At 39.6% G+C, this 144,179-nt stretch overlaps 3 protein-coding genes and 1 long non-coding RNA gene across 5 annotated transcripts; 2 read left to right on the forward strand and 2 right to left on the reverse strand.

Annotated features, from left to right (window-relative positions):
* Positions 1-2,199: 2,199 nt before the first annotated feature.
* GCM2 (GCM transcription factor 2) lies at positions 2,200-9,796 on the reverse strand. The gene is made up of 5 exons (XM_034429035.2): positions 9,698-9,796; positions 8,068-8,320; positions 7,385-7,497; positions 6,447-6,569; positions 2,200-5,171 (listed from the first exon to the last, which is right to left on the reverse strand). The coding sequence occupies exons 1-5, from the start codon at positions 9,794-9,796 to the stop codon at positions 4,293-4,295; spliced, it is 1,467 nt and encodes a 488-aa protein (XP_034284926.2). The 3' UTR covers positions 2,200-4,292.
* Positions 9,797-16,934: 7,138 nt separating this feature from the next.
* On the forward strand, positions 16,935-21,077 carry LOC132709043 (uncharacterized). Its single transcript, XR_009620109.2, has 4 exons — positions 16,935-17,057; positions 18,082-18,135; positions 20,738-20,875; positions 20,958-21,077. It is a non-coding gene; the product is annotated as an uncharacterized LOC132709043 (long non-coding RNA).
* A 2,576-nt stretch (positions 21,078-23,653) lies between these two features.
* Positions 23,654-60,167, forward strand: SYCP2L (synaptonemal complex protein 2 like). The gene is made up of 32 exons (XM_087890742.1): positions 23,654-23,758; positions 24,912-24,936; positions 25,566-25,651; positions 25,816-25,904; positions 26,470-26,504; positions 27,304-27,446; positions 28,733-28,785; positions 30,567-30,612; positions 31,558-31,650; positions 31,747-31,807; positions 33,587-33,732; positions 35,009-35,057; positions 35,622-35,657; positions 38,205-38,305; positions 39,624-39,705; positions 39,913-40,024; positions 41,576-41,633; positions 42,773-42,834; positions 43,912-43,963; positions 44,706-44,755; positions 45,858-45,906; positions 48,787-48,946; positions 49,306-49,355; positions 51,267-51,393; positions 53,830-53,906; positions 54,105-54,174; positions 54,485-54,613; positions 56,330-56,454; positions 57,444-57,538; positions 58,650-58,749; positions 59,676-59,742; positions 60,040-60,167. The coding sequence occupies exons 1-31, from the start codon at positions 23,654-23,656 to the stop codon at positions 59,718-59,720; spliced, it is 2,511 nt and encodes an 836-aa protein (XP_087746868.1). The 3' UTR covers positions 59,721-59,742; positions 60,040-60,167.
* A 1,449-nt stretch (positions 60,168-61,616) lies between these two features.
* On the reverse strand, positions 61,617-100,211 carry ELOVL2 (ELOVL fatty acid elongase 2). 2 transcript variants are annotated; one of them, XM_034429132.3, is made up of 9 exons: positions 100,134-100,211; positions 79,656-79,785; positions 76,262-76,325; positions 72,827-73,014; positions 69,806-69,883; positions 67,288-67,459; positions 66,637-66,761; positions 65,762-65,896; positions 61,617-63,866 (listed from the first exon to the last, which is right to left on the reverse strand). In XM_034429132.3, exons 2-9 carry the CDS (start codon positions 79,659-79,661, stop codon positions 63,741-63,743), a joined length of 894 nt encoding a protein of 297 aa, XP_034285023.1. In that variant the 5' UTR covers positions 79,662-79,785; positions 100,134-100,211; the 3' UTR covers positions 61,617-63,740. The 2 variants fall into 2 exon arrangements, with proteins under 2 accessions (XP_034285023.1, XP_034285025.1); XM_034429134.3 differs by lacking the exon at positions 79,656-79,785.
* Positions 100,212-144,179: the final 43,968 nt, after the last annotated feature.

Consider the following 144,179-nt stretch of genomic DNA (forward strand, 5'->3'; position numbering starts at 1 on the left):
CTAAAATAGTTTTATACATGTTGCTTAAAGCATTAACAAATTGGATGGTTTTAAGGTGCCACACCTTGTTTCCTGTTAGGTTTCACCATCTGCAGCTGGTGAGGCTGTGGATTATGAGAGTTGTAGTCCAATATTCAGGTTATAATTACACAAGCATTAAACATGATAGTATCCAGTGTGCTTTAGAATTGCAGACCAAAAAGAATATGTATTTGGGGTGATCTCGTACAAATCTGCAAAAAAGCTTCTGTTGAATTTAAGTGGATTTATTTCCAAGTAAATGTGTAAAGATTTGCTATCTCAGTCTAGACAAAGAAGTACCATGTTTCCCTGAAAATAAGACAAGGTCTTATTTTCTTTTGACCCCCGAAGTAAGTGCTTGGTCTTATTTTCAGGGAGGTCTTATTATTTTTGCGATGCAGGAGGCGATGAGCATGGTCACCTCATGGCTGCTGCTGAAACATCCGTTCGTCAGCTGTTTGCCCCTGAAGCCGTGCATGCGCTTCCAGCCATGCTTCCCAGGATTCTGCATCATGCCGTCAGCCCGGCCATGCCGCTGCGACCAGATGTCCCGTCACCGCAGTCGCCTCCCTGTTCTTCACTAATGGCTTTTGCGGCGGCCATTAGTGTGGCAGATTGGGCACAGTGGCTAGGGTTGTGAGAGCAGCCATTAGGTAAGGGCATGTGGGATGCATGGGGCATGTTCCCCCCCTCCCCCCCCTCTGGCCTCGCCTCCTCACCTGTTATTTGCGTGGCAAGCAACCAGAGGAAATGTCGGGGACTGGCTGCACATGCGTTTAAATATTTTCAGGGAGGGCTTATTTTCAGGGGAGGGCTTATTTTAGCGCATGCACTCAAAAGCCTGATTGGGCTTATTATCCAGGGAGGTCTTATTTTCGGGGAAACGGTATGTTTACTTCAGCTTAATATTCATAATTATTATTTGGATTTTAATGATATCTGACTCCAAGAAGAATATGGATGGCTTACAATATTTAAAATATGTAATTAAAAACACAATTAAAACATAACAACATAAATGACAGCAGGGGTTCCATAAACACTGTAACCCCAGGCCTGGGAAAGAAGAACAAGTGTTAAGCAGAAGTTCTTCAGAAGGTTTATCCATCAATACAATGCTGATAAACGTAACCTTATGCACCCATGTTTACTTATATGTGTTTTCTTTATAGATGATCTGTTTGTCTCCTTCCCTCGCTATCAAGTTTCTTTTCATTTTTTCCTATTTGGTAGTTCTTAGGTTTCATAGATAACAGCCAGTTTGACCTTAGAAGGAACCTCTGGTTATTTGCTGAAAAAGTGCAGTGTTTCTCAAAGCAGTAGGATGAATATGTCCTGATCAATTAGCACATCTTTTACCTTTATAGCCATAATAATAGCAGTGGGCCTTGCTCTTGCTGTGAACCAGGAAATGAAATGAAAGATAATAGGCAAGAGCTAAAAGATCCATGAGCAGCAATGCAATTTGTTAAAAAAGAAAAGAACAAAACCCCAAACCCTCGATATCGTGACAACTCAATATGTTTCTTCAGTAATTCATCTGATACTTTGACACATCCACAGGTCAGCTGCAAGCTGATTCCAGTTAAATATATTGCCTTCTCTAATACAATGACTTTCCGGTACGATTAACCCCATGATGTTTAGTGGTGTTTATTTCAAATTAAGCATATTGACATTGCCATTTTAGGCCCTCACCATTTAATTTTTTTAAACTGACATTATCATTTCCCTGACAACATCACTTTTCCGTATTGGCCTTTGAATGTTGCATCTCATCTTGTCCCCAGTTCATGAGTAAAACTGTTATTAAATCATATTTTTTTCCTCTTAAGTGACATCTTACTGCAGCTTCAGGCTATATAAAATCTGTAATGTTTTGCCATCTATTATTTTAGGGGTAAGGTCAGTTGATGATCAGTAGTGTGTAAAGGAAATCTTAGGGGTTCAGGCATTCAGGCTATTGCTTGTTGAGTTCTGCTTCATTTTCCCTTTCCTGTAGCACTTTATTTCCTTAGTTCTGTTTATTATCTGTTGCCATCTTCTTTCCAGTCTTCCAACAAGTACAAATAAAGGAGAATACATAAATATGCAAAAAAAAAAAAAAAAAAAGGCACCAGGACTCAACCTTGTGGCAGACTTTGTTTATTTATTTGTTTATATTTCACATTTCTGAACTGCCCTTCTTCAAAGAGGGACTCTGGTTGGTGTACAATAAAACATCAAAATATAAAATAGTATATAAAAATTGAAATGTTAGAGTTAAAATTTTAAAAAATTATAAAAGGTTTTAAGGAGGTAAGAATAATTAACCCTGCTATTAAAAAAAAAAGGTTGTCATGGCATAACCAACACTGCGTGTTCCTTTGGGTGCCCCATGCAAAGCCACACAGCGATGTTTTAACCCTTTTTCAGAAGGCCAGACGAGTGGGGACCCACCTCATGTCCATGGGAAGGAGCTTTACTCTCAGTGTCATGGGTAGAAAATTGCAGCATCATAAATTATATAATTTATCTTTACTTTCAATCCATTATGCATTAATATTGTTCTCCAGACATATAAATCTTTAGCACAAAACCAATAATGATATCTCTTCTTTATAAAGTATCCACCTAATAAAGCATATTCAAATACACTGTTCAATGTCTCTCTTTTACTTGAAAAAAGGCATTTGAATTACCAACTAAAAAAAATTCACACTTTATTAAGATTGCAAAATACACTTTTAAAAGTTTAATTTTGTTTTAGGATGCCGTTTGGATATCTGAGTTGTTGAAGATTAATTTTCAAAGCATGATTTTATGCTGTCACACAAACAGAAAAAATATTTTTGGAACAGGCTCTCAAAGCATGTTTATTTAACAAGAACACAATGTTTTGCTGTACAAAAACTCATCAGAGAATGAATGCATGCTTTCATTCTGCATATATTTTAATAAAATATGTGCAACTGATACCCTAATGATAGTATGGGATTGTACAAAACAGAGTTAAGATCAATTAAAACTTTACCTTTTTCAGTCTGCTATAGGTACTATATACTAGAATTTTTTCAATTCTTCTTTCCCAGTATTTTAATTTTATAATATCTTCATTTATTTATATGTTGTCTAGGCCACTATTATCAAAAGACTTTGAACAGCTTACAATTTGTTTACAGTAACTGTTAAAAAATCAAAGAAACTCACAAGAGATATATTACTTTCACCACATCATAATAGATGTCCACATTCAGGGATAGTTCGACATTCCATCTCATCCTCAAATGTTCTTCAGAACAGCCAGGTTTTCAAGGGTCTTTCAGAGAAAAGGCAGTTCTTATATTTAGGGGAAGCTTAATCCACAGGAGGGAAATAATCACTGAGAAATGTGATGGAATGACGTTTCTGAAGGAGACTCAAAACTCAGCCTGTTTTTGAAGACATTTCCTCAGCTGGAAAGTCTTAATATGTCTTGTTCTCATTGGATGGTCAGATTCTATTGATTGATGGGCAGATTTGAGACCCAAAACATGGTCTCAGAGAAATGGATGACCTAAATTACAAAGGAACATCCAGGACCTACAATTATCCTTGGAAGAATTTACATCTGCTGCAGTAGAGGTGTTATAACAGCAAGTTTGGGTGCGCCCATAATAACCTATGCCATGTCTCCTTATGCTGAACCAACTACAGTTTATGAATAGTGTTCAAGAGCAGCCCCATATATTCCAGCTTGTAATAATCCAGAGGCAGAATGACAGAGGCATAAGTAATTATCAACCAGATGTAATTATGCAAAAGCCTGGTGGCCTCAGCTTCTAGCTAATGTTTTAGCAGCAATCTTAAATCCAGGAGGATCCCAAGTTTTGAGCCAAATGCGTCTGAAAAGAACTACACTATCCAGAGCTGAAAATAGACTATCTCTGGAATTGGTCAATTTCTGAACCTACTAGGCACTCTGTCTGCTAGGATTAATCTTAAATTTTGATTGCTCTGTCACTTGTTGGGTTATGACTTTACGTTTGATTTAGAACAGAGTGTCAAACTAGTGGTGTGTGGGCCAGATACGTCTCACAAGGCCACGCCCACGTCCACGAATGGTAAAAATGTCACAAAATGTCACATGATGGTAACGTGACACGGCGTGTTTGACACCCATGATTTAGGTTGAGTAACTTAGCCAGCTAGGTCAATACAGCCAAGTCAATACAAAGCCACCCAATTCAATACATTCTCAGAAAAAAACAAATTGAATGACTATTGATAAATGGTATGCTTTATATTTACCTCTAATGATACTGCACTTTGGCTTCAGTATTTTCAAATGAGAATGTTGGTCCTTCGTAGACAATATAGTTTCTTTCAGTACCTGGACTATTCTCACAAGTATCTACTGCTACTACATGTCCTGCTTTATTAGGAGTCATCAAATGCTCACCAGTCAAAGTTGATTTGCTCATTGCCCAATCTTCTTCTTGAATGCTGATTTCTGAGCAAAAATTCCCTGAAATGTCTGTTACTAGAGGACAACTAATCATATCCTTTGTATCACAGAAACTCTCGCCATATTTCACAGCAGGAGATTTATAGGCTTCAAGGGACATCTTTGTAGTTGCAGTTATAACAGTTTGCATAGTTGGAACATTCAGAGAGGAATGACTATATTTATATGCATATTCTTCACTATAATGAGGATAGTTAGCATTGGCTTGACATAATCCATAGCTAATTCTTTCTCCATAATTATTTTCTCCTAAGGACTGTTTCATCTCCTGATGTTCATGGACACTGAGTGAAGTTGCATGACACTGAAGTCCATTCAGCAAGAGGTGATCACTGTCCATTGGAATATCCATTACCTCTTTGTGAAATGTAGGATATAAATTGGAATTGACATAACCAGGAAATGCACAATCATAACCATAACCTGATGTGGATGTGTAGATTTGGGAGGCTGGATAGTTCTGGAGAGGTGATGCTATATCCCCTTGAAAATTGGTTGCGTCGTAAGTAATGTGGTATGCTTCTGAACTTGGAAATAAGTGAGACTGAGCAAGGAATGGTATGCTGGCATCTGTGAAAATGCTACATTTTTCTGGTCCTTCTTCATATGATACAGGATGGATGTAGGAAAAGTGATTACCATTCTCACTGCATGCTGTTCCTGTCTAAAAAGAATATTAATGGACACACACACATACACACACCTTTTACTAAATAGAATTGTTGACTATTGTTTAAATTATTTTTCCAGTATTTTTATCAGGATGTTTAGATTATATATCAGATTTCAAGACCAACTGATGATGTTTATGTTCTTGGAATTTCCACAATACATATTTTTTTTAATTGCAACAATAAAAGTTATGTAGCTCTTTATCTCTATTCAAAGGACAATGTCTAATGATGCCTTCCATTTAAAGGACTCCAACCCAAGAGAGAAGGGTTAAATTTAGTTATGAATAATTAACATTTGCAAGCAGACTCAGCAAACATTTTGGTCACTTTATCAATCTCTTCCATAGCAATGAGATATATTGTATTTCTATTTGAATCACGGCAATTATTTTTAAATTTCTATTGATATGAATTCCACCCCATTCTGAGGGGCAAAATGTTGTTCTATTAAGTCCTGACTTCTGATGAATATTTACAACATGTATCTGTGGGACTAGGATGGACTAGGATGGACTAGGAAGAAATCCACATTATTCAGAACAGAGATACAGAAATAAACAAATTATTGTATCGTACAAGTGAGAAATCCATTGAGAAATGCATGTGTGACTATCAATTTAATTTTCACAATCATCTGATGATTTGATGATTTGTGGTCAAAAATAGTAACTGACTACTCAATTTAATGTATTCTATAACAGCCTAAGTCTTAATAACATCACCTACTGACCTTACTATTTGCTTTGCCATAACATTTGATAGTGTTTGTTGTATATGTTGTATTTAAGTCTGCCAATAACTGCAAAGTATTAATAAATGCCTGACCTATCCGGAAAGTGACATAATACAGGTGTGACATGGCTATTATGGATGCTGTTGTATAATAAACAGCATAATAAAATATAGTCAATTAATTCCATACTACCCTCTCAACAGAGGCATAAATACTTAGTATACAGTCTACATTCTCAGTTCTATAAGCTATGGTAAATGTTAGGAGACAACATATATACAGTATTACTTATTTTTAGTGGAGCAAGAAAAAAGTCAAAACTCAGGCTGTTTTTGCTAAAATGATTTTATATTTTATATAACATTATATAATTTATATGTTATGGGTTTCTGTTTTTTTAATTTCTGAGACCCTGTCATATTTGAAGAGCTAAAATTCTGCATTCATTATGGATCAATGAATATAAATGAATGCTCACATTAGTTATGATAGTTCACATCAACATTTCTGATGATACCGCAGACCCAGTTACCTGAAACTCAAGAAACCGTTTCTTCTGGGAGGTGTGAGATGATGTTTGCTTTTTAAGAGCACTTCTTCTGATCTCAGTCTCTGATTTACTTTCTGGTCTAGGGTGGTCATGAATTCCCTTAGCCTGAAATAATATTGATACAGGAACAGAATAGAGCATTAAAAAGCCGATATATAACAAGATAGACATTAATTATCTATATTAACAGACAGCAGCTTTCCTGGGGTTACAGCAAGAATGGTTCCTAACTTCACCTGTAAATATTGGAGATTTGAATTTGAATCTTTGGCTTGTCTTCAGTGCACATATGAACATTTTTCTTATGTGGAGAATGTATATAACATATGGAAGCATCCCGGAAATTTCATGCATTAGTAAAGACTAAAGCTTAGGTATGAGTCTTAAAAGTCCAGTATAAGTGATTTCAGGATCCAGTGGCTTTTCAGATTTGCACAGCATTCTGCACTGCAAAATAGCCCACCAGTCAGTCTCTTTGTTACATGAACCTAGACATGTAAGCACTAATGTTAAGTCTTTCATGGACATAACACATCTATAGTCTTTGGATTGCCCAGGAAGCAAGGCTTTTAAGTGTAACTCCTTAATTTAAAACTCTTTTTTTTGGTTGTTGTTGTTAAAAGAGGCACAAGTAGCACTCTCCTTCCTTGTTTTAAAACCTCAAAGCAATGGCTTAAAAACAAGTCTGATATGCAATATATTGAATAGCCAGTTAAGTGTCTCGGTCTGCAGGCTCACAAAAGTTGTAGGCATTAACTGAGTGCAATGCATTTATTTTATTCAGATACGAATAACTATTATCAGATAAGGGAAATACATGTCTTAGCAGGTTGCATTAAGTTATACACCATAAGATTGTTTGTTTTTGTTTTAATTAGAAGAAATCTATAGAGATAGCCTACTTGGCATTTGTATTTTACCTGGAAAAATATTGCTTTGCCCTCATGTCTCCAGAAGTTAGTTACTGGATAGCCACTATGTCCTCGGCAAGCAATCAGTTCAAGAGTTGAGCTGCAGTTGGGACAATGCTTTTCTGCAAGATAGACAACTACATTGGAAATATATAAGATTGAAGACGTCTATATAGTGAGATAGAAGTACTGTATAAAAATAATGTGCAGTATATTTTGATTTTGCATAATTTGGGAATTATAAACTGACACATTTTCACAGATTTTTCTGTGGGGAAACAATGTGGTTTCATGTGTACTTTTCCCACCTGCAGTAGAATCTTCAGTTACAGGAATGACATTGATAAATTATTCCGGGAATGTCAAGAACATTGCTTTGTAAAAGCCTTTTAGATACCCTAAGGCTCATTTCTTGCAAGGAGTTTCACCTCTCCACGGTTGTAGATGACACACAAATGCCTGTTATAAATAAGTATCTGGCATATATGTATATGCATATATATAAATAGGTTAATGAATAACTTGGAGATTCTATTTTTAAGCAGTAAGAGCTGAGTAAAACTATACTAAATTTTGAAATCTGAGAAGGGAGAAACTGGTTTTGTTGAACTTTTCGCTAGAAGGGAAGGTTCCCAACAGCTACAAGGATGGCTGTTGCATAGCTCACTTGCCTCCCCACCCACGATTCTCACTTTGTTGCTTTTGTCGAGCCTTATCACATATAGCAGGCCGAAGTTGAAGTTTCATCCCATCAGGCAGGATGCAGTTTCTGGCACACACCACCACACCAAGGCAGGATTTCTTGAGGATCTGGCAATTGTGGTTGTTGGTGTTGCGCATGGCCCAACCGCTAAGATGCCTTTGTGCGTTTTTATCTTCAATGGTATAGATATATCGCAAATACCCATCAGGCCACTCCTGGAAAGAATCAAAGTGTTTGGGCTCCTGCATAGGAGACAAATACATGAGAGGAAGGAGGGGGGGGAAAGGAACAGATGTAGAATCTATCTATATACTACTAAAACTCATGTTTCCATAATCTTTAACGGGAAAGAACAGTGCATCATAAGGCAATAATTTTTGAACCAAAAATTGGCTAAATGGGCTCAAAAGCAAAATGTGTCCCAAATCTGGGATGCATGATTCCCGTGGAATTGAAATTTAGCAAATTTTATAAGTCATTTTATGACATAATGCAAAATGTCATAAAACATTTCCTGTCATTTTACTGGGCTATACAGTTCAACAGATGCATCTCTGAATGTATCCAAACTTTTCCAGTGAAGGCAGTACATTACAAGTTCTGTCATTGTTGAAGGCATTAAGAAATATGATGAAGAAATGTCTCTGAGAGGCTGACCCAATGGGACTAGTGTATGAGCAGGATTGAAAATAGCCAATTCTCCCTTTTAAAAAAAAAGGTGGGGGGGGAGAATTATAGAAACTAGCTTGGGTGTGCGCACATCAATACATGTAGTATATTAATTTACTACATATTCCGATTCCATTCGAACAAAATGCTAAAACATAACTCTCATTAATAAATACAACTCCTATATTTAATTGATAGCATGCTACAATATGTCCAAACAAATAAACCCTGCTATGAATCTGGTCAGACAATGTTCAGGTATCAGTAACATTCTGACCCCAAACCTACTCAATCCTATTTTTTGCTTAGTTTTATATGTTGCGGAGTTCTAGTCACAATGCATTCATAACAAATATAGTGGCTGGGTTCCCTGCTTTAGTGTGGTGCTGAGCGCATCCAAAAGCCTCTTCTATGCCATTCCTCTTTAGAAATTCCTCTGATATTCAGTTGAGGCACTCGCCATCCCCCCTTAAATCAGTACAAAACAATAAGGTACAACAGCGAGATACAGAGAGTACATAACTTTGTCGTCCTTATTTCTAATCTTTGGTCTGCCTTTGTTGTGTCTGTCCCAAAACACCACCAAATGTTAGGACCTGATTTGTGAGTCTGTCAATCAGCATAGGCCCTGTCAGCTCCTCTGGCTTTGTGGCTGTCTCTCTTCAGAAGATTATATGTTTTCCTAATGAGAAGAACACTCTGCCTGGGCATCTCCTCGGTTAAAGAAATGTGGACTAAAGAAAATATTGGAACAGCTCAGGGAAGCAAGAGTCCTTGGCTCATCAGCATACACTCATTGCCAAATTCTATCCTGCTTCTGCCTCTGGAGAAAATTTACTACAGTTGGGAGGCATGCTGTATTCCACTGGGCAGAAAGGACTTTGCAATTAATTCACAAAGCCAATCTAATGACTCCGTGCCTTCTTTACAAACCTCCCTCTGCTCTGTACCTGTGGTAGCTTGGGATCGTTGATGTCCCAGGTTAACTTCATTCCAAAGGAACAGATGTAGTTAGATTCATCAAAAGATCCCTTTGACATTTTCATCATGAATCTAGAAGAACCTACTCATTTTAAAAAAAAAGAAGATATGAGGTACTTCTCTTGTTCCATCATTTGGAGAAAAGGTTTCATTTCAGATTGTTAAAAAAAAAATCAGTAACGTTCTTTCTGGTCATAAGATTTTTCCCGAATCATATTGTTATGACTGTTTAAAAACATAGGACAAGTTCCTTGCACTAACAAATAACATTCTGTATATAAATAAATGTCATATAAATCTATAGAAATGAAAATGATCACATAGTTTTTCCTCAAGGGTCCAAAGCACAAGTGCACAACAGTTGCTCATGATCATAGTTTAGTGCTGCACATTAAGTTGGTGTTCACTCATACATCCAGATTCCAATGTAAAATCATATAGAGAGTATTATATATGTCAATAATTTATGTATATATTTTACTATATATATATTTACACTAAAAGTTATGGCAACACATACACACAATTGCACAAGTTCATGCATGGTCAAACTAGGTCAGGTATAATGTGTGAAACTTTCCTGCAAGTTGTAATATTAAACAGTCCATAAGAATGAATTCATGTGTCAAATACATGCACACATTGCATATTATCTGGAAAAAGTCTCAGGAGTGGTCAAGTGGCTGAAAAATTAGTGGCTAATTTGCCTTGAAGCCACAATTACATTATAATTCAACTTTCTCTAGATGATAGAACAATTGTTCATTTGTTTTAAAACCTACCTGTAGCAAACTTAGGTCTCTTTTCCTCAGTGATAATTACCAGTCATCTAGGAAAGAATTGCTGTCATCTGCATGTATAACTAAAGATAAAACACAGGCAATGAAATCTGAGAGAACAGTAGTTTTCCTAAATATAGGTAGTGAATTCATGACTAATGTGAAATTTGAACTGGCTTCCATTTTTGCACTACAGCAGTTTCTCTGAAATACAGATTAGTATGAGGACATAGGATTCAGGTGAATCAGATTCAGATCTGTACTCAGTCACAACTTACAACTTCTCAGCAAAATCTATGCCAGAACTATGAGGATAAAAGAGAAGGAGGAACAAGGAACAGAAATGAAGGCCTGTGCAGGCAAACCACCTTCAAAACTTTAAAAGGAAGGCAGGAAGAAAACACAACTAGCCAGTTTGGTCTAGTGGTTAAGGCATCAGGCTAGAAATAGGACAATCTGAATGCTAGTCCTGCTTTAGGCATGAAAGGCAGCTGGGTGACTTCGGGCCAGTCACTCTCTCTCAACCCCACTTACCTCTTCATGTTGTTGTGGGGAACATAGGAGAACGAAAGAATAATAGATATGTTCACCACCCTGTTGTTTATAAAAAAATAATGAAAGCAGGATAAATAAAAATAAATAGCAGCAGCTCAGTTTCTGTAGTACGTGTAGAAGTGTGTTGGTATATTGTGAGAAAGGAACAATAAAGTATTTAGAAAAAAACTTTTCCAAAACACCTCAGTTAGAGTATATAAATGCTTCTTAGCGATAACTGTCATAACAGAATTTCTACTTAGTAAGCATGCGTAGATTTGCACAGTATAGTACGGTATAACTTTGTGAGCTTGCCTTGAAGTTCTGCAGCTGCTTGTCTTCTTACCCTTTCATGAACCCCTTGCCTCTGTCCGCTGCCAGCAGTGCTGAAATCAACCAGAGAGTGCACTTTCCTTCCTGAGCTTGGCTTCGAATCTGGTCATACCAGCAAGGGCATCTTTTTTGTCCTCAACTTTCACCCTCCCACATACCTTTCTCTGCTGTGTTGAAAGCACGTCAGTGGCAGCTCCTCCCTGATTTATTCCACAAGTTCTCAGGCACTAAGTACTGCTGATCCACAAACCAGCCAGCTAGAGCTGTGTCATCCGAGAGGGAAGGCATGATGCTGAGCCTGCTTTTCAGAAGTACAATTATTTTTCATAGCTAATTCATGTATTTAAGATGTGAGGGCCCCAAAAGGAACATAAAGCATTTTCATTGTGAGCCACAAACAGTTTGACTCTTAATACTTGGGCTTAATTATTGGTTGTTCCAGACCTCATTTACACCTTGAAAACTTGAAAACAGCCCACAACTGCTTATAACTGAACAACTCAGACGTGTTGGATTATCATTATCTCTAATGAGCAAAGTCATTAGAAAGCAAGGCAAGTTGATTATGCTATGGATAATACAAAGTATGGCTCTATAATTTAAGGGTGCTTGACTGGGAAAAGAACAAGGAAATGGCCTGCAAAAACTCAAATATATTCCTAATTCCAGTGTGCGTATCAGTAAAAGTGAGGATCATATTTACTTCAGCGGGACAACTCACAATCCTTTATAATAGTTTTGGGGCCTACCTATTTTTTAAAAAATAAATTCCCAATGAATATAAAATGTTTGTAGGTACTCAAATACTACATCTGTATAGACACAGAATCTACTTAATGATACAGTAGAGAGGGACTTTAAAGAACAATATTATTCCTCCAAAACTTGTTTCTTCTCTCTCTCTCTCTCTCATACATACACATACACACCACAAATACACAGGCTGTATATAAATGAATGTATGGAGGGTTTTTTTTAATCAGAAGCATTCAAAAAGCTTCAGAAATATAAATAAAGGAAAGACCTGGATAACTTGATAAGGAGAGGTAGCTTCTCTTATTACTCTTTAATCATTACCAACTTTTCCAGGAGTGTCAAAACACTGGAAAGCATAGGATGCAAAGTACTAACCTCTTAAGTAAACTTCATTGAATGTATTACATTGTTTGGTAAATCTGGTAATTTTAGAATGGGATTAAGAGCACTGTAATCTTTAAATTTAAGGTAATCAGTAAATCAGCAGAATTGTACCCACTTCAGAAAGAATAAATTTCCAGTTCCAAAAATAAGGGTGAGAGATTATATTAGATTAAACTATATAATGCATTTTAGGCAAATCTAACTAGAATTATGAGAGCCAGTTTGGTGCAGTGGTTAAAGGCATCAGGCTAGAAACCAGGAGACTGTGAGTTCTAGTCCTGCCTTAGGCACAAAGGCAGCTGGGTGACCCTGGGCCAGCCGCTTTCTCGCAACCTTAGGAAAGAGGCAATGGCAAACCACTTCTGAAAAAACTTGCCAAGAAAACTGCAGGGACTTTTCCAGGCAGTCTCTGAGAATTGGACATGATTGAATGGAAGAAAAGAAGGAAAAAAGTAGAATTTTAAATCTTCAGGCCTAACAAGCATTCTTTACATGAACTGGAGTTGAAGTCTTCAACATTCTGAAGGAGATAAGATCAGTGGAATATTCCTATGCAATTAATGACCTGAAAGATTTCTAGCCTCAGCTGTTATACAATTTTAATGGTGCTCTTGTTTCAGAAAGTTTGAGTCAATTTAAAATCCTCTCCTCCCTCCCTCCCACATATATCTTAAATCTGAGATTCCAATGTTCAAAATCCAGTTCAACTGAAAAGTTTGGACATGATCAAATGATAGCTTTAGACAATCATAATCCTGTAAAATTGGTCAGAATTCCTACAAAGATAGGGGGGAGGGAGCAATCACACAATATAATACTAAACACCAAGGCACTCCTAATGAATTGAATGCAGCTGCTTCCTCACTTGCAGTTTACATCAGACCAGACCATCTGGCAATCCCACTATTCTCCTTTGATCACACAATGCTGGCCTTATCTCAGATATTTTCCCTCCTTCTGTTCCCAAAAAGAATGACTTTTCCTGGTTTAAACCCAAAGGATCTCACTGCAACTACAAACCATCATGCACTTCTGGGCAGATGATGTCAGACGATCTGTTGAAGAGGCATGATTTAACCTGTGACAGTCACAGGCAGAGGACGGGGAATACCAGTCATGGCACTGGCCAAACAATGATCAATTATTGGCCTGAAAATATTAGACTCCAGCCTATGAGGACAAGGTGTTTGCTTCCAAAGCATCACTAACACAGGCCACAAGCCATACTGTACAATCCAACTAATGGCACTTATTCTTTTACTTAGAGCCAGTTTGGTACAGTGGTTAAAGGCATCAGGCTAGAAACCAGGAGACTGTGAGTTCTAGTCCCACCTAAGACACAAAGCCAGCTGGGTGTCTTTCAACTTGCCATTCTTTCTCAATCTTAGGAAAGAGGCAATGGCAAACATTTTTCTGAAAAAGTCATCGTGAATGAAGACAAGGCACCCAAAACAAAGCAAAATTCACTGCTAGTGTGGGCGTGGGTGGCATATGTAATTGCTACTGAGAAAAGGCCACACGGTGCAAGTATAGCTTCAAAGTAGCCAGCCAATGAGCAGTAGAGGTGCTTCAGATGAAAACTGCAGAGGTCCCGATTCAAATTACCACTATGTTGTAAGGCTTATTGAATGATGGGTTCCATCTGGCCCCTTCTCCTAAACTATGACGTGTGTTCTGTGAACAAAACAGGCATGACAAAGTAGGCCACATGCACAGCTTCTTTGAAAGACAGCAGAAGATATTAATCTCCTGGTATTCTTATTTATTATTTATAAACATAATTGTATTCAATTATTATACTGTCCCATTCCATAGATTAGGCTGGGAGACCAAGAGACAATTCATTCATACCATTCTTATATGCAAAAGCTGTCCCAAAAATGGAAGTGTGGCAATATTATTCTTCATTTAATTTGCAATCAAAGAAAACTTATTTTACTCCGCAATTAATTATTCTGTGTTAATATTCCCATCACACTAATGGGAGCAATGTCCTTCTAATAATTAAACAAAAGGATCTTAAAATATTGGAGAATGTTTGGTTGAGAAGACAGTCTTATTTATTTGACTGAACCAGCACCTGTGATTTATCTGTGATTCAAGAGTGTTTTTACTTTTGGATATGTCATATATTTTTCCTTCAGGATTTTTCTTGCTGATTTATAGTCTTGTGTCCCCTATATCCAATGACTTCCTAAGCATACCTACTTAGAAGCGATTGCTATCAAATCCAAAACTACAACTTTTTCCTAGGTACATGCAATTGCATTTTAACTTCACTGAATTTATTGAATTGCTTTATTATAGCTATGACTACATTGTGCTGTAAATGAATTAAGCAATTATTGTTGCTTAGTACAATAAACTGGAAAAAATGAACATCAGCTGTGGCCACATGGCTTGAAGCTTAGATTTGTTTTTTAAAAGTAAGTTCTGATGATCTGTGGTTATTACTTGGGATTTGTAAGCAATTTTTTTAGGTTCCTGTCATCAAGTTCACAAAGGTTAAAATATTGGTTACTTTGCATTTCACGGTATCTATTAACCTTTCCAATGAACCATAAACTAACCATATTTTGCTTTAACACGGTGTACTAATCCAATTTAACTTTATTATGTGGCAAATAATCACCAGGGACCAGTGCTGTGTCAAAAAATAAAATGTGTTGTGTGATCGTATGCAATTTAATTTTTTATGGGTGCATTTCTACAGATGGCACCTAAGTAATCCTGAAGTAGTGCCAGAGCTCACTATAACAGCATTGCCAAAAAAAGCATTAAGAGTTGTTAACCTAATCTTGCATAGTTTCTTCTCCGGTAATATTGAACTGCAAACTAGGGCATACAAAACTTTTGCCAGACCAATTCTTGAATACAGCTCATCTGTCTGGAACCCGCACTGCATATCGGACATTAATACAATCAAAAGAGTCCAGAGATATTTCACAAGAAGAATCCTCCACTCCTCTGCTTGCAACAAAATACTTTATGCCACCAGACTTGAAATGTTGGGCTTAGACAATTTAGAACTTCGCTGTCTTCTGTCTGATCTAAGCATAGTACATAAAATCATCTGCTACAATGTCCTACCAGCCAATGAATACTTCAGTTTCAACCAAAACAATACAAGAACACAGAATAGATACAAACTCATAGTAAACCGATCCAAACTAGACTGCAGAAAATATGACTTCAGTAACAGAGTTCTCAACACCTGGAATGCACTACCTGACTCTGTGGTTTCTTCCCCCAATCCCCAAAACTTTAACCCTAGACTGTCTACTGTAGACCTCACCCCATTCCTAAGAGGTCTGTAAGGGGCGTGCATAAGCGCACCAGTGTGCCTACCGTCCCTATCCTAATGTTTTCTTTTATTCGTATCCTTTTCATGTATTTATAATTATGTTTATGCTTGTATCTGTCATAAAATACATGCTTGACAAAATAAATAAATAAAATAAAAATAAATAAATAAAATAAAGTAGTTGTACAGTTGTGCAAAGCCATTTGTCTAAATATTTTCTACCGATACAGCCACAACCAAGATTGTTGTTGAACCTTTTATGGTGGTGATTAAGAAGCGGCATTATTTATTCCATCCCTCGGAAATGGGCAAATAAAAAGCCCATTCATGTCAGCAGATGGATGCAAAACAAGTTGGAATTCCTTCCAACAGCTCAGGCCCTAAACCGGCATGTCCACCTCCCATACCATAAAGTACTGCCATCCTAAACCTAGGCATTTAAAAGGTTGATCCTTGGACTTTAAAACTTTACTGAAGCGTGAGGAAGGAAGGAAGTGCTCGAAGCACAGAAATCTTAAAACCACGCAAGCGTTCCTCGCAAAGGGTCCTTGCTTAGGATCCAACACTGAGCATGCATACCAGTGGTGAAATGCAAAATTTGTTACTACCGGTTCTGTGGGCGTGGCTTGGTGGGGGGGGGTAACATGACTGAGTGGGCATGGCCAACTTTTTTTTTTAACTTTTAAAACCATTTTTTATGCAACCTCTTCGGCTGAAGAGGTTGTAAAAAAAATGCTTTTAAAGCCTCTGACGATCCCAGCTGATTTGCCTGATCGGCAGAGGCTTTCTTTTTTTTAAAAGCCTCTGATGATTCCAGCTGAGCTGCGTGATCATCAGAGGCTTTTTTTTTTTTTTACTTTTAAAAGCATTTTTTTCGGCCAAGGAGGTTGTAGAAAAAATGCTTTTAAAAATAAAACAAAAGCCTCTGATGATTGCGCAGCTCAGCTGGGCAGTGGCGGGGAGGCTGCATTTGGTGAGGCGAAAGCGTGTGTGGCAGTGGCAGTGGAGGCTGGAATCGCTTTCTGCCTTTTGGGGATGTTGGAAGAAAAAGAAGCCTTTCCCTTTAAGGATTGTTGGAAGACAGAACTTTCCTTTCTTGAATTCAAAACTCCCAGCTGGGAGATTACTTCGAAATGATTGGAGGCCAGCTGCTTGAGAGCAGAATTAGTTTATTGTTTATAGGAAAGCAGGCAAGAGACAAATACAAGCACAGTGTTCTGAGGCTAGCCTGTTTGAGCTGTAAGAAAAACCCTTTTTTATATCCTAAAAGGTCTTTTGATTTTTCCATGTGACCCTTTAAAGTCTTTTGAAATTCTTTTGATTTGGCATGTGAATCCTTTGATTTGTGTGTGTGATTGTTTTATGGTGTTTAAATCCTGATTTTTGTGATTGGGTTCTTCAATCCTGGATCTGGCAAATAAGTAATTGTTTTATAGTCCAGTCTCTGTATTTCCTAGCCTTTTGTAGTTGTTCGTTCCCTATAATTAATCAGTTTGCTATTACTGTGTTTTAGTGAATATCTCCTTTTCTCAGGTGTTTAAAATTCTAATTACTTTGGTTTGATTTCTTTTTCTTTTTGGGTGTTTGCTTTTTTCTATGTCCCATACCTGTTTGGATGTTGCAGGCCCCTGTAATTTTGTCCTTCCTTTGTTGTGGAAAATAGGGTGGCTTCAGCTTCTTAATGGCCCATTGACAAAGGTGGGGCTGAAACTCTGCCTGAGTTTCTGCTTATCTTCTTTTAGAGGAATTTTCCTGCTCTTTTAATATTTTTTTGAGTTTCTTTTCCTTTTTCTAGGAGAAGAGTGAATCATATCTTCCAACAGGGAGAGTAACCAATGTTGCAGGTCAGTTGTCCGTTATGGGAAACAGACCAGTTGTTACTTTCACAGCACCTATACTTATATAACACAAAAAATTGGCTGGTGTAAGGCGCAGGGGTGGGCAGCTGTGGCCCTTTTACAACCTATGGACTTCAACTCCCAGAATTCCGGAGACAGCCAAGCTGGCTCAGGAATTCTGGGAATTGAAGTCCACAGGTCATAAAGGGGCCATATTTGCCCATCCCTGGTGTAAGGCATGGTTAAGCATGGGACCTTACCTTAATGCAACCAGTTTGAATCTTTATTATTTTGGACTGAGGTTGGTAAATTCAGGAAGGACTCTCCTCCCATCTATTCCTAAATTAATTTAAGCTTTGGCTGCTGTTGCTAATTCTTATATGCATAGAAGTAAAACTTTTTTTTTCAATTTTTTTAATCTAAAGGAAGAAGATATCAGAGAGGAAGAGGAAGAAATGCCAGGCAAAACTGAATATTGTGTAAATATAATTTGATTTTCATGAAATTGTTAAATCATTTCAAAGAGAAAAGTATAAACTATATATATATATATATATATATATATATATATATATATATATATATATATATATATATATATATAATATATATATATATATATACACACACACACACACACACACACACACACACATACGTGTATATATATTAACTATTTTAATATGGTCAGACTTATATTGACACAGATTTAAGAATTCAAAAACAATTTGATTCAGTTGAGCTAATATGGTATCTATCACAAGACAGTCTCTTCTGCTATTCAGTGAAAAAGTTTTACACGTTTCTTTTTTTCTGGGAAAATGAATGATAAAAATATGATGACAAAAAAACAAGGGTTGCAAAATAATAATAATAATAATAATAATCTCATCCTCTAATCCAGTGGTTCTCAACCTGTGGGTCGGGACCCCTCTGGGGGTCGAACGACCCTTTCACAGGGGTCGCCTAAGACCATCGGAAAACACATATTTTCAATGGTTTTAGGAATAATTTTATGGTTGGGGGTCACCACAACATGAGGAACTGTATTAAAGGGTCGCAGCATTGGGAAGGTTGAGACCCACTGCTCTAATCACTTTCTAAAATTCCATGTTAAAAGATTCAAAGAATTCTGAGTTTTTCTGTAATTTTATCTTTTTGTTCATATTACTCTGAATAGACCACTTTAATTCTTGACTCTTAACAGAAGATTTTGCTAATATTTTTACATGTTATCGGGATTGTCCATGTACGTTTTTCTCTTGGCTTTCTTGTTTTGACTCTAGAATCTTATACTTGAAAGAGTCCTCCAAATTAATCCTACCTCTTGAATCAGTTACTTTATCCTTGAAATATGGTCACCCAGTCTGGATTGATAAACGTCCAGTGAAAGTGAGGCATTCTTCTCATTAAATCATATGTCCTCTGTATTCTCTTCTGGCAGAATGATCTTGAGATGATCATCTGCCAAAATGAGGCTTTAAGGCTGTGGGATTTCCACCACTTGTATTAAATTATTATGCCTGACTAGGTGGCTCAGTGGCTAAAACATTGAGCTTGTCGATCAGAAAGGTCGGCAGTTCGGCAGTTCAAATCCCTAGTACAGGTCTCCTCTGTGAGCAGTGGGTTGGACTAGATGACCTCCAAGGTCCCTTCCAACTCTGTTACTGTTACTAAATGTTGGATTCCATATTTGAATATTATGCCAATCTTGTGATTAAGTTGGCAGGTTAAGCTTGGAGAAATTCCAGTTCTAATCCATCATTAGCCATGGAAAGTCACTGGATGACTTGTGCTCCATTGTCCTTTTTCAACTCAGCCTACTGTACAGAGTTGCTATAATGATAAAATGAGCAGAGTTTCCAAAATTGTCACATATTTTTTATAGACTTTCTAAGTAACATTATAACTGCCCAGAGTCACTCTGTATATTGAGATGGATGGCATAAAATTTAATAAATAAAATAAAAGTGATATTGGTATGTATAGTGGATGTAGGGTGAAATTCTCCCGGTTCAGACCGGCTGGGGTGAGTAGCTAGTGATGGAGGCGGGCATTTCGGAGAACCGGTAGCAAAAATCCCTGCCCCTGCCCCGCATGCCCAGCTGAGCCGTGCGATCATCAGAGGCTTTTTTTCTTTTAAATGGCTCTGACGATCCCAGCTGAGTTGCCTGATTAGCAGAGGGTTAAACCGTCAGAGCCTTTTGAAAGCACTTTTTTACATGGTTTTACATTGTTTTACATGGTTTTAAAAGTTTTTTTAAAATTGGCCACGCTCACCCAGTCACATTACCACCCCCCCCCCCAACCAAGCCAGGCCCACAGAACCGGTAGTAACAAAATTTAGATTTCACCACTGAGTGGATGTGTACAGCAGAAACAACTTTTTTTAAAAAAAAACAAACCTATATCCTGTTTAGCTTCTATTTTTAGAAGCTAAACAGGAATACATTCATACAATTTTTGTTTTTTATGAGATAAATAATTGAAACTGAGTTTTGTGGGCCTGGCCCAGTGTTTCTCAACCTTGGCAACTTTAAGCTGTGTGGACCAATTCCATCATGCTGGCTGGGGAATTCTGGAAACATAAAGTTTATAAGACTGAGAAATACTAACCTAGCCTAACCATGTCTAAAGCTTTTTCCAGATGTATGAAACAACCATTCTCATTAGTCTCAATATTACCAGACTTATAGTCCAACTCAATTAAAAGGAGTTAGTTTAGAGAAGTTTGATGCACTGAATTGGTAAGAGACATTTTGGAATACAAGTCAATAAAATGTAAAACTTGCATGCTTTGATCCAGGCAGGTTCAAGGCCTAGAGCAGTGTTTCTCAACCTTGGAAGCTTGAAAATGCTAGAGCACTGCTGGCTGGGGGGATTCTGGGAGTTGAAGTCCACCCATCTTCAAGCTACCAAGGTTGAGAAACACTGGCCTAGAGGCTAGGAGTCTTCATATTATTCTTTCAGGTATAGTGGGAAAATTAAAAGCAAATTTGTGAGAGAAACATTTACTAGAGTAAAGATTATTTGTCAATAATTAAAGGCTCATATTGAAATTTTGCTTTTGTTTTGTTCTAGCTACAATCATTGTTAAGTGATGCCTTCAGAGGGAAAGGATTTCAGAAAATAAATGTAATGATACAAGAAAAAGACAAATATGTCCCTCAGAAGTGTAAGAAACAATTATTAAATCAACTTGACAAAGCTCTAAAAAAGGTATGTAGGAAATTCTTAATTGCTGAACATTAAATCTGTTCAACTGTTTAGGCAGTCATACATGTGAACTTATCTGCTTTAGGAATTGGACAAAAATGAATTTTCGAATGTTTCCCTACTGTTGAAATGCATTCAGCTGTACTGTAGAAGTGATTCTCCGGAAAGTATAAAACTGCTTCTTCAGCAAGGATTGATACCAAAGATAAGTAACCTAATGCATTAATATCTTCGTTACTAATCAGTAGTATTATATTATATTCTAAAACATATTTGCCTGGCTGGAAGTGTTTATGAAGTTGTTATCTAAAAGATAAACATTTCTTGTTGCAGCTAAAACTTTATTCTCAATTACATTTTTATTGTTTTACAATTTCACTTTACCTCGCTATGCTGATTGTGAGCAAGAATCGTAAACTTCCCATTTACTGTATATGTTAGGGACTGAGTCCAACTGTTGTTCAGTGCAAAAATCCAAATTAAGTAAATCCCACAAATCCAATCTGTCCTTGAAGGCATTTAGCAAAAGGGGAGCCTTTTCCTTTCTTATGTGATTTCCTTCCTCCTAGTATACAGTTTTCCCTAACATTCAGCCAAAATCTGCCTTTTTATAATTTCCAGGATCTGATATTTACTTCTTCATGCACTTGAGAAGAATATTACCAAACCCAAATCACCCTTTGTAAACTAAATCCCTGTCTTTATTTGTGTTTGTTTCAGTTTGTCTGAATCCTTTAAAGCAGGGGTCTCCAACCTTGGCAACTTTAAGACTTGTGGACTTCAACTCCCAGAGTTCTGCCAAGGTTGGAGACCCCTGCTTTAAAGTGTGTCCAGAGCTAAATATGGTTCTCAGTGTTGATCAATGCAGAATACAATCTATTGATTCACATGAATTGGAAATAGAACTTCTCTTGATGCAGCCCAAATGCAATAACATTGATTCATTTATATCCTAAAAACTACAATCCCATATTCCTTTTCATAATGTTCCCGCTTTTGGGGAGAGAGACAAATTTAACCATAGGGAATGCATTGTGTGTAGCTGTGTGTTTCTTGACTAGAGAATAGAAAAAGTGCAAGGTATGTACTTCCCAGGTCAGTTGGAGGAACCTCATTAATGGCCTACAGAACCTCCATGGAATTTGAAAATATACCGTGTTTCCCCAAAAATAAGACCCTGTCTTATATTTTTTGAACCCTGAAATAAGCACTTGGCCTTATTGCCATGCGCTCAAAAGCCCGATTGGGCTTATTATCAGGGGATGTCTTATTTTGGGGGAAACAGGGTAATTAGGGCTGTCTCAAGACACTTTGCAGATTAAGAAGTATGAGAGATCATTCTCCTTCCACCAAGTCAAAATGCAGACTACTGTGTGTTCTTTTCTGGGGTGGGCTCCTGGGAGTTCGGCAGGGTTCAGGCAATCCTCCAACCAAGGATTGCCAGGGTTCAGGGAATCCCCAAATGCCACCCCTGGCTGGCTACGCTCACCCTGCCCACCCCACTCCACCTCTCCCAGGAGTCTCCACGTGGCCCATTCATCATTTCAGGTAATTGCAGGGGCCACGTGGAGAGTCTGGGAGGGCAAAAAACGAGCCTACTGGAAGTTCCGGAATTCCAGAAACAGGCCTGTTTCTGGCCTCCGGAGGGCCTCCGGAGGGCCTCCGGACCCCGGAGGAAGCTGTTTTGCCCTCCTGGAAGCTCGAGGAAAGCCTCCAGAGCCTGGGGAGGGTGAAAAATGCTCCCCGCCATGGTGCAGGAGGCTGAGTAGGCCACGCCCACCCAGCAATGGGGCAGCAAACCCGTTGCTAAAGGAGCTGAAGCCCACCCCTGGTTCTTTTGTTGTTGGGGGCAAAAGATTTGAGAAATATCTCCTGCTGTTTCTAGTGATAAAAGTACAACAGCAATAAATTAAATAACTTGCTATCCTTTCAGGACACCCAACTTTCATATTGCCTAGTGCAGTGATGGCTTTTTGCCATCGCGTGCCAAAAGTGGACAGAGCGAGGGGGATTGTGCACACATGTGCCCACACCCATAATTCAATGCGCCCCGTCCCCCCACGTGACCCCCCTGCTCTCCCCAAGCTTTTGGCACGTGATGACACGGTGGGCCTGGTAGGCCCATTTTTTGCCCTTCCCAGGCTCCAGAGGCTTTCTAGGAGCCTGGGGAGGGTGAAAATCGCCTTCCCCACTGCCCCGGAGGCCCTCCGGAGGCCCAGAAACAGCCCGTTTCCCAACTTCCGGTGGATCTGGAAGGCCTGAAAATCAGCTGGCCAGCACGCACATGCGCTCGCGTGCCCACAGATATGGCTCCGTGTGCCACCTGTGGCACCCGTGCCATAGGTTCACCATCATGGGCTTAGTGGTAGGTAGACCTTGTAAGTAAGTGGTGGTGTTGAAATGTTTGCTTGCTTTGGTGCCCAAACTCCAGCAAGTAGTAGTACTTAACCATAGGTTTTTGTCATGGTTGGTTGACTGAACCATAATGAGCAGAAGATTTTGTAGCACTAAGTCATGATAGTGAAGGCAAGGCACACAAATCACATGGTTACTTAGTGTGCTGGGTGAAGCCAACAAATGAATGAGAACTGGGTAAGTTTTGTTGCAGTTAATCTATCTCCCCATGCACTTCAATAGAGAACACCAACAGTAACAATATATGTTCTGCTAGAGAACATTGTCATTTTACTTATTGTCCTGTGTAGTTGTATATTAAAATTTGGTGTGAAATTGGCTTTAGATGCTCATTTCATTTTTACTTGCATGTGCCTTCCTTTTTACATGGTTGCTTGGTTTGAAAGGACAAGAGTATTTCTGAGACTGAGAGAATCCAAAGAAAACAAAGAGTTGGAAAATCTTGTCGAGGATTTCTTTAATACAACCTTGGTAAGCACATAGAAAGAACAACAAAACTATTATCTGGTGGTCTTTCCCTATTAATATATATCCATGTGGCTATATCCATGTTGCTTGTATCTTTACAACTTATATTGTTTTGTATTGTTTCCTAGTATGATTTGATTGCTTATTAGTATCCTATGACTATCACTAAGTGTTGTATCTTATGATTCTTGATGAATATGTTTTATTTTTTCTTTATGTACACTGAGAACATATGCACCAAAGACAAATTCCTTGTGTGTCCAGTCACACTTGGCCAATAAAGAATTGTATTGTATTGTATTGTATTGTATTGTATTGTATTGTATTGTATTGTATTGTATTGTATTGTATTCTATTCTATTCTATTCTATTCTATTCTATTCTATTCTATTCCATTCCATTCCATTCCATTCCATTCCATTCCATTCCATTCTAATACTTGTCATTATGAAGCAACTGACTTACAGATCTCTTTTTTTCTGAGTGGGGTTGAAAAGACTTTTGGGGTCCATTGATTTCTTTTGTGGTTCACTTAGGGAGTTTGGCACAAATTCATCTTCCAGTATCATCAGACCTAGCATGCTCCGTACTCATTACCTGCTACATATAATATATATCCCATCTTTTTATTATGGCAAGTACTCTGGGAGTACTCACTAGAACATTGGGAGCAGTTGTCAATCATAAATATGTTGTTGTAATGATGTACAATAGGAACTGACTCTTGAGTTATACAGTGAAGCCTCATTTTCACAGACTAATAGGGGAAAGGAGTATCAGTTGTTGCCCCAAACTACTCTATTGAAGAGTTCATTATTGCAGCAACACAAATTGAATTATTTATTTATTTATTTATTATTAGTCACATTTTTATGCCGCCCAACTCTCGAGGGACTCTGGGCGGCTAACAACAGAGAATAAAACAATGCAAACAATATCCCATACAAAAGTTTAAAAGAAAACGTTACAACCATTAAAACATTAAAAAAACATTAAAAATTTACATGACTATATACTGATAATATTAGTGTATAGATTGCATAAAGTAACACAAGTGTTTGAAACTTCTGTATTCTTGCTAAATATCATATACTGACTTTTAATATGTCCATTCTATCTCCTGTTCCTTCCTTTCTCCTCAACATCTTCCTTTTAGATTATTGGCAAAAACAGCACTGAAGGTCAGTTACTAAATAGTGTTATAATTACTGAATAGTCAAAGTGACATTCAGATTTTGGGACTGTAGTCTATGCATATTGAGTTGTAGCATATTGAAATGTAGAATCTACATTTGAGTAAACGTAGGATGAGTCTTTGTGGATTTTATTGTTGGGTCTGCATGAAAAGGTATTATGAGTCATTTTGAGGGGGCGGGGAAAACCATAAATAAGGCTGCAAATTTTATTTAGCATAATCATTAAAATGCTAAAGCTAATTGATTCCAGTGGCGCTGCTCCAGCCAATCAGTTAGGAAGTTATGGGGGCAATTTGTTGTTCCATATTATATACATTAGACAGAAAATAGCTTCAAAAATTCAACTATGGATTTTTCTTCTTATAGCTTGACTTGTTTCAATATCTCAAAAGCTACACTCCTGAATTAAACAGCGATATGCAGTTATGAGTTAAAAGGAGATGATTGGCTCAAATTTGACATTTCATTATAGCTTTAGATGGAAATACTATTTAAAATAAAGGACTAAAAAGTAAACCTCATAAAACTGTTAGGAATATTAAAAATCAATTAGAAATAGTGTGCGATTGTTAGTACTATCAATCCTACCACCTTTTCTTCTTTAATCTATATAGGAAGAAAACAGTTGCTTGACTCGTTCATACAACACCTGGGTTATTTAGCCATGGAATCTAATGCGAATTACGCCCTTCGACAGGAGGTTAGTTTAAAATCCATATAGCAAACTTTAAGGCATGAAATCATTATCAATTTTTATCAGCTTGCAAATTTCTATTACGTAGGAGAGCACTTTTGATCAGATTGGGATAGCTGAGCTTTATTTCCTGTCTTTTTTCTTTATTTCTTTCGATCACTAAATCCAAGGCTCTGAGAACATTAAATACACTTTTGGCTAATGTCACTCGTGAGGAGAAGAAGGCCTTTGCTGCCTCTGAAGAGATGTGCTTGCTTATGTAAGTCAACTTTTCATGTCAGGATTATATTTTTATTTATTTTTCACATTCCTTTATTGCCTGTCTCCCTCAAAGATATTTGAAGAATATCCCTTCTCCCTTTGACTTCATTTCCTGCAATAGTGTTTAAGAGATTGTATTTCTTAACCACTGCCATGAGTGACTTGTAAAATTAATAACAGCAGGGTATATAAATAAAAATCTTATTTTCTGTCTTAATTGGTTGTATTTACCAGTTTTTCAGGGTTTTTTTTTTTCTGAACTGAAAAAGAAGGATGCAAATCGTTAATTATGATTAAGTCTGGAACTGGTTCATTTGTCTTGCTTTTCTGCTTACATTATTAGACAAACATTTGAATAGTTAATATAGACCCAATTGATCCTGGGTTTTTCCCCCCTAAAAAATATGAGCAATTTAGCAATAGATCCTCTGCAGTCCATTGGGTTACATTAGTTTGTTTTAAATTTTGACGTGTTTGCATTTTACTTCTAAAAAAATTTAATCTCAGATTACTGCTTTACTCTTTCAAGACATCAATGTTATTAATGGGTTATGTTGTTTCAGGAAGGAACTTGTGAAAACTGTTCAGGATATTGGTGGTAAGAAATGTTTGATATCTTGATCAGAGCTGGGGAAATTCTGAAATGAAAATAAAGAGCTGGAATTTAAGATTGTGAACAGAGAGGGAGAGAATTTCAGGAGAGTCAGGAGAGTCCTTCACCATGCCTTGCCTAAGAATTGGAAATAAAATTTTTACCTTTATTTTTAACTTTATTCTTCATGGTGCACTATCTTAGTACATTTAGTAGATTGACATTTGGCCAAAAGGTAATAACGACAGCAATGGGAGTCGGTATGGATCAATGATGAAGGTGCTGGGCTAGAAACCAAGAGGCTGAGTTGCAGAAGTATTATGCTCACTACCTTGAGCTGGGCTGAGAGCCAGTTTGAAGTACTGGTCAAAGTACCAGGATAAAAACTGGGAGATTGTGAGTTTTAGTTCCGTCTTGGACACAAAACAAAATATGTGACCTTGGGCCAATCATTTTCTCTCAGCCCTAGGAAGGAGACAAATCCTAGAAAAAAACTGCCAAAAAAAACCTGCAGGGACTTGTCCAGGCAATTTCTCAGAATTGGATTTGACTGGATGGAATAAAAAAAGTAATGTAGGCAAAAAAAAATTCAATTTAAACTTGTGATGCAAAAAAAAGGGGAGGCAAAAAGGTTTTCAATTTAAACTTGTGATGCAAAAAAAAAAAGGCGAAAGGTTTTCAATTTAAACGTGATGCTATGAATAGAAATGAGTTTCTTCCTGCTTTGAAAAGATTATTTGCGGGCTTGCGTGGGGGTAGCTAAGTTTGCTATTTTGAAAAAAAATCTTCTTATTTTTTCCTATAGATTATGATATTCAGGTTGCTTTTGTTGAAGCCTTGTTTAGGATGATGTTGAAAAAGTGCCGAGATGAAATGGTACACAGTTGGTTTGAAGATCAATATGTCACTAAGGTTTTTAGAGAAATCAAGGATGAAGACTTTGAGACAGTAAGGGTTTTGTGATTCATATCAGAAATAAAGTCATGGGGAAGGGGAGAAAGGAAATAAAATAATGGGGAAGGGGAGAAAGGAATCAGACAGCAGTGGTTGTTTTTAAATTTATAGGTCAGTAATACAGAACATACAATGGTACATCGCTACTTATTGTTAATTGGTTTCCAGGAGGCACGATGACTACCAAAAGCAATGAGTTCTAAACATTTTTTCCCATAAGAAATAATGTAGTGAGTCACAAGACAGCCAACATCGACAAGTTTTAGGTTGTGCATTGAATACCAAACAAACGCTGAGTACTGGGACAAAATTTTCACGTCAAAATGCATTGAGTACCAAATTCACTGAGTTTCAGAGCAGTTGAGTACCAAGGTACCTCTGTATAACAATTCAGATTTGAATTTCAGCTTTGGGTATTCCTCACTTTTAAAGTGGGGGAATAATGGTTCAGCAGAGTTTCACATCCCTGCAAAAGGCTATTCATAATTCACTTTTAGGATAATTTGTGCTAGAATAGAATAGAATAGAATAGAATAGAATAGAATAGAATAGAATAGAATAGAATAGAATAGAATAGAATAGAATAGAATAGAATAGAATAGAATAGAATTCTTTACTGGCCAAGTGTGATTGGACACACAAGGAATTTGTCTTAGGTGCATATGCTCTCAGTGAACATAAGGAGAATAAAATACATTAATCAAGAATAAAAAGTTACAACACTTAGTGTTAGTCAAGTTTACTAATAAGCTATCAAATCGTACCAGGAAACAAATAAAACAATATAATTGAAAGATACAAGCGACATGGTTATAGTAATAAGTGGGAAGAGATAGATACTAGTAAGGAAGAGAATAATAATAATAATACATCCTTAAGTTATTTGACAGTGTTGTGGGAATTAGTTTTTAAGCAGAGTGATGGCATTTGGGAAAAAACTGTCCTTGTGTCTAGTGTGCACTGTGCAGTGCGGTTTTGGTGTGCAGTGCCCTATAACGTCTTTTTGAGGGTAGAAGTTGAACTTCTACCCTCAAAAAGACTAGTTAGATTAGTTAGCTCAACTAACTAATTTAGTCCAACTAATTACACTAGTTAGCTTAGCTTAGTGAACCTAAGCTAACTAATAGTCCATTATAATTATCACACAAATATTTTGCATATTATCTTGAATACCACTGGAGAGAACATGTACTTTCTATAGTATTCCCTTCTCCTCAACTTGGCAGGAGAGCATTTTTTTAAAATAAATGTAACGTTCTGTTTTCCGTCTTCACTTCAAGGATAGCAGAAAGCTTCTTAATGAATTAAATGAAAGACTTGGTGATAAAAGAAGGTAAGTGTTTCCTATGAACCTTTCCCAGATGGGCACAATGGCACACAGCTTAGTCTGCCAATAGGAATTTATTAAAGAGAGAAACATGCTAGCTAACAATTCGGTATTAACTATTATTTCAAATGATTGGAAAGGTTTTTTTTAATTTCAGCATTGACCATTTGAGATAGTAAGGGTAAGTAATGCAAGATATTCAATATCGGCTGCATTTTTATACAAAACTTCCCCCAAAATAAGACCCAACCGGAAAATAAGTCCTAGCGTGATTTTTCAGGATGCTCGTAATATAAGCCCTACCCCCAAAATAAGCCCCAGTTAAGATTGTCAGCCAGATGGATGCATTTAGTACCGTATTTCCCCAAAAATAAGACCTAACCAGAAAATAAGCCCTAATAGGTCTTTTGGAGCAAAAATTAATATAAGACCAGGTCTTATTTTCGGGGAAACATGGTAGCCCAATTGATGTTCTTGAAACAAATGATTCCTGTAGTTTTATAATATTTAAGGCCATAGGTACAATATGAATTATTCTTTAATGCCATTAATATCCTCTTGAACTTTTAAAAAATCTTGAAAGCACAAACTTTTGAAAAAGTGAGGGCTGTCTCATTCATGCAGGATCAGGAAACATGTTCCTTTAAAAAAAAAAGTGTGGATATCCAATTTTGAATCACATCAATATGCTGATACTATCAAGTGGTATGAGATGCAGTAATGTCAGAAGTTGATTGTCAGGAAGATTTGTCCTTTTTCCATGCCAGTTTCATTGCCCCCCTGCCACACCAGTGCAGAAAACAACCATATTGGCAAGCTATCTTACTTAATTTGGAGTTCTGATATTACCTTAAGCAGTGCGGAAAGGGAAGTGCCTGTCTTAATGAAGTGTGAATTGCTGATGAAGCATGGAATTAGATGTGGGCTTGCTTTATTTTCCACCACATGTTGACATAAGATAGTGCTGACCTTCCCTAAAAATCTCCAAACAGGTTTGCTAGCCCAGGATAAATCACTCTTTCTCATGTTGTGTCTTGCTAAGTTAGATATTTTGCTAAGAACACTTCACATAGATTTGCTTCTTAAGTCATGAGAAAACTTCATGGATAACATGGTGTTATGTTTGTTAGTAATGCCTCTCTTCATTTGTATGCTTGAATCATACCTGCCAGCACTATTCCTATGAATTGTTTAGGAATTTTTTTATGTATTTAGGCCATATTCAGTACAATAGAGCAAAAGATAAATGTTCTCAAGTTCACTTGTAAAACCACCTAGATGTAGGTTGCTTTGAAGCACCTTACTGTCTTAGTAAATACTGTGATTAATATAATTTTAAAAACTCTAGATCTAGTGTTATTTTGTGATGGGTATAGATTTGTTGCATTTTTGAAGGTTCAGGATGAAGTATGTTTGGCAGGTCTGAGGGCCTAATCCAAAGATGGCTTCCAGGCTTGACAGTATGTCTTAACAGGGGGACAGTACATTGCTGTATAGATCCAGATTGGCTTCAATTGATAGTTTAGATAAGCTTGATCTTCTCTGGTTTAATCTTTGCTTATCATTTAAGCTTTTACAACTTGAAAACCTCTAGATCAGTGTTTCTCAACTTTGGTAGCTTGATTCTGGGAGTTGAAGTCCACCCATCTTCAAGCTTCCAAGGTTGAGAAACACTGCTCTAGATGAATTAGGCCTGAGTTCCAAGCCATGCCCACTATATCTATTCTAGAAGCAGATTGGAATAGAAATTGCGTTTCAGGATCAATGAAAATTTTCTTATTTTTCAGGATCTATTCAATTCCGTGTAAAGCTGCTTATACTGAACTGATGGAGGTAATGAAGCTAACAATTACATTGTGATGTTATGAAATATTGGAAGTATAGAGATTTTAATAGGGTTGTTTATAATAATCTATTCTTTCTAGTTTAATAATGGGATAGCAAAAGTGTTATTTGGGGGAAATTAATTTAGGGAGAGAGAGCTGATGAAGGTGAAACAAGATGTGAAAATATTTTTATGTAACTTTGAGAAATAAAGGTTCTTCTATTCCCATCCCATAATTGTGATTCTTTTTGTTACTATTCCTGATTTCTTGGGTGTATGATCTTTTCAGCTGTCGAATAAAAGTGTTAAAAACAGTTCTCAGGAACACTTGATGCATATAATTCCACCCATTCTTGAATACTATATGAAAATAAAACTTGCAAATAATAAGTACAAGTGCAAAATTGCAAATAAAATTGGTATTTTGCAATTTCTTATTTTAAAGCTACTGAAGAAAAAGTACTTGGGTTTTTGTGGGACGTGTCATTCTTTCTACGACGTTGTTTTATAATACTTATTAGAATTATGTTTTATTGAGGTCTGAAGTGCCTCTTGTACCCACAGCTTCAGAAATTGCTTCCAAAAATTGCATATATTCGGCTAGTACTAAATATTAAAGCTAATCACCTTTAATTCATTATGCAACAAGGAGTCAGGTAACTTATATTTTGCTAAACACTGACTTCATTGGGAATTAATTGTTTTGAAGAAGGAAAAGCTTTCAGAAGCTTTACTATCCCTTCAGCTGATGCCTTAGGAAACCTCGGGAAACTAAAGCAGTAGAAATTCTCTTGAGGGCTCTGTGCAAGAGAAGGGGAGTAGCTGAGGCTCTCTAACAGGTAGCATTGTACTATATAACTTCTTTCTTGGGTTTCCAAAATGCAAAGTTATGTTGTACTGGATTTCTTTGAGGGGTAGAAATCAAATTGAGACTTCTTCCTTTTATATCCAAGTTAAAGAAACCCGCAGATGACAGACTAGAAGACTTTTGGATTGACTTCAATTATGGAAGTGAGAGCATTACATTCTATTCAGAGAGCCTAGAGGTAAAATTATATTTTTTAAAATGGGCCTTTGTTTACTTATTTACTTATTACTTAGCTGCCATTAACATGACTTTTATCTCAAATATTGTTTTTCAGGACATACTTTGGGAGTCAGTAAGATTGCCAAAGGAAGACATCAGCAGTTATTACCTACAGGGTAAGTCCATGAGAGATTACTCTCAGTAGAAATATTTATGCTTAAATTGAGTTTTTGAAAACGTGTGTCATTTTTGGTTGCGCTTATTAAGCATCTTGAAAACGCCATGGCAGAAGTACATATCTCCACTGCTTCTCTGCTGCAGTGCCAAGGCTTTGAGCACAAGATTATTTCCACCCTTCTCCAGGGTTATCTGGAACACTGTTGAATGTGTGTATAACTTCCCCCACCTCTACATTAAGGAGCTGTGAATATGCCATATGTAGAGTCACCTGGGAATAAAGTTGCACGTTGGCTAAAAAGCTGCTTCCCTTCTCCCAGAATCAAGAAATCTAATTTCTCTCACAGTTGCAATAGAAATGGTCATAAAAGTGCAGAGCATAGCGATTAGAGAGGTCTGTGGTGAACCAGAAGATTGTTGATCTCTGAAGTCTTCTCCTCCATATGCCTTAGAACAGAGATTAGCAATCAGCCACATGCAGCTCTTTGGGCCCTCTGCTGTGGCTCCCTGTCAGGTGATCCTACCACTGGCTGGCCCTCCCCTCCCAGTCACTCCTCGCCTGGCCTGAGAAGGTAAGGGCCACAGCGGGGGATGGAGAAGCGGCCAGGGCAGAGACAGAGAGATACAGAGAGAGGGAGGGGGAGAGGGAGGGGGAGAGAGAGAGATGTCAAAAGGATTTTGTGGTTCACAGTGTTTTTTAACAACTGGTTCTCTGTCCTAATGACTGGCTGGGTAGGTGTGGCTAGGGGAGTCATGTGACCAGTGGAAGTGAGTGACATCGAGTTGGCCATGCCCACCCAGGTTTTGTAGCTCCCAGTATTTTCTTTTCTGTGGGAAATGGGTCCAAATGGCTCTTTGAGTATTTAAGGTTGCAGACCCCTGCCTTGGAAGGTTTGTATTGCAGTAAGAGTAGGCATAATACAGTAGAACCTCTGGTCATGACTATAATTAGTTCCATAACTTTGGTCACAAACCAATTTGGTCATGACCTGAACCTAATTTTGGAAATTTGGTGCTTACCAAAAAAAATGGTGCGGAAGAGGAAATCGGTCGTGGAAAAAAAATTGTGAATTTTTTGGTCGGAACCCAATTTGGTCGTGGTCAGAAGCGTTTGTGACCAGAGGTTCTAGTGTATTTGTATGCCAGAACACCTAAAGTCAACCTGGAGTTTCCTTAACAGGCTCCATCATGGGGATATGTTCTCAGCAAATGATTAGCAAGGCATCTTCATGAATGGCACAAGTACAATTTAAAAAACTGTCTCATTTCAGTCCATTTGGAGTTAGTCTTGTATAGACTGCAAATTAACAGAGATAAATAAAGCCACCTTGTGCCCTTGTATGAATAGGTGGCAATAAAAATTTTCTCAAATAAAAAATAAATAAAGCCAGTTAAGTTCCTTGCTCCTTTCATATTTTTAAACAAATCATATGCAAGGTGATGTTTCTTTTATATATGTCTATATGGATTGGTTGGTTGGTTCTAAAGTGTCACAGAATTCTTTGAGTTAATTGACAGAAGAATATCTGAGAGATGGAAGAATATTTTGATTTCTGAGAAAAGTTTCTTGATCTATGACAGCTCATTTTGTGCCTTGGATATTCTGAGGTGTGGAGATCACTATTTGGTATTTTGTTTCAAACAGCAGAATATGCCACACTGATCCTAGTGCCTAATAAGTATTATAGGATGCTTCATTGAAGCTATTCCGAGACAGTTGCCGATTGTGGGAATGACTAGAAAATGCATGTGTTTTTTTTCTTTTGCATAAGAAGAAGAAGAAGAAGCAGAAAAGATTCTTATAATCGCCATGAGAAAGTCTGTTGTGATCAACAAAGCAGAAAACACCAAGATCAGAATTCACTTTGATAACCGGTTTGATGTTTTAGCACCACTCCTTAAAGCTATTGGAAAAGATAAAATGGTAAGGAGTTCAAGATGTGTGTGTGTGTGTGAGAGAGAGAGAGAGAATTGTCCATCAACTTTTGTCTAATAAAAACTCTATAGGTTTTTACAGTTTTGTATCAAACTAAGCTGTTATTTTTGGTTTGAATATTGTTAGAAATTTCGCTCAAAGTATTCGTATGAATATTCTTAATGGATAGTTGGTTGTAATGTTATAAATAATCTTCACAAGTATTTTTAAACATTACAGTCAGTAGTCTTTGCATTGTTTTTTTACTGTAATCTTCTCTAATGCTAACTTTCTCTAGAGAGCAAGACATGTTTGATCTGAAGGGACATCTTAAAATATTTTATTTTAAGGTAAGGGGGGGAAGCTTTTGCTCTTCTGATACCCCTTCTATTTGTAAGAGTTACCAAAAGAATTAGGATATATAATAAAATTAGAAAATTATTATATATCCTAATTCTTTTGGTAACTCTTACAAATAGAAGGGGTATCAGAAGAGCAAAAGCTTCCCCCCACTTACCTTAAAATAAATTATTAGTCCATCTACAAACTTAGTCCATGAATGGCAAAAGGGTCTATCTCTGAGAAGGCTTCTAAAAACTGATCTAAGCTGATAAAAAAAACCTAGTTTTGAGGCAGGATTTAGAAACAGTAAGTGGTATAGGAAATATATTTGCATTAGCTATATAACCCTGGTAGTTTTGCTTAGCTGAGAAATGTTATAAAAAATCCTTAAACGGATGACACCTCTGTAGATGGAACATAACAGAACCTCTACATTTGGGCACATATGAGATAGACAAGGCTGAAATCTTCTCTTCCAATGAAGAGAAAGTGCACGTGGAATGCACATGCCTGATGAATCTTCTTTTTATTGATGAAATTGGCCAATCAAAACTTTTGAGAAGTAACAGCACCAAAGTTTTCCAAATCTTTGGTTAATTTCTTAAGTTGCTTATCAACTCTGTTGCATTCTAGTACTAGGAAGTAGCAGAAAATTTCACTCACTCTTCATCTAATGAATCAGTTGTCCTCTGAATTGAACCAAGAGAAATTGTGAAAAAAAAATATTTCAGGGACCCTAATTTGACAACTGAGTTCGATAAAAATGCTTACTAGACAATCAGCTAATGGATATTCCTCTGTTTAAATTTAGAAAGCATTCACTAAAACTCAGGAATATGATTACTACAGACTTTTATAGGATTGGTTAAATCTGTTATTTTTTCCTGAGAGAGATTTCTTTCTCCGTATTAAACTTTTCTTTTCCAATAACTTAATTTGATAGATAATATTGAATGAAGAGGAGGATGCCAACCAAGGGCAAACTGCAACAGGTGAGTGGGAATTAATGCCAATGGAATCCTTTTTCAGGTTGTCTTCTTGCCTGATCATAAGCAAAAAGAGGTGTGAGCATTCTTGACAGTGGCACCTTACAGGGAGTTTCCTGGACAGAAACACTTATAAGCTTTGATGGTTCCAGATAGGTGGGTGGGTGGAGAGGGAGAGGGAGATACCTGGATGGGTGGGTGGGTGGGTGGAATCTCCTATGTTTTTCTAATTTTCCTGGATCTTGACTGCTTAGAGAGAGAATGCATTTCTCAGATTTTCAATCTGAATCTTGAGTCTTAACATTATCTTCTTCATTTCCCCTATCTACTTCCTGGTTGCCCACAAAAGAGAAGTTTATATAACATAGTAAGGACTTGAAAGAGCTAAAAAGGGATTGAAAGATACATACAGTAGTAGTAGCAGTGTACTAATAGTAGTAGTAGCAGCAACAATAGTGATAGTGATGCTGATGTATTTTGCTAAAGTAAATGTGTCTCTCATAACATTGTTGGGTTTTTTGTGATAATACTTTTTTGCTCTGAATGCTTTTTCACTCTTTTTATAAATAGCTGCCTCAACGAATTTCAGCTTGTCGAACACTCCAGGTAGGTGTTGAGAAAGTTATTCTCAAATCAAGTAGCAGATTCATGATTACTACAGGGCACATCCATTTATCTTTATGGACAACACTTTGGACATGATTTTCTACTGTCAAGTTGTGGAAATTTTTTCTGACCTCCTTGCGTAGCCTACTGCCTTATTCTTTGTGGTTGCCAATCCAACTACTAAAACAGCTTGACTTCCATGCCCAGAACATTCAGGCAGATGCTGTCATCATCCATAGAAAATATAAATTAGGTAAACCTGTTGAAAGCCATAAATTGATTTCAACAATCTGTTTATTTATTTATTTATTTATTTATTAATCAAATTTCTATACCGAAGGACTCAGGGCGGTGAACAGCCAAGATAAAATACAGATAATACAAATATTAAAAATCCCTTAAAATTATTAAATTATATTATTAAAATTATTAAATATTTTGGCCGAAACATGTCAAAAAATGTCATCCTTCTGACATATCCTATTGACATTCCATATATGTGACTTCCCATCAGTTCCAGTCAGACAGTGTGAGCCTATTTGTCTTTGCAGTTGTAATGAACTTCTTTCATGTCCTTTAGACATCAGGATTTTCAAAGAGTGGAAGCGTCCACTTTTCAATCCTTGTTTTCATAGCCAGTATTTATGGAGATCAAGGAGGAGACACAGTATAATAGTCACTTCATGTTTCTGGTTAGAAATAGTTTGCATTCCTTTGCCTTCTTGCTCCTCTGCCTTAATAGAAAGAATGAAAAGTTAAAATGAAATTTGGTCAGTGTTTGTGGCCACGCTTCAGTTCTCCTGAGATCCATCTCTCTTTCATATGTCTTTAGTCAGTAGCCTGTTTAAGGTGTTGGCTGTACTAATGTATTTGATGATAGAAATAACCTTGCTTCTGCTTAAAACTGAGATAATGTGAAATAGCCAACAGCTCATGCCCCACTGAATCAGTTTTCTCAGTAGACATTCAGCTTACAAGTGAAGATGAGTTATGGCAAAGAAGTGCCAAAGGGGGTGAGAAGGGAGAATGAGAGAGTGTGGGAGATTTGAAATGCAAAGAGCCCTTGTTAGATTTACTCTTGAGCATAGTACAAAACATACGAAAACCCAAGGCAACAATTTCTACTGTTTGAAAAACTCTTTGTCACTAGAAACTTACCATATTTTTCAGAGTATAAGAAGCACTTTTTCCCGCCCTAAAAGAGGGTGAAAATTTGGGTGTGTCTTATACACCGAATGTAGCCCCGCCTACCTGCTGGCCTCAAACCTTTGGCCTCTGCCTCCCAGCAATTTACCTTCTTGCAGCAAGCAGAAAACAGCCCGTTTCAGCTTCAGCACAGCCTGATTAGCACAAGCAGCTGATTGTCGGTTGGATTGGCCTCCTGACCCTTAGCTATTTCAGGCTGCAGGGATTGCCATTGCCTATTGCTCCGCAGGCCTCCGCTGTTTGCTGCAAGGAGGAAAATTGCTGGGAGGCAGACTTTTTTTTTCTTGTGCTAATCAGACTGTGCTAAAAATGAAATGAAACTAAAGCAAGCTGTTTGCTGTTTGCTGCAATGAGGCAAATTGCTGGGAGGCAGTCAAAATTTTTTTTTCCTGTTTTCCTCCCCCAAAAAGGTAGGTGCATCTTATAGTTTGGAGCGTCTTATACTCCGAAAAATACGGTAGTTCTGATATTTAACTGAAAATGTCCTCCTTGTGATTTTTATGTGCTGATTCAATTCCTGGTGTCGGGGCAACGAAGAACAATTCTGCTCTGTCTTATATGACAGATGTTTAGAAAGTCTCTATAAATAGAGGAGATAGTTATTTGCAAGACTATCTTGTGAAGGGTGATGAAAATGGTGAAGGGTATATCACTTCTCTGTATCTGCATCATTATGAGATATCTTATTAGTGGTCAGGCCTACCTTTTTGAGAAAATTAGGGAACCCCGATAAATATCAAAGGATTCATTAGAAACTATAGGCAGTCCTCGACTTACGACCACAATCAAGCTCAACATTTATGTTATTAAGTGAGGATTTGTTAAGTTTTTGTCCCATTTCACCACATTTCTTGCCACAGTTGTTAAGTGAATCAGTGCCATTGATAAGTTAGTAACCTGATTGTTAAGTGAATCTGGCTTCCCCATTGACTTTGCTTGCCAGAAGGTGACAAAAAGGTAATCACATGACCCTGAGATGCTGTAACGATCATAAGTATGAACCAGTTGCCAAGCATCTGAATTTTGATCATATGATCATCGGGATGCTATAACTGTGAAACATGAAAAGTGTCATAAGTCACTTTTTTCAGCGCTTCTGTAACTTTGAATGGTCACTAAATGAACTGTTGTAAATCAAGGACTACCTGTACTGCCCTGGAACACATGTGGGCTGTGAAGTCAGTGAGTTGCAGTTCCAAAAATCTAGACATCTCTAGATTGGAGAAGGCTGGTCTATAGTAGTTGATTTGGATAAGCTTTCCTGTTGACCATTTTACACTGTTTCTTGCCCTTGAATATTTTTAAGATATGGCAATAGTAAATAATATTGCTTTATTACAGGAAATATTCAGCTGGAGAGAAAAGAAGATCATGCAGAAATAGATTCTTTATCAGATATTCTGACATCGCACCAAAGCAATGAGTCCGTTACTCCTGTAATAGTAAGTATATTTGCAGCTTAGAAAAACTTGGATGAATTATGATTGCCAAGGTCTGTCCTGTGCTTTGTTGCAAATGACGAATGAAAAAAAGAAAAGCAATTCTCCCAAATCTCCAGCCTCATCAGCCTGCTATTGAGAGAAGAACGACCATCACTATAAGGCTGCTAAGTTAGCAGTCAAGTTTAATGATCATCATCTTCATTTAACGACTCCATGATCCCTTGCGGAATGGAGTCTGGGCAACTGAATGGAGCTAGCAGAGTGTTTTAATGGCCGGATGCCCTTCCTGTTGCCAATGCGGAGTTTTGTTCAACAGATATATTCTCAATGTGCCCAGAGAGAGAAATATCTGCCTCTACCTAGGATTCAACTCACAGCCTCCTGATTGTGAGGCAAGAGTTCCACTTCTAGGCCACTGCACCACTCCAGTCAAGTTTAATGATGTAGGAATAAAATAAGAGGAAAGAAGAAGAACTGTAATAGAAATATTGCACAGCAATAGACATAGACATAAATCTTGAGGTCCTCTAATATTGATAATGCATTCCAAAATTTCCCATTAAATCTAGGGACAGACTAACAAACATAAAATTTATCCAATCAGTTTCATTTATCTTAGAAGGAATTGTTCAAGAAATTCAGAATGAATATTAGCCCCACCATATGTTTAGTGAACGGTCAATTTACAAATACTTTTTGGGGACGGCCCAAATGGAAAAAAAGACCAAGGTATATAGCACTTGATGATCGGACAATTATTGATTGGACAATTATTTACCGTATTTTTTGGAGTATAAGACGCATCGGAGTGTAAGACGCAGCTTAGTTTTTGGGGAAGAAAATAGGGGGAAAAAATCTGCCTACCAGGTATTCATCTGGCTAGCGTCCTTAGTCTGGTCAGCTTCAGCACATTAGTTTGCTGGTTTTTATCCCCTGCTTGGGGATAAAAAACAGCTTCTAAAGCACAACTCATCTTTGGAGAGAGAAGCAATGAGAAAAGCAGTCAAACAATGGAGATCGCTTCACTCGCTAGCGCCTTGTTAGGGCTGAAAAAAAGCTTCAAAAAAGCTACATTTGGAGTATACATTCAGCCTCTTTTAGGAGGGAAAAAAGTGTGTCTTATAGTCTGAAAAATACGGTATTTCCCACTGAGCAGAAAAACAACAGGTTGATTATTCTGTTATCTGCTATAGAACTGGAAAAGAACACCTGCACTTTTTAGTTTTTAAGAACTATTTCTCCCCAGTTAAGATTTTTAAAAACTCCCTGGGTTAATGGCATTAATAATATGAATGGTATTGATTATCCCCTTATCTAGAAGAAAATAACTATTCCAGCAGCAACTGTGGTCGATGGAGAGAAAGAGAGCCAGCAACTGGAAAACAAAGATGGCTTCCAAGGTCAGAGCAGCCTTCCTGTTCTTTCATGTGATTCTTACCTCACAAGACTTACATTCTTAATCACATTAAAGCCAAAGAGATTTGTTTTAAAATAATGGGAGGAAGCCTGTTGAGTCATGTTGGACATAAAAATAAATGCTTGTAAAATCTCTGGTTATTTTTATCCAGAAAGATGCAGCTGTGTCTTTTTTTTTTACTCCTTAAAAGCCTCCAGCAGTAGATCTTTGGTTTCTCCATCATCTTCATTAAATACATCGGCTGCTCTTCCATCCGCACAGAAGTTGAAACCTTCTCGGCTACAACCAAAGGATAAGGCTGAGTAAGTGTTCTAGCTGCACAAACTTCTTTGAAAAGAGATCTATGGAGAAATGTAATATTTGTAAATAACATATTTTTACCATAATACCGTGTTTATTTGAGACCATCTCTCTTTTTGGAAGTTCTCCAAATGTAGTAGATGGAATTGCATCTTAAATTAAGACTGGGCAATTTGTGGATTTAAGGGACTATATTTTCCACTAATTTCTACCACATGCATGACAGTGGTTAGGAAAGTTGTACTCCAGCATACTTAGGAGAGCCACATATTAACTGCTTTACAGATTGATCTTTACACCTGAACATGTTTCTCAATAGGTAGACACTGTGAATACTGGAGGATATCCGTAAACGTTTTCACTGCCCGTGACCGGAATGGTGCACTAGACGAGAAATGCTTAAACATGTCCATTGTATGTGTCCCAATATCCTAGAGTAGACTGTCCAGTGACACACAGAGGTCTTTAGAACAAGGAATGTTTTTTCCTACAGTTCCTCTCCCTGCCTTTTATGATCACTTATCAATGGAACTGCTACAGTATAATATTTATGCATGTTAGTTGAGAGCTGGCTTGAATCCCTACTCAAATATACAGTATATAAATCCCCTATCAATCAGTCATTCTATCTCAAAGCTATACACTGCTTTGGATTTGAAGACATAAAAATGTCCCAAGTGCAGAGGGCTGTAAACACAACACCTTTCAGTTGCTCCTTAGACCAGTGGCTTTATGGTATTGCTCATCGGTGCTGTTTGCATTTCCACAGACTCCAAAGCAGTTCACAGCCCTAGTAAATTTGTTTCTTCGTATCTGCTAATTAAATACTGACCTACAATAAAATATAGTACAAGATGTAGCTGATAATGTAGTAATTACAAGGAAGTTTTTCTATGTCAGGCAAATTCAAACTGGAAAGATGTTTTTGGACACACTTGAAATTATTACAGTTAATCCTCAACTTATGACCAGTCACTTAGCAACTGTTCAAAGTTCTGATGGACCTACTTGCAGGATATGCAGGATATGACCCAAATTTGAAGTTCTGTTGGTCAGTGCCCCCTCCTGCAGTCACATGAACATGTTTTATGACCATTTTGTCATAAATCAGCATTTATTCTAGTTTTTTGGCAAAACTGCACCCATACTGAACTATTGGACTGCAGTATTTGCTTAAGGACTGCTGCAACAAAGGTAATGTCTTACAAAGGTTTACAGCCCCTATAATTTTCCATTAAAACAGTGATAGGCAAATTCCATTAAGGTTTTAACTGGAGGACTTCCTATATTTCAGTGAGATCTGCCAATGTCACCCTTTTTGTACTGCTAAAATGTCTCAAATCAGAACGATACATTATTTGAAATAGTGTCAAATATTCTCTGCCACAGTACATTTCTAGAAAATGCGGTTGAATTTATTATTTTTTAAATGGATGCATTTTTAAATTGATAATATAAACAATTTTAACACTTTAAATTTAGGCTGATGTAGTCGTTGTAGAGTCTTGAGGCTAAAGAATTTCTTTTATTCTGTTATTTTTTCTGGCATGTAGTGAACCAGATGTGGAAGGAGAAGCTGATATCCACCTTAAGGAAACCCACCCTTTAGAGGTACAGTATGTTGTACCTAGCAACAGTGCCCTTTTCATCCTGGTGCTTTCCTGATGTGTTGGAAGTCAGCTCCTGTAATTTTCAATTAACCATTGTAGGAATTCATACCCAACACACACGAAGAGGTCACAATGTTGAGAAAGAGTGAATTTAGCATGGTTGCTTTGGGGAAAGAAATTTGCTTTCTTTGCTTTTTGTTTTTATTACTGATTTTAAATGATAATTATTTAATGGGAAAATAAAGTTGATTAAAACTTAGGCTTGGGCTTTGTAGGTTAACAGAAATGCTTGTCTTGTAAATCAACATTTATAAATACCTGAACCCCATTACTACCAGACTGAAGTGGCAAAAGGAATGGCAAGAACAAAGGTGGAAATTTGCAACAAATGAAGGATCACTGGTGAACTGGATGCTAGTTTAGGTAGCTCCAGTAAAAGAGAAATATATTGTAGCTCCGCAATATATGAATTGTGGAATCCTTGTAATTCTCTGAGATTTGTTGTTTGCTTGCAGATGTTTCTACCTACCCAACTAGGTAACATCATCAGTGTGAGTGAATGTCAGGTTTGCCACCAATAAAAATATCCTCCCCAGCAGCCAACACCCAAATAAGCAGGGATTAAGCAGGGATTAACACAAGGCAAACAGGCAGAAAACAATATCCTAATCAAAAAACGATCAAGGAAAAAAAAACCAAAATTGGCAGGACAAGCTATAGGATATAAACCCAGCACTCACTTGCACCGATGATGTTAACAAGTTGGGTAATTAAATGCCTGCACGCAAACAAGCTCAGAGACACCAAGGATTCCACAGATTAGATAGTAAAATAAGGAGGAAATGATAGTGCCAATAAAAAGAATCCACAGGGTGAGATCCTGGCAATTCGTCGCTGTTGTTTTTTCCCTTTGCAAAAGTTGAACTGATTCTGCAAGAAACTGCTTTTGCTGCTATGATATAAACAGCTTAATGGTATCTCCAGGGCCTGTTTTTTTGTTTGTTTGTTTGTTTGTTTTTGTTCCCTTCTTCCTAGCATTTTCCAACAAGTGCATGAACTGCTTATTTTTGTCCAAAACTTTTTGAAGCAAAATAAATATTTTGGAAATTGTAAACCCATGGCTCTGTCTTTCTGTTCCAGGGTGATATCCTAGAGAAGAAAAAAAGAGCAAGAGGTTCAAGTAAGCAAATGGTGGAAGCAAAGTAAGAAACTGTTTTTAAAGTTCTTTTAAATGGACACACAGAAACATATGAAGTCACAGTAGCTTACATTAAGCCTAAGATTTCCATCACAGTATCAGAGGAAATAATGTATTTATAGTTTAGCGAGGGTGAACTTTCACTCCTGTTAAAAATACACAGAACTGATATGTAAGAGGCTTTTATTGTCATTAGTGTCACAAGAACACTTTAGTTGAGTCAGTATCATAATGCACCTCTTGAATGATCAGATGGAAAGCTACTAGAAATCCTATCTTAAAACAGCAGTCCACATTTTACAGCCTCCAGACCTTTTCAAAATGGCCACTGGTATCTGACAAAGAGAGGAAGTATGAAATATATGAGTAGTAACTTATCAAATCTAATTTAGCTAAAGTTGTTTGTGCCAGTGTCACAGTTCCGAGCCCAGCCAGTAAGAAATGAGGCCACACCATTGGTAGAGCAATTCCCCTTTACTGGTCTCTCTACTTGGCATGCAGTGAAATGGGAATCTAGCCAGCATTACCGGCTTCCACCGGCCAGCTGATTATGAGAGCTCCCACCCTGATGGGTTGCTCCAGGCCTGCTCCAGCAAAGACTCTCCGGCCATTGCTGCTTCATTCTTCCCCCTCCAAGTCTGTCTGCCCCCCCCCTCTGTGTGCCCATCACTCGACACCCAGTAGTGCACCCCAACTGACCTTCTTCCCCCTTCTCACTCTGGCAACTTTGAAGCAATGTGCAGGGCGTAGCAGTGATGTCGCCATCTCGGATGTTGACAGCCAGTCTATTGACTATATTATCATGGACCAGTCTACAGTCTATTCTTTAATAGACCTTCCACTGAATCATTCAACTTAAGTCTGAAAAAGGTTGAAGCACTCTTGTCATAGAGGCACAGTCAGTTTTTCTGTGCACTTCTGGGAGTGTTTTGTTTTTGAGAAAGCCTGATCCTCTATACTCATAGTGCCCTTTGTATGTATGTATGTATGTATGTATGTATGTATGTATGTATATTCCATTGACTTTGAAATTGCATTGGAAAATAATCAGTGACTTATACAAGGCATTTATTTTTTTTAGGATGGATGAATATGAATTTCACTTTTCATCTGGTTCAAGCACACATGATATGGTAAAGATGTAATTAAACCATTATTTCAGTGGGGAGTGTTTACAGGCAAATTGATTGATGGATTGATGGCTTACATTCTATCAGGTTGCTGTGGACTCTTCAACAATCCCAGATAAAATTTCTTCAGAAGAATATCCAGAAACAATATTAGTTGTGTCCTTCATCTCCTCTATCCCCATATTTCTAGTCATTGTTAATGGTTTCAGTCATCTTAAATTCAGTTCCTTTTTATTTATTTTCCCAGTGCGGCATAAATAATTCATTACCAGTAGTAAATTTGAGAAGAGTTCATAATCAAGTTCTGTCATAACTTAGTAAATATCTCATTCTTTGCAGGATGAAGGTTCACCTAAGACTGTATCAAGAATCTACATAAATGCCTAATTTCATACCTATTTAACAATATATAGTATTTAGGTTCAAAATGTTGTGATTTACCAGCTTTATTTCCACAGCTTTGGAAAAAATTAATTAATTAATTAATTAATTGTGACAAGACATGAACTATATCTTGGTAAGAAGATCTTTGGAATTGTTGAGAACAAATCCCACCAACATATATGCAGAAGCAAGCATGATTTATTTGCTAATTTGTCTGGATTAAAACCAGGTTTAGCTAGTTGTTTGCAAAGATCAAAGGCTTAGTATTTAAGGAACAATATTATTCCTGTTTTGCCTTAAAATCATTGTCCCATTTTTCTATTTCCTTATTTTTTAAAATTCTTTTTCATTTGTTTTTCAGGTCTCTGAAATGAAGCAAAAAATATTTGTCCAGAAGAACACTTTGCACAAGTATGAGAACTTTTTGTCATGCTATTGGTATAGAATTATAACAAGCATTAGGTAGCCAATGTGAAAAGTTAAAGAAAAAGTATGATGCAGGTAGTCATTGTTTAAGGGACCACAATTGAGACTGCAACTCAGTTGTTCAGCAAAGCAATTGCTAAGTGAAACAGCAGCTAAGCTTATGAATTTAATTCAGCTTTCCTTTGCTTTACAGACCTGCAAAGCTCATAAATAAGAGGATTGGCCATAGAGTTATTTTTTCATGAGTGTTATAACTCTGAATGGTTGAGGAAGGAAGGAAGCAGTAGTGGGATTCAAATTTTTTTACTGCCAGTTCCGTGGGTGTGGCTTGGTGTGTGTGGCATGGCTTGGTGGGCATGGCAGGGGAAGGATATTGTAAAGTCTCCATTCCCTCCCCACTCCAGGGGAAGGTTACTGCAAAATCCCCATTTCCTCCTGATCAGCTGGAACTCGGGAGGCAGAGAATAGATGGGAGCGGGGCCAGTCAGAGGTGGTATTTACTGGTTCTCCCAACTACTCAAAATTTCCACTACTGGTTTTCCAGAACTGGTCAGAACATGCTAAATACCACCTCTGGAAGGAAGGTAGGAAGACGGGAAGGGAAGGGAAGGGAAGGGAAGGGAGGGAGGGAGGGAGGGAGGGAGGGAGGGAGGGATATCTGTTATGAAAACATTAGGCATTCTTTTTAATACATTTAGATAATTCTCCCTCCTGGAGTCTCATATGGTTCCCACCCTATTAGAATTTTAGAGGCCTCTTAAGAGTTACTGGGTTAGAATATCTGTGGAGATCTTGTCTTGGAGGTCTTTCTTACACATAGTGTTCTGGGAGAATAACCTTGGGACTCTAATTTTTTGAGCATTTGGGCTTTTGAGTTCTTCTTGGCTGCATTATGTTCAAGTAGGACATATTACCGGTAATTCCAACATAAACCACATTTAGCAGAAAGGTACAGGTGGAGAATATAACCAGAGGAGTTTAGAAAACACAGTCTTCATTTACTGACCTGTAGGATTTTGCAGAATAATGCTAAATGTTTTTTCTGCGGACGCTGTCTCCTTCATTCATAGTCTTATATTGCATGCAGGAGTTTGGAAGAAGGAAACGTGAAACTGAACAAGTTTGAGAGAAGTCTGGTAATGTCCAGTTTTCATATTTATTATAGCCTATATTACGGTTTATAGGCACTTCAGACACTCAAATATTTGTGATTTCAGGGTATTGTGAGTTCATTTAGTAACTGCTAAATGCATTTTTCCTGAATTTTTAAGACATTCAATTAGTTCTGCCGCCCTAACATATTACCTGCTACTTGAGCAGTGCATGAAATGAGAGATCGGTCATCTCTCACCATCTATGAACTTCTAATACTCTGTCTTTCATATGTCTGAGCCAGTTTAGGTGCTTTGTTTTGTTTTTAAAGAATAGCTACTATTTAACTGAAACTGGAATGAAACTAATCCTTTTGAAGGAGAGATGCCAGGGATGCACTTGGGAAGGAAAGTTTCAATCTCCCCCAATCTAGTCCTCCTGATGAATTGGAAGTATACCTTTCCTCGTTTAGTGACCACAATCTGTTCCTTAAATCAGAAGTGAAAATGGTTGCTAAACATACTGTGTGTGTGTGTGAGAGAGAGAGAGAGAGAGAGGGAGGGAGGGAGGGAGGGAGGGAGGGAGGGAGGGAGGGAGAACAAAGATCTCTGGGTGTTGCATTCAGCTAAAGTTCTCTTGTGCAACTATGCCAATGTTACTTTCACCCTGGCTTGCATTGTTGCCAAGCGCATGATATTTGATCACGAGTGCATTGGTAAAAAAATATATATATTTTTTAAAAAAATGCTTTTGTATTTGCAGTCACTAAACAAGGCAGGCATTAAAAAGGAATGGCTTTCAGAAGCTTTCAAAAGGAAAAGCTTTCAGAATTCCAATATAGCAACTTTGGTAATCAATCCAAACAGATCTAGAGGATGCCAGAATGGGGAAGATTCTACTCTTCCTTTATCATTCTATATTACCTACCATATCTGTGCTAGCACATAGAATTATTCTAGAATAGATTTGAGAATAGACATGAAAACCATTCTATAATTCCTGCTCTGTCTCCCTCCCTTCCCTGAAATGACACTCAACTTTGAAGATTTCTGAAATCACAAAGAAACTTCCAGATTTGTTATCCAATCAAATGAAGGCTTGTAGACATTAAATTCTATCATAAAGAACGTGACAGCGCTTTCTTCACCAAGAGATAAAAAACTTCAATGTGTAGCCTTCTTCTCTGCCTGTCTTTTGTACTGCCTTGATCAGATCAGACCAACCTTGTACCTGCCAGAAAAATCATGTTGCAACACCCATTATCTCAAGATCCATAGGGTTAGAAAGATTTTTTCATTTCTTCTTTCTTGGGGGAAAAAAATTCAAATCAAATAACACATATCAAAACTCTATTGTTACTAATCAGTTTTTTCCCCCCTTACTTTAATATTTTTTCATAATTCTTGTAGTCCAGAGGTGTCAAACTCAATTTCATTGAGGGCCACATCAGGGTTGTGTTTGACCTCGGAGGGCCAGGGGTGGGGGATGGCCGGGGGCTTGAGGCAATGATGGGTGTAGCCAGCTCGACATCACTCATGTCGGAGGCACCTGTGGTGGCAAGTGCTAAGGCAGGACTTCCCTGTGACCCTCCCTCACTTTTATTATAATCTCCTTTCCTTTCTTCCTTCCTTCCTTTTCTTCTTTTTCTTTCACTCTTCATTCTCCTTTCTTCTTCCTTCCCCTTTTTTTTATTTTTCCTTCCTTGCTCTCTTCCCATCTTCCCATCTTTTTCTTTCTTTCCTCTTTCCCTTTCTCCTTTCCTGTCCCTTCTTGCATGCTCAAATGCAAAAGGGAAAACATTTCTCCTTTTGTTTTGTTTTTAGTTTGTTTTGCTAGCCCTCTGCCAGCGAAAACGGAGCCTGAGGGGGCACGCGTAGCCTCTCTGAGCTCCGTTTTCACTGCCAGAGGCACTGCGGGCCAGTCCTTTGCTGTTTCCTGGCCAGCCCCGTGGGCCGGATCTAAGCACCCCGTGGGCCAGATCCGGCCTGCGGGCCTTGAGTTTGACACCCCTGTTTTAGTCAGTCTCCATGCCCCCAAAAATCTATGAGTTGTGATATCTCAATAGATTCCAAATTCTGAGAATTATGACCAGGATAATACCTGAGAGGTCCTGTGCCCAAGAAGATTGACGTAAGTCTGATGTAAGGAATTCAAGGAATGAAACAAGGAATGCAAAGATCCTTTAGTTCATTAAAGACTTGCCTCTCTCAGTGTTGTTTGGGATTTAGGCAAGGGCTTTTCATCTGAAGTTGTGATATGATTGAAGGTCCTGCTTCAAGGACTTCATTGACATCCTTGCTTTGCCCAATGATATCTGCTCATTGTCCCAAAGGTGCTTTTTCAAGAGGCAACTGGACTTTCTGGTTTTTCTTTGAAGACGCTTTGCTTCTCATCCAAGAAGCTTCTTCCACTCTGACTGGATGGTGGGGAAGTAAAAACATCCCCTTCCAACCTCATTCCCCACCATCCAATCAGAGCTGAAAAGCTTCTTGGATGAGAAGCGAAACATCCTCAAAGAAAAACCAGAAAGTCCAGTTGCTTCTTTAAAAAAACACCATTGGGACAACCATGACCTGGATGATTGAGAATCTCCATAGATTCTCTGCTGATAGTTGCCATTTTTAAGACCAGGGCAGGGTCTCCTATCTGCCTTAGGAGCGTTGTGTATGTTCTATTGTTTTGATGCCTTGAACATTCAGTTTCTGCCCAATATTGAAAAAGGGTTTCCTAAACATTTTAGACATTTTAGTTTTCCCACTAGTGGAGAAATGTGATTCCAAAACAAAATAGGTACACTTGACCCTTAAGGGTTAGCTCAGTAATGTTGATTTTTAAAGTGAGCCATTTAGATGCTTCTGGAATGAAACTTTGTAATGGCAGTTACCTTTCAGGTGGCACTGACTGTTGCTTGCATGTTTTCCCAGCCTGCTAACTACAAGACTCATCTCTTTTCTGAAAGTAACTCAGATTCTCTGAGCAATGGTATGAGTGAAAAAAGCTGGATTCGTAACTCGCAGAGCAACACATTGCCCAAAGTGGCAGATTACACTCGGAAAAAAACAAAAGTCAAAAGCAAGCTAAAAGGTAAAAACAATGATTGGAAACTAGTTATTGGTTTAAAATGTTGCTAGAAGTAATTAGCTCAGTGCAACTTGTTTCCAAGTAACTGTAGATAAAATTAAACTAGAACTTCTGAAGGAAACATTAGGGGTCATCATTCTTTTTAGCCCAGACTTAGGCTTGCAGCATTGTTACAAGTGTGTGTGTGTGTGTGTGTGTATGCAGGTGTGCTGGTTTATAGACTTGGCAGTGTTCAGTATCATATTAATGATTTCTAAGTTTGCATATTGCATATTACTTCCAACTTGTTGGAAGTAGTAGGTGGTATATCTGTATTATCTCTGCTCATAATTGCAAACTTTCATTTATCTTTCCTCTCACAGTATTGCCCTTGTCTTCTCCAAGCAGTGACAGTGATTATGGTGCAAAGAAAGTAAGGAAAACTGGAATTGTGATATTTTTCCTTTCCTTTCCTTCTTTCCTTTCCTTTCCTTTCCTTTCCTTTCCTTTCCTTTCCTTTCCTTTCCTTTCCTTTCCTTTCCTTTCCTTTCCTTTCCTTTCCTTTCCTTCCCTTCCCTTCCCTTCCCTTCCCTTCCCTTCCCTTCCCTTCCCTTCCCTTCCCTTCCCTTCCCTTCTTTTGATGGATATGGCTGCCAGATGTATAGAATATATAGAATTCTAGCTGGCCTAATATCTTTGCTCTTTTTTTTTTTTACATTGCCCTGTCCTTACACTCTCCTTGTGTGATGTTAGAATTTCTATGAATATAAAGAAAGGATCGACAACTGCATTATTGTAGATATCTTCCAATTTTTTTAAAAAACGAACTACTTTAAGATTCACATGATGCTTTGGTTAAGTAAGAAGAGCCAAGTATAAGGAAACTGTTTTGGTGCCTTATTTCTTCTATTGAATTAATATTCCAGTAGGCTGTCATTTGCTTCAAGAATGTAGCTATATTGCCAATAACACTAGACTTTTTAATATATATACATAGGACGGAATGGAGAAAACAGAGATAATTGATCTAGTAGTAATGTCACTATAATAAAGATACTTTATCTTTTTGGCAATCTTGGCCTGTAACAAAGGTTGGAAATAGAACAGGAAATGTAACACATAATTTCTGATATAATAGTCCTTTAAATTTGTAATAATTTATACCAGTCCCAACCTCCAACCTTAATTTGTGAAGCCAGAGGCAAAAATGCCTGTCAAGGAAGAGTCCCTGTTCAGTCTTGGGATCCTTTCGCTTATGTATACATCTGGAATCAAACAAGCTATGAATGACATACAGCCATTCTAGTAGATTTTTTCAAGAGGCATCTTTATTCAATTCTACAAGTTCTTTTATAGCAGGATTGGATTGATTTTTTTTTTTTTTGGTCCTAGTTTTTTTAAAGGTTTTTTATGTCAATATTGTTTTTTTCTCGTAGATTTTACATTATCTACAATCTCTTGATTGTAGAACTTTGTAGTGTTTCTACATTTGGATTATTTGATGCTCTTAACCTCCAATCTTCATTCCAGACAATATTAAAAACAAACAAATGTAGTAATTCATTCATCTTCACTTCAATTTTATTCTTCGGCATATTCAGGCAAAGCCAAGATAAATCTTATCAGTGGTTTTTACCAGATTTTGTTATAAACAAAGGGGGTTAGATTTCATGTTCCTCAGTACTCCTAGCAACAACAAATTTAGCTAACATGTACTTTCATCTTAGTAGTAGTATGATCCACGCATGATATTAAGAGTCATTAAATGAAATATTATTAAAATTCTACTGCAGAATAAAATAACTAGAATTTTTTTCAGGTTGTTGAACTTTTTGATCAGTGCAGGTAGTCTTCAGATTAAAACAACAAATGGGATTGGGAACTGTTGCTAAACAACACAATTGTAATGTCACATTGTGACCACATCACTTAATGATGGCAATTCCGGCAGAGTCCTAATTGCCATAATTTAATCAAGAACCTCACTCAATTGTGAGTTCCAGCTTCTTGCTAGCTGCCCTATTGATTTTGCTTGTGGGAAATTGGCAGGGAATATAGGAAATCATGGTTATTTGTGACTTGCTGCAGTGTCATAATCGCACATTGGGTGCCACATGTCCAGCTTATGATTAAGTGACTGCAGGGAATGTTCCAATGGCTGGAACGCTGAGGACCATTGTAAGTTCCCCTTGTTTAGCACCATTATGACTTTGAACAGTTGAATTAATGGTTGTAACCCAAGGACTACTGTATATAGCTGCAGTAAGTGAAACAACTTGTATGCTAGGTGTATGCTATGTCTGTTGCTAGGTGTTTGATTTGATGCTTTCAGTTTCTTCTCTAGGTGGAAAATTCAACAGTGTCTAGGGACAAGATACAGAGAAGAACAAAGCCAGTATCAGAGATGCATCACCATACAACCCATTGTCCAGTTCTTGTTTGTTCAACTCCTAATTCACATATTAGACAAAGTATGTGCCTCCGTCCAATGTCGTTTGAGTTATGTTTGAATCTAAAACTTTATCTCATATTCTAGTGGTGTGGGCATATTTATATTGTAACTGGCAATTCAGAACTCTGCTCCTTTCACTATTGTCTCAGACTGTGTGAACTTGTAATTTTATTATTTTAGAAACCTGTGTTACGTAACAGGATTTGGAATGCTCTCCATTATCTCTTTGTGAAGAGATGGAGCAACTTTTGTAGCAGACCATTGCCATCTTGTGGGCTGCCAGGAGTATGTCATTTTCTTTTAAAGTTTTAAATTGTCCCACAATCTGAGCTGTTTGAAACCTCTTCAATTTTGAATGTCTGTATTGTAACATTTAAAATTGAAAGGAGTGTTTACATTTTTAAAAAATAAAGCTTGATTTTGTTTGTTACTTGTGGGAATGATATGTCTCTAAAGGAAATCGTCATCCTCTAGTCATAATCCTACATACTCTGTGGCCCACATTATAGAAATTATTTAAACCATTATATATTAACCCTTTAATCATCAGAACTACAGCCCTGGTTGTGAGGATTTTTTTTTACACATTAAAGAAATGAGGTGAACCTTGAATGATAGGTGGTGGTATTAGGAATGACCAAGCCACTACCCCAAAATAGGAGGAAGAGCCAAGGTATGAAGATGTAGAAGGCTTCTGGAAGATGAAGTTTGAGAACTCTAGATTTCCACCTTATGGACTCAGGCATTCAGTACAGCTAGTCCTTGACTTACAACAGTTCATTTAGTGATAATTTAAAATTACAACAGCACTGAAACAAATGACCTATGTTTTCACACTTACAACCTTTTTTCACACTTACGACCCTTGCAGCATCCCCATAGTCACATGATCAAAATTTGGATGCTTGGCAACTAACTCATATTTATAACATTTTCAATATCCTGGGACCATATCATAACCTTTTGTAAACTTCTGACAAGCAAAGTCAATGGGAAAACCCAATTCACTTAACAACTGTATTACTAACTTAACAGCTGCAGTGATTCACTTAACAACCATGTCAAGAAAGGTTGTAAAATGGGGCAAAACTCACTTAACAAATGTCTCACTTAGCAACATAAATTTTGGGCTCAATTATGGTCATAAATCAAGGACTACTTGTATAGTTTTCCATATGTAACTGCATTTCTGGTTCAGGATGCAGCTAGGGCTGTCTTCTCGGCAGATGCTCTTTTTGGGAGATAGAATGAGTAGCTGCCTCGTTGTTCGTGATTCCCTAGCTCAGTGGCCCCCAAGCTTTTGGGCACCAAGGACTGGGTCTGTGGAGGGTGTTTTTTGTGTGTGTGTGTGTGGACTGAGAGGGGGGCATGGTTTTGCACACTGCCTGGATCCCATGCATGTACACATGCCCGTCCCCTGCCCTAGCCAATAGGAGGGACTTGATCCTTGGACCTTCAGTTCTCTATATAATAAAAAGGTCTGAATTATTTCTCCAAAAGATTAAAATGCAAGATCATGAAATACTGCATTTTGGGATGGGATGTTGGAGGAATTTATTAGATAAAGTCTGTACAGTGGTAGCTATAAGTGAAAAACGGGATGTTTGTTGTTATCCATCTATGGAGTTTGGCACCAGCAGTTACCTGTTGCACTACCAAGTGCTAACACTGCAAGAAAATCTGACTTTGGGGAGCTGTTCAATTTCCCACAAGGCTCTTAATGCCACACTCCAAATAATGATACTGAACAAGGTGTACCCAGCACCCACCCACCCCCAACCCATGACGTGGAAAATGGTTATTTTCATCTTCCTCAAAGCTGAATTTAGATTAAGGACTAATATTTAACGGATCGATGTAGAACATTAAAAGCTAAATTTAGATTAAATTTGGTAAGAGATGCATACTTGGGGACCCCCATCGTATGCATTCTAAGCCGGTTCCAAGCATTCAGAATGTTGTCTAATCCTTAGTTTGTCTCATGCTTTTCATCTAGGAATAGATTTCCCCCCCCCCTGATCATTAGGAAAATATCTCTTGACAAACAAAAAATAAAATGTGGATGTAAGATGAAGCTGAATTTTCCTTTGAGGTCTTTAGTATGATTGTTTCAGGTGTATGCATTATGATTGTTAGTATTGCTTTTACACACATATTTTAATCATTAGTTGCAGAAAAATAAGATGTAAAATGATAAAGGCAGGATACAAATAAATAATTATTTTAAAATAGTCCCAAAGGTGCTTTTTCAAGAGGCAAATGGACTTTTTGTTTTTCAGCTCAGAGCTGAAGAAGTTTCTTGAATAAGAAGTGAAACAACTTCAAAGAAAAACAAGAAAGTCCAGTTGCTTTTTGAAAAAGCATCTTTGGGATAACCATGACCTGGATGACTGATAATCTCCATAGACTCCATTTTAAAGTACTATTATTATCTTTCTTTTTTCTTTTTTTTTAGATGGCTTAGAAATGATGGATGCCACTTTCCTGTTAAGCAGCAGTTCTTCACCCTATCCATTAGATGCTACAAGCAAGGTATAAATTTTGGAAACACATGTATACATGTGTACCAGATGGAATGCATGAAATATAAACTGCATTTTGTTTATTTGTATTTATGTAACAATAAAACACCAGATTATTCCCATTGCATTGATCCATTATAATATTAGAATCTGTTTGAAAAGTATTGCAATTCAGATATTTTTCTTCTGTTTTTTTAATGCTTTCTAGAAATATGAAGCTGCAGCTAGTACTCTACTCCTGGAAGATAAAATCTCCAACTCTAAGAGGAAATTTTCAGGTAAAATAAGTGCTAGTAAAGGAAAATTGGATAAAGCTGAAAGAAAAATAGCAATCTTGACACCAATTTTTTTAGTTTTTAAGGAGAAGGATGGTATCAATCTTCTCTGCTTTCTCTCCTGCTGTACTTTTGTGGCCTGGACAGTTTAATTATCCATATTTGAAAAGGCAAGCTGTATGGGTCCAAATGATGCGAACAAAGCTTGGTTTGAATTGCAAGTCCCATCAAAATTTCAGTGACACTTAAAACGGTAAAAGTCTAAACTGGTGAAACTTCCCACTAACTGCTGAATATGGATTTCTTTTCCTAGAATGGTCAGCTGATTTCAATAGGAAGCGCTCAAAACACACCGAAAGGCTGCCTAGAAATGAATTCAGCTTAACCTTTGAACCAAGGAAACTGTTTTCCTCCATAGAAATGGCAGATGAAACAGTGAAAGGTAATCACACTAGAACTCTAGTAACAACATTGCATAAAAATTGGAGCAAAAATGTGTGATCTGAATCGAATCGCCTTCAGATAATGAAGTTGATGGGTGAGGTTATCCATTCAGCTGTGACCGACTCTTGGCGATTCTGTGGGCCAGGTCTCTCCACATCTTCCAATCTTTTACTACTACTTAGAGCAGAGGTCTTCGAACTTGGCCGCTTTAAGACTTGTGGACTTCCACAAGTCTTAAAAGTGGCCAAGTTCGAAGACCTCTGACTTAGAGTTTTGCTATGCTCTGGCTGGCGTCGGCTTTGATGGTCTGCTTTCAGAATGGATACGATAATGAATAATACATTCCCTTTTCACTTGTGTCTTCTCAAAAGCAAAGGCCTGTTTTGAGGGCATTCTGGGGATAATTTTTGTTTCAATTTTTTAGCAGCTCTAATTTTTGCTAACACTCTTTAATATAGTCTGAATTTGGATTTCATCTGTCCTGTCATTGTTGATCTCCTTGAGCATTCCCTGAAAAGATAGCTTAAGAGACAAAACACTTGGTTCATATTTTTTATAATTGATAGCAATAGCACTTAAACTTATATTCACAGTGCTTTATATCCCTCCCTAAGCCGTTTACAGAGTCAGCATATTGCCCCCAACAATCTGGGTCCTCATTTTACCAACCTCAGAAGGACGGAAGGATGAGTCATCCTTGAGCAGGTGAAACTTGAACTGCCGGCAGCCGGCAGTCAACAGAATTAGCCTGCAGTACTGCATTGTAACCACTGCGCCACCTTGCCAACTTATTTTTTTATAAAGCTTGTGTATGATTTTAAGAGTTAGAACCATGGAAGTTCAACTTTTTCCCTGTGTTCCAATCTTCATAAATATCTCCAGTTTATTAACCTATTACACCACCCCAAAATCAAAGCATTTTAGGAGGTAAGACTGCATCCCAGGGGTGAAATTCAGCAGGTTCTGGAAAACTGGTAGCAGAAATTTTGAGTAGTTTGGAGAACCAGCAAATACCACCTCTGGCTGGCCCCAGAGTAGGGTGGGAATGGAGATTCTGCAATATTCTTCCCTCAGGAGTGGGGAGGGAATGGGGATTTTGCACTATCCTTCCCCAGGAATGGGGAGGGAATGGGGATTTTGCACTATCCTTCCCCTGCCACGCCCACCAAGCTATGCCCACAGAAGTCGTAGTAAAAAAATTTGAATTTCACCACTGCTGCATCCTATTAAATTTCCTTCTGTTAACATTTATATAGCTATTTCACTTCTCTGCACAGTTTGTAAGCTGTTACAATTTAATCGAAACATTAAAACAAATTAAAATACCATGAATGAACAGATTATAAACTGTAATTCCCAAATAATAATTTAAAGAAAACTTTATGTAAAAGGCCTTTATGAGTAAGATCTCCAAAATGCTAAAATAAGCATCAAGATGAATTACTGCACAGCTACTGTAAATAAGGGGAGGAGGAAGCAGCAAATTTTACAATAAAAATTTTAACTTTTGGTAAGTGCGGATGAGAGAAATTGTGTTTCAGATAATTGGCAGTATTTATTGGTACAGGTTTTCCATCTTGTACACCACGTCTACAAAGTTAAAAGAGTTTTCCTATTTGTTCAGTTAAACACAGCTGTGTATTTTCCTGATTATCCTCCAGCTGGTTATTGTTATAAATGCCTTGCTAGGGAAGCTGTGCTTCTTTATTTGCAGGCCAATCTTTAAATGAATTTGAGAATGAAATATTTGCCCCTAAAATACTTGAAGAAGAATTTGGTGACTCGGACGTTATTGCCGCTTTTGACAATTTTACAAGCGAGTTGAAGAAAACATTTTGGGTAATTATTTTTCCCTACAATTGACCAACAGTCATTTTTATACTTGCGAATAACTTCTAAATAGGCTCACAAATATGTAAACTATTTTTTTTCCCTATTGCAAATTCCCTTATGTGCAACCAGTTGTCTCTCCTTCTCTTTTCCTGTCTTCCTGTGATGACCCGGGGCAAGGAATGGAGGCAAACCAGTCAACTGATAGTTCAAACCACCCCTTTATTGTGTCAACTTTCCCCCAAACACTTCCATGTTTATGGCAAGTCCCAGAGCACAGTGCTCTCTCTGTCTTTCTCTCACACATACACACCTTCAGGAGCCTCTGGCTGTAAGTAGTCCAATACAATGCTGTGAGCACAATGGCTGCACAGCAAGAAATCCAGTGGGGCAGGGGAATAAGTCAATGAGTCCAGGAAGCAAAGAAGCAAGGCAATTTGTTGAGGAAGCAAGGAATAAATCAAGAAGTCCAGGAAACTCCAAACGTCACAAAAATTCCACGAATTCAGCATTTGTTCCTGACAAATGCTCCTCCCCACAGCATCTCCTTAAGTCTCAGTCCCCAGGTGTGCCTTGTGAAGAGGGGCGGGGCGCTCTCCTCCCGAGTCATCCGGTTGGCCTGTACTATTTCCACCTCTCCACCCCATGCTCAGGGATCAGGAGGGGGTGCGCCTTGCTCATCACCTAAGCTCCGTCACTCTTCATTTCCACTGCCTGCCCTCTCTTGGTCATCCTGTCCCTGTTCCTCCCTGCTAACACGCCATCCCAATCCTGAGGGGCCTTGGGCTGCCTCGCCCTGCTCCCCCCCACATTCCAACGAAGCTGCCCCCTTAGTCTCTGTAGGCCACAGCTCCTGCTCATCCTCCTCTGCAGATTCAGGCTCCAACAGGGGCATGACACTTTTTTATACTGTGTGATCCTTACAGACCGTTTAGATTAGGGTTATTCTTCTTACTACAAATAATTTGTGATTCTAATCTCCCAGTACTGTGACTTAGTTTAGATACAAGAGGATGGAGATTTATACACACAGAGTCATGAAGGCACCTGAACAGAATATAGCAGCCTTGTTGCATCGAATCCATCAGAGGCGGTAAGTGGTACCCATCTTGTGTAGTATAAGCACATTAATCTCTTTTCCTAGTAGAAGTTCAAAGAGACGGGACAGCTTATGCATTTGCCAAGATAGCTCATGGTTCGTAAGATGAAGCTAAGATGTTCACCTAGGAAAAACATACTCATTTTTTTCGGCTAAGGAATATTTAATTAAAGTAATGGGCAAAAACAACATAATGTATACACTGCTTGATTTTCGTATTTCAGCCCATGACTCTTCTTGCTCTATGTGCCTTGCATTGGAAGCACTTCCAAAAACAATTCATTAAACAAATTAGGGTGGCATGTTAGACATTGGTTAGGCTTATTTGTGTCTTGCTATTGCTTTGTGTGAACTGAGCATCACTGTAGAATATGTACAACGATAGTCTTAGATTGTATGTCGTAAAGAAATATATTAATAAATACAAGCAATGGTTGAGGGAAATCTGTGCACAGTGGTTAGTTTTAATAAGGCTTCCACAATAAAAAGTTTTGAAGGAAACCAAATGTCCCAAAAATACGATTCACAAACAGTTTACAGGGAGTCCTTAACTTAGGATCACAATTGAGCCCCAAATTTTTGTTGCTAAGTGAATCATTTGTTCAGTGAATTTTGCTCCATTTTACGACCTTTCCTGGTTAAGTGAATCACTGCAGTTGTTCAATTAGTGACATGGTTGTTAAGTGAATCTGGTTTTCCCATTGACTTTGCTTGTCAGATATTCGCACAAGGTGATCTCATTGATCCGGGACACAGCAACTATCATAAATCTGAGATAATTGCCAAGGCTCTGAATTTTGATCACGTTACCGTGGGGCTGCTTGCAAAGGTCATAAGTGTGAAAAACTGTCATAACTCAAGGTTTTCAGTGTCATTGTAAATGGTCACTAAATGAACTGTTGCAAATTGAGGACTACCTGTATTAGATTCAAGCCCAGATTGGTTACTCATCAGTTGATTTCCAAATCAAGCATGCAAACCTATTAAGACACTTGACAGAGACTGATGAAGTGGATAAAGGCATTTTATATTTTGCACTAGTATATAGCAATATCAAGATTCTTTTTTCCTGATGAAATAAGTATCTTTGATATATCTGCTGCAGACTGCATGAATTGGAAAGCTTCCACAAGAGTGTCGTTAAAGAACTTGCCAATCTTGAGAACAGAACAGAGTTTCTCTCAAGCCTTGAAAAGGATACCGTGGTATGTCTGATTATTCTTTCTCCATTGTTGGTTAATTGATTTAATGTTTTGTCATCTGACTCACATTAAGAAAATTTGTTACAGGAATTTTGGACAAAAGAATCCAATAAACTGAACAGTAAACTGAATGCATTTTGCATTCATCAGATTCAGAGGTATTTAATTTTCTCCTGTCTGTCCAAAAAGCACCATTGAACACTTCCTTTGCACAACTTTTTTCTGGGATGTGGGTTCAAACATCTCTATCTCACCATTGCTAGACTATTTTTACACTATAAATTGAAAGTAACAAACATCAGGAAATGGATGGTACTTTCTTCTCCTGTGCTATTTGCAGTTTCAGTAAGGTGATGGTTTTTTTTTTAAAGGTATATAGCAGTCTTAACAATAGATTTATATATCACTCTATAGTGCTTTACAGCCCTCTCTGGATGATTTACAATGTCAGCATATTGCTCTCAATAATCTGGGTCCTTATTTTACCGACCTCAGAAGGATGAACGCCTGAGTCAAGGATCAAACTCCTGGCGGTGGGCAAAGTTAGCCTGCAATACTGTATTCTAACCATTGCGCCACCATGGCTCATTCACATATACAGTATAATTTCACAGTTATGCATAATCTATCGTGTTGTATCCTGAATTGCAAATCCTATATTGGGCAGAGACCTCCAATTCTATTACCTCTGATATTTTACCTGACACATTCATTTCTTGCTTTTTGTACTAGAGGTGAAAGATCCTGTCCTATATTGCACAAATAACAATACAATTTAGATTGCAGTCTTTTGTTTTGGGGAAAAAAACAGCCACAGTCCTGGTCTGTTGTATGAGTGAAGTGAGAACTAGATAGATAAACTTCATTTCTAAGCAGTTCTGTTTCCACTTTGCACATCTCAATCGTTTCTGCTTTGCTTTTTATTGCAGGATGGAGTCCATGGATATACTGCAGGAAGACACAAGGGGTCTTGATGGAACCATTCACAATGAAAATGTATGTGTTATATATAATTCAGTATACTTTTCAACAAAAAACTTGGGAAATGTAAGGATTAACAGATTTTACCCGAGTGTGAAGATACATTTTTACTAAACATTTCACACAGAGATTAAGTATCTGGTCTCCAGTTACCCACTGGAGCAATGCTCTTCATCCAATAGACATAATGTGGCTTTTTCTATATGATGGGCTGATATAAAAACAAATTGTATTTTAACTCATGGTTACTTTTAGGTTCTGTTGCAAGATGTCAACATAAATTATGAAACAGTTTTCCTTCTTTCCCCACAGGATGGAAACGCCTCCAACCACACGGGAAAGCAGAGCAAAACGTCTGCTGGTTCTGCTAACTAACTTACATTTATCTTAAATATAAGCTTAAGCAACACTCATCAAATATATCAAGTCATTTGAAAATACACTGGGTGAATATATTCAGTATGTAGTAGTCATTGTCTCATTATTTAGCGCGATCATAAATTTTCAGTTGTTTTCTTGGCCAGAAGAGGGTAATACTGACTAGTTTTTGCCTTGGAAGAAAACCCTTCAAATTCTGTTTTGAACCGCAGGACTCAGCTACCTTAGAATATCTATCTATTATCTATCTATCTATCTGTCTATCCATCCATCCATCCATCCATCCATCCATGGTGGAGATTGTCACCAGCTTTCACAAATGAAAAATTAGGTACTGTAATCCTCTACTTACAAATTGGTTGCTTAGCAACTGTTCAAAGTTATGACAGCCCTTTCCTCCCCCCACCCCCCAAGCTCCTTACGATGCACTTCTTAAGTTCTGATGGCCACATTCTGTGCGCTCAGCAACTGGATCACATTTACGGCTATTTGCAGCACCGCAGGGTCAAGTGATGACTTTTACAAAGTTTTTGCCAGAAACCGGTGTTTGTTTCCAGTTTCTGCCCTCTCCAAAAAAATGGCCCATAGCAAATAATAGACTTGCTTAACTAATGCAGTGTTTGGTTTACAAATGCAGCATTCACTTAATAACCTCTGCAAAGCAAGGTTAAATCGGGTCGGTCACTTGATGACCAGCTTTACAACTGTCATGACTTATCATAATTACTAAGTTCAATCAGGGTTGTAAGTTAAAGAATATCTATATACAATATCTGGGATAAAACAGTCTGGATGACTACTAGACAAGGGGTCCCCAACCCCCAGGCCATGGACCGGCACCAGGCTGTAGCATGCCAGAAACCAGGCCGCACAAACAAGCGAAGCCCCATCCACAGGATACAGGCAGCACACGAACCACGCCCCCTCCAGTCCACCGAAAAACCTCTCCACGGAACCAGTCCCTGGTGCCCAAAAGTTTGGGAGTCACTGTACTAGACTGCTACTAGACAAATGACAACTTTCTGTATCTTGTTTTGGTATCCTGTTAGGAATTGTGAAAGATCCACTTCAGCCTGTTTTAAGTACCTTAGAAAATAATCTTGTGAATCATTCCTCCATGAGCTTTAAACATAACTCTGCATTTCACTTTAGAAGAGTGTGAATCCTTTCTGTTTCCACTTGTTCACGATAATCCATGGAAAAACAATTTACCAAATGTTTTGCAAGTCTTGAAAATCAATGTGGTATCATTGTAGTAGGTTGGTAAGCCAAACAGCAAAGAAAGAAACTAATGATAGAATTGCATTTCTAAAGGAAACACACAGTTGGTATACAAACAAAGATTATTTTCTACATCTGCTTGAAAGAATAAGGCTGTTACAATAAAATGTGGTATAGGTTTTATAGGGTTGAAGAAACCAACTGAAAGTTAACAATGAATAACTTGCCAACTAGTTTGTTTGAAGCTATTTCAGTGCCACATGGACAAAAAGAGACGACTTTAAAATATGTTGCTGTAAAACTTCGTTTATTTTCAATGGTCAATGTTTACAAGAAAATAATTTTAAAAGTCATAATCTTGGTTGTGATTCAAAATAGCAGCATTTTGATTGGTTTTTCTGCATTCAGTGAATACCTGAATGTAGCTTATTCAAATGGTTTTAAATGTTAACATGATAACATTTTTTCAGCCCTTTAAAAGCTTGATTAAGCCTTAATCATTAAGGCAATGTTAGTTGTTGTTTTTAAACCATCAAGGTGAGTGAGACAATCCTTGTGTAATTTACTATCTCTAATATTCACTGACCTATGGAAAGGTTTCTAAGAGGATCCCTTCAGGGACTCATGAATATTGTTCATTATGGGTCCTCCTCATTAGAGATTTGCTGATTTACTTTGATTAAACTCTTCCTCAATTGTTACCTTCAGTAAACCTAGGTTTCAATTCTCAGCGCTCCCAATCGGTCAGATCATGCAGAAGTTATAGTCTCATGCAGGGCTCTCCAAACCTGGCAACTTTTAAGACTTGTGGACTTCAGCTCTCAGAATTCCACCACCTGAATCTGGGTGTCGAAGTCCAGAAGCCTTAAAAAGTTGCCACATTTGAAGAGTTCTGGTCTAATCCATCATTCTGATGGATTTATAGGGATTTTAGTGTTGACTTTCAGTAGAGAGTTATGAGAAATTACATGAAACTTCTTTTAGGAATTATAATACAAAATTATTGAATCATACTATTGAACCTTTCAAGAGAAATACTTAAGCTAAATTGGTGAAAAAATGTTTGCAGTGGATCTCTGGGTATTCTCTTTTCATGTCTTCCTCCCTCTGCAATAGGAATGATAATAAAGTACCCTCCCAAACTGGTTATGAAGTCAGACACTAAAAATATAGAAATGGTGTGCAAAATAAAATGTAAAATGACCAGCCAAATACCAACTGTCCCCCCCCCCATCATCATTTTACTTATAGAACTGAGCACGCCTCTTGTCTTGAGTATGTGGAATGACTAGCTTTGCAAATGCTTTTCTCCACCTGTTACTTATTTTTATAACAATAGAAAAGGTATCAAACTGGATAAATGCATTTAGCTCTGTGTAGGGTGAATGGGTAGTCCCATCTTCAGTATTTGAATACTAAGGATATATAGCTTTTCACATCTCATGTGAGTAGTTTTACTTGGTATCCAAAATGCCAAGTTGGCATACATGGGCAAACTTGCTTTCAGCAAGGATGAGTTAACTTGTTGCATTGCTAATCTCAGATACATTAATGTTAAAGTATACTCACCAGCCATTTGATGGATGAATTGGTTTTAGTTGTCTGTAGATGTGGCATAATGAGAATACAAAGTGTCCCTATTGAATTTCAAAGTAACAATTGACATTTGGGAATAAAACCAAAATTTTTGGATGTCAACCTCCAAAGTTAATAACATTCAGGCCATTGTGTGATTGTCATGGTGTTTAAGGTATACAGCTACAAATACAAATATTTAAGGAGAGGTTTATGACGCTATTCTTGTTCAGTTTTAAAACAGTGCATTTTAAAAAGATGGCATACAGCCACACTAATGTTCGGATGGTTTCACTGTAGCTAAATGTGAATTTGTAATTAATCCCATTGCACTATGTATTCCATCCTGTATCTAGAATGGGTGATAAGAGCAATCTATAGCACCATCAAGGCAACAACCAAGATTTTGAGGACACAGATTCCCCCCCCCCCAAAAAAAATAAAGCAAGGGAAACTAAGAGAACACAAAAAAGGAGTGAGCTGTATCACTGACTGAATAATACATTGTTTTCTCATAGACTGCAGTCTGCTGCTAGTTTAACGTTTTAGATTCTATTCAAGAATATCCAAATCTTTGTTATTAAAGGGAAAGTTCTCAAGGCATTTTCTCTATATTAAGAATTACAGAATGCAGTTTGACTTCAGCCCGATAAAAGAGGTAAGTGCCTTCACCATTTACAAGTCTTATTGTTAAAAAGAAATCAATGAAATAGAGAGTAGAAGAACCAATTGCCACTGAGTTTAAAATTGTACTAAAGTTGTGTATAATAATTTTGCTTTGTTTTAGAAAAGTGTTGTGAGAGGTATTTGTATTCTACAATGTAATAGTAAAAATATGGTTATTGTGCTTTTTTCTTCAGAGCACCATTAATTTCCTTTAGGTAGTCTTTATGGAACCCATTCTTAATTTCTGTCACCAGAGGAATCTCTTTCACGTTGGCTTTTGAAGATGCTTTCCGATACGTCTGAAAAGAAAAAGTGGTGATTATAGGTGGATACAAAGAAGCATGCAAATGTGATTTGTCTAATGTTTAAACAGCACACAGTCTCATATCAGTACTGTCATACTAGGTAATTCCCACTTGGTTTAACAGTTTTCAATATCTTGCTACTGCAAGTTAGTTTGTAGAACTATCCCTTCTGACCAGTGGTGAAATCCTCCATGGTTTGCCACCTGTTCACTGCCAGTGCATGTGTGGTGCACGCCAAATACATGCGTGAGCATGCTGCGTGCATGCCAAACACTGTGTACATGCACAGTGTGCACCAAATGCGCGCTTTGCACAGAAAAAGGACACTTAAGGTAAACAGAACAGCAAGGGGGGGAACAGCTGTGCCGCAGTATTTAGATTTCCTGCTTTCTAGCGAATATAAATCACGCGGCACAGCTGATTATCAGAAATACCAGTTCAGACCAACCAGTAGCTTTTATCACTACCACTTCTCCTGAACCGGAGCGAACCAGTAGGATTTCACCACTGCTTCTGACTTTGTGGAACAGCTAAACAGGAAGCTAAAACTGCACCTTTTCTTTGCCCTTTCCTTCTAATACACCCCTACCTCACTCTGGACATAGATCCAACAATATTCTACTTGTAGATAGCAGAATTTGGAAGAAAAGTTCTTTCAGCTCATCTTTTGTCCATTATGCAATCATACTTATCCTGATAATTGCATTATTTCTTCTTATAAGACAATGTTATGAAAAGATGAGTGAGAATATTTTGTCCTACCATTCTTTCCCACTTTAAAAAACACACAAAGGCACTAGATTTGCAAAGCTGCCATGTGAGGAGCCTAGCTCTTACAACAGCACTGGGTGTACCACTTCTGAAGGACAACATTTTCTCAGATAACAAACAGCATAGCTTTGGGTACCAAGAGAATGCAATATAACCATAACAGAAGAAGCACAGCCTTGAAGACAAGATAAGTGGGGCACGTGAACCAGCTAGAAGAAACATACAGGTTGTGCCAAAAAAAAAAAAAAAAAAAAGCAATACAGAAGGCCTTTCATATTTCCACAAGGGATTCTATGGGAAGATTTAAATTAGCCCAAAAATAGCATATGAGGAAGCTGGATAAAGTTCACATGAGGAATCAATTGTCCCTATTTATATAGCCTCTACTTAAAAGGGAGAGTCTATATAATCACCTATCATTTTGAATTCACACAGTGAATTCAGTGCATCCAATAGCCTAAATCAATTTTTTCAATTTTATGAATGCTTTCCTTCTGTTTTGGGCAATGATGTATGAGTCCTATATGAGGTTATATTGATTTGCAGTTAAAATTGTCTGACTAGTTACATTCATCATTTGTCACTCACTATCCATCAGTCCTTAGCAGGTAAGGCTGTGCAGTACTTTGAAGTCAAGGACAAAAGGTTAAGGTTCAGAGCACGCAGGAATATGCATGTAGTAACTGCTTAAGCAAAGGTGCTTAGGTTCTATTCCCAACTACAAAAGGTAGCTGTGTGATCCTGGAAAGACACGGCTACTTTAATGAGTTGCAGCCAAGTGTTCTTGCAAACAGATGTATTTTTTAGTTTTCAGATCTGGAATGCTGCAAAATTCTGCCAGATATATCTTTGTAGGTTTTTAATGTTTGTATTCTTTGTCCCATTATTAGTGGCTATAGAAATCTGATCTGGTTATTAAATTGCCCTCGTATTTCATGGGGGAAAGAAGCATGTCCAGAGAGGGCAACAAAATCTCTCACCGATCTAGGTTGGATAATCAATCAGAAGCATCGTATTACTTAAACCCAAAAGCAGAGATACTTGTGTTTCAAGCGACAACTTTCGTTCCTTAAAAACAGACCTGTGTGTGCACTTCTCAATTCTCTTGCTTGGCTTACCTTGACATAAAAGTTAATGAACAGAACCACCAATGTGGCCATATAGGAGAACTGGAAGGTGAGGCATCCAAAGGGAAAACCACAGGGTTTGACAGCTGCACTGAGTGTATGTGTAATGGTGAACAAAAACTGAATCTGTTAAAAGAAGCAAAAGCATCACAGCAGTTGCAGAATGATTTTGTCAGATTAAAATTAATCCTCATAATATTATCATTATAGGCAGGTGATCAGTAGCCATACCATAGTTGCTTGGGAAGGGACCTTGTGTTGAAGGCTCTGACATTTTGGTGGGGGCAGGATAGAACAGAATAAGGGAGAACTGAAATAGATCTACATTTACCAATAAATGTCGCAACACACATTTATCTTCTAATTTTAAAATAACTGCTCAAATATCAATTACTTGATGTTTTTTGCTTTACAACTGCTCTGCTTCTCATCAAATCTATTTCTTTTCCTTGTCTCACTTTCTGTGTTACGTAATTCTTAGAATAGATGACTATATTTTCTGACTCCAGCTTCAGAGTATACTGTGATCTTTCAGATGCTGAAGTATATCTGCCATCATTTCTCATTTCTGATCATGACAGTTAAAGCAAATGGAAGCAAAGATCCACATTTAAAGGTCTCATTTTGCCCATCACTACATTACAGATATAGTTGGATTCAAATGTGCCTAAAATTAACAGCCAAGTTTACTAAAAAGCAACATGGAAGTTTCGTAAAGCTAAATAATCTACCACCCAAACTGATTTTTTTCCTCAATTCTATCTTTGTTTCAAAGTGGTTTGTCCCCATACTTCCATATTGCTTCAACACTTAGGATTTTTATTCTTTAAACATGATTTACTAAGAATAAATAAATATAATTGTACCAGTTGTGCTTGAGTGAGGTATTTCTTCCACCAAAGGTATTTACGCATGGATGGAATGACCGACAATCCATAGTAGGAATACATGAGGATGTGGATAAAACTATTCAAAGTGGGTCCAAAAAAACCTGCGAAAACATAATTAAATATGTTGTCATGTATTTATTATAAAATACGTCTTTCTGTGAAGCAGCATTATACTTAAGTGACAATTTATGACACTTTAACATATTGCAGTTTTCTTAGTGTTAAAGAATGCATCTTGATTTCTGTGGTGCAAATGATTTATGTAAACATGGTTATGTTGAGTTATTTCTGCCCTTAATACATTTTGGCTGCAAAATCTGGATGGCAAAGTATTTTCTATCATTTGGAGTATGCCAATCTTATTGTGAGCTATAAATATTTCCTTACATCTACAGCAGTGATTCTCACAATGTAATCTGCAGTGGACTGCTGCAGTCTTCCCATACTCACCTATTGCCAGATGTTTATTCAGATTCAAAGCCATTTTTTGTTCATATTTACTAAAAGTATTGTTACATCCCCCCTATTTTTTAAAAAATAATGCAGATTGGCAATCAGACATTCTACAGGAAAGTTTTCCAAGTATGTTGTTTTGCAGTATCTTAATTGACATCTCTAAATACTCACTTTGTCCACAAGGTATCCAGTTCATGACGCACCACCAGATGTTAAACATACTGGCATGATGATAAACATGAAGAAAAGTTATTTGATTGTTTTTCTTTCGCAAAACAAAGAAAACTGTGTCAGCAAATTCAATGACTTTGGAAAAGTAATACCACCACAACACACGGGCCACCTGCAAGAAAGAATATGCAAAATTAATAATCTCATTTTAAAGCAACATATTCAGTTAATTTAAAGAAACCATAGGAAAAAAATACTCTTTTTGAAGATATTCTACAGTAGCCGAAAATAAAATAAATGTGCTGGAAGCACATTTGTATTTTAATTATAAGTATGTCCCTTTATTTCTAAGAAGGTGCCCAACGGCTTTTAGCCTCAGTTTCTAGAAGCGGTTATATAGCCTGACAATAACCGTATGTCCTTGGCATTAACCTCAGTTGATTTAATTGGGAATTCAGCGCAAATGTAATTAGAATTTCTGTCTTAAAAATTACCCCACTTAAAATGCCATGCAGCTTTTCCAAGCAATTGTTGTTTTAAAATATTCTTTTCTATGTATTTCCTCACAGACTCTTAAATTAAGCTTCAGCTGCATAATTAAGCTTCATGGAAGAAAGTACCTTTACTAATCTACTATTTGTAACAAATAAAAAGCAGTCTATCTCTACCAGTTACCAATGTTTGAACTGGCATCAGAATCAAAAACTTTCTTTTAGCAGAAGGGTGTAACTGTTTGACTTCAGAATCGGTAAACGTGGAATTTATTCCGATCTAGATAAAGCTATAATTTGGCAGTGTAAAATCTAGAAGATACAGAGAAAAGAATCAATACAAGAAACCTTGACGGCACTGCGAAGTATAGCAGCTATTCCATTTTGCAAGTCCAGTAGAGTTAACCAGTAATAAAACTGAGAAAAATAAAAGTACACGTATGACCACAACTGAACCTAAAATTTCTGTTACTGAGAATTTGTTAAGTGAGTTTTGTCCCATTTTATGACCTTTCTTGCCACAATTAAGTGAATCGCCGTTAAGCTGTTAAGTTAGTAACACGGTTGTTAAGGGAATCTGCTTCCCCATTGACTTTGCTTGTCAGAAGGCTGCTAAAAGTGATCACATGACTCTAGGACACTGCAACCGTCATAAATATGAGTCAACTACCAAGTGCCTGAATTTTGATCGTGTGACCATGGGGATGTTGCAGTGGTCATAAGCGTGAAAAACTGTCATAAATTACTTTTTTCAGTGCCATTGTAACTTTCAATTTCCACTAAACATTGTAAAATAGGTTGTAAATTGAGGACTACCTCTACTGAATCCTCAAAATCAGAACTGAAAATGAAACTGAATGGTAACGAAATAACAAAGGTGTCATTTAGTTCCAATTAAGTTACTTGATTTGCATTTTGCCAGGTTTCAACTAATCAAAGTACCCCGTCAAGCATGCACGCTAATTACACAACCTTTTAGGTCTTCCAGAATGTGTGGAAAGCCTCTACATTGACTTCCTAGTCAGACACACCTAAATGGATGTAGGAGAAAGGACTATGATGTCAAAGGCATAATCGCTCATTTTCACCCTATGCGCAGTGCTTCTTCATCCAGGCAAGGAAGGACATTGTGTTGCAAAACGTGTATGGCACAATGGAGCTGCTTAAAAGTATTTTTAAGAAAATAACTTTGGTGACGATTTTGCTAATAAAAAGAAAACGACCTGTACAAAAATTTTAAGATTAAGAAAATGAATCTTTTGCTCTGTTCCCAAATAAGAAGTAAGTAATAATAAAAAAAAAATATGGCAAATAAAAATCCCAATCACTGGAATTTAAGTACACAGAAGAGCATTTCCCCAGGCTTTTGGACCAAGAGGTTACATGAGTTCTACAGCTGATGCAATTTTTTTTTTAATGATTGGGATTATTATTGCTTTGATCTTGGGCACCATGGGCTATATGTAACAGCTGCTGTTTTTAATCCTTGTATGCCACCCAAAGTTACTGTTGTAAAATGGGCAGTCATATAAATCAAACATAGACAATACAAAACACATGTCTATCCAAAATAAGGGCCAAGAAATTCAGTGGGACAATAACTGCTAAGGCTGTCAAAGTCTGTACAAAATGTTATAAGGTATTACAGCAGACATTTTTAATTTAATGCTCTCCAGATGCATTAAGACTCCTTGTGGGGATTTTTAGGGATTCAGGGCCCACACCTATGCAGATCAGGGGTGGGTTCTGCTTACCTTTACTACCGGTTTGCAACGGGAGTGCACACTTGCTTCTGTGCATGCGCAGAAGCTTCTGTGCATGCGCAGAAGCTTCTGTGCATGCGCAGATCATCTATTATGATGTCCGGGTGGGTGGGCGGAGCTTCCTGCCACTTTTACTACCGGTTCACAAGAACTGGACAGAACCGGGAGCAACCCACCACTGATGCAGATTGATTGTTCGGGTCAGATGCATTAAAGCATGTGTGAACGCATTGTTGTTCCCTGCTAATATTAAGTTTCTTTTACCCTGATGTCAGCTTCTCCTGCGCTGGTTAAGTTCTGACATTGTAAGTTATAATTTCCTTCCCATGTAGCAAGAATTAGCTGAAAGAGAAAACATTTGTTACTCTAAATGGCAAATACTGGTTTCAATAGTTTTTACGTTTTCAAAGTTTTTTGTTCTTTTGGGTTCAAAAGATCAAATGCAATCTCATATAGAGGTATAAATCCACTATTTAGCGATTTGATGAAATGGCTCATTATTTTACAGTGCCCCTTGCCTTCTGAAATGAACCTGTTTAGTCTCAGAGGAATGCAGGGGAAGCAGATGGAAAGGGCAACGTGATTTTTGCCTCTTGAGATATATTTTTGCAGGAACCTAATGGAGTGCATATTTCTTTGTCATAATAACAGCCTGTGTATCATTTGTCATGCTTACAAGTGGCACAAAGTCATGAAGGCAGGCAAGAAACCTGAGAGTTTCTTGTTTTGTAGATTCAGCTGGAAGGTTTAACTAAAAAGCTGATAAAGCTAAAATCCTAGAACCAAGTTTGCAAGGAACTTTCCCCCATGTTCCTGATAGTCCTCTCTTTCAGTCACTGTTGGATTAATTCTCTGGTCATAAACAATAACTTCCATTTAACATGTACTCTGGAAGGATGACAAAGATATAAATCAATAATTCTTCCTTTCTAAATTAACTTTTTGCCATTATTTTATACGAGTCAGCAATTTGTTTGCTACAAAATTCCTTTTAGTCAAAAAGCAAGAGTGGTTTATTGCTTGTAACCATAACGCATATTGCAAACATTCAAGAGAGTAGGCCAGCTACCACGAATAAAGATCAAATAAATATAGTCCACCTTGACTTCTGAAGGAACTGACAAAAAATATTAGCATCTGGGTGAGTCACTCCGATTTTTTCTCTCTAATATTCATTAGTGGCTGAGAACCACTGATAGTGACTTTCCTGTGTAAATTCTGCTCATTATTGGGTTGATTTTGGCACTTGTTATGGTGCAGTGTTGCCTGAAGCAAATGGTCCACAAATGATACATAAGGTCTTAGTTTCAAACTGGTCAGCATTCCAAAATACATCTGGACTGCAATCTAAAACTCCAAACTCGCTTATCTTACTTATAATATCTCTTTCTGTAATGCATAAATGTAAACAGTATGAAACTTTTTTTTCTTTGTGGTAGTATTGTGATGAGGTAAGATAATTCAAGTGTTTCAACCAAATCCATGATTAATTAATGCTGAAAGGATATGTTTTGTTTCTTTTCAGATGGATTCAGAAGGAACTGTGGAGAAAAGCAGTGCGGGAATCTAAAAGGCAAATCTAGGGCAAGAGAGGAGGTCCTTCATCATTGCTTTGTTCAAGGAGCAATCCAGATTTCCTGCTCTGCTTTCTATGTAGGTTGCCTATTTTTAGATGCTCTTCAAAGAGCTAGTTTAATCCATGGTTTTAAATGGGCTGCTGAGATATAAGGCAGGCCGTACTTAAAGACCACAGCTCCTCTATCCCAGAAAAATAAATTACTAGAATATAGTGTATGATGTACACTAAGCTAAATAATCAAAATGTGGTGATTGTCATCCATAATGAGATAATGTTACCACACAAAATGATGTGAATGATGTCTAAAACTATGGTCTTTGACAACTAGGCATTGTTGTGTTTTTTAATGTCAATGGTAATTGTTGCTATTAACATGTCTGTTTTACAGTATCCTTAGAATATTCAAAATTCTGACATTTAAGCATTCAGTGGAAGGCTAAGGAAAGTCTTCCTTAGTGCATATGCCTGCACTTTAGCTAGAAAAGGACTGTCAATTCTCACGTACTCTGATGGCCACAGTCACTGTTTAATTTGGTAGTGGTTGATATTCAGATTTAGTTAAATAGGAACAGCTTATACCCAACTATGTGTGATTGCATAAAATAAGACATTGTAGAAAGATTATTTTTAAACAGTCATAATTTCATTAGAAAAAAGCAGTGTACTGGGAATAGAGAAGTATGAAATTTGAAACACCCAAATGACCAAGAAAGCTCTCTATTTTGATAGATTAGATAGGGAGGGAGAGGGAAAAGGAGAAGGAGGGGGGAGGGAGGGAGGGAGGGAGGGAGGGAGAGAGAGATGATAGGCAGGCAGGCAGGCAATTCCTTTCTCACTCCTGTAGGTGGTGTGTACCTTCCTCAATCTCACATCTTCTACCAGAAGCCTGGGAGTTTGAGGGTTCTGTGCAGTATCTTAGCTGTTCCTAATACAGCCCTTTTTTGGACAGAGAGTTCTGACGTTGTTCCTGGGAACTGTTAGGGGTGTTTCTACCACCACTGGGATCAGTTTGGCAATTACTTTCCACATCCTCTACAGTTCCTCCTTCAGAACCTGGTACTTCTCCAGCTTCTCAGACTCCTTCTTCCTGATGTTGCTGGCACTTAGCACTGCTACATCTACGGTATCACCACTGTTGTCTTCTGGTCTTTTTCTATTACCACAACTTCTATTATCATGATTTGCTGTTTGTCTGGATCTGTCCCACAAAATCTTAGCCTCTTATTCTCCATGACCTGTGGAATCTCCCATCTGAACTTTGGAGGGTCTAGCCCATACATAGTGCAGATGTTCCTGTATACAATGCCAGCTACTTGATTGTGCCTTTCTTGTGTATGCCATCCTGCCTGCATCTTAGACCCTTCCATTATGTATTGGACTGTCTCTGAGGTTCCTCTGTATATTTTGAATATTGGGTCCTGTCTAGCGTGGTACGCCCTTGCTTCTATGGGTCTAATGCTTAGTGCCTGTTCTTATGCTGCTATGAACAGTGCCTTGGTGGTATTGTTTTTACTCCTATTGATTCACAGAGATCACAGAAATTAAAAGAATAGATGTTCCTCAATGTATAGTATAGATGCATTTAAAACATTTCTCAATTCCACTTTGAGAACATTGAAGTCAATTTGACCCAAATATGCTTACCAAATCCCAATCAGTTGAATAAAAAACAGAAAGGAAAAGTGTACTTAGTTAAGAAGACATACCTCTATCAGCATGTAAAATGATAGCACTGTGATGCCAAAGTTATATACAATAAGAAGACCCCTGAGTGACAAAGCAGGCCTGTTCTTCATAAACATGGTGCCCAGACATATGAAGAGCAGATACAGCATAGTGAGAGCAAAAGTAGGTAAGTATGAATCTAGCATAAGCCATCCTCTGACCCTGGGATCTGAAGAAATGACAATAAAACATATCACAATAAAAAAAAATTAATCACCATGTTCAGTTCTTGCTTATTCTTCTAATACCCAATTAAATTGTTATATAATCATATATTATGATTATAATATACATACTCATACACACATACAAACACATATTTGCATTTGCACATTAAAAAAAATTAAATAAATTTATGGGAAGCAGCTATCTTATATTACTCCAGGAGTCGGCAACCTCAAACAGTCAAAGAGCCACAAATGTAATTGGAAGACCCCTGTTCAATTCTGGAGCCGACCGGAAGTCCAGTTCCCCTACCATAGAGTCTCCTCCTGTGTGGCGTCCTTTTTCCTCTATCTGTCCTAACCAAAAGCCCTATCAATTGTGGAGTCGACTGGCGACAGGAGCCACAGCAGAGGGATGAAAGAGACACATGTGGCTCCAGAGCCGCGGGTTGCTGACCCATGTCCTCGTCATACTACTGTAGCTAAGCTGTCGTCCACAGCATATAGCAGACATGTCCAACTCAAGGCCTGAGGGCCAGATCTGGCCCACGATGTGGTCATCCTGGAAATAGTGGCCATCCTGGAAACAGTGAGGGGTCAGCCCCTGCCTCCTTGGCCCCAACCACCCCAGCTTGGCCAGGTGCTCCCCCTGAACGTGTGCACAGGAGGCAGCGTTGAGCCGGTCATGCCCACCCAGCCACGCCCACTTGGCCACTGTGAGTTGTCATAGTCTTACATGCAACTGGCCTTTTGAGGGCAACCATAATGCTGATGCGGCCCTTGATGAAACTGAGTTTGACACTTCTGACATAGAAGTTATTTGTAGAAAATATTATGCTTGGGCAAGTTATTCAGATACAATACAGGTAGTCCTCAACAGTTCATTTGCAGTTACAACAGTTCATTTAGTGATCATTCAAAGTTACAACGGCATTGAAAAAAGTGACTTATGACCATTTTTCACATTTATGACTTTTGCAGCATCCCCCTGGTCATGTGATTTACATTCAGAGGTTTGGCAACTGACTCATACTTATGACGGTTGCAGTATCCCAGAGTCATGTGATCTGCTTTTGTGACAAGCAGATCGCATCTGCTTGTTACATCTGCTTTGCTTTTCTGACAAGCAAAGTCAATGGGGAAACCAGATTCACTTAAATTTGTGTGACTAATTTAAGAACTGCAGTGATTCACTTAACAAATGAGGTGAGAAAAGTAATAAAATGGAGCAAACTCACTTAACAAATCTCTCACTTAACAACATAAATTTTGGGTTCAATTTGGAAGTACGTTGAGGACTACCTATAGTTATTCGATGTACTGTAAATGATTTGTTTAAACTCCAGGTAGTCCTCAATTTATGGCCACAACTGAGTTTAGAATTATGGTCCTTAAGTTGTTGCTCTTGTTAAGCAAAGCACACACGCAATCCGGGCTCTCCCCATTGCAGTCATTTTGTGAAGCATGGTATGCCTCAAGGGGTTGGGGAGGCTCTAGGTTGCTGAACGAATGGTCATAAGTCGAGGACTACCTGTATAAGGTATGGTTGCTAAATGGATCACAATAAACTGGAAATGGAAGGTAATTTATCAGAATCCAGTGATTTTGATTGTTGAAAGTTTAAACATATTTTGACAGTGAAAATCCATTGAACCAAAATCTTTTATTTATCAGTAAAATAAGCTTAGGTTCCTGAGATCTCTTGGAGCTACAATCCCTGTTTAGGAGTCACAGCCTTGAGTGCTCCTACCACTCTTGGGGACATTTGGCCTTTACTTTCCACATCTACTCCAGTTCCTCCTTCAGGCCCTGGTAGTTCTTTGGCTTCTCATACTTACACACACATGCACATACACGGTATATGATACATAATAGAGAAAGAGACAAATTATAAATTTATTAATTTCAGGCTTGATTATTTGCCCAATTCTATATAAGAATGTACATGAAAATTCCTAAAAACCTGTCCTAATACATGCTTTATGGTAAAAGACTTTCCTAGTCTTTATACCCGATGCAAAATATTTTCTTCAATATATTTGTATAAACGTATGCACTTTGCCCTAATACGTACATTTTAATTGACTGACAAATTCTAAAACATGTGCCCCAATTGTTAATAACGACAAATCAACTGTCCATTAGACAATCCAAAATTTCATTGGTCCTTCAGTTCAGTCTATTTCCACATGTGTTTCACTAGCATATACTTCATTGCAAAGAAAATTGGGTCCATGTGTTATTGCTGTTATGTGAGCTGCATGGGTTACCGGTTGGCCTCAATTGAAGGCACTGTTCATCACCCATGGAGCAGTTCATGGCAAAGGACCTGGTTATCTGAAGGGCCATGTATATCCAAATTTTCTGCCCATCTGGTAAACATGGTCAGAACAGATGTGCTCCAGGTTCCCTCTATTAAATGTTTTCATCTTGTGGGACTGAAGAAATATGCCTTCTCTACCAAGCCCCCACCTCTGGAACAGCATCCCCCTGTGCACTGAGCAGAGGGAAGTCTTGAGAGACAGAAGGAAGATAAAGGAAGGTATGGGGAGAGCATCCAGACTTACAGGATTATGTTACTATACCTTTATAATAAAAGTAATATTGGCCCACATGATGTTGGTTTCCTAGTCTATTCAACTTAGGAGGGCTGACATGGAGATTTGTATAACTCCCACTCTTTCAAGTGTTTTGAAGACTAGTTCTGCTCCCCAACGTTAAGATTAGGGTGCTGGTGGAACTCCATTGATTTTTTTTTTAATTACTTATGTGGTTTGGTCCAGGTGGCCATGTTTCTTAAATTACGTACTTTCAAATATTGTAAGGCATCCAGAGACTTTTGGGGGTCAGGCAATCTCAAAATCTAACACAAAATTAAAAAAACAGAGAAGTAAACTAGACATACGAACTGGATCCACCAAATCTGTTTCCTGATTTCTATCTAAGTGAGAAGGAATGGAAAAAAGAATTCCTTTTTTCATATATCCAAGTGGATTTCTTATCTCTCTTGAACATTCCCAAATTACAAAGAATTGAAGAAAGAATTTTGAAGTCAATGAAACCTTGCCAAATTTCACATTTTAAATTACCATAATCATATTATTTATTACTCAGCATGGTGGAAGTAAAAGAAAGGAATAGAATTTCTAAGGCTCTCCATCACTTACTGTGCTCAGTCATTTAGATCAAATTTTCAGTAATACATTATTTCTAAATACCTGCTAAAGCCAGAAAGCTCCAGAAAATGCATACCTCTATCTCCAAACATATAATCCACAAACTCATTTACTTCTTGATCAAAAGCCTTCAGCTGTTCCTAAAAGGTAACAGAAAACAGAAATGGTATTATATTCTATATTATATAATGAATTACATTCATTATTTGTTCATATTGATATCAAAGATGATAGATAGGTGGACAGACAGACAGACAGATTATGACAGCATCCTATGGTTGAGAAGAAACAATCTGCAGTTCTGAATCTTTCCTGCTTTGTGTTTTTTTAATTGAAATGATTAGTACATCTTAAAAAGTACAGAAAAGGCAAATGAGCAAAGTATGAATGCATGTAATCTGAGAATGGAAACAATTTAACGTTCCATTTTCAATATTTATATCTAAAAACCATTTGTAGGTATGAATAATATATATTAAGAAAAATTTAATAAGCTAAAAAAAGATAATCAGATTTGAATAACATTGTCTTTAATCATGAGGTTTTTCAATTCTCTTCACTATTGTTTCAAGTTTTAAAACAAGCAAACCACATTTTTAAGTGTCAATGATATAAAGAAATAACTATTTTGGCTTTCCAGTGCTTTAACACTAATGCATCTGGGAAGCTAACAATAGAAACAATTAATTTCTTACCTTTAAAATCTTAATAAAAATGAACAGTAATTTGAGAACACATTCAAACAAAAATTATTGAGTGATTTAAAGAATAGGCCATCTGGCATTGGAATTAAAGAAGGCAACATTTGTCAATTTGAATACCTCCTTCTAAAAGCAATCTAGGAAGAGTACAATTTGCACAATAACATTTTAGAAGAGATTATGATGCTTATCAATTTTTAATGGCATTATTGGTTGAAAGGGATCCTTTGCCACAACAAGCATGATCTGATTTGCTCAAGTTCAAATTTCAAATCATTCTGTCAAAGTTTATTGGGATTTTAAAGACAGTTCTTTTGCTTAAGAATTTTATATAATATTGAAGATTAATAATGATCGCAATTGATAACTTCTGGTAAACATGAAATCTTCTACCGTAACTGCTCTTATTTGAAACTGAGTTAGAATTTGTGACTAGTCATTTGCAAAATATATTCAGAAAGAATAGTTAAGTCAATTATTACAAGGAAAAATCAATGGAAAAGTAAGAGTAGAAGCATGGTAAAATCTCAAACACCAATTCTATAATTAAAGAGGATTATTCTACCAATTTAGTAAATCAGAAATTAGCTAAATAAGCATAGATTAAATTAGACTATCTGTTCTCAGTTTCTATTAGCAACCAAACAGAATTTAGCTATGTTATGTAACTTTTTTTTTTTTTTGAAAGAAGGAACTAGATCTAATGATTGTCAGTTCAAGGGGAAAAAAAGGAATCATAAGTAGGACTAACAATAAATTGAAAGAACCACTGCAAAGGATACAGCAACAATTATGACAACTCTTCCACAGTCACAAGAATATAAGGTTTGCATACATGGAGTTTTCTTAAATGTACCCTCCAAAACTGCTGATGAAATTTCTATTCATGTGGGAATAATGAGCAAATCAGGATACATTGCTGGCTTGGCACACTACAACTGGCTCCCTAAAATTCTTGGATATTTTGTTAATGTTATCATTCTCTACCTAAATAATTTCCTCAAGAACCAACCTAGCCCATTCATAAAGGCATAAAATATTCAAGGGAAAAATTCAGGATGCTCTGCTACAAACTTAATTTAAAGGTTAACCACAAAATGAGGGAGACATCTTACTGTATTTTAAACTAACTCCAAACCTTCTCCATTAATTGGCCCAATGTACTGTACCTGACACAAGTATTAGGATGTAACCTGTAAATGAGAATAAACAAACGCAGACCTATCAGTTAGTCATTACATTTGCTTCACAGGTTTTCCTCAAGACAGGATCAAAGACATAGCTGAAGTTAACAAATGCTACTTAAGGCAACAATTTAATATTTTTTAACTAGATGGCATTATGCCAGATCTTGTCTGTGTTTTGATGAGTTAGCTCTGAAGTTGTTTGCTTCTCCCACTAGAATGTTTTAGAATGCAGGCAATACAATAATTTCTAGAAAAGATGTGTGTGTTTTGCTAATAATACTTAAAATGCTAATTGGATTCTAGTTGCCCAGATTGTCCAATTTAAAAATCACAGTCCCAACTTTTAGGGACACATGTCAACAGATCAATACAGATAAGAAAACATGCCAAATTGGGACCCACCATTCTATATTATTTTTTATTAGGTTGCCATCCACAGCTCTTCCTAGTTTCTGTTGTTTCACTAACTTGTATATTTTAAAAAGTGAATTTGAGGGTCCTTTAGAGAGAGCCATTATCTAACCCAACTAAAGAAGGGTGGAAAGACTCTCAGCAATAATAAATTTTCAATCAATCAAATATTTATTTGGATAAATTTTTATTCTGATTCTTCAAACTCCATGTATTTAGATAGGTTTACCCCTGTGGAGAAGACATGCATGGTCAATAGCAGAAAATTCAGTGGTCTTTCTTTTCTTATTCTTTTGGACACTGGGAAATTTCTGTTACATGTTAGTAGCAGTATTGGATTGCAGCATTTTATTGGCATTTAAATATAGCATTTCTGATATCAGATACTATTGATGGTGATTTTTTTCTACAGGACCCCAGATTATAAACTATTGCATTTCATTCAAGTACATGTTCTCTGGTTAAAAAAAAAATCAGAATTTTTTTCCTCTGAAAATCAGTGGCTAGCAATTTAGAATAAGTTGACTTGAGACCCACAATTATTAAACTAGTCAGAATAGCAAACAGGTTGTTTTAATAGCATGGGAAATTACAATGCAACAGAGAAATGAATAAAGGACTGAGAATGGTAAGATGGGACAAGGCTGAATATATTGGATAATTGTAAATGCAGTTTATTTTTATGAATACATTCTCATGCTCCTGATATACAGATAGCCCTTGTTCAGGATTGGCAACTTTGTCATTAAGCAAAGTGGTTGCTAAGTGAAACTGACTGTGCTTATGATCTTATTTCAGCTTTCCTTTGCTTTTCATTTTTTTAGCAAACAGCCACTAAATGAGTCAGTTGCTAAACAGACTACCTATACTACAATACCATGTTATTATACAAGAATGCTCTGTGAGCTTTGCCACTATAGATATTAACAAGGTCAGGACAGAGTGCTCTTTAAATAATAAGGTGCTTAGGCAACATATGCTACTGAAAGAGGGGAAACCATGAAAGTATCTTTGAAAAGATGTAGCAAATGCTACTATGTTATATTTTGAAAATACTGCAACTGTTTTGTTATTATAAGCCACAAATTCTCAGGGCATATAATGTAATTAGGCAGTAATCACCAAACTTGGCAATAAAACTTTGGAAGAATTATGAACCATGTGATCTCACCTGCATTCCCTTAGCTTGTAGCCTTCAAATATGATGGAGGACACTATTTCATTATCCATGTTGAGGAAAAATTTAAATGTCTACACAGACTTTTACACAGAGAGGGTGGTGGTGTCATCTTGTCCTTTTCCTTAAGATACAAAATGTTTTAGGCTGTATACAGTATGCGGTATAAGTTGCATTGGAATGTTTTATTGTGCTGTTCTTTTCCATGTATATGAAAGATATACTAAACAAAATATATCACATAGATCCACACAAAAATGGTCATTATAATAAATATTTTTAAAAAAGAACCTGGCTGTGATACCTGAAGTGTCACGAAATAAAACTTAAACCCACCTTTGCTATTCCTGTTTACCAGTTATATGTACACATGCTTTAATTTATGATTATATTTATGAATGCCAATTTATACAAAATAGTCATAATGTAAATTATTAAACTGAAGTTTAATGTTGGGGGCAAAATTAAGCCCTTAGGGTGAATGACTGTGATTCATTTGTATTGTTGAATGGAGGATGAGAAATACCGAATTTTATCGGAGAAGGATATTTCTCAGTCTAAGTGACTTTCCATAAATAGTTATTCTGAGTCATTTTACCGATAACTACATGAAATTGTTTTTCAGGAAGCTATTTCTTTTAATAACATTTGACTGTTTATAGCTGCTACTTCATTCTAGTTTCATCAGATTCAGGTAGAGAATTCCCAATTAATTAAACATGAATAAATCAATAAATAATAATAAATCCAACTGATTTCAATAGGCATATTCCAGGAAATTTTAAATCTGGATTTATCCTAAATTTGATATAATTGCTTTGCCTGCAATACTAGGCTTGAAAAGTTTTGGAGAGAGATTTATCGCAGTGAAGCTGCAAACAAATCTAATCCAAAATTAAACTGTGCAATTAGTCCACTTTTAATGATGACAATTGGGACGGCCAACTCTGTTGTTAAGCAAAGTGATTAAGTTAAATGTCATGTGACTGTGGCTGACCGACAACCTCATTTCTGCTCTGGTTGTTAAACAAATCACCCAGGTTCATTAAGCAAACCATCATGTGATCACTGCTTGCAATTTTACTGCCAGCTTTTCCATTAACTTTGTTAGAAGTCAGCTGTGAAGTAGACAAATGATGATTACCTGACCAGGGATTGCTGTGATGGTCATAAAAACCCACTGTTGCAAAGCCCCCATATCTTGATCACATGACCACAGGAACACTGCAACAGTCGTAAGTGCAAGGAATGGTCATAAAGTTACTTTTTCAGTGCTATTTTAATGTCAAAATATAAACTGAGTAGGGCAGTCTTTAAGTGAGGACTATCTGTAATGCAAAGTCATCCCCTTTTCACTTCTAAGCAGTACAGTGGTTGAACAGCCACCTACTTTGAAGTGAGGCCAATGAATTAGCCCTACCTCAGTACTTCCCAAAGTGACAAGTATTGTTATGACAAGTACTGCCCATTCATACCTGCTACTAGAAACCAATAAATGTACAGTTGAAACCTGCACTTCTGCTATGTATTGCTTAGCAGCCACTCTGTCCCTATTAGTAAATTCATAGTATTACCAATAATGTTTTTTGTGGGATTTTGAGCCTCAATCCAAATTATCCAAACACTTTAACACTCTCATAGCAAGGCTACTTCATTCCCATCAGATATTTCACACTCTTAGTGGGTTTTCCTGGAGCAGATACATAGATATACATTAACACAACTGCACAAATGGTTGCTGGAGAGTCTCCTTAATGGTAAATTCATTTTCCCATACTGACCATCTAATTTATTTTAATTCTTGCCTTTTGCTTACCTTTACTTCCATTTGCAAGGGAGGCAAAATGACTAACAAGTTATAAAAACAGAGTATATCTTATTCTCAAGTAAATATGGATGGCATTTTAGCATTAATTGTGTTGTTCCCATATTGCTTAGTTTTAAAGCATGTCTTGGGCTAGATTATTGGCTTTCCAAACCTAATATTGTTTCCTTTGCTAATCCACCATTTCATATTATAATATAAAATCCAAACCCAATTTAATCCTGAATAACAGAAAAATCTGAAGTGCTCGTTTGTTCTTTTCTATTAGCATGCACTTAGTTTTGTTGCTTCCTGTTCCTGCCCAGATGGTGAATGCCTTAATAACAGATAACAAGCCAATGATTAACCATTAATCATTAACGATGAGAATACACTGAAATGGAAGGGTATTTAAAATATTCAGGCATTTCACAAAAGTATGTAAAGATTAAAAGCAGAAATGTAAGAAATACTTGTACAATTGAATATGCTTGAAAATGATTATTAGCCTCCAGTAATAATTTTACTGGGTTATTTTTTTAAAATGAAATATAGGTAGTCCTTGTTTAACAACCACTCATTCTGGCACTTGTTCGAACTTACCGCAATGCTGAACAAGCAATACTTAACAACCAATCTTTACAACTGTATTGGTTGCAGTGTACCTGCAGTTATGTAATTATGATTCGAGAATACAATTACATGATCACAACATCCCACATTCAGGTGATCACCATTTGATTGGCTAAATGACAGGAAAAGTCAGTAGGCAAACTGGCAGGAGGGCCCAAATGGCCACATACCTGCGGTCCTTGCTTAACAACCCAAGGTGATGCACTTTAATTGTCAGAGGTGAGAAGGAGGATGTAGGACTCAATGGGGCAGGATGGGGGAAAGATAGGAGGGGAGGGGTTCATAGGAGCAACCAAGTGTCTAAATTTTGTTCACATGACCGCGGCATTGCTTCAGTGGCTGGATTTTTGCATAAACAAAAAGGATTATTTATTGTCTATAGCCACAACTATTCATACAACCAGCAGGCATGATGTGAAAGCTTGAGGAAAGATTTGGAACGTATGCTTTTGAAAATGTGTAACAAGCTGTGAACATAATCATTGAAAGAACTGAGCCTTAATTATCTTTTGGAAGCATCAGAAAGCATCTACTTCCTTCACTTGGTCATGGTGAGACGATACACAATTAAAGGATATTATATTTCCGTTTTTTTCATAGCCAGTATGTGCCCAGAAGGGGTGTATGAATAGGCTGTACGGAACCAATTATCCTTTCTCATGGAAAATAATTACATTCTTGTTTCACTGTTTATTCAGCTCCCACATTCAACTATGAAAGAGAGGGGCATGCATATAAAAATTGCAATATCTGCGTGCATATTAGCACAATTGTAACCAAATAGGACTAAAAAGACCCCTCAGTTGGCTAATTTAAACAGTGCTGCATAAAATGTTTCCAATACATTAAAAATGGAGCGAAAAACAGAAAAAGAAATTGAGCAAATATCTGATGTGACTGTTTCACTAAGTGGCAAATGCAATTCAACAACAGCAAGTATAATGTGATGCACACACTGCAGCGAGGAATCCATGTTTCACTTATAAAATGATGGAGACTAGCTGTCAGTGGCCAAACCAATAAAAAGACCTTGGGTCTTTGTAGATATTTCAGTGATACCATCTGCACAGTGTCCAGCAGCTATAATGAAAGTAAATTCCATGCTATGTGTTATTATATAGACAATATATAAGGGCCTTGGTAGTACAGTGGTCTAAAGCACCCTGTTATTAACACAGCTGCCTGCAATTACTGCAGGTTCGAATCTTACCAGGCTCAAGGTTGACTCAGCCTTCCATCCTTTCTAAGGTAGGTTAAATGAGGACCCAGTTTGTGGGGGCAATAAGCTGACTTTGTATAAATATACAAAAGTATGAAGGCTATTGCTTAACGCATTGTAAGCCGCCCTGAGTCTCCGGAGAAGAGCGGCATATAAATCAAATTTAAAATATATATATATCAGATTAAGCTATGATGTCCCTATCCAAATCTATGGTGCAACCACACCTAAAATACTTAGCATAGTTCTGGTCAACATGTATATCATGAATATATAGGAGATGCATTTGGGAGCAAGCAAGATGACCATAAGCTTGAATATCTTATACCAGGGGTCTGCAACCTTAAACACTCAGAGCCATTTGGACCCGTTTCCCACAGAAAAGAAAACACCGGGAGCCACAAAACCTGGGTGGGTGTAGCCAACTCGACATCACTCACTTCTACCAGTCATATGACCCACCCCCCCACCCAGCCACTCCTACCCAGCCGGTCACTAGGACAGAAAACCGGTTGTTAAAAAACACCGGGAACCATAAAACCCTTTTGATCTCTCTCCCTCCCTTCCCCCTCTCTGTCTCTCTCTCCCCCTCTCTCTGTCTCTGCCCTGCCCGCTTCTCCATCCCCTGGCGTCACCCTTACCATCTCAGGCCAGGTGAGGAGTGATTGGGAGGGGAGGGCAAGGGGCTGGGCCAGCCAGTGGTGGGATCGCTCGACAGGGAGCCACAGCAGAGGCCCCAAAGAGCTACATGCGGCTCTGGAGCCACAGGCTGCTGACACCTGCCTCATACTGTATGCAAGTACAGGATGTAAAAATTGAGGCTTTTTGGCTTAAATATGCTTATGAAGTGTTATGAAGCTTATACATTTATGCATGATAAAGAATAGGTGAACAAGAGGTAGGGTTAAGGTTAGAGCCGGGGTGGTGCAGTGGTTAGAATGCAGTATTACAGGCTAATTCTGCTGACTGCCAGCAATTTGATTCTTAGAGGCTCAAGGTTGACCCATCCTTCCAAAGTGAGTAAAATGAGGACCCAGATTGTTGGGGGCAATATGCTGACTCTATAAACTGCTTAGAAAAGGCTGTAAAGCACTGTGAAGTGGTATAGAAGTGCTATTGCTTTTTTAAAAAAATGTCCCATGATACTAGATCTAGAGTGTTATCCGACATTTAGAAGATTTAAAATTAATAAGAGAAGATACTTCTTTATGCAGGATCTAATTAACCTATGGGATATACTGCCCCAAGATGTTATGTTGAACGCTGGTTTGAGAAGAGAGCAGGTCTATGAATAGTGGACTAATGCCTGGAATTTATTCACCGTAATTATGGTGAATGAGAGTCGCTTTGATCTTCTTTTGTAGGCTTCCTTGATGTATCTGGCTATTCCTGTATGAGACAGAATGTTGGCGTAGATGGGCCAAGGCTTGTTGTACCACAACTACATTAATCTTTTCATATATTTGGTTAAGAGACCTAAACCTAAACCTCACCTATCTGGTTATCTGCATCTGAAATACAGAAAAAAGATCTCTGTGTAATACATAGTTCCGCATTATATTAGATGTTTCTCATCTCTGATTAAGTTTTGCATAAATTAATGACTTTTTTCTTTCTTTCATGCTTTGCAGATTAAATCTGCCCTATAAAAATCTTGGTTACTGGATGGCAACAAAAGAGTACATGAGTTTGCACAAGAATTCCTTTCCCACACAAAGCTGCCCCCGTTTTCCATTCAGGTTTTATTGATTTCAGCAGCACAATAAGGAATAGAAAACATTTTCTTGTAGATTTATTGAACTATTATGATTTAGAAACCCTTATTAATACCTCACTCACAGAACTATCAGGAGCTAAAAAAAGCAGTCACTAGTATTTGGTTTTTGATGTGATATATTTGTTATAGTATGTCTCTTTGAAAAGATGCAAAAAGTTTCTATGAAATGCATTAACTAAACAAATAATACATTCCTACTATTGCCCACCTCTACTAAGTGGGCAATAGTGGGCAATTCTACTATTCTACTAAGCATGCATATGAATGCAGAGGTGTGGAATCTGTAGACCTCCAGATGTTTTGAACTGTAACTTGGGCAATAAGAAAAATCCTAGGAGTTGAAGGGTCACATTCTTCCAGCAGCAGAATGGTTGAGCTCATGGGTGAAAGATTGCAGTCTCAAACTTCCTGTCCCAGAGGTCCTCTGAGTCTACAAACTATTCACTGCCTTAGTATAGCAGAATAACAGAACAATAGAGTTGGAAGGGACCTTGGAGATCTTCTAGTCCAACCCCTTGCTCAAGCAGGAAGCCCTGACCTAGACAAAAGAAGATGCAGGTAATTTATTTAGCACTCCATGGCTCAGGACCAGGGTATTTACGAGACCGCCTTCTGCCACCAGTAGCCTCTCACCGACCAGTTCGCTCCCATAGAGAGGGGCTCCTCAGGGTGCCGTCAGCCAAACAATGTCGACTGGCGGCCCCCAGGGGGAGAGCCTTCTCTGTGGGGGCACCTGCCATCTGGAACGAGCTCCCCCCGGAGATACGGAGGATTCAAGACTTACGCATCTTCCACCGCGCCCTAAAAACGCTCTTATTCCAACAGGCTGGTCTGGCCTAACTCTCCCTTTTAAATTGGGTTTTAAAATGTTTTTTAGATAAATTGGATGTCTTAAATTTTGTTTTTTGAGCCTAAATTATTTAATCTGTTTTTAATAGTTTTTTAACTTTTGTATGTCTTTGTATTTTATCTTGGCTGTTCACCGCCCTGAGTCCTTCGGGAGTAGGGCAGTATACAAATATGATTAATAAATAAATAAATAAATTTATTAAAGTACAGTAGAACCTCTGGTCGCAACCATAATTCATTCCATAACTTTGGTCACAAACCGATTTGGTTGTGACCCGAACCTAATTTTGGAAATTTGGCGCTTACAAAAAAAAAATGGCGTGGAAGGAGAAATAGGCCATGGGAAAAAAAATTGTGAATTTTCTTGGTTGGAACTTGATTTGGTCATGGTCAGAAGCGTTCGTGACCCGAGGTTCTACTGTACTTCTAATTTTGAGATACTCTGGTGTAAAAAAGATTTCAAGGTACAGAAAACACTCTGAACACCAACCAGCAGTCAGAAGATACTATGGAAAGTCCTTAATTTCACACCACATGGACAGACTTAACCATAGATTTAAATGGGCAATTGTTACGTCGTGGAGGATACGGCACATATAATATTTGAATGTAGGTTGTATGAGGAAGTAAGAAAACAATATCTGTCCCCAATTATAAATAAATTTCCCCACTGGAATGTAAGGCATAAATTATCATTTCTATTGAAGGCAGACTCTCCTCCCCTGGTAAGGGCTATCACTCGATATCTTAAAAGGATGACAGTAATACGAGCCGGTTATATCGAAAAGAATTTCATTGATTGTAAGAAAGATGAGCTGAGTTAGAGAGGAGCTATCTTATTTGGGATATCTAGTTTTGGAAATCTAGTTATTGAACTTCGATATTGTTAAATTTTAAATGTCATATATCATATACTTTTAGACTTTTATTTCTGTAACTGTTTGTTTTATCTTTTTCTTTTCTTTCTTTCTTTTTTTTTGAAAAGGCCTTCGGGCTATTCAATAAAAAGAATCCAAATGGGCAATTGTGAGCATCGTAGACTAGGCCATGTGTGAAAAATGCTATAAAATTCCTGGAAGCCTGGCACTCAGACAAATCAGCCATCAACAGGTACATAGACATAAACAACATATACATACCATTCAAAAGAAACAATAAAAAAGCCAAAAAGGAAACAAAAAGCCCCAAACACCTCCTCACCAGCAATCAACATACAGATGAGACTCCAAGATTAACACTAGACCAACAATCAAGAAATGAACAGTATCCCAATCAAGGAATTATCAAGTCAAACAAATAAGTAAAAAAGCAACCTAATCAAGGAACCACCAAGACCACTCCCACCAACACTGACAGACAAACCACTAGTACATAAAATAAGAGCAAATCCCACTCCCTTCTAGTACTGATGTTACATAGTTTAGTAATGAAACATCTGCAAGAAAACAATCAAGCTCAGACAACACCAATGACCCAACACAAAACTGAGCACATGTAGACAACATAAATTCCAGACAACAGAAATTAAACATAGTTTAGTTCTTAACTAATTTCCTCCAAGTACCAATGATCTTGAATCAAATTGCTTTCAGATTTGTTACTCAGATAAATCTTTCTACACGCAAATTCCAATTTTAATTGGAGGGGGAGGGGGAAGAATCATATCTCTCCCTCCTGTTTAATTGACCTTGGAATGTTTTTGCTCCTTTTCCCTGGTACTAAAAGAACAAACATTCTTCCAAGTAGAAAGGAGGAAATTTCCCTTGGGAAATCTCTTTTTGCTATGTTCTAAAGTATCTCTCCCTCAACGAGGTGTTGATTTCAAAGTATGAATTCGCAGCTTGCCAGTTGGCACAAGAGACTGGCAAGCAGGTTGAAAGGGGGAATGTGGAGGTAGGAGATTACCTTCCTGTCACCCCCCCCCCAAAAAAACTATAAGATTACAAAGATCAGGTGAAAAATAGCAAATGTCAAATTGTGCTGCACCACAGACATTTTCTTGCTAAGAAATATGGCAAATCCCTATTTTTGTTCTTGACCCTTATGCACAAAATGGATTGAAGGTGTATAAGGGTCAATGAAGGTGCATAAGATTAATAGAGAACGTAGATATTCAAGCTTAGTAAATTAACTGCGATTAACAAAATAGGAATAAACCAGTCAAAGCTGGGTACTCATGGTTACAATTTCCCCTCCACCTTTTTCCATCTGCAGACCCAACAATAAATATTAATTATTAATATATTCAGTTGGTAAGTGAATGTACTGCTGTTTATATACATTTTAGGTTTATGTAATTTAAGTTTCCTTAGATGAATGGGAACAACGGGGAAAATATTCCCTGAGAAGTGGGTTTTCCCTCTCATCTTCTTTCATTTTAATCCATGCTATAATACTGGACACACAGTTTGTACACTGGATACTTCTGATGGTTCAGAACAGACCTTTTCAGGATAAAGGAAAGGAAAGGAAATTTAAACTTTTCAATAATTCAAATCTGAAACTTAAGACAAAGAAAGCTCTATGTTTAAGTAGGTTTCTTTGTTGCTATCCTGGTCGCCTGTTTGTAGCCCCATGTCCCAAAGATTAGGATTAATTGCCAGAAACTGCACTGCCTGTTCCTGCTGATGAAAGATTTTCTTTTTCACACTCCTTAACTGAAGTTTTGCTCTGCCACAAAAGATCACAATGCTATGCTCATTCCTTCTTTGATAAAAAATATAAATGTATGTTTTTAGATACATACATCACAAGGTGGCTAAGGTGCAGAGATGGTACAGCCTGCTATTCCTAATACTTGGAAAAGCTCAGATGTAACTGATATAAGGCTATATCAAAATACTTCAGTAGCAATTGTTTTATTACTTTATCTATCTTGCTCAGAGAGTTATGAAATTTTGTAATTTTTAAGATGCTTAAATTAGAATATGACATAATTATATGCTTATTATTGCACTGCAATACTTTGGTAACCAGACTACATTTTTATCTACGATAATGGAATAATTTGTTGAAAATCCCCCAAAGTCCATTGGAGTTGGGCAGCTGGTAAATTTAAATAAATAAAAGGTTTAAAAATTATGGCTGGCGAACACCATTTTTGAAGGTTTACGTAGCTTCCTTTATAAAGAAATCCTCACGGAAAACAAAGTTTAATTTTACAGATTTATTTTTTTTTAATTTTATTTTATATTAGATTTCTATACCGCCCTTCTCCCTGAGGACTCAGGGCGGTGTACAGCCAGATTAAAAAACACGCAGAACAAACATTAAAAACAATTAAAAGATATATAAATTTGGCCCAATTAAAACTCATTTACCAATTAAAAACGTTTAAAACATTTAAAAACAGTTAAAAATTTCATCTTAAGCCAGCCCGGCTTGTTTAAATAAATGGGTTTTAAGGGCGCGACGGAAGGCACTGAGGTCTTGGATTCTCCTTATCTCTGGGGGGAGCTGATTCCAGAGGGTAGGTGCCCCCACAGAGAAGGCTCTCCCCCTGGGGGTCACCAGCCTACATTGTCTGGCTGATGGCACCCCGAGGAGGCCCTCTCTGTGGGAGCGCACAGGTCGATGGGAGGTCGTCGGTAGCAGCAGGCGGTCTCGAAGATAGCTAGGCCCTATGCCATGGAGCGCTTTAAAGGTGATAACCAACACCTTGAAGCGCACCCGGAAGACAACTGGGAGCCAGTGCAGCTCGCGCAGGAGCGGTGTTACATGGGAGCGCCATGCTGCTCCCGTCACTACCCGCGCTGCTGCGTTCTGGACCAGCTGGAGCCTCCGGGTGCTCCTCAAGGGGAGCCCCATGTAGAGAGCGTTGCAATAGTCAAGGCGAGAGGTGACGAGGGCGTGAGTGACTGTGCACAGGGAATCCCGATCAAGAAAGGGCCGCAACTGGCGAATCAGGCGAACCTGACAAAAGGTCCCCCTGGTTACAGCCGTCAGATGTTCCTCCAAGGACAGCTGCATATCCAGGAGGACTCCCAGATTGCGAGCCCTCTCTGTGGGGGCCAATGACTCGCCCCCAATAGTCAGTGATGGAGTCAACTGACTATATCGGGATGCCGGGAGCCACAGCCACTCAGTCTTGGAAGGGTTGAGCTTGAGCCTGTTCCTCCCCATCCAGATAAAATGAGTGTCACAAGGATTCTGCAGAGGTTGGCACAATTACAGGTAGTCCTCAACTTACGACCACAATTGAGCCCAAAATTTTATGTTGCTCAATGAAACATTCGTTAAGTGAGTTTGCCCCATTTTACGACTTTATGCCACAGCTGCAAAGCGGCTCTCGAAGACCTGGCGGCTGGCTGCAGGTCGCCGAAAAGTACCGGCGGAAAAAGCTGCTGCCGTCGCTGCCATGTTCTTCGCGCATGCGCATCCCATTGGACTTGCAAGGCATGGGATACACGTGCGTGAAGAACATGGTGGACGGGGTGAGCAAGCGGCGACCAGTTCGGGGGCTTGGCCAGCCAGCCATCGCTACCGGTTCAGCAACCGGGGCCAAATTCCCACCACCAATTCGCGCAAACTGGTGTGAACCGGCTGAATACCACCTCTGATGTGACCGTGGGGATGCTGCAGCGGTTGTAAGTGTGAAAAATGGTCGTAAGTCACATTTTTCTGTGCTGTTGTAACTTTGAATGGTCACGAAATGAACTGTTGTTAGTTGAGGACTACCTGTAATTTTGTGTTTTATAAGTGGAAGAAGTATTCTTTTTACAGGCATGTTTATTCTGTCTTATTATTAATTACATAGAAATGGAGCTTTAAGAATAAAATGAAAGTGAATTGGGGAGGAGCTGACATCACAACGGAACTGTCGGAGGATTCCTGGGCTCCAGGATTGCCACCAAAATCCTTGCTGTTGGACCGTCCTTATTGGACCTCACAGTCTTGTTTTGACTGTGATAGTGGAGGGCACATCCTGACAATCCCAGGGACACTGCAAAGTCCCTGCTTGATCCAGGAGAAGCCCTTTTTCTAACAGCAGGGTGGCAGCCATAGTAGCTGCTGAAGTTGGGACAGCTCCGGAAGAAGAATAGAAGGACAGTGAGTCGATGCAATCAGAGACTTTCAATTTAAAGTAATATAAAGAGAGAAAATTGATTGCAATAAATATAAATGGACTTAATTCAGTTGTTAAAAGAAGAAAGATATTCCACAAATTAGAGAAACTAAAATTTGATATAATTTGCCTACAAGAAGTTCATATTAAAAAGCAACATGAACAAATACTGGTACATTTATTATGTTTATTTATATTTATTTATTTATTTATTTATTTATTTATTTATTTATTTATATTTATTATGTTGTTTATATTAACACTAGAAGTGCTAAATAGAAATATTAGAGAAAAACAAGACACATAAAAGGAATGAAAATACGAAAAGAAGAATACAAATTGCAAGCATTTGCAGATGATCTGGTTTTTATTCTTGAAGATCCATTAACATCAATAATTACACTGATAGACAAAATTGGAGAGTTTGGGAAAGTAGCTGGCTTGAAAATCAACAAAGACAAAACAAAGATTCTGACTAAAAATATGTTGGTAAAGCAAAAAGAAAAATTGGCGGATATATCAAAGATGCAGGTCACAAATAAAGTCAAATATTTGGGGATATACTTGACAGCAAGATGTAGTGCACTAGAAGAAAATAATTATAATAAACTTAAACAACAGATAGGGACAGATTTGGCGAAATGGGAAAAATTACAGCTTTCTTTGATTGGAAGGATATCAACTTCCAATCAAAGAATCAACTATTAAGATGAATATTTTGCCTAGAATTTTATATTTGTTCCAGACAATTCCAATTAGATTGGGGAAAGACTTTTTTGAAGATTTGAATAAAATGGTGTTAAAATATATTTGGCAGGGAAAGAAAGCGAGAATAAAATTAAAGTTATTACAAGATGCTAGAATGAGAGGGGGGTTTGGTCTACCTAATTGGGAACTTTATTATCAAGCGACAAGTTTGATGTGGATCAAATAATGGATAACGTTAAGAAATACTAGATTATTGAATTTAGAAGGTCATGATTTGTTGATGGGGTGGCATGCTTTTTTATGGTATAAAGGAACAAAAATACAAGGGTATTTTAGAAGACATCATATACGTGAGGCTTTGCTATTAAACTGGGAGAAGATTAAAAAACAACACTATTTGAAAATTCCAGTCTGGGTATCAACAATTGAAGCATTTTCATATTCAGTAATATTTAGAAGGGAACAAATTGTTAGACAGTGAATTAATGGATGAAAAGGGTGAACTTAAATCGAAGCAAGAACTGGAAGAACAAGGTTTTAAGATGGATTGGTTTTCTTATCTGCAAATACGTTCTAGATATGAAGAAGATTTTAAACGAGGTTTTTATGATGTTATGATTAATTTAGATAAGATCTTAATGGGTTCTGATGACTATGTAATTAAAAAATTATATGGTTATTTATTAGAGGTAAAACTGGAAGAAGAACAAGTTAAAGAAACAATGATAGCATAGGGGAAAAATTTTGGCCATGGGATTGATTTAGAGAAATGGCAAAAATTGTGGTTGCAAAATTATAAAATGACAATATCTACATCATATAAAGAGAATTTATATAAGATGTTTTACAGGTGGCATCTACCCCTGAGGAGAATAGCCAAAATGTTCAAGAACAAATCGGAGAAATGTTAGAAATGTCATCAGACTCCAGGATCATATTAGCATATGTAGTGGACATGTGCAGAAGCTAAAAGATATTGGACTAAAATCCACACATGGTTAGAAAAAATGACAAAGAAACATATTGACTTTAAACCATAGATATTTTTATTAGGGATTTTACCAGAAATATATAATAAAGAATTGAGATATTTAATTGTGAATGTTTTAACAGTGGCTAGAATTGTATTTGCTAAAAATTGGAAAAAAGAGAAAATACCTACTGATGATGAAGTTATTAAGAAAATTATGGAATGTGCCAAAATGAGTACATTGACATTTGAAATTAGAGAACAGGAAGACAAACAATACTACAGTATTTGATATGGGATTTGTTTTATCAATGGCTAGATAATGGAGATGACGTATGAAATATGAAATCAAGGTAATGACAAAATATATGAAGTGTTTTCTTATGGGAGATAAGCCTTTGTTAAACAATTGCTAAATGAGAATAATAATATAAAGGGATATATAAAATTGTCAAATAAGAGAAATTAAATGATTTGCAATCTTGGATTTGAGATTAAGCACAAAAGAATTTTAACCAATCGACACACTTTCTGTGATTGTATTGAATGATGGTTGCTTTTATGTTTTGTTATGTTTAAAAATAAAATAAAAAAAAGAATAAAAAGAAAGCCACACAGCTCCCTGAAATGTAACCCTGAGATGCTTTCAATTTAGATCAGGAAAATTTGCAGCAATTTAGATCAAATTAGAAAAAACAACAGAGATATATGAAATGCAGAGGTATTGGAGAAAATGCTGTATTTAGACTGCAATTTTCAGACTATATATCCCCCCATTAACTTCAAGAAAGAGTTTATATAATAATTTATAACAAGATTATCTGTGAAAAGTTTTAAATGTCAGTAAGCACCATATCTAAACTTTACAAACATATTTAAGATATGTTCAAGACTTTGATTACTTAGTTGTGAATTGCTGCCCAATGTTATAGTTTAGACCATATATAAATCTTTAGATTTCGTGAATTTAGTTGGACTGCAATAGAGTAAATGTAGTCAGATGTCTGGCGGCATATAAATATCTTTGGGGGCATATAAAATACTATCTTCCAATCAAAAAATAGAGCTAAATAAAACATCTTTTGCACAAACAAATGCTCCCCAGAGAAACAACCACAAATATAATTCATTCAGTTAGTGCATCTACCCCAATGAATCTAGAAGCAAATCCGGCAAGACTACCACTATTGAATGCCAATTTCTTGAAACAGCATTTTCCCCTCCCCTTTTCAAATTGCTGCCAGTTTTTCAATTACCACCACCAGGCCACTCTTTAGAAAGTTTCTGTTCAGATTTTAAAGCAAAAGTTACAAGGAGCAAAGTAATTCTGCCTAAATAATGCTGGCCATTAAAAATATTTATAGGGGAAAGGCAGCAAATTGGCTACTGATTGCAATTTGAGCTGATGAAATAAACACTGAAAAATAAATTCTTTCTCCATTATTAAAAACTAGATGAGGATCAATTGCATCTCTTCTAAGCTTACGATTTGTAAGTAAAATTAAATAGACAATTTGACATTTGAAAAAATGGTCTTGTGAAACTGTTGAAGAAAGTAAAAGTAGCAGGTTCAGCAGGAGAAACTGAAGGGAAAAAATGTTATTTGCTTTTATTTTGTTGTTATGTGTAAACTGGAAGAAGTTCATATGCTTCCTGTTTAGCGTAATCTTTCCTATTACCTTATTTCAGACCGAATTTTAGATTAGATGGTCACTTGGGTATGGAACTGTCTATCTTTGTACTGTAAGGTTGTGACACAGAGGCTAATAACACTAGATTGTGGGTTCAAAAAAACATCCAAAATCTAGAGAATGGAAATGTATTTATTACAAACGAATTTTCAAACTTCCCAGAACACTTTTCCAGGCATAAAGCTGGGTACTTATTCTCAGATATTTATTCCTAATTAGCAAAATATCTCCGGTATATAAAATCTTGCCTCCCCAATAAACTTATGTTATCTCTGTGACCAGAGAGATTTAAGCAGTTGAAATGAACAACAGTTCTGCCATTCAAAAAATGCTTTTGTGCAACGCTATTTAATGGGTGATGGTTTCAGTTGATATTTACATAGAAAAATTAATCTGTGGACCTCCCTAGTTCATATACTCTAGCTGCATTGCCAGAAATGTGTGAAATATATCCATTCTAAGTCTTGACTTTGTTGAAAAATGGTGCAGTGTAACCCAGATTTCTTGTGTACTTTCACTATTGGAAAAATATGATACCCAATCATGCATGTGCTATGTATGAATTTCAAATCAAAGAAAAATGAAGCAAATTAATTCTTTCCACCCTATTAAAATTCTTGCTGTGTAAGGTAAAAGCAGCAACGCCTTCCATAGGTTATTACAAAAGCCTAATTTGGAATCCAGGGTGCCCAGTGTAGCATAATGGTTAAATCGTTGGATCATAACTAGAGAAATGCAATTTAGCCATGAAGTTGTAAGGCTGTCAGATTTTCTCTTAATCAATTAACTATATACTACTAAAACTCTCATCATCATCTTTTACTGGGTGAAACGGTCCATCATAGGGTAAAAAGGTTTGAACCAACGTATCTTAAATGTACTAATGTACATAATGTATCCAAAATCTGGGATCCATGACTCCTAAGGGAATGAAATTTGAAGATTTTGTGGCTGTTTCAGTGCTGCTGGCTGCTGCTGGACTGTCTGCTGAGCTTCCATGATCTTCATTTTCAACATTCTGTGACCGTTTCCCAGGGAGGGAGGGGGGGGAGGGAAGGAAGGAAGGAAAGAAGGAAGGAAGGAAGGAAGGACGGAAGGAAGGAAGGAAGGAAGGAAGGAAGGAAGGAAGGAGGGAGGGAGGGAGGGAGGGATATTTCTGATGCTTCCTGACAGATTCCCACAAGGGAACTCAATGGAGAAGCCAGCAGGAGTTTGGAAATTGCTCCCACTCCCACTTTTTTTCCTGCCCTTAGTCATTCTGTTTCTCTGTTTATGTAACAAAGTATTTTTTAAAATGATGATCCAAAGGGGCATGAGTTATCTAGTATATATTAGCTTCAGCCAATATAGTCTGAAATTGCCAACATATTTGAATTTTATATAACAATTTCAAATTCATTAGATTTGATTTAAATTCAGATATCTAAGATTTACTTATGGTACTATTTGAAAAAGAATCATAGGCAAGTTGTTCAAATTTAAATCTAATCTGAAGAGTATGAAATTATAGTCTTATTGTTTAATTGGTTGATTGACAAATAAGTATGGAACATATTTGTGTTATTCAAAATATAATTCCCCAAAGACTGTATAGGTCTTGAGGGACGTCAAGTAACTGATTTTTATTTATTTATTTAGTGTACAACAATGTTACATTAGCCAGGAGATTACAATGATAATACATAGTAATCATTTGGCTGCGTAAGACCACTAGCCCTGTTTGGCTCATGCTCTCACGCTTTCCAAGCTGCGCCACGGGGGGTGAGCTAGCTCCGCACTAGAAAGAAAGATGGACAGCTTCCTGCAACATCATCTGAAGCCCCTCCCTCCACTGAAGCCACCTTGCAAATGGGTGTCACAGGATTCTAATGGTACACATGAAGCGCCGTTTCGTCTTCCCATGGAAGTGGTACTTATTTATCTACTTGCATGTATCATGCTTTTGAACTGCTGGTAAGCAGAAGCTGAGGCGAGTGAAGGGAGCTCACCCTACCACACACTGCTAGGATTCAAACTGCTGAAGCAAAGCCCATCTCCAGTGTTATTAAGCTACTAAGCCACCACGCCTTTAAGTAACTGTGAATGCAAGATATTTTATCTAATTACTTAAACTCTTAATTACTAGAATCAAAATTTCAAATTGTGCAAACAGAGCTATTACATCATATATTAAATTTACATTATCATTAATGATATCTTGGGGAAGGTCATTTATTGTAACCACTAACATACAGAATCACACAGTACTGTATTAAGAATGAGAATAAAGAGCAAACAGAATCTCTTTTCCCCTCAATTGACTTATTAATAAATGTCCTGAATTGGTTGACAGGCATGTTAACATGGTTGATGTGAAAACTATATATATGCTATTCTCTTTTATAGTTTGCTCTCACATATAAATATTTTACTATTTTTCCTGAAAATCAGACCCTGTCTTATATTTTTTTTTGAACCCCAAAATAAGCGCTTGGCCTTATTTTTGGGGAGGTGTTATTATTTTGGAGCATGGTTTTTGTTTTTTTTTTGCTTTAATTTATATGCCGCCCTTCTCCGGAGACTCAGGGCGGCTTACAATGCGTTAAGCAATAGCCTTCATACTTTTGTATATTTATACAAAGTCAGCTTATTGCCCCCACAATCTGGGTCCTCATTTTACCTACCTTTGAAAGGATGGAAGGCTGAGTCAACCTTGAGCCTGGTGAGATTTGAACTTGCAGTAATTGCAAGCAGCAGATGTTAATAACAGTGCTTTAGTCCACTGTACTACAGGCTCTTACACATTGAGCATGTGGAGCAAGACAGGACTCCTCTTGCTGTCTTACCTGATTTCCAGCTCTGTGTCTCTAACCCTAACCCAAGGAAATGGCGGGGACTGGCTGTACATGCAGTTTAATATTTTTTGGAAAGAGTTTATTTTCATGGAGGGCTTATTTGGGGGGGGGCTTATTTTAACGCATGAGCTCAAAAGTCAGATTGGGCTTATTATCTGGGGAGGTCTTATTTTCCGGGAAACACAGTATATCCTAAAGATTTATGTAGGTTTTAAAATTATTATTTAAAAGCTGTATGGAAAAGAGAACGAAGTGTTGAAAAAAGATACATTTCTCAATAATGTAATAGCAATTATTAGGGAAAAAAACCCTGCCTACATAAATAATTGACTCTAGGAGGCAAGTTCTTGAACCTGAAAAGGATTCAGATTGAGTGTTTGTTCCTCTCAAAGTAAACCAAATACATGTCCTCCAGGGGGCTTGCAAAGACTAATCTCTTTTTTTGTTTAATTTCATTTTAAGAAATAAAATCAATTAGGAATAAATGTGTAACTTGCCTTTCCTCCCTCTATTCTTATTACAGTAGTTCTATAATGCAACACTGAGAATTTACACAGACAACAATCACAAGGCTTCTGTCTTTGACTCCCACCACCCATTGCTGATGTTGCATACAACCCTTGAGGGTGAAAGGATCACCTCCCCATGATTTAGATTAGTTGAAATTGGGTATTTCAAGTTTCTGGGTGTTTATTATTTTTTTCCTCTGTATATTAATCCTTGCTCTTTTAAATAGCTAGGAAAAAAAGCCAATGAAAGTTTATGGAGTCCTTGATGTACTGCTTATGTTACCCAGTCAGGTAACAAAATGTCTGTAAGAAAAGAACCAAGGTCAGAAGAGCACTAAGAATACCTGAGCTACCTATATTCTGTTCTGTTGCAATGCAAGTTTGCTACAGATGGAACAACTAAAATAAATGTCATTTAACTATGATGCAGTTTTCCTCTTAGAACTGAGAAATCATTTAATGTGTACAATTTTTCCCACCTGGTTAAGATAAATGTTTATTATTAAGTTCCTATGCTGCAAATATTAAGTGCCAAGCATTTTCCTTTTTCCTCACATACTACTTTTTCATAGACCACTGACAATATGGCCATTCTCAATAACTCTCAAAAGATCCTAATGCAGAATCCACATGAGAATAATGATTCTGAAATACCAATTCTCAGCCATGGAACTGTTACATTAATTAGTGCCCAAATTAGGAGTTAGATTCAAACCTTCAATGTTTTAAATTTATCGGATTTGCAGTTTTAAACTTTCTTCTGCAAGGGCATCTAAAAAAAAAACAAAAAAACACCACACTCTTCTCTCTTGAATTGGCTAGACACTGGAACTCTCCTTTGAGCAGAATGATATGGTCCAGAAAAAAGAAATAAGTTGAAAGGCTTCTTTTAAATGACCTTTCTTCTCAAAACTTTTTGTTACAAGAGCAAACAGGGAGAATAATTTGGAAGTACCGGTACTACTGGCAATCAGTGATTTCTCTGAGAGTTCTTCAATTTCTGCATAAGATTGTTTTAGACCCAGTTTGGGTTAGTGGAGCCATATTAATCAAATGTCTTCACACATCAGAGAGATATTGAGTATATTTTTAAAGCTTGTTTTAGTATGACTTCCTATAACAGAATGCTATTGTTTTTATTTATTTATTTTTAATAAAAGCTGTTCAATATATATCTCAGGAAATACACATTGTAAAACAGAACAAACCAGTTCTGATGAGATGCCTTTAAAAGAACTACAAGAAAGAAAGTACAAGAGAGTACTACTGTAAAGACAATAAGGGAATAACTGTTTTCCACTGGGAAAAAAATTAACTTGTAAGAGAAAGGGGGAAAGGAGGGAGAGAGGGAGGGAGGGAGAGAGCCTTTTTGCATAGTTTGTAGAATCAGTGAAAAGATGACTCTGTAGTACAAACCTAGGTGAAGGGCAGCTTCTGTCAGCAGGCTGTATAAAGCAACCTAGATAGTATTTGCATGTGTAAGAAAGGGAAGCAACATGCAGCACTGTGCAGAATATTAATGAGAATAGTGTACACAATACTAGGCAAAGCAAATTGTGTCTTGCATAGGTGTCAAACAGAGAAGAAAGGGGGTGACATGCAGATATAAAACAGAACAGGTCAAAAGTGGATTATTACAGGAGGGAAATAATATTTGGAATTTATATGCCACTGAGATTAGCTGATTTGAGGTAGAAATGTGCACAGTGAGCAGGTAAAAGGCATGGTTGGTATGAAGCAGAAAACAGCAGGAGCAGAAGAGCAAAAGGGGCCCAGGACTCTGGAAAAGATATGTTCTATGTGCCTTTTTGAGGGAAATGTGTGAAGAATGATTGAAAGAATAGAAGTATGCGTGGGTGTGAGAGAGAATACAGTGTGTGTGTGTGTGTGTGCACGCACACGCATACACACACACATATGAAAGGCAAGGAAACAGGCATGTCAAAAAAAGAATAGATGGTGCATATGTACACAGTCCAATAAATGTAAGAGAATAAGATGCCTGTATAGATAGTGTGTGCGTGTATTTGTGTGTGTGTGAGAGAGAGACAGAGAGAGAGCGAGGGGGGGAGGGAGGCAAGGACAGAGAGAGAGAGAGAGCTGATATAACTGGCATTGTAGGGATATCTGACAGGAATGAATGGAGGAGCGTGTATTTGCAGTCTGCCTGCACCGATAACAGAGCAAATGTGACCCAGGGACCTGCCTGAGCGAGTGGGGTGGGAGGCGCGATTTAGACGAAGGCAGACAAACGCTTCGATGTGTGCCGGCTCGCTTTGCTCCCTTCTCCATCCTTAAAAGAAAGGGCGGCAATCCTGGTCGAAGGCCCGCTCTCCCCCCCCCCGCCCCCATCCCCTACCTAGCTCGAAAAAGCCAGCCAGCCAGCTAGAAATAAGCCGGTCCTTTCACTCACCATCTTGCCGCCGACAAGGGAGGGGTCGCTCGTCGGTGGCCGACAGGGCACAGGTTGTTCCGACCGCTACTGCTGCTGCTGCTGCCTCAAACGGGGGAAGGCAGAAAAGAAGAGGCAGCGGCGCGATGCTTGCCGCCCTCCTCGGTTCCGCTGCCTGGCAGGTGCTCGAACGGGTTTAGTCGCCTCTGCTTTCTTCTGCCGCTTTCTCCCTTGCTGCAGCTTAAGGAAAGCCGTGGCCGTACCATGCTCCCCTCCCCCTCCCCCTCCTCCTCGTCTTCTCCACCGCAAGGATCAGGCGGGGACTTCGGAGGCGGAGGCGGGGCTAGGGAGGGGCCGGGGGGGGAAGAGATTCCTCGCTCGCCGACGGATGGAGGGGCGGGGGGAGAGGGGGAGAAGGGGGTCTTGGCGGGAACAACGCCGGCCTGAATACTGAAGGCGGCGGGGCGAAGGTGTGAGGGATTATCACCGCATCTCTGGGCTGCAGGACTGAGTTACTGGACGGCCCCGGTGGGATTCTCTGGCCGTCTGCCCACACTGAGCGCCTGGACCTTGTTGGGCCGTAGCAGCAGCTCCTCTCGCGCCCATTTGAACTTGCCCCTTTTGCTGTCTTAGCTAGCTCGGCTACTGCGAGGCTGCGCTGAGGGAGCCAATTTGCAGCATCCCTTACAACCTCACCCATCCCTCTTTAGGATAATGGAAGTGCAATAGGTATCAACGCTTTATATCTCCTGTCGGCATCATTCTCCTATTTCTTTGTACAGCTAGATAAATGTTTAGACTGGGTTTGGCATTTTTATCCATCAATCAAATCCTGGGATAGGCAACAACAACAACAACAACAATAATCGCTTCCATCCTGCAACGTATCTGTAACACCATCAAACATCCAGATCTGTGTGCCATCCAGATCTGCATGCGTATCCCAGATCCTTGGTAAGGACTCGATAAGTACACAAAAATGCCAAACCCAGTCTGAACATCTGGCTGGCTGTGCAATGATCAACAACAACAACATAATAATAACAATAATAATAATAGTTGACTGAGATTCATGTTTAATGAATAAAAGAGAATAATAATAATAATAATAATAATAATAATAATAATAATAATTTATTATTATTATTATTATAACATTTTGACTCTACAAAAAACCACCTTACTCGGAACAGCTTACATCCTCCAACGATACCTTAACAGTTCCTAGGTCCTTGGTTAGGACTCGAGCTGCTGAGCTATTAACCAGCTTCAAAGGCTGTGAATCTCACTAAAGATTAACCAATAATAATATAAGCAGCAAGAAAAAATCACAAAGTACCAGGACTTGCAAATAGAAGTTGAGCGACTGTGGAAAAAGAAATTGTGTGTTGTCCCGATTGTAATTGGAGCCCTTGGAGCAATACCCAAAGGGCTATCCCGCTATTTAGAAATTCTAAATTTGCAGGACTTGAACATTTTGACTCTAGAAAAAACCACCTTACTCAGAACAGCTTACATCCTCCAACGATACCTTAATAGTTCCTAGGTCCTTGGTTAGGACTCGAGCTGCTGAGCTATTAAACAGCCTCAAAGGCTGTGAATCTCACTAAAGATTAACCAATAATAATAATAATAATGACGACGACGATGATGATAATAATAATAATAACATCACTGTTTTTGTTTCCTGGTGATTTTTTTTCTTCATCCATATGCTCCAATACCACTTAATTTTGTTGATATTATCAAGGGTGACTGAGGTGCATATTTACATAGCCTCGCTTCAATTTGAATAATTTATTCTGAAATGGTTACTATTTACAGTTTGGCATAATCTATTCCACATAATGAACTGTGGAGGAGGTACGGAAACCTAGGCAGCCCTGTCTCTGAAAGATGGAAAATCTTACTACATCTCCCTGTTGGCTCTTGAGGCTTATTTTCCCCATTGGCCACAAACTGTACATATAATATTGTTGGCTAACATAAAATAACTTATGGTTCAAAATGAAATTGAGGTGCTCCGTCAGCAGAGCAGCCAGCCACAGCAAAGGCACTTGGTATATTATAGATATCTCAACAATTCTAATAGTGTAAGTATATCAGCATATTAGAACAATTCTGGGTCATTTTCTTGCAGAGGAAAGCTTTTCTGAGTGGTTGGCAATCTGCTACAGTAGTGGTTAAGGCACCAGGCTAGAAATCAGGAAGCTGTGAGTTCCAGTCCCACCTTAGGCATGAAAGCCGGTTGGGGTGACATTGGGCCAAGTATTCTCTCTCAGCCCAATGGTTAAAATGCCAATAAATGGGGCATTCAATTTCTGACAATCTGTAGATTCAAATTTGCTTACAGATTACTGAAACTCCTGGTGATTAAGACAATGTTGTTCATGCATCCTTTTCAATGCACTTAATTACATTTTCCTGATGCCATGCCTGTAAGGTTTATTTTTTAGAAAATAAAATTGGCAACTTTGCAATGGGGGAATTGCAAAATGCATGGTAAAGGGGCATATACAACATAATGCCATCAATGGTACCAATGGTACCATTATCATGGTAAACAGTTATGATACTTCAGATTTTTCCTTTAATCTTTTTTGCGGAAAAAGGGTTGGGGCAAAATTAAAAGAGCACAGTGAGGAACTCAGTAATTGATCAATAGCTGAGAACTGATTGGCTAATACCTCTGCTTTTTTATTGACCAGAAAGAGTATATTCTGACTGGTTGGCAAGTAAAATGGCAAGAATAACCCACTCAATTCCTGCTTCATAATGGTTTTGAAATTAGACTTTCAAAAGAATGGCTGGTCATGTGGAAATGTGCTTAGGGTATATTCTATAGTCTATACTAAGGATGCCTACTAGGATTTTGTCCTTCCTCTGGACTATTATGTTACAACAGAACAACAGTGAGGCCTAATTGCTTACTGTCTAATTGTATCTAAGCTTACTGCACAAAAAGATTTGCCAGCTATTCAGTGACTAGTGCCTCTCCTATACTGTTCTGCATAAAATCAGTGACAGTGCACAAAAATCATGGTTTTATATTCTGTTTTTGTGCAAAATTGGACACCAATAATTGAAACTTCTCTCTTGATTGGCAGAGCTGCAAAATACCATTCTTAAATGATTTACTGCAAAGATTTCTGGTCTACACAGGTGAAATCTGTTTTGGATTTCTAGATATGAATGAAATAAAAACAATTTATTTGTTCCACCCACACAACATTTCTTCTTGAACTCTCTTCTTTTTCACTGCCCCCCAAAAAATGGCTATTGAAAACCCCCATGCCAGCATTTATTATACCTGCATACAAACATACAAAAAATATTTATTTGATTTTTAACTCATCTTTATTATTTTATAAGTAACTCAAGGCAGCAAACATACCTAATACTCTATCCTCCTCCTATTTTCACCAAAACAACAATCCCTTAGAGATGAGTTGGGCTGTTAGAGAGTAACTGCCCAAAGTCACCCAGCCAACTTTCATGACTAAGGTAGGACTAGAACTCACAGTCTTTTGGTTTCTAGCCTGATGCCTTAATCACTAGACCATATAAAGTGTGAATAAGGAATCTTTGAGCCCCATGAAGCTTCTATGTGTTCTATAACTAGTACATATCTTTTTATAATGGGAGCTTATAAGGATTTTTGATCAGTGATATCACTCCGCATCCTCCCCATTTGTTCAAACTGGATATGATATCATACTCCCTCCCCCAGAACCTCTTCCAATTGGTACAGAACCCAAAGTAGCATTGACCCAAACTGGATATGACATCATATTCCCTCCCCTGGAAGTGTTTTTGATTGGTCCAAGGCCAGAAAGGGGGCTACTTTGCTAAATCAAAATTGATATCATATACCCAAACCAGGAAATAAGGGGATTGTCCCAAAACCTGGAAATAATGACGAATAGGCCCAAACTCAGAACTAACATTGCCCTTCAACCACATACAGCAGAACTAGCAATTTGAATTATGGGAATCCAGAAATCATTCTCTTACTAAAAGCTATGCAAACTCTAACCATATTCCTCCTTCATTTAATTAACAGAACCCTATTTTTGCATCCATCCATACACACACCACATGCTTTTTTAATGTTAGAAATATGGGATTTGACCCCCTTCTTTTCTAGTCAGTTTATACAGCACTTTCTGCAACAGTATTTTTCTGTTTGTAAAACTGAAAAAAAATCTACTTTGCAAATACATGTAAGAATACTGTTTATAAAATTATTCTACCCACCAACAAAGTCAGAAAAAATGAATAGGGAATTACAGGGGTTTAACAAAAATTTGCAGCCAAAGAACTTATTATGAATAAAATGATGAGGCTTATTACTGGTTTAAATATAAAATTAATGGCAAAGTGGCAATTTTATGAGGTGTGTTTAGGGAGTGCAGGAAGACAGCCCCCCTTTTCTAAAATAGTTGATAAAAAAATCCCTTCCCAAAAGCAAGGAAAAAGGTTCGCCTTGACAAGAGCTGACTTGTGTCCTCCCACTAATAGGAAATTGCCCAGAACAGTTTTCGCAAAGCACCTATGAATGGAAAACTTGTATCCATTCATAAAAGTAGTACACTTTTTGTGAATGGAAACTTAGTAGCTAGACAGCTCTATTCATAAACAAAAGCATTGCCTGCTGCAGCTAGCACAGAGCACAGAGAACCGAAAACTAATAGAGTAAGCATGGAGACAGACTGAATTTTACTTCCAACAATTTGGCACCCCAGATGAGACTCCAAGCTAAGCTGACCAGTTATGGACCTGACCCTCCACCTTGCTGGCAGCAGACCCCTTGTGTCTTTGTGTGGGTTTCCTAGACCTGGCCCATTTAGAGCAAGGGTAGTAAAGGATGTTTTGAGTCTTGCTCAGAAAGGAGGTGAGTACCGCTAAATTTAAATCTTGTGGAAAACCCCAAGGGAATGAAAGGACATGTGTGAGTGAGTGGAAGGGCTTCTCTCTCAATCAAAGCTGGATCCTGGATCCTCTGTGCCATTTCTAGCCACACCCAGACCAATTGCTAGTTCCACCAAACTGTGACTGATGAGTTTTGGAAAGCAAAATGGTTTGCCTGGAGTGTGGGATCTTCTGCAGAGAGCAGGAGCCAAGTGAGTGACAGGAAGAGACATATTGTGAGATACTGTTGCTGGAGCACTGACAGAAGTCCCTGAGCAAAGTCCTATCCTAGGTAGGAAGGGCCCATACCGCTGCTAAAAGGAATCAGAGGTCCTCCCAGACCCTCCTGATCTGAAAACTGTGAGGCAGGTTGTGGAAGGAGATGCCGGTATTCCTGCTATGGGAAGTAGAGGTCCTCCCGGACCCCTTTTTGGTCTGAAAACCAATAGGCAGGGTGTTCCCTAAGTAGGATGTGCCCATACTCTGAAAGGGAATGCCCAGACGCCCCCCTTTCTTTTTTGGTCTGAAAACTGACAGGTGGGGTGGGAAGCTCATAAAGAAGCTTGGCTACATGGAAGACCTGGTGGAGCCAACTGAATCTCAACATAAGAATTAGAGAAACATGGGAAGCTCCAGCTCGAGGATCTTGCCAGGGTCCTCACTAGAAAAATTGCTTGAACCCTGGGACAAAAGGAAATTGCCCATCCAGGCAGGAATGAGGAAGAGACAAGTAAGAAAAGTATGCCAGGAGTGGATTTTGCTCAGAGACAAGGCGGGGAAAACTATTTGGCCCAACAACAGTACTTTTGAACACCAAATTTTAAAAGCACTAAGGCTTAAACTAAAGCCCTCCCATATACCATACTGGTACTGTTGATCCTGGGATCAACTATTTTATTTTATTTATTATTTTATTTTATTCATAACAAGTGAATTGCTTTTGCTTTCTTTTAATCTAGCCTTCAGCCCTGGTATTTCCTAGCACCGTGATGGCGAACCTATGGCACGCGTGCCACAGGTGGCATGCGGAGCCATATTAGTGGGCACGCCAGCTCAGCTGTGGGGCGCATGTGCATGTGTCCAGGCAAGCCAGATGATTTTCGGGCCTTCTGGGCCCACCAGAAGTAGGGAAACAGGCTGTTTCCTGCCTCTGGAGGGCCTGGGGGTGGGGTGGGGAAGGCCTGTTTTTCTTTCTTACCTGGCTCCAGATCCTCTCTGTGTATCTGGGAAGGGCGAAAACAGCTTTTCCCACTCCCTTGGAGGCCCTACGGAGGCTGAAAAGGCCGATTTCCCGACTCCCGGTGGGACCGGAAGTGACGTTTTTTTCCTGTCCCCAGCCTCCAGAGACTCCTAGAGAGACTCCTAGAGACTCCTAGAGAGGTTCTGGAGGCTGGGGACAGCAAAAAATGTCACTTCCTGTCCCACCGAGAGTTGGGAAATGGGCCCTTTCAGCCTCCGTAGGGCCTCCAAGGGAGTGGGAAAGGCTGTTTTCGCCCTTCCCAGATACACAGAGAGGATCTGGAGCCAGGTAAGAAAGAAAAACGGGCCTACCAGCCATCATGTGCCAGGAGCGGGGGGGTTTGCGCATGCATGCGCGTGGGCACGTGCGCGCGCGACCCTCCCCCACCCCCCCTCTCCTGGCATGCGATGGCAAAAAGGTTAGCCATCACTGGCCTAGGCTCTGCACCAACAGCTCCACAGATTATGGAAACACAGCACCTTGACACTGCCACTTGACAAAAATCTTCACCCATTAGAACCAGGGGACTGGGCCTGAATCATGTCATTCACCTGAAAGTCACCATTACAGCTCAAGTGGAAAGGACCCTTTCAGATCCTCCTGACAATTCAAACAGCCATCAAGGTAGCTGAGAAAGATGCCTGGATCATTGGACCATGTCAAGCCGGCTGTCCTTGATCACAGCACTGAGCCAACCCCAACATCAAAAGTCCCACCTATAAGGCTGAGGAAGGACCCAGAAACAGACAAGTGGGCTCTAAAGACTCTTTTTAATAACCAGATGACAGGGAAGGGGGAGGTTTGTGTGGGGATGGGGGAGGTTTGTCATGACTCTGTATCTGACTTGCCTTATAACTCACCTGACTGATGGATTTATTGAAACAAATTTGTTCCCTGATAAAGGAAATTTTTGGGAATATTCAGCACAGGACATTACTGATTTTTGTCTGAAGAGAGGAAAGTCAGTCAAAGACATCCTGTCAATCTGCCTCATAGGAGTGGCAGAGTGCCCATAGGCTATCCAGAACTTCACCAAACTCAGGAACCTCCACTTAGCAGCCTCATACTCCATCATTTTCAATTGGGGGCTTACCACTGTTTTTAAAGATGAAACTATGTTTGTGTTACATATGGTACTGTAACCAATGCCACCATGTGTTTCAGGATGAAGAGCTGTATGGCTCATGGAGTACTTGATTGCCAAAACCTGAATGCTCAAAAATCAATGGTGATTTTCAACAAGAAAAAGTGAAGAGAAAAGGAAGTGATTAGGCTAAATTGGATGCTACCGGCAGAAGTAAGAAAGCCAAGGAAAAACAGTAAGAGAGCAACTGGAAAAAAGAAAGGGGAACGGCAGAACATACTGAATCTCATTTACACTCCAGAGACTCCGACTGCATCAGACATTAGCAGAACCATCATCACAACCATTTCCCTGGGACAAAACAATGCATGAGGTTCTAGAGCAGCGGTTCTCAACCTGGGGGTCGCGACCCCTTTGGGGGTCGAATGGCCATTTCCCACGGGTCGCCAAAGCCCTCTCTTGCCCGCCCCCCCCGCATGCCTTCACTCACCCTCACCCTTTGCTGGATCGCCCGGTCGCCGTTCGTTTACCCCGCCCACTCCCAATCTATTGCTGCCTCTGGAGTCCCAGCTAATGGCTAGAGGGGGAAAAAACTTTAAATTCTTGCCGCGGGGCTTCAAAGAGCCGCCCTACTCTCAGCTGTTTTGCAGAGGGCTCTGTTGCTAGCTAGCTGCAAAGAGGTAAATTCCTGGAGCAGATTTTTCCCCCCCTAGCTATGCTGAGAAAGGGAAATTGAAAGTAAGCAGGGTCTTGGCTGCAACATGACAAAATGAGGCAGAGAGATTTCTTTTTCCTCACCAAAAAAGGTAGGTGCAAACTGCAAACAATGGGAAATTTAGGGCAAGAGGAGGTTCAAGATTTTAAAACACAGAAGAAAAAAAGCTCTATTTAACTAGGAAATTGTAATAATTGAGATACTATTAATTGTATTGTCAGGTATAAATGCCCTACCCATGCCAAGGATCAGCTATAGCTCAGTAGTGCAGGGGTTAACCCAGACATCCACCTGGTCAGCTCCCCCCATAGACCCCTCCTTACCTGAATCCCTGCCCACAGGTATAAAAGGGGGGCACACTCCTCCATGTTGCTCAGATCCTGATGTAACTAGTGATGATGTGCAGAACCTGTAAATAAAAGAAACATATTTTATCCAATGACTCAAGTCTCTTCATTGGGCCTGATCCACCAATCCTCGTAACAATATGGTAGCAGAGGATGGTTGGTAAGGCCCAGTGACACCAAACCACAAGACAAGGACCCATACCTACCTACCGATTGGCGACACCTCCGAAGCAACAGGAAGGCAACCCATCGGACTCGCCAGGGAAGGTAGGAACCCTGACCGCCCCCAAAACCACCGCGATGGAAGAAAAGGGGGAGATCCAGAAAGAGAAAAGGACTCACCACAATGACCAAGAAGAAGAAAAGCTGCGACTCGACATCCTGCAGCTGTTGAAAGAGTGAGCCGGCGACAAAAACCTCCTTGCCGACCTGCGGAGCTTCATAATCGACCGCGAGGTGGCAAGGAGCGAAGAAGGCTCGGACTCCGAACTCGAGGAGCTGGACTCGGTGAGTGGATCGCCCAAAAGGGCACTCCCAACGGCCACCAAGCCCCGAAGCCCCGCTCAAGATTTGAAACGGCGGCCATCTTTGTCCACGTGGTTGGACAAGATGGCCGACCCCCAACCAATCAGCAGCCAGAATTCAAAATGGCCGGCGCACGAAAAATGCCGGACCATGAGACATGATGAAAGTGACCGGGGAGAGGGGACAGAATCCGACTCCAACCCCTGGTACACCCCCAGCGAGCGGCAAGTAGATAGGGCCATGAAGACCCTTGCCGCCGCCTTCGGCCCAGGCCTCAAAATTACTAAAGAGAAACCGGAGAGGCCAAAACAGAAGGGAAGGCGAGGAGAGGGGCAACGAAGCACCCACCCGAGAGCCACCGACGCCCGTGCCAGCTCGCCAGCCCACCTACGCACCCCAGGGACACCGCGCCTCCGATCGCCCAGGCCGCACACCCGGACCGCATGGACTGGGGCAGCTACTTACAGCCATCGCCGGAGCCTCAGCGCCGCCAGGATCTTCATTCCGGAGAAGCAGCTGCTAGACGACGCCTTCCGGAGCACACCTGGACCCCCAAGACCGAAGCCGAGGCCTACCCGACCGATAGAGGCCTCTACACCGGAGCCGCGATGAATAGGTCCTTCCACGGCGACGGCGGAGCTGAAATGGACTTCACGCATGCGCTCTTCCGCCTAGAAGAAGAAAAAAGAAAAAAATTACAAAGCGGGACTTTTAAACTACCGGCAAGCGTTCCCATGCCTTACTGCTGCTATAGGCACATAAGGAACCATGGACAGCAGCCAGCAGTAAGTAACTTTACAAATAGTGCTGGGAACTTACCAATAGACTTTCCCAAGTTGAGAATGGATGGGGGCAATATCCTAGAGTGGTCACAGCAGCTCCAGGTGGTGTTCCTAAAAGAAAACATGTCTCATTTTATTAATGACCCACCAGAGAGGCCATGGACTTTAGAGCTGGATTGCATGCACCATAGGGCATTCTATCTTTTAATTGCCAGCATATCCCCCACAATTTACCACTGTATTGGCCATAACCTCACAGTATCAGAAATTATAGGGAAAATGTTTGGGTTATTCTACAGTGAGAGTGTGTCCACCACCACACAAATTTCCAAAGACTTCTTTTCCACCAGACTTAAGTCAGGGACCCCCATGAGTGAGCACCTAGTGTCCTTAAGCGGTACCAGAGCAGAGCTACACCTTAGGGGAGAAGTTATTTCCGACCAGATCATGAAAAGCGTGATAATTAACTCTTTAGATCACTCATGGAATAACTTCTTAACACACTTAGACACCGTTAGTCTAGGAATGCTATCCATGGAGAAGCTATACAACAAGCTAATCGCGGAAGATAATCTGAGAAGGAGCCGCCCCGGCCCTCCCAGAGAACATAAGAGTGAGAAGAGAGTAGCCTTCCAAGAGAAACAGCACAACACGCCAGAGTGCTACATCTGTGGGTCGAGGGGACACATCAAAAGGGACTGCCCCAAGAACTATAGAGAGAGGGGCAGGCCAGAGCATAGGTACAGACAAACGGAAAGGCACACATCTGAAGAAAGGTATAGGCGCAGGGACTCACCCAATCCCAGGGACAGGAGAGGGAACAGAGATAGCTCGCGCGACAGCAGGACAGGATCCTTATACGGGATAGGGGAGCACACACGCACCACACATCAAGACAAAGGCACCAGCTCATGGCTCCTAGACTCGGGAGCCTCCAACCACACCACCTACAATCAGAAACTACTCTCATCATTCAAGAGGGAGGACTTTTCGATCAAAGTTGCAGACCAAAACCAGGTTAGAGTGACGGGCAAGGGGACAATTACATTGCCAGGCATAGGGAAATTAGAGGGGGTACTGCTGGTCCCGGAGATACCCCACAACATCCTAGCCGCAGTAAAGCTTAGCAAGGAATCAGGGGTTGAGGTGACTTTTACAAAAGGTAATGTCAAAGTTAGCAAGGAAGGGGAAGATATAGGGAGAGTAACCGTCAACCAAGGGTTACCTTATATAACTTTCTATGAGAATGACACCCACAGCGTGTACACCAGTTCAGGGAACACGGAGGACACTGACCAGGGCAGGACTGAGGGGGAACAGGTAGACGGGAGAGAGATAGATAGCGATAGTAACACGACGCAAGAAACACAACACAAAAGACACACCCAAAGGGGTCCCTCAATAGGCAAACCCATACATGACGACTGCGCTCACCTGCTACACCGGAAGCTAGGGCACGCCAGTTTTCCCGTGGTCCAGAAAATGGCCAATTGTATCGAGGGTATCAAAATAAAAAACTGTCAAAACTACCTCAAGTGCTCGGTGTGCAAATGTTCTAAATTAAAGGTAAAACCCAGACCCAAGAAGTCGTTACGTGCCGCCAAACAAATATTCGACTTAGTCCACATGGACCTGGTAGGGCCCCTAAGGCCATCCGTAAATTATAAGAAAAGGTACTTCCTCACTATAGTGGATGACTATAGTCGATATGGCTTCGTCTATACCTTAAGAAAAAAGGATTAGGCCTTCCAAAAATTCAAGGAGTTTTACAAAAGAGTAGAAACCCAAAACAACACCCGGATCAAACAAATCATGACCGACAGAGGATCTGAGTTTCTATCTAAGGACTTCTCCCATTGGCTCAGGTCCAAAGGCGTGATTCACTTTACGTCGTCCCCGTTCTCCGCCTTTCAGAATGGGGTCGCAGAACGACGGAACTCCACGCTCCAAACCATGGTCAGGTGCGCCTTAGAGGACGCGGGCCTTGGCCAACACTTCTGGTCTGAAGCCCTGGTCTACTCCAACTACACACTTAACAGAACATGGTCCAGTGTGATAGACAAAACACCATACGAGCTCATGTATGGCAAGAAGCCTCAGATAGCACACTTACATGTATTCGGCGTAACTGCTAATGTACACATACCCAAGCAGTTGCGCAAGAAAGGGGATAAGGTATCCAGAAGACTGAGGTTTATGGGATACGAGCCGGGAACCAAGGGCTTCAGGTTTGTGGACAGCAATAATAGATTTGTGGTATCTAGAACAGCGGCATTCCATGAGCAATCCAACTGGTCCAGAATACACTTAAACGAGGTACCCACCAAGCGAGAGGATAGTCCAATCGAGCAAGCCCAAAACAAAAGCGAGACAGTGGATAGACAGGAAGGGAGCAGGCCCAAGCCCAACCTCCAAGGCATCAAGGTTGAGGGATGGAAAGAGAATCATCCCAAGATAAGTGTCGACTCACTGACACAAAGAGAGGCCAGATACCTGCATGACACTGAGCAGACAGTAGTCAGACCGGTCAGGTCAACCAGAAACCAACTGCCAAGAAGGCTAAATGATTACGTGATGCACGTGCATACGAATCACGTTACGTCAAACTCCTAAGAAGAGGTACTGAGACTACCCCAGGGGGAGAGGGCAAAGTGGGAATTAGCCATGGCCAAAGAACTGGACAGTCTGAGGAAGCTAGAGGTCTACACCCACACCAAAGTCCCAGAGGGCAAGAACACAATAGGCACCCGATGGATCTTCAAGATCAAGAACTTAGAGGGTGGCCAAAGCCTATACAAAGCAAGATTAGTTGCCCAGGGGTTTGCTCAAAGGTTTCCGGAGGACTACACAGACACCTATTCACCCACCGTAAGAACAGAGAGCGTCAAAAGCGCCTTGGTCATCGCATCCCTGCTGGGGCTGGAGGTGCACCAGTTCGACGTGCAGACTGCCTACTTGCATGCCAAACTAGACAAAGAAATATACATCAGAGCGCCCCACAGCAAAGAAACCAACAGAGGGGACACCTGGTTACTTCACAAGAGTTAAAGCAATCAGGCAAACGCTGGCACGAATGCCTGGTAGAGGCCCTGAAGTCTATGGGATTCACGGCGACCATAGCTGACAACTGCTTCTTCACCAGGAAAGAGGGGGACTCGCCAGAATACATCCTAGTTTACGTGGATGACATACTATATATCAGCAAGCACGAAGGGAACCGCAACACCTTCGCCAGCAGACTGAGCGAGCACTTCACCCTAAAATACCTTGGAAGGATAAACCGATACCTGGGGGTACAAGTCAACCAAACACCAAAAGGTTTCCAACTGTCACAGAAAGAGAAAATAGAAGAGTTACTTCATAAGTGCAACATGGCAGACGCCAAGGGGTGTGATTCACCCATGCAGACGGACTTCCTAAAAAATATGCATGATGAATCACCCGAATTTGGAGACAACACGCTGTACAGATCAGTCATAGGCTCCCTCCTGTATATCGCTAACTGGACAAGACCGGACATTGCTCTATCTGTTAATTTACTGTCCAGGCACGTGAGCAAACCCACCACATACCACTGGGACGCGGTGAAAAGGGTGCTAAGATACCTGAAACAAAGTGCCAATGCATGCTTAACCCTAGAGCCTGAAAAATCCGACGAACCCATCCTCTCCTGCTACGCTGATGCTGACTGGGCCGGAGATGCCAAAGGCCGGAAAAGCACATCTGGGTACATATTCTACTTAAATAACAGTCCGGTGCATTGGTACACAGGTAAACAAATCTTGGTGGCAACCTCGACCACTGAAGCCGAGTACATATGCCTCTCCAAAGCCGCCAACAATCTCATCTGGTTCGACGACCTACTCGCCAGCGTGTGGAGAGAACCAGCTTACCCAATAAATATCTACGAGGATAACAAGGCCGCCATAGAAATATCCATGTCCGACGCTGTAGGCCAAAGGTCAAGGCACATAGACATAAAGTATAAACACGTGAGACAGCTCTCCAGAATCGGTTTCATAAAGGCCATACACTGCGATACAGAAGAACAGACCGCAGACATACTCACAAAACCTCTACAAGGCAAACAACACTCACACTTAGTTTCCAAGCTCAACATTCGCCTCAAGACACCACACAGTCAGTCAGGATTACAGACACAGGTCAGGCATTTAGAGGGGGATTTGTCAGGAATAAATGCCCTACCCGTGCCAAGGATCAGCTATAGCTCAGTAGTGCAGGGGTTAACCCAGACATCCACCTGGTCAGCTCCCCCCATAGACCCCTCCTTACCTGAATCCCCGCCCACAGGTATAAAAGGGGGGCACACTCCTCCATGTTGCTCAGATCCTGATGTAACTAGTGATGATGTGCAGAACCTGTAAATAAAAGAAACATATTTTATCCAATGACTCAAGTCTCTTCATTGGGCCTGATCCACCAATCCTCGTAACATGTATATTGTGTTGAAAGCAGAAATGGTTAAGTTGTGGTTTGGAGGAATATATGGGGGAAATTATTTGGTTTATTATTATTGGTAAATATAATTAATTGATTTGTAAGAAATTGGATTGCATGGAAATAATTGGAATATTCATGTTCATATTGATTAATATACAAAAAAGGTAGCTATATAACTAATTGATTTATATTAAAATGTTGAATTTGTATTAAACAACTGTATTACATAATTAACCAATGTGAGGATGGATATAAAAATAGATGACAATGGGAAGGGGTATAATATAGAATAGAAGGGAAAAATTGAATTTGATTAAGATTAGAGATGAGGATGAAGGGTAATATTGGTTTTTTAAAAAATAGATGAGGAATAAATATGGTAAAAAGGAAATATAAAAATTGTAAATTTAATTGAAATGACTAAATGCTGTGTTGGAAGAAATATCCTTCTGGGTTCTGCTCCAAGTGGGGAAAAAGACACTGGAAACATGGAGACTGCTTGGAAAGATGGTTTAATGGTGGACAGGCTTGATGAGGCCCATTGTGTTAGTTTCTGTTGCTATTGTGTTGCAAATGTCCTTTGACAAAGGATTGACTTTCTGCCTCTGGCCCATTAACAAAGGGTGGGGGGCAGGAAGGTGGGAGTTGCTTTGTCTGTAAAATATGCTTCTCCATTTCTCATCCAGGTAGGGAAATATAATATTCTGCCTTTTTAATATTTCCCAAAATATTTCATTCTTCTAGGAAAGGGGTGGATGCTAACCTCCTACAACTGTTTAAATTTGTGAACCGGCCAAATACTCTGTTCAAAGAAAATACGTTGTATGTTTGTATGTGTGTTTCTAATTATTGCTATTTATTGCTATTTGTTCTCTTTTATTCTTTAAAGTTTAACAATTCATTCTTTATCTTAATATCTTAATATTTGTTTGGGGTTGGCTTTCTTCCCTTTCATCTTTTTTATTGTACAGCAATCTTTCTCCTCAAACCTACCACCTCTCTCTTTTCTTTTCTTCTTACTTTCTCTTCCTCCCCTTCTTCTTCTCCTCCCTACTTCCTCTTCCTTTCTCCTTCTCCTCCTCTCTTCCTCCCTCTCTTACCCTCACTCCTACTCTAATTTCCCTTCCCTTCCTTCATCCCTCTCTATTGCTGTATCCTTTTATGCATATGGACTACTCAAAGGGCTGAAAAAGTTATTTTTGACTGGTCCTCGCACTTTTGACCAGTCCTCGAATTTACGACTGTCCTCACATTTTATGTTTTTTGCCCTATCTTATACCATGTTGAAGAGAAGCAGTTGTGAAATGAGTGACATGGTTGTTAAGAATGCTGCACAGGCATAAATGTGAGGATGGTCATAAGTGTGAGGACCAGTCAAAAGTGCGAGGACCTGTCAGAAATGACTTTTTTCAGCCCTCTGAGTAGTCCCTATACATATAGCCATGGCCACCCGGTCACATGACCTCCAAGCCACACCCATAAAATAAGCCACGCCCACAGAACCGGTAGTAAAAAAATTTAGAACCCACCCCTGGTTGGGGGTCACCACAATATGAGGAACTGTATTAAAGGGTCGCGGCATTAGGAAGGTTGAGAACCACTGTTCTAGAGGGTGTGAGCTCCCATTACAGGAAAAATGCTGAACTTTTATTGAACAAAATGAAACAACATCAAGACATTTCAACCTGGAATTATCAATTATCTTTTAATACAAAGGTGCATTTTGTTCTTGGTCTTAATATTTTAGATTTCGTGAAAGGAGCATTGCAACACAAATATGTGTACATGCTGTTTGTAAGCTGCCAGACTTGCCTCCAGATGAAATGGGCAGCACATAAATCCAATAAATAATGGTTGGAATGAATTTATGAATGCTATAGTTGAGGTGACTGTTCCAACAAGAATAATTAGAAAAGCTGAAAGAATCTGTGGCTCTTAAGGATGTAAGCGCTACTAGTCCCGATTCCGTTATTGGGGCCTATTGGGACTCAGAGGTCAAATCCTAGAAATAGTCTAAAGTTTGGTGACCCACTCAACTTGTACAATGAATAAAAACACTGTGAAGCAAGAAAAAAAGTTTAGGATTTTGTCTTTAATTTATAAGGCAGACACGTACATGCTCCAAGCCTCCTTCCCATCTTTATACTTTTTACCAACTGCTTTACCATTTAATATTATTTTAAAGCTGTACTGTCTGAGAACATTTTCAAAAGCCACACCTTTAAATTGATTCAGTAGAAAAAACACAGAGTGCTGTTTGATAATTATCACATGGGGATGTTGTAGTTGAAGTGGGTGAAAGCTGTACTTCTTAGCTTGCTGCTCTAAAAACTACACAATGGTGCCCAAGAATTCAGAGTTATCCATCAGACTTCCATAAAAACAAACTAACAAAGTAAAATTCATAATATCCAGGAGATGGGAAGTAGGAAACCAACTGGTATTCAACAGGTAGAGTTCAGACTGGGTGTTTACAGTTAAATCCCAAAAATCTGAGGAACCGTATCTTGCCGGTCACATCTGCCCAACCCACTTGAGCAGGGAGGCAAGGAATGTTGCGGGTCCCGTCCCCTAAGGAGATACATCTGGCAGGACCGAGAGAAGGCCCTTCTCCATAGTGACTCCCTCTCTCTCTGGAACATCATCCCCCTGCCACCGCCGAGGACTACCTGGGGAGCGCGAACACCGAGGCATGGGTGCCACGCCAAACACTTCCCGCTGAGAACCTCCCCATGCTCCCACCGAGACCCACAGCGAAGCCCGATGGACGAACCAACCACTCACCAGTCCGACGATCCCATCTGAGACACCCGGAACTATTGGCGGGCATGGACTTCAGCCCGATCCCAGCATGCAGCTACTGCACCGGACCAGGCCTTCCGGATCTTCACCCGACTGCTGCGGGCCCTCCGACTCTCCAAGGAGACCCAAGGAGCATCCCGGTGACCAGAACGATGTTCCGAGCGACCCCCGGCTACCCAAGGCCACTCAAAGCCGAACCGAGGATCCATCCGGGCGAATGGGGCCTCCATCCAGGAGCTACGGAAGCATGCTCCTTCCCTGGCGAGCACTGGACAAGAATGAATCCGGAGCATGCGCAGAATCCGCCTGCAGAGAGAAAAGTAAAGACCATAGAAGCAAGTCAATACAGACTGACACCAAGCATCCCCTTGCCTTATTGCGAGTTCCCTTTCGCTCAAAACCATGGACAGCGACCGCCTGTAAGTAACCTCACACACAGCACAGGGACATTGCCAACTGATTTTCCTAAGTTAAAATTAGATGGGATAAATTTCCTGGGGTGGAACCAGCAACTCCAGGTCATCCTTTTAAAGGAGAACTTACTTTTTCTGATCACTGACCCTCCTGAAAAACCATGGACATTTGAACTAGACTGCATGCATCATAAGGCGTACTACATGTTGATAGCTAGTATTTCACCCAGTATATATCCTAGCATCAGTCATTGCCTAACTGTTTCAGAACTGTTACATAAAATGTTTAGCCTGTTTTACAGTAAGAGTGTAGCCACCACTACCAGAATTTCCAGGGAGTTTCACTCAGCCAGACACAAGGCAGGGAACTCCATGAGCGAACACCTAGTAACATTGAACGCCACTCGGGCAGAACTAATACAGAGGAGGGAGATTATAACTGAGGGGAGCATGATAAGCATTATCATTAATTCTCTAGACCCCAGTTGGGACAATTTTATTACACAGCTAGATAGCCTTAGCTTGGAACAACTTACTTTAGAAGTACTGACCAACAAGTTGATAGCTGAGGACAATCTAAGGAAGGACCGCTCAATATGTCGAAGAGATCACAAACCAGTCAAAAGGGTAGAATTTCAAAGCAGGAATCACAATGCAACCGAATGTTTCCTGTGTGGTTCCAGGAACCACTATAAGAAGGATTGTCCCAGAAACACGAGAGACAGGGACCGCTCCTATCGCAGGGACAGAACAGATCACAGGCCTAGGTTCCCAGACAGACATTCACCAGAAAGCCGACACAGGCGCAGGGACTCACCCAACCCAAGAGACAGAAGGGGGCACAGGGACAGCTCTAGAGAAAGTCAAACAGGCTCATTATATGGACTTGGGGACCAGGACATGCCATTAATCAAACCAAAAAAGGGAGCACATGGCTCTTAGATTCAGGGGCCACTGAACCACACAATATACGACCCAAAGTTACTTACATCTCTCATGAAAGAGAACTTCATAATCAAAGTGGCCAATCAAAACAACGTTTTGGTAACCGGGAAGGGGAACATGCACATACCGGGAATAGGAGAGATAGAGGGGGTATTACTTGTACCAGAAATACCCTACAATATTCTCGCCACATTGAAACTAAGCAAGGATACCGGCATTGAGATTGCATTTGAGGGAAAGGTACACATGACTAAGGAAGGCAAAAACGTAGGAAAGACCATAGTCAGTGGAGGCCTACCATACTTTCACCTGAATAGTGATGATCACCCAAGAGTAAACGCCAATCTAAATGTTAATGTGGGTTCAGTACCCGACAAAGGCGAAGAGGGTGAAAGTGAAGAAATAGAGGGGGTTAGTTGCGAATACATCTCTGGTGACTTGAACGTTCGTGAAGCATCTGATAAGGGGAAGCCCTCAACAGGCAAGCCCATCCATGACGACTGTACGCATCTCTTACATAGAAAGTTGGGACACAGTAGCTTCCCCGTTATACAAAAAATGGTTAACTGCTCTGAAGGCATAAAAGTAAAAAATTGTGAAAACTACCTTGAGTGTTCAGTGTGTAAATGTTCCAAGCTCAAGACCAAACCCAGACCAAAAAAGTCAATCCGCACTACTGACTCCATTTTCCAACTAATACATATGGATTTGGTAGGGCCCCTAAGGCCATCTGTAAATACAAAAAGAGGTTCTTTCTGACTATAGTATTTAGTATTTATAATGTTTTTATTTTGGCTGTTCACCGCCCTGAGTCCAAAAGGAGAAGGGCGGTATAGAAATTCGAAAAATAAATAAATAAATAAATAAATAAATAAATAAATAAATAAATAAATAAATAATAGACGACTTTAGTCGTTACGGGTTCGTATACACTCTCAAACATAAGAACGAGGTATACCAAAAGTTCAAGGAATTCTACAAGAGGGTAGAGGTACAGCACAACACAAAAATCAAGCAAATAATGACAGACCGGGAGTCTGAGTTTCTGTCAAGGGATTTTTCACATTGGTTAAAAGAACAAGGGGTATTACAATTCACATCCTCGCCTTTTTCCGCTTTCCAGAATGGGGTCGTAGAACGTAGAAACGGTACCTTACAAACCATGATGAGGTGTGTCTTAGGGGATGCTGGTTTAAGACAACATTTTTGGTCAGAAGCAATTATCTACTCAAACTACACCTTAAATAGGTTGTGGTCTAGCGTGATAGACAGAACCCCATATGAATTAATGTATAGGAGGAAACCACAAATAGCACACCTACACATATTCGGGGTCACAGCAGACGTACACATCCCCAGACAACTACGGCGTAAGGGAGACAAAGTGTCGAGAAGGTTGAGGTTTATGGGGTATGAGCCGGGAACCAAAGGATTTAGGTTCATAGATAATCACAATAAATTTATAGTGTCCCGAACAGCAGTATTTCATGAACATGCCAATTGGTCCAAGATACACTTAAATGAGGTATTCTCCAAAAGGGAACTACCCAATAGCAATCAAGACAAGATAGAACAACCCCCCCCCACCAAAAAAACAAGGGAAAAGGGAAATCCATACCAAAGAGCCAGGGAATAGAAGTCAGGGAATGGAAGGAAAACCACCCAAGTATAAAGCTAGACTCACTAACAGAGAGGGAAGCCAGGTTCCTACACGACACAGAAACACCTCCAAATAGGCCCATTAGAGCAAGCAGGAACAAGACCCCAAAGAAACTAGAGGACTATGTCTTATCCATGCATACTAACCACCTAACTCCTAACAACTACGAAACCTACCCGAGGAAGAAAGGGTCAAATGGGAGCAAGCCATGGAGAGGGAAATGAGTAGTCTCCGGGAGTTGAATGTTTACACCCCAACCAAATTTCCAAATGACAAGACACCAATTGGTACCAGGTGGATTTACAAGGTCAAGACACTAGAGGGCAATAAAGTGCTATACAAAGCCAGATTAGTAGCACAGGGATTCGCACAAAAGTACCCAGAAGATTACACTGACACATATTCCTCCACAGTCAGGGCTGAGAGCATCAAGTGTGCATTAGTGATAGCATCCATCCTAGGTCTTGAGGTACACCAATTTGATGTGCAGACAGCTTACCTACATGCAGAGCTAGACAAGGAAATTTACGTTAGCCCCCCCCCCCGCAAAGATACACAAAAAGGGGAAACGTGGCTCCTCAACAAAAGCCTATATGGACTAAAGCAATCAGGAAAAAGGTGGTACGAATGTCTAGCCAAAATTCTAAGATCGATGGGCTTCTCCACCACGTCTGCAGACAACTGCTTCTTCACCAAAAAAGCAGGTGATTCCATCGAATATGTCCTCGTCTACGTGGATGACATATTATATATTGGTGACCAGACGCACAAATGCGATAATTTTGCCAATGAACTACGAAAACACTTCTCCCTGAAGATATTAGGAAAGGTGGACAGGTACCTAGGGGTACAAATCACCAAAACCAACAAAGGTTTCCGGCTATCTCAAAAAGAAAAAATCTTAGAGCTCCTACATAAATGTCATATATTTGACGCCAAACCCTGTGAAACCCCAATGCAGCCAGATTTCTTGAAAAACATGTATAACGAAGCAGAACCATTCAATGACACTCTTTACAGGTCTACCATAGGCTCATTATTGTACATAGCAAACTGGACAAGACCCGACATCGCCTTACCCGTCAATCTACTATCCAGACACGTTGGTAAGCCTACCACATACCATTGGGATGCTATCAAGAGAATACTCAGGTATCTGAAACACAGCGCAGATGCTTACTTATGTCTGGAGCCAGAAACCTCCAATAAGCCAACATTATCATGTTACGTGGACGCAGACTGGGCTGGGGACATAAGAAGCAGAAAGAGTACATCAGGGTACATATTCTTCCTAAATAACAGCCCCGTGCATTGGTATACGGGTAAGCAAAACTTGGTAGCCACCTCAACCACTGAAGCTGAGTACATATGCTTGTCCAAGGCTGCCAACAACTTAATTTGGTTCGATGACCTACTCTCCAATGTGTGGTCTGAACCCGCATATCCCATCCATGAGGACAACAGAGCAGCCATCGAGATATCAAAGGCAGATGCAATAGGTCAGAGATCGAGACATATCGATATTAAGCACAAACATGTCAGGCAACTCTCCAGTATCGGATTCATAGAAACCATACATTGTGAAACAGAGGAACAAATGGCTGACATACTAACCAAGCCACTGCAGAACAAACAACATGCTTACTTAACCTCAAGGCTGGGTGTTCACCTGTAAAGACCCCTTCGCATGCTCATACCACACAAACATCCAGGTCAGGCATTTAGAGGGGGTTTTGTCGCATATAAAAGCCTAACCATAATACCCATACCATAGGGCAAGGACTGCAAGGGTTAACTCCCAGAGACCCCTTCACCTATTGACCCCTCCTTACCTTAGCTCTGCCCCATAGGTATTTAAAGCCCATCCATGTGGTCCTGGGGGAGTTCCAGCTGTAACTGATAAACATGATGTGAATAAACAATTGCTTATTTAATTTTACAATGTGTGATGGAGTTATTGGGTCTGATCCTCGAACAATCCTAACATGGCACCTCCTTGTGAATGATCCTGGGAGAGAGAACTTTCCAGAGGATATCTGGCAAGGGAACGAGGAGTAAAAGGGACCCCAGGAAGAAGGAGGGGAGAAAGTGCTCCCTTGGTGGAATAGCGGCGAAAGAAAAGTTCGGGCACAGAAGGGTGTACTGCAATGTGGTGGATTATATTGGCTGTTAAAGAAAAAAGATTAAGGGTGGGGGGTTTTTTTCTGCCAAGAACTTTAAAATAAGAAGTGAGAAAAACAGAAAGTGGGAAGTGAAAAGTGCTGACAAAGCTGAGGAGGTGGACATCTTGAATAAGGACTGAATGCTGAGTAATACAAAGAAAGGCAAGTGAGACATCTGCTGGCCAAGGAGAAAATTGACACAGGCAAAAGTTTAAAAGGGGGAAAATAATAATTAAAACTATTCTGCTTCAGAAAGAAGGGTAGCCTGTGGTTTAAGACTTGCCTGAATATAAGAATAAATAAATAATTAAATAAGAAATTGTGGACTTAAAAGACTAAAAGAACTTACTCAAAAACAAAAACTTGACTGCATTGCGAGGGTTGGAGACATTCTACATTTATTGATTTTTTTGCTTAAATTTATATATGTATTAACAAGGAGATTAATTCCAAATTAGATGGTAGCCATTACGGTGGGAAGTAATCATTAATATCAAGTGATACTATAATATCTTACTCCCCTATTTACTCCTGCTTTGGATTGCTGGATGATAAAGGTATTTAAGAATTATTGTATGATATAGGTATTTAAGAATTAGAAGACACCTAATTATCTCTGTTAATATTGCTTTATATTTATTTATATCTACTATAGTATATATTACATGATATATGATAACTATTATATTTAAAACACAAACTTTGATGTAACTAGACATGAAATTGATAACTTGGTAGCTCTGGTGTGGTGGAGGGAAATATAAGAGTTGAAAGTAAGTGGGAAGGCTGGCTCAAGAAGTGGTTAAAAATGACATTTAGGGATATTAGCATATCCCTAATTTAATGAAAATTGGCACAGGAAGAAAGCAGACAGCCTAGACCACAGCAGTTGAGCCAAGTCTGGCTGGTCTAAAGAGGAAGTGATGCAACGAGAAAGAGCTAACTCATTCAAAGATTTGCAATTAATGTTACAATCAATGCAGGATGTGATGTTGAAAAATCATGAAGACTTGAAAAAAGAGATAGGGGAAGTAAGGAGTGATATTGGAGAACTTAAAGAAAAGATGAAGTCAATGGATGGGAAATGGATGTTGCTTACCTGAACATCCTTTCTGGGCGCGCTGCTGAAGAATCCAAGAGCGTGGGTAATATCCCCTCAGCTTGCCTGAAGTACTGAGTGCATGTCACTTTAAGAACTGTTGACTCCTCCCTCAGGGACTGGCTGAGGCTCAGTTTCTTTCACGAAGGATAGCCCAACGAAGAGTCAAGTCCATCCGAGATCGACAAGCAGAAGCCGACAGGGATTCTTCAGCAGCGCGCCCAGAAAGGATGTTCAGGTAAGCAACATCCATTCTCTGGCATGCTGCTTGGAAGAATCCAAGAGCGTGGGACGTACCCAAGCAAGTGTCATATGGGAGGGAAGGCTGACTGCTCCCGGTTGGCTGGATTCAAGATGACAGATTGTAAAACACGTCGTCCAAAGGATGCCTCAGCTGAGGCAAAGGAGTCAACTTTATAATGGCGTACAAAGGGCATAAGCGAAGTCCAGGTGGCTGCTCGACAAATGTCAATAACTGAAGCCTGAGTGGCCCACGCAACTGACGTCAAGGCGCTCCTTGTTGAATGAGGAAGGATGCGACCGGGCGGAACCTTGTTGTGAAGTGCGTACGGCGTAGAGATACAAGCTTTGAGCCACTGCCCAATGGTGGGCGAGGTGACCTTGCGACCCATGGAGGTGGGTAGAAAAGAAACAAAGAGCGCTTCCGACTTTCGGAATGGTGAAGTCCTCTTGATGTAATGCCAGAGAGCTCTCCAGACGTCGAGAGTATGCCATTGGGTCTCTCTGCGATGACGAGGACATGGATAAAAGTCTGGCAGGACCAGCTCTTGTGAGCGATGGTAGAGCGAATTAATCTTGGGCAAGAAAGCGGGGTCCAAGCGGAGTACGACCCTATCCGTATGGAAGAGGCAAAGGTCAGGGCGGACAGACAGAGCCGCGAGCTCAGAGACCCTCCTAGCAGAAGTAATTGCCACTAGAAAAGCGACCTTCAGAGTCAGGTAACGAAGAGAGGTAGAAGACAGAGGCTCAAAAGGTGGAGCCATTAAAGCCTGGAGTACCAGCGTCAAATCCCATGATGGGTGTCTGTGGACCACCGGTGGCTGCAGGTTGGTGGCTCCTCATAGAAAGGTTCGAACTCTCGGATCCAAGGACAGTGGACAGTCTGGTGACTTTGACAAAACCGAATTCAGAGCAGCTACCTGCCATCTCAGGATATTAGGTGCTAGGCCGCTGTCCAATCTGTCCTGGAGAAATTCAAGAAGAGCAGGGACGGAGGCTCCGGCTGGATCGACGTTGTTCTTGCGACACCAGTGACGAAAGGCTTGCCAGGTAGCCTCGTAAATTCGGATAGTAGAAGCTCGGCGAGAGGCTTGCATGGTGGAAATGACTCCAACATAGGGACTGAAGAACCGGGCCAGGGAATCCGATCCGCGCCTTGGAGTTGCTGCCCAGGGCATTCTGATATGGCAGCAGGTGCCATTGGAGAGGGCGTGAATGGAGACGCGCCCAAGGCACTATGTTGATGCACGAGATTAGCTTCCCGAGCAACTGGGACAATTGGAGGATAGAAGCTGACCGGGAAGATTGGACCTGAGTGATTGAGGAAGCAATGCTCAGACAATGATCCGGGGCCAGGAAGACATGGCTCGTAGCTGAATCGATGATGGCCCCGAGGTGCAAAATACGATTGGTGGGCTGCAGGTGGCTCTTTTCCAGATTTAGGGAAAAACCATGCCGTTGCAGGGTGTCTCGTACCACTTCTAGATCCTGGGGAGCTTTCCGGTGGGAGTCGGACAAGACCAGGATATCGTCCAGGTAGCATAGTACTCTGATGGGAATGAGTCGCAAGGAAGCTGCAAGTACTGCAAGGACCTTGGTAAATGTCCTGAGAGCGGACGAGAGGCCAAATGGCATGGCCCTGTACTGGAAGTCCTGATTGTCATAAGAAAATCGTAGAAAACGGCGATGGGCCAGTCTGACCGGAATGTGGAGGTATGCCTCCTTGAGGTCGATGGAAGTCATCATGTCGAATGGACGGATGCAGGACAGGATTGAATGCAGGGACTGCATTTTGAATTTGTGATAAGCGATCAGTTTGTTTAACTCCTTCAAATCCAATATCCCTCTCCAGGCCCCGGAGCTCTTTGGGACTAGGAAAAATATTGAGTAGATGTTCGATGGGAACCGACTCTATAGCGCGAATGTCCAAAAGATGTTGAATTTCCATGGACATCAAGCGCCTTTTCTCTGGGTTGTTGGAGACTGGACATCAGATGAATCTGTGTGGGGGACAGGAGGCAAACTCCAGTGTCAGGCCAAGTTGAATAGTTTGAAGAACCCATTTGTCCATTGTCGAGAGAGACCATTGATGAAAGAAATAGCCGAGACGACCACCGATGGGGTAAGGCTCTGAGCAGTCATTTACCTTGTTGGTAAGGTCGGGAAGCCGCGCCATGAAAGGGACTTTTGGAGTGCTGTTGACGTCTAGCACGGTCACGAAAAGTAGACCGGTCGGAAGGTCGATCATAGGAGAAAGACAATGGACGGTAAGCAGAAGAAGAGCTGGTTGTAGGCTCGGACCGAAAGGACTGCCGCTGATTGTAAGACAGATAGCGACGATCCACTCTGCAATATGAGGATGGCATGATCTTACGTTTGTCCTTATCCTCCACGAGGATAGGATCCAGCGCATCTCCGAAAAGCCGGGAGCCCTTATATGGAGCCGAGGCGAGTCTCCATTTAGATTTTACGTCAGCCCCCCAGTTTCGGAGCCACAAGAGATGACGGGAGGTGACGGCCAATGTCAATGAGCAGGAAGCAAATCTAGTTGCCGCCAGGGCCGCATTGGCAGAATATTCGGTGGCGGCTACCAGTTTGTTGACATCCTGGTGAAGCCGTCGATCGTCAGGAGGGAGACGCTCTTGGAGCTGGTGTAGCCAAATCAATGAGGCTCTGTTGAAAAAAGAAGCAGAGGTAGCAGCCCGGATAGCCCAGGCTGCCGTCTGGTGAGCTTTACGAAGCACGAGCTCGGCCCGCCTGTCCTCCGACCTCAACCCATCTGCAATGTCGGCAGAAAGGACCGCTGAAGAAGTTAGGGCGGCAATAGGAGCGTCCACAGTTGGTAGCGCAAGCAAGTCCTGCAACGTAGGAGCCGAACAAAATAACTTTTTGTCAATGCCGTTGGGTGAGGCAAGAGCTCCAGGCTGAGCCCAGGGACGTTGAACCACTTCAGAAAAGAGTTGCGGGCACGGAATGAAGTCTTGTTCCTGCTGTGGAACAGCAAAGAGAGCCTCATGGGGATTGGAATCCTCCTGGCGGTCAGGGAGAGCCTTGAAAGCGGCTAACTGTGTAGTGGCAATGGCCTTACAGAGCAATGCCTTGAACAGGGAGGGCCGGAACAAACCTGGAAAGGTCGGTTTCTCTGGTAAGTGCTGCTCATCATCCAACAGCTCCATATCCCTGACGTCCTCATACTCAAGGCGAGAATCATCGCTATGGTCCGACTCCTGTAGGGAATATTCAGTGGGATCAAAAGTGTCCCAAGCGCTACAGGCTAAATTAACAAAGGCGATCCAGATCAAAACGGTCTTTGCCGAAGCCGGCCAGTCTGCAGGATGCAGCAAGCGGTGTCAATCAAACAGGCAAGACGGCGGCACAATTCAAAATGGCACGTAGAGATGCCGGTGTTAAGGCAGAGCTCTACGGCGAGAATTCCGCTGAAAAGAGTGAAGGTGGGTAGCCAGGATCCCCCAGCCGACTCCGCCTCGCAGATGGGAAATCCTTATATAGATTCACAGTCCAGATGAAATTATCGATGACAGGAAAGGAAGGCACAATCTAGCTAGCAAAGTCCAAGATTGAGGAAAGGCAGAAAAAACACTCTATCAGGCACTACTGAGTGAAAGGAACTGAGCCTCAGCCAGTCCCTGAGGGAGGAGTCAACAGTTCTTAAAGTGACATGCACTCAGTACTTCAGGCAAGCTGAGGGGATATTACCCATGCTCTTGGATTCTTCCAAGCAGCGCGCCAGAGAATTTGAATGTTTCCAACAACAAATTATGAAGAATAGACAAAAATTACAAGAGATAGAAGAGAGAATGGGAAAGGAGGAAAAAACAGTGGATGAAATGAACAAAAGATTAATACAAGTGAACAAAGAGTTAGAGATGACTGTCATCTTCCTAAACATGGAGAAAGCGGCCCACTATCTATATTTTCAAAATGTAAGAGAAGAAAAAGGCAAAGACTACCAGAAATGATGGCAGACTTACTAGGGAAAGCCTTGGGAATTAGAAAAGAAGAGATGTTAAATGAGATGGAGAAGATTTATAGGATCCATACCAATTACGCAAGATGGCACAACCTCCCTAAAGAAGTTCACATTAGATTTGTTAAAAAAATCAATTTGAGATGAGATATTGCATAGAACCAGAGATGACCCATTAGAATATAGAGGAAGACAATTAGTGGTATTCTGTTGTGGCCCGTCAGCGGCCTGTGCAGCTAATAGCTGATTCCAACAGCGAGGAGGCTGGTGTGGTGATGTGTGGTGCCTGTGCAGCTGGCACTTGAGTCAGACAATAAGGAGGCTGGAGAAGATGTGGGGCCAGAGGCGGGGATTCAGCCAGGGCCTTCCGAACCTCCAGAAGCTCCCATAAGTGAAGAGAAAGAAAAGGAGGAGCATCTTCTTGATGCACAAGCGCACAGAGCTGCCAAAAGGCAGGAGTGGCTCCTCAGGAGAAGGTCTCCTCGAGAGTAAGGCTTGGGGCTAATTGGCCACTCCCCTAGCCTATTTAAGGGAGGACAATGACTGAGGCAATTTGCAGGAAACAACTTCATTCATATTCCTTTGCGTCTTGATTCCAGAAACATCTGATCGGCTCTTGCTTTCTTGTCAGTTTTCCTGCAAATTGCTTCTGGGCATTCTGCCAACCACAGTAAGATTACTGTTATCTGGGACTTCCGGTTGGCAATCCGTGGTATCATGGCATTGTGAGGGTGATCGCTGCTCTCCAGCACCTCTATTCACCATGCTTTGGGGATCCTTTCGAGGCGTGGAAGCCCAGAGAGCTTCACGGACAATAGAGGGAGCCTGGCGAGCAGAGAAGCAGGGAGCAAGCGCTTTCCGTTAGACCGGGCGCCTCTGTCAAACCAGTACGTGTGAGTCTGTCATCTAATGGCGGATCCGAGGCCGCAATAGCTGACAAAAAGATGGGAAGCAAAGAAATTCGGAGAAGATGGTGTTAGAAGAAAACTTATACTCTTTTCCTGAACACCGCCAGGATTGACATCGGAGAAGCAGAGCGGCTGGGTCGGGCAGAAGGACTTATGGAAAGTGAACAAGCGGTGACTGGAAGTAAGGGAGAGGATAGGAACAGCACAGATTACCAACAAGCTGACAAGGAAGAAGAAGGAGATTGGTGAAGTAGCGAGGTGGCGCAGATAGAAGACCGGTGGGACAGTCTCAGCAATAACAAGCAAGAGATCTTTGGCTGCATGGACAGAGACTTGATCGACATCGGAGGGGAGAGAAACCGGAAGTGCAGCCATTAACTGGAATTGACAGCAAGACAGCTGAAGAGTGGAGATCAACGGAGGAAGGCATATTTAATTTAGACTCAAACCAATGGATTCTGGAATTAGGAGAACCCTGAAAACACTGGGGATTGGACTGTAAAGATCTCTACAAACTAATAACAGGAGGATAATTTTTGATCCATACAGTAATTTACTTATATTTACTTATATTTTGAAACCCCTATATTCTAAATTAATATCTTTATATATTTACAACTTTAAGTAGCCCTATTTATATTTATACATTCCTATTCACCTTATATATACTTATATATATCTACATATTTAAATATTTATATAGCCTTAATCCTAATTGGTGATATTTTTATCTATTAATTTGCTTGAAAGGTATCTATTATAAGCATCATTTTATAATTGTGATATTAATTGATAACAGAGTATTAATTAGTTAATAACAATTTGACAATCTGATAATTAAGTATTTTTGAACATAACTGAATCAATTGCGAATTAAGTATCTTTTGCCATAGGAATTGATAGCTTGAGATAGATTGATAAGTACTATAGTCACAGTCTTGAGTTAAAAAAAAGGAGGGAAAAAAAAGGAGGAATCCCCCTAGTTACGAACAAGGAGCATTTTTAGCAAGTTTTAGCAACACAAGAAATAAGAAGACATTAGATAAAGAAGAAGAGGTAACCAGTGGATGATAATTTGGAGGAATATTGAAAGAATTGTGAGAGACCAGAAAAAGGTTTGAGAGAAATGACAAGTCTCTCATCAACAGTACTGAAATCAGGCAAAAAAGACCACCTCAAATCCTACGATAACAATGACCTGACCAGCAACACAGAGATCAACAGAAGGGCTGACAAAAACAGAAAAATCTGTGGTGATATCGACCATGCAAGCCATGCAATCGACTCTGATGGTAATACAAGATACCACGCTGAAGATGCAAGAAAAGATGTCAAACAACCATGAAGAGTTGAAGACAGACATTCAAGTCATAGATCAAAAAATGAACGAGATTCAGGAATCGATACACAAAAACGAACAAAAGATAAAAAAGGTAGAAACCAGGATAGAACAAAATGAGAAAAACTTAGACTCAATAGATCAGAAGCTGATGGCACAGAACAGGGAGCTGGAAGACTCAATAATCCAGTTAGAAATGGACAGAGCGTCTTTCTACCTACGCTTTCAAAATATAGTGGAAGATAAGGAAGAAGACCTGGGCCAAGTGATGATGGAATTGATAGCAGAAATATTACAACAGGATAAACAAGATATAATAAAAGAGCTAGACGAAGTGTATAAAGTGCAGACTAATTATGCTAGAAGAAATAAATTACCCAGAGAAGTGCACATTAGATTTGCGAGGAAAAAAGTCAAGGATATATTCTATAACATGGCAAGAGAAGAACTGGTGATATACAAGGGGAAAGAGAATAATTCTAAAGCAAGTCCCTAGGAGGGTGAGGGAATTGAGAAGGGACTATAGATTCTTACCCATACAGCTAAATAAGAGAAACATCCTTTTCAGATGGATATTGACGGAAGGTATGTTGATCACTTGGCAGGGGAAAAAAATTAAAATAGATAGCCTCATAGCAGCACAAGATTTCCTGGATCAATTGAGAGGGACAGAGGAGGATCAAAGTAGAAAGGAAGAACTCGAAGTAATAGTGCAAGAAGAAGAAATTCCCCATCAGCAGAGATCTAAAGAAGGAACCCTGGAGGAGAAGGAGACAGAAGAAAAGGAAAACAAAGAGACAAAAGGGAAGAGACAAAGACCGCAAAGAACTACACATGCAAACAAGAACTAAAGTAGCACAAAAAAAATAAATAACAGAAATGGAGGGTTGGAAGCTAATATCAGTTAACGTCAACGGATTAAATGACAATAAAAAGAGAAAACAAGTACTTACAAAACTAGCCAAACAGAACGCTGACATAATATGCCTTCAGGAAGTCCATATAAAAAAAGAAGATGGAAAATGTATTAGTATATTAGTATATTAGTTAGTATATTAGTATTGAGTATAATAAATTTGGGAAAACCTTTACCTCCCTAGTGGGGGAAAAAAGAGGGGAGTAGTGTTATATGTCAAAAAAGGGATTGTAGCGGAGTTAAAATATACGGACACCAAGGGGAGAACGTTAGCGATTTAGGTTAAGAGAGAGAACCTTCCAATATTACTAGTAGCTATCTACGCTCCAAATAAAAATCTGGGGGAATACTACAAAAAATTAGGAGAGAAAATAAGTAAAATGGAATATAGTAACATTTGTATAATTGGCGACTCCAATGGGATAGTAGATTTGGATAAAGACCATAAGAGTAGTAAAAATAAAAAGAAGAAGAGGGATAAACTATCAAGAGCCTTTTTTGACCTAATGGATGAATTAAATTTAGTAGATATTTGGCGGACCTTGCACCCGAACAAGAAACAATATACTTTCTACTTGAACCCCCAAAAATCATGGTCGAGAATTGATATGATGTGGGTTAGTAGGAGCATGGGGATGGAAATGGAATCCGCAGAAATAACTCCGAATATATGGGCAGATCATAACCCTTTAGAAATAAGATGGAAAAATGTACAGAGGAAAAAGCATAGGAGATGGAGGTTAAATACACAATTTTTGAGGAATAAGGAATACATTGGAAAAGTTAAGGGAGAACTAAAATTATTCTTCAAAAATCAAATAATGCCTCGAGCAATTATATGGGACACGATGAAGGCATATTTAAGAGGGTTGGTAATATCATACAGTATACACAAAAATGAAAAAAGGAAGCCACAGAAGGAACTTTTAGAGAGACTGGAAGAAGCAGAAAAGAACTTACAGCAAAATCGAGGAGACAAGGTGGCAAAAGAAAGTTGGATGATATTAAGACACAAACTGAATATTTTGGATCAGGAAGAATTGGCCTACAAGATAAAACGCTCAAAGCAATATTACTTTGAAAATGCTAATAAACCAGGCAGATGGCTGTCTTACAAATTAAAGAAGGAGAATGAAAAAGGGATCATTTACCAATTGGAAGATACAGAGAGAAACATATTAAATAAAAAAGAGGACAAGCTTGAAATTGCCCGGGACTACTATGAAGCACTATATAAGGAGGAAGAAATCCCAAGAAAAAAAAAATGAGCAATATCTGGCAGAGGAAGAACTCCCATTGATAGGAGTGGAAGAGAGGGAAATGCTGAATAGGGAAATCACAACAGCAGAACTAAAGATGGCAATCTCAAAACTTAAAAACAATAAATCACCAGGCCCAGATGGTTTCCCAGGAGAATTGTATAAAAATTTAGATCTGGAGGAAATACTTCTACTGAAATTATTGGAAATTTGTAATGAGGCCCTGATGGGATCCAAAATTCTGGACTCGTGGAGGGAGGCATATATCACACTACTGCAAAAAGAAGGTACCGATCCAAAACAAATAAAAAATTATAGGCCAATCTCTCTTTTAAACACGGACTACAAAATCTTTATGAGTGTAATGGCAGAAAGAATAAAGAAAATATTAAACAACTTGATACATACCGATCAAAATGGATTTCTCCCCCGAAGACAGATAAAGAATAATATAAGGATAGTGATTGATACTCTAGAAAACTGTGAGGCCCATTCAGGTAAGCAAATGGCAGTGGTTTTCTTAGACGTCCAGAAAGCGTTTGACAATTTAAACTGGGAATTCATGACACGCTAAAAGCTTATATTAGGGGGGCGACGATTGCATACATGGCAAAAAAAAGAAGAGAGAGAAGATACCAGCAAAATAAACTACAGGAAAAGCTTAAAAAATTAGAAGATGATTTACAGAAAGACCCCCGAAATAAAAAAGTAAAAGAGGAAAGGAGAATAATTAAACACAAACTAAACCTGATAACCCAAGAAGAAGTGGCATTGAAAATAAAGATGGAAGAGAAAATAGTGAGAGATACTACAATTAAATGGGCAAGGAATTTCAATCATGTAATAGAATTAGAGAAGTGGGAAAAGATGTGGAGAATAAATATGAAATTGACAATATCAACGGCATATATGGAAAATCAGATGAAAATGTTTCATAGATGGCACTTTCCACCAGCTAGAATAGCGAAGATGTTCCCTAGTAATTCACCAAAATGTTGGAAATGAAATGGAATAATATTATCAACAAAGATAAATGAAATGAAAAAGTTGAATTATGACAAACTGATAAGAGAAATTGATGAGAAAATCAGAAAGTATAAGAAATTAAATTTCTCTTGGTTTAGGAGAGTGGCATTAAGTAAAATGATGTTATTACCGAAATTCAATTTACTATTTGAAATGCTTCCAATATATATCTCTGAAAAGGATATGGAATTATATCAAAAGAAAATTGACAAATTTTGTAATGGTGATAAAAGGTCTAGGATAGTTAAAAAATTATGGTATCAAAATCAAAAGGAAGGAGGTCTTGGGATACCTAAATTGATTAATTATTATAGATCCTTTCAAGTGAGAACTGTAGTTAAAATAATTGTTGGTCGAAACGAATTATGGGGGAAATTGGAGTTGGGAGAAATTGAAAAATGGGGAAGAATATATTTTATGGAGAATATAGCGGGAAAAAATTAAAGTCAGAAATGATTTGTTAATTAGTTTGTTGAAAACTTGGAATAAATTTGACAGCAAATTGATTCCAGACAGATTACAACTGGGGAATTTGGAAGATGGGGATTTTCCCATAAATTTAAATAGGGAGAGGAAACAGGTGTTAAAAGAGGAAAATCTGGAAGGAATAAAAGAATGGATAAACGTGGTAAGAGATGATTTTAAAAAAGAGGAAATATATGAAAAGTGGAAATTGAATTGGTGGGAGAAGATACAGGTTAATAATTGGAATAAGAAATATAAGGATAAAACGAGGGCAGAAAGGTTAAAAATGGAATTTGAAGAAATAGTATCTGTCGAGCCCGGCGTGCTCGACATACGAACGGGATGGGAAGGTGGATCGGAGAAAATATCACACCCCCAACGAAACTGCAACGTAGAGAGGGCATGGGATATAGGCGACACTGGAGATGGTGGAGGGGCGTCAGTGGAAGGATTGCGTTTAGGATGGGGGGGAACCAAGAATAAGAAAGCCGGAAATGTCGCTGCAACTCAATCCTACACAGCTAAGCCACACGTTCATCAAGAGAGGGGTGGGGCACTAGGATATAAAGCGCTACAAGGCGGATGCTCGTAGCACCAACTTTGAAAGTCTTTGTAGTTTGGCGTTGTTCCGTAACTGATGAAAAGCATTAAACCAGCATTCACTCTTCAATTGATGTGTCCAGCTGTGTTTTATTGCTGCCTCCGTGCCGTGCGGGACAAGGAGCTGAGAGAAAGTTGGCGCTCCCTTCGTTCTAGTTTCTTCCTGGAGGTGCGTTTGGAGATTTGGAATGGCAGAGGGAATGGACCCCGAAGCGGAGGTGTTGGTGGAGACGTTAGCGGAGATGCTGGTGGAGGGGGTGGACGTCCAGCCGGCGGTCCCGGTCGAGGTGCAACCCATGGTGAGACCGAAGGAACGGGCCCCAAACCACAGCGAGGATGAGGGAGAAGCGGATGAAGCCGAGACGAAACCTACTGACGCACCTCCTCTCTCTGGGAACTGGTGGCGAAGCCTGGCAGTAGCTGGCTCAGGGGGGAAGGTTCCTACATTTGCTTCATCGGGTGACCCTTTTCGGCACTGGAGAGAGAGACGCTGGGTAGATGACGAGGAGGGGGGCGAGTGGAGCTACTCAACTGGACTCTGCTCTTCTACTTTGGATATTTTAAGAGACCGTTTTGGGGAGAGTAGTTTTAGAGACGCCCTGTCATGGCAGCCCTGGGCCAAGGGGGTGGAGCCTCGGACTACTACCTGGCAGGGTTCTGAAGCATCCGGGTCAACCTGGTTCCGTTTAGCCAGCCCTAAACTAAAGTTAAAGGATTTCGGAGATAGAACACGAAATCCAGAACGAACAGAGCCGGTGGCTCGTTCTCCCGTGGGGGAGGTGGAGATAGGAACAGCTGCCGACCAGGGAGGGAGGCGTTCTCCAGCCACGCTGTCCATCCCGGGCAATAGACGCCAAACCAATATGGGGCAGGGCCCTCCGCAACAGCGGGAAATGAACCAGCCACCGCCCCCAGGCCCTCGTGGGCCCTGGATATGCAGGGGCTCCAGGACAGGGACCCTGGCAGCCTCAACTGATGTGGGGTCCACCTCCCCTACAGGCATCATTTGATGGCAGTTCTGACAGGGTAGCTATTTTTTTGAGTCAAGTCATCAGTTATTTTGACTTGTACGGACAGTTCTACCCCACCCAGTGGTCCATGGTGGTAGCAGTCACGACAGTCTTGAAGGGAGAAGCGACGGACTGGGTGGCGGACCTTCATAGTGACCACGCCCAAGAATTGACAGATGTAGGGTTGTTTCTAGAAGGTCTTCGGGTCCGTTTTGAAGACGATTCGCAGGTACACAAGCTGAGGGTGAATTGGTGGCTTTACGTCAGAGAGGCCGGCCGGCCAGGGAGTATGTAAAGGATTTCCGTGCAATTGCAGGCAGATTGAGGGCATGGCCGGAGCGGATGTTGGTCCACCAATTTCACCTTGGTCTAGATAGAGAGATACGAGAGGCTTGTGTGTACCGCGGACTGCCACCTCGATTGTCAGAATGGTTTAAGGCGGCTATTGACTTGGATCTAGGGCTAAAGGAATTCAGGTTTAGAGGGAGCTCCAGGGGTACTCAAGGGAGGAGACCACTGGAGAGACCACTTGTGGCCCAAGACTCCGGGAGGCCCGCCTCAATGCCTGGGCCTGTGGCCTCCGCCCAAAGAGCTCCTTTCAGATGTTTTCGGTGTAACCAGGAGGGACATAGAGCAGCCGACTGCCCCTTTCCTCCGCCCCAATCGTCCATAGGGCGTACACCAGATAAATCAGGCAGTAAAGGAAAATCGCGAGTGACTCCCGAACATTCTCGAGTGGCCTCGCAGACCCCGATAGCGGATAAGGATAACCCAGTGAGCGATGCGGGGAGCGTGCCTAGACCTGGAGACTTACCGGTGGTGTTGGGAGACAGCGATGAGGACGACAACCAAGATCCCATGGTAAGTGCCCCCATCCGACCTTTCATTATTCAGATCAGTCTCCAAAATCCTCGCACCAGCACTGTGGTATGTCAAGGGGCTTTAATAGATTCGGGGTGTACCAGGTGCTTGATGCGGACATCCCTAGCTAAACAATTGGGGCTACGACTAGCACTGTTAAAAACCCCCATCAGGTTTGAGCAAATGGACAACTCCATCCTCGGGGGCTCACCGGCCACACAAGTAACGGAACGCGTAAAACTTGAAATAGGGGAGCATTGGGAGCATATCCGTTTTGTGGTAGTGGACAGTATAATAGAACCTGTCATACTAGGTTTAGCTTGGTTGGACAAGTGGAAACCCACCATATGGTGGGAGGACAGGTACAGGAAACTACGTTTGGAGCTAGGACCTGAACCCGCCAACGAGAGGAGTAAAGATCACACCATGGGTGTACATCCTCAAACCCCGCTCCAGGTAGATAACCTTGGGGGGGGCAGAATTCCCGAGATATTTGCCAACCTGGCTGAGGTCTTTAGTGAGGATCAGTGTGATACCCTCCCACCACATCGGACTACCGATTGTGCCATAGAGTTGATTCCTGGGGCTAAATTACGTAAACCCCGCATGTATGCCATGACTCCCAGAGTAATAGAAGAGTTATGACGCTATATTGACAGTAATCTAGCCCGGGGATTTATAGCGCCCAGTCGAGCTCCCATGGCAGCCCCAGTTTTGTTTCGGGGGAAGAAGGATGGGGGTCTACGTCTCTGCGTTGACTTCCGGAGTTTGAACGCAGTAAGTGTTGAGCCGGTATACCCATTGCCCTTGATAAAAGATCTACTAGCCATCCTGGCCACTGGACGCATCTTTACCAAATTGGATCTAAGAGAAGCGTACTATCGAATACGTATTAAAGAGGGAGATGAGTGGAAAACCACATTTAATTGTCCTCTTGGCAGCTATAAATTTAGAGTCATGCCGTTCGGTTTACAAGGCGCCCCGGCAGTTTTCATGCAATTCATAAATGAGGTGCTGCATGAACACCTCTACCGAGGAGTATTGGTATACTTAGATGATATACTTACCGTATTTTCCGGCGTATAAGATGACTTTTTAACACATGAAAATCTTCTCAAAAGTCGGGGGTCGTCTTATACGCCAGGTGTCGTTCTCCTGTAACCAGGCAGACCAGCCCGAAAGGCTCTAACAAGCCTTAAATGGCTCTGGCGATCCCAGCTCTGGCGATCCCAGCTCTGACGATCCCAGCTCTGACGATCCCAGCCGAGTTCCCTGCAACTCAGCTGGAATCGCCAGAAACCACGTAAAAGGAAAAAAGTTTTTTCCCTTTTACTCTGAGGATCCCAGCTGAGTTCCCTGCAACTCAGCTGGGATCGCCAGAACCATGGCTCTGACGGTCCCAGTTCTGACGGTGGATCCCATCCCAGCTAAGTTCCCTGCAACTCAGCTGGGATGGCCAGAGCCATGTAAAAGGGAAAAAGTTTTCCCCCTCCAGCTTGCTTACCTCAGCTGCTAGTCGCAACGCTTGCCTTGCTTTGCTTGCCTGAATCTATTCAGGCAAGCAAGCAACTCCCTGCCTGCAATCAAGCAAGGAGGGAGTTGTGGACTTCAACTCCCAGAATTCCTCAGCCAGCAAAGCTGGCTGAGGAATTCTGGGAGTTGAAGTCTACAAGTCTTAAAGTTGCCAAGGTTGGAGACCCCTGTTCTATTGGGTAAGTTTTTTTCCCCTTTGGGAGCTTTAAAAAAAATAGTCAATTGGGGTTTTTTTAGTTGTTCTTTTTTAGACCTAGCCATTTAAAGTTTAGGAAGTTTTAAATTTAGCTTTCATATAAAAATAAAAATAAAATAAAATAAAATAATATTTGTGCAGCTTTCTGAGATTTAGTGTGTTTCTGTAGTGTTTCACTCCAACTACACAAACACACAAAATCTCACAAAGCTGTATGTGGAATTTGGTGTGTGTAAAGTGTGAAAGTTGGTTTTTTGGACTTTTTGTGGCTGTGTGAGGTTCCTGCTTGTTGCAGGGGCCATTTTGGGTCTAGCACAGCTGCTTTTACATTGTGGGTGAGCCAGTTGTGTTGTGTTGTGTGTGTTTAGAGTGTGAAAGTTTTTTGGGGGGCTTTTTGTGGCTGTGTGAGGTTCCTGCTTGTTACAGGGGGCATTTTGGGTCTAGCACAGCTGCTTTTACATTGTAGGTGAGCCAGTTGATGTTTTTTAATTTTTATTTGGTGTGCATTGGAAGAGGGGCAGTCTTATATGGCAAGTATAGCCCAAACCCTATATTTTAACAGGAAAAGTTGGGGGTCGTCTTATACGCCCAGTCGTCTTATACGCCGGAAAATACGGTATCTACACGGACACTATGGAGGACCATATATGTCTGGTTCGTCAAGTGCTTAGAAAATTGTTGGCCGCTAAATTGTTTGTTAAAATATCTAAGTGTGAGTTCCACTGGACCGAACTGGACTATTTGGGTTATTGAATTTCAAAGGGGGGGCCGACGGATGGACCCAAAAAAGGTAGTAGTGGTGATGGAGTGGCAGTCACCGAGAACAAGGAAACAAGTACAAAGCTTCCTTGGATTTGCCAATTTTTATCGCCAATTCATTCCGGTGTTCGCTCATATAGCGTTACCTCTCACCAACCTGCTACGAACAAAAGGATGCGGCTCACCCATAAAATCAAATCCACCCATCGTGTGGACGTCAGAATGCCAAAAAGCCTTCGAAACATTGAAAACCCTATTTGCTCAGGAACCCATTCTACAACACCCTAACCAGGATAAGCCATTTATAGTACAAACAGATGCCAGTGACATGGCTGTGGGGGCTGTTTTGCTACAACCGAACGAACAGGGTCAGTTACAACCATGCGCATACACGTTGAAAAAATTTACACTGGCTGAACGTGGATGGGCTATCTGGGAAAAGGAGGCTTTCGCTGTTCGATGGGCACTCCTTACCTGGAGACATCTTTTGGAAGGATCGAAGTCCCCTTTCAAAGTATGGACAGACCATAGGAACCTAATCTCTTTGCAAACTCCCCGTAAACTGTCCCCTAAACAAGTGAGATGGGCCCAATATTTTCAACGGTTCAACTTTGCATTAAAGTACGTTCCCGCGGGAAAAAAATTTCTGGCAGACGCTTTATCTCGAATGCCAAATACCATAGCCAAAGAGAAGACATCGTACAAGCGATGATACCCAATAACACTATAGCAGCTGGCAATAGAGCTCGAACAGAACCCCCACAAGGGTGGAGGGCCAAACTTCGAGAAGCTGTGCTAACAGACGGCTGGTTGGCAGAACATCCCCAACTAGTTGTACTCAGAAATGGGTGCGCATGGAAGGATGACAAATTGTACGTTCCTGTGTCCTTACGAAGAGAAGTTCTACAACAATGCCATGATGTCAAAGCTGCCGGACATTTTGGTTTTCTAAAAACATTACATCTTGCGAGACGCCAGTTTTGGTGGCCTCATATGCGATGTGACATAGAGGAGTATGTAAATAATTGTATCACATGCGCTAAAGCAAAATCCAGGCCTGGAAAACTGTTCGGTCTATTACAAACTGTAGCCAATCCAACAAGGCCCTGGGAAGATATAGGTATGGATTTCATAGTAGATCTGCCACAAAGCCACGGTTGCAATGTCATTTGGACTGTTATAGATCTTTTTTCCAAACAAGCCCATTTCATACCTTGCCACGGTCTGCCGTCCGCCCGAAGGCTAACCAAGCTATTTGTACAACACGTATATCAATTACATGGGGTACCCTGTAGAATCATTTCGGATAGGGGGGTACAGTTTACAGCACGGTTTGGCGCAATTTTCTTAAATTAATAGGCTCCTCCCAGGGACTTAGCTCGGCGTTCCACCCTAGTACTAATAGGGCAGCCGAAAGAGCCAATGCGATGGTGGAACGCTACATTAGGAGCTATGTATCTTATCAACAAACCTATTGGGCTGCATTATTATCATTTGCCGAAGTGGCATATAATAATTCTGTGCACCGGAGTACGGGCTACACACCGTTTCAAATAGTCACGGGACAAGAATTTGTCGCTATTCCAGAACTTAAACCCATGCAAGCAGGGGTAACCCCTAGCGAGTGGGGAGACAAAATACGAACATTGTGGCCCCAAGTGAAAACAGCACTTGACAAGGCTGCAGCCGAATACAAAACCCAAGCTGATAAAAAACGAACCCTATTAAAGCCTCTTAAAGAGGTGGATCTGGTGTACCTTTTGACTAAATACATTACATTTCGGGTACCTAACCACAAACTAGGCCCCAAATATCTGCCCCCCCCCCCATTAGCAAAATTATTAACCCAGTCACCGTCATTTTGAAACTTCTGCCCCTTCTGGGCAAAATTCACCCAGTATTTCACAGTAGCCTTTTGAAACCAGTCAACACTGTGAGACCCACGCCTGATCCACCCCCCCCTTCATGATAACCACTATGAGGTAGAAAATATATTAGATTCCCGACTTCATCGGGGAAGGCTACAATACCTAATACAATGGAAGGGATATCCAATGGAGAAAGACAGCTGGGTCCTTGCAAAGGATACCGCAGCTGATCGGTTAATACGCCGGTTTCATAAGCATTATCCCTGGAAACCCTCAGCCGATGTTAACCTTTCTACTTTCTGTTTTCCAGAGGGGACCTTGGTGAAAGGGGAGCCGCCTGTCGAGCCCAGCGTGCTCGACGTACGAACGGGATGGGAAGGTGGATCGGAGAGAATATCACACCCCCAACGAAACTACAACATAGAGAGGGCATGGGATATAGGCGACACGGGAGATGGTGGAGGGGCGTCGGTGGAGGGATTGCGTTTAGGACGGGGGGGGAACCAAGAATAAGAAAGCCGGAAATGTTGCTGCAACTCAATCCTACACAGCTGAGCCACACGTTCATCAAGAGAGGGGTGGGGCACTAGGATATAAAGCACTACAAGGCGGATGCTCGTAGCGCCAACTTTGAAAATCTTTGTAGCTTGGCGTTATTCTGTAACTGATGAAAAGCACTAAACCAGGATTCACTCTTCAATTGATGTGTCCAGCTGTGTTTTATTGCTGCCTCCGTGCCGTGCGGGACAAGGAGCTGAGAGTATCCCAATTAGGAATGGAAGAAATTGGAATTAAGGGATTGGTTAGTAAGGTATATAAAATTATTAATTTGGATAGTAATTTACAAATGTTGATGAAAGATAATTGGGTAAAAGATTTAGAAACAGATATTACAGAACAGGAATGGGTTTTGAATTGGAATAGTAGAATAATGAGGATCTTATCAATAAGAATAAAGGAGCATAGTTATAAAGTTATCTGGAAATGGTACCTGTTCCCAATAAGATTATATAAAATGAATAAAAGTGCTAGTAAGTTATGTTGGAGATGTAAAGTGGAGAATGGGACATACAAACACATGTGGTATGGATGTCGTAAAGTGAAGAATTTTTGGTTACGAATAGAAGAAGAATCTAGTAAAATAATTAAAAAGAAGGTAAAGTTGGGAGTAGATACCATCCTCATATTAAAGTTGAATGACAAGGTGTTAACAATTGATGAAAGAGAGCTTGTAAGGATATTGGTCATTATGGGACGAATTGTGATTGCAAGATACTGGAAATTGAATATTGAATACAAAATAAATGAATGGTTCAGAGAAGTTTGGAAAATTGCTCTTAATGATAAGTTAACGTGTGATATAAAATTCAAAAAAGGACTATTGAAAGAAAATATATTTTGGAGGATATGGCAACCATTTGTGGACTACGCAATCGGGAACTTGGAAGAAATAATGCCAGTGCCAATGCAAAAAGAATTTTGGAAGACCTGAAGATGAAGAAAAAATTCCTCCGCTTCTCCCTATTTTGTATTATACACTGGGTGTGGTTTTGTGTTTTGTGTTTTGTCTTTAATTAAAAACCTAATAAAAAATAAAAAAAAATGTTGGAAATGTAAGAATAACAATGGCACATACTATAATCTCTGATGGACCTGCCCAGTGGCAAAGAAATTCTGGGCAAAAGTTAAAAAGTGGATAGAGGAAATAACTCAGAATTCAATAAAGGAAGAACCTGAGCAGTTCTTACTGGGGATCTCTATAGAAAATTATACCAAGGAAATATATTATTTGATACTACATATATTGACAGCAGCCTGCATAATCTATGCGCAAAATTGGAAGAAGGAAAATCCACCATCAGAAGAAGATTTAATTAGGAAAATTTTAGAATGCGTAGAGATGGACAAACTAAAGAACTTAAGGAGAAAGAGGAAACAGAATATTACAAAGTGTGGTGTAGATGGTATGAATGGTTGGAAAATAAGAAAAATGAGAAAGAGGAATAAAGGGGAGAGGGGAAAAAAGTGTTGAAGATCAATGTACAGGGTGGACGAAATAAAGAAAGATGGAAATTAAGTGTTGAATAAGATTTAGTTAAAATATGTGAAAATAGATGTATATAGAAAGGATCACTTCAAAACAGCTGTAAGAAAAAGTGATTTTTATATAAATGTTGTGTGTCTGTGTCTTGTTTTAATGTATTTAAAATAAAAAACTTTTTTTAAAAAAAGGAAGATACTAGATTGTGTGGAAATGGACAGATTAATGCTAAAAATAAAAGATACACGAGATACAGAATACTATTCAACATGGAATAGATTCTATTGATGGTTAGAAACACAAGGTAGAAGTTGGAAACTGAAAGAATCAGGTTAGGTGGACATGGAAAGAGGTATTATTGTTAATATTGATATAGGAATGTAAGTATTGGAATGATAGATAAGTTGGCATACTAGAATATGATGGTCAGAAACTATTGCACAACACTAGCACTGTTTAAAATAGTAAATATGTTATTCTGTTTTTTACTTTTGTTTTATGGTAAGTGGAATGCCAGGACAATTACACTGCATTCAATGTATTCATATGTAAGCAATAAAAATATATCTAAAAAAAGAATTTACATTACCACCCAAATTCTAAGGACAGGACATGACCTTTAGGACATAATAGCATTAACCCACCACCATTGAAATAGTAAAAGGCACAAGACTCACTAGATTCAGAAGTGGGCTGCTGCAGGTTCAGACAACAACCCCCCTGGAGCATCTTGTTACAAGGGTTATGTCTGCAGTCTTGGCAGTCTCGAGGAGCTGCCTTCAGCTGCGCCTGTGCAGTATTTCTGGTTCCTGTCATATGTATATATATACCTGTAATGATGGCTTGTTGGGGGTTCTTCTACTTATGATTAAACCTACTTGAATCATGATGTCAGAAGCCTGAATCCATGTCTTCTGGATACATTTGAAGCATACTCCCGAAAGCTAAGCAGTGGAAGCATGGCAGCTGCTAACAGTATACCTCTGCCTGAGCCTATGAGGGAGAATAAGTTCAGGGCAGAGTTCGAAGATTATGCCTTAGCTACAGGCTTGGAAGAGAAGTCGGCAGCAGTTCAAGATGCCACATTAAGGAGATTGATGGGCAGTGAATGCCTCCATATCTACAGACACAACTTACCCCTTTCTATGGAGCAAGAAAGAGATACCAGTTATTTTGGATGCTTTAGAGACTTATTTCAGACCTCTCAAAAATGTTATTTTTGAAAGATACATATTTGGCAGCTGCAAGCAAGAAGAAGGTGAAATGATAGAAATTTTGTCACACGCTTAAACGAAAAAGCAGCCAGTTGTGACTATGGCCCATTAAGGGATGAGCTCTTTCGGGACAAAATAGTTTTGGGCATTACTAGTGAAAGCACACGCCGCCGTCTCTTGAGGGAGCATAATTTAAGCAATTATGAGCAGCAATTGAGATGTGTCGGACTATAGAACTTACTGACAAATGGCTGAGAGTCCTAGAGCGGGATAAGGATTGTGTTAATACAGTCTCTAAACAACAGCCAAGTATGATGAATTATCAATACAAATATCAGAATAAAAAGAAGTTTTATAATTCTGTAAAAAATCAAGTAGCATGCAAATATTGCGGCAGTATGCACACACAAGAGAGAGAGCAGTGCCCGGCATATGGGAAAATCTGCAGAGCATGAGGCTAAATCACTTTGCAGGAGTGTGTCAGGCACGGAAAAGGGAAGTGAGGAAGCTGCATACAATTGAGCAAACGTTAGACTCGGAGAATGCATCTCAGGAGGATGCACCCTTTTTTATCACTGATGCGGTTTATAGGAAAGAATGTATCGGCGCAATACACTCCAAGGGCAAAAAATGGTTTGTGAATCTCAGGTTTAACAACATAATTCAACTCTGCCAGCTGGACTCAGGTGCAACCTGTG

Source organism: Pantherophis guttatus, chromosome 3, assembly GCF_059756535.1.
Source record: "Pantherophis guttatus breed Tessera chromosome 3, ASM5975653v1, whole genome shotgun sequence".
Taxonomy (NCBI): Eukaryota; Metazoa; Chordata; class Lepidosauria; order Squamata; family Colubridae; genus Pantherophis; species Pantherophis guttatus.

Coding starts and splice junctions, on each gene's coding strand:
- GCM2 (XM_034429035.2), bottom strand. CDS start 9,796: ATGATGAAAATGTCAAAGGGATCTTTTGATGAATCTAACTACATCTGT. Junction 8,321..9,697: donor ACGATCCCAAGCTACCACAG/GTACAGAGCAGA, acceptor TCTCCTATGCAG/GAGCCCAAACACTTTGATTC. Junction 6,570..7,384: donor GCAAAGCAATATTTTTCCAG/GTAAAATACAAA, acceptor ATATTATTTCAG/GCTAAGGGAATTCATGACCA.
- SYCP2L (XM_087890742.1), top strand. CDS start 23,654: ATGGTTGCTTGGTTTGAAAGGACAAGAGTATTTCTGAGACTGAGAGAA. Junction 35,658..38,204: donor CAGCTTGTCGAACACTCCAG/GTAGGTGTTGAG, acceptor GCTTTATTACAG/GAAATATTCAGCTGGAGAGA. Junction 54,614..56,329: donor GGCAGATGAAACAGTGAAAG/GTAATCACACTA, acceptor CTTTATTTGCAG/GCCAATCTTTAAATGAATTT.
- ELOVL2 (XM_034429132.3), bottom strand. Junction 66,762..67,287: donor CTGGATACCTTGTGGACAAA/GTGAGTATTTAG, acceptor ATGTTTTCGCAG/GTTTTTTTGGACCCACTTTG. Junction 65,897..66,636: donor ACCTCACTCAAGCACAACTG/GTACAATTATAT, acceptor TTCTTTTAACAG/ATTCAGTTTTTGTTCACCAT.